General features: G+C 42.1%; 2 protein-coding genes across 2 annotated transcripts; one reads left to right on the top strand and one right to left on the bottom strand.

Annotated features, from left to right (window-relative positions):
• Positions 1–27,317: 27,317 nt before the first annotated feature.
• BMP6 (bone morphogenetic protein 6) lies at positions 27,318–114,440 on the top strand. Its single transcript, XM_066324987.1, has 7 exons — positions 27,318–27,759; positions 88,789–88,981; positions 101,218–101,366; positions 102,463–102,660; positions 110,549–110,625; positions 112,656–112,766; positions 112,861–114,440. The coding sequence occupies exons 1-7, from the start codon at positions 27,333–27,335 to the stop codon at positions 113,008–113,010; spliced, it is 1,305 nt and encodes a 434-aa protein (XP_066181084.1). The 5' UTR covers positions 27,318–27,332; the 3' UTR covers positions 113,011–114,440.
• Positions 114,441–115,671: 1,231 nt separating this feature from the next.
• On the bottom strand, positions 115,672–138,816 carry TXNDC5 (thioredoxin domain containing 5). Its single transcript, XM_066324975.1, has 10 exons — positions 138,596–138,816; positions 133,996–134,145; positions 131,210–131,315; positions 129,847–129,943; positions 127,430–127,545; positions 125,212–125,298; positions 122,197–122,337; positions 119,322–119,404; positions 116,377–116,506; positions 115,672–115,815 (listed from the first exon to the last, which is right to left on the bottom strand). The coding sequence occupies exons 1-10, from the start codon at positions 138,805–138,807 to the stop codon at positions 115,693–115,695; spliced, it is 1,245 nt and encodes a 414-aa protein (XP_066181072.1). The 5' UTR covers positions 138,808–138,816; the 3' UTR covers positions 115,672–115,692.
• Positions 138,817–144,179: the final 5,363 nt, after the last annotated feature.

The raw sequence follows: 144,179 nt of genomic DNA, 5'->3' as shown, positions 1-144,179 counted from the left end.
GTGTTAGCTGTCAAGGGGAGGCTTTAACACACAGTGAATGGTATTTCTCTAGGAAAAAAAAAAATCAATAAACACTGTGGGACTAATTTATTCTTCTTTACATCCTTTTTTCTTTTTCTTCTAGAGCAATTGAAACTTAGATTTTCCAGTATTAAAAAACCAAATCAACAAAACTACCCTCTTATCTCCCCATCACTGAAGATGCTAAAATGGTTGTGCACTAGGAAATAAAAATTCCTGGATGAGGGTTTTTTTACTTTTCTACCGTCTCTTTGTCCTTCCTAAAATGTGATTGCATAAATGAGTAAATAAATGTGATTTGCATATATTGAAGGCAAAAAGTTCTCAATTCTCTACATTTTTCAACAACTGGGTGAAAGCAGGCAGATGAAAATCTTAGGCTATAAAATATTCAACATTTTTATTAGAAATCTACTTACATTTGGGAAATTACATGTTAAATCTGAGGTTATGTGAAACATTTTTAAATGCTATATTTGCTTTCTTTGGTGTTTGCAGTAAAAGGCACCTTTTATTTCTTTTGAACTAGTAAGTCTTATTTTTATTCTCTTTAATCACATAGAGCAGCATGTTAAGCAAAAATTTCAGTATCTGAGCCTCATCCATTGTAGAGCAGTGTGGCTTCCTTCCTTCATTGTGTCACATGAAGAGTCTAATCTAGAAACTCTTTTATTTGTGTATGGAACTGTATGACTTCTGAGAGTGTTCTTTGCCTTTGCATGGAGGCATGCCTCATGTGACATGGCAGAAAACCCTGGTGACTTGTTCCTTTTCACACCTGTACATCTGTGAGTATGAAACATAGGTTGGGTCTCAAATAACAAATTACTTTTGAAGTGGGGGTGTGTTTCTGAAGCCCAGGTCCTGAATGTCCTCTCTCACTGTGTTCACTTCCATGTCTACAAGCTACAAGGTTGCTTCCACACCACAGGTAACTGGAAGGTGCTCTCTGGTGGCTGTGCTCCACCTGCAAACCAGTGTTCCATCTGATGCCTTGGAGTGGCTACCTAGAACAGAGGCTAGACAAGATTAAGAGAATAAAAGCAGGTATTTATTAAAGGCCTGCAATAGATACACCTTGGGCAGTCAGAAGTCTCCCAGAGACTACACCCAAGATGGACGATGGTCATGAGTTTTTCAGACAATTTTAAGCTTGGTCCATTTACATAATCAGGGGTTAATCCTCCAATTACAGCTTCAGGTAATGAAGTCATATATCCCCAGTTTGCTCCCCTTCCAACTCACTTTTTGTTTATACTTTTTGGGGTCTGAGGCAGTAGAATGTCCTTGAGCTTCAGGCCTAGAGGGATTGTTTTGTCTCACCAAAATGTGAAGGTAGGAACTAACACTCTATATGGAGTTTGGAGATGTACACTAAAGCAGTAGAGGATTTGAAAAATATAAAAGCTAAAATCCTAAGGCATCACATCCATGGGAGTGCATGAGAGCTAAAGGAAAGTAACCCCCCTTGAAATGTGTTTGCTGCAGATAGCACATGCTTAGCCCTAACTATTTTGGGCTGTTCAACTTGTAAGTGCAGCCGTAACCTGGAGTACATGAAATACAAAAGGGGCCAAAATAGAGGAAGAGCATGTGTGTTATTTAATGTGTACATCTTTTTCATACTATATTTATTATCTTGAAAATTCAGCAGAAGAATGGTGGTGGACAGGTGACACATAAACCCCAGGTCTGGAAACTACCACCTTCACCCCATTTCAAAGAATAAAACAACAAACATTTTTTGTGTTTTGTCAAGCAAAGGAAATCAGGGAGAGACACTGTTAATTGCTAATTAGGACTAAGTGCCCTGACATTGTTTAGGTAGGAGAGATTTGGGTTTATTGTTCTTCATTAAAGTATTAGAACGCTCACTAAAGTTCTGGCAATGTTAGTTCAAAGGTAGTTATTTACATTTGCAGGTTAAAATCTTAGTGATGACACCTCGCATGGACCAGTACTTACAACTAATTGCCCTTATTGTTACATTAGCTTCTTTTTTTGTTTGTTTGTTTTTGCCTGTATGTTCTTGTCCTCTGGTTTATCTTAGAAAGTAGCCTCAGAGCTGATTATAACACTGCTGTAAATGCACAGAGATTAAATTGAAGGCATACTGTGCCCTCAAATTAACTAAGTTAGTGTTTGAATTTCATTTTTGTGATTTAAAATACTATGAAAGATTTGCATAAGCACATATTCATAAGATCTGCACCTTAGAGTATCAAACAGTGATTATTAGCCTTTGAAATATCATGAATAAAAATGGAGGAATTCATTTTTGTGTGGTGAATTTTCAGCAGACTTTAAATATACAAATTAAATGAATGGAACTCAGTGTTTCTGAACAGTAAAAGTCTAAATCTAATCTTCATGTCAGTTTTGAGAGAAAACAGATCTGCTTCAGGAAAGTAGCAGATCAAACACCCAACCTAGCATTACACTTCTAAGTTTGGAGATGGCCAGGCTTCTGCAAATCAGTATTCTCCAGTGAAGTTCATATTCCTAAATTTAGTGAATCAAACAAAAAAGCAAATGAAATCTTGAAACTGTTTTTACTTTGGTTTATACTGAAAAATAATGTAGTCAACTCTGTAATAGCTTATTACCTGGTAACTGCAGATAGAAATACCATGCTGGTTGCAGCCTTCTGGGATCTTAGCTTTTCTAGAATTTTTATTTGAATTCAAGTCATGTATGTGGCGGAATAGCAACTGACAAGGGACACATTTGGGATGTAAGTCGTGGAATCATTGAACCATAGAATATATTGAGTGGGAAGGTACCCATCAGGATCATTGAGTCAAACACCTGGGCCTTGCACAGGATACCCCAAGAGTCACACCATGTGCCTGAGAGCATTGTCCAAATGCTTCTTGAACTCAGGCAGGCTTGGTGCTGTGACCCCTTCCCTGGGGAGCCTGTTCCTGTGCCCAACTACCCTCTGGTAGAAGAATCTTTCTCCTGATAACCAACCTAAACCTACCCTGACTCAGCTTCACGCTGTTTCCTTGAATCCTGTCACTAGCCATAAGAGTGAAGATCTTGGTAGCTGCCCCTCCTCTTCCCCTTGGGAAGAAGTTGTAGACTGCATCAAGGTCTCTCCTAAGTCTCCTCCAGGATGAACAAACCTCGTACATCTTCCCCTCAAGGTCCTCCCTATCCTCCTTTGGATGGTCTTTAATAGGTTAATTACTTTTTTATATTGTGGCATCCAAACCTGCCCCCAGCACTGGAGGTGAGGCTGCCCCAGTGCAGGGCAGAGCAGGACAATCCCGTCCCTTGCCCTCCTGGCCCCACTGGGCCTGATGTCCCCAGGACAGGGTTGGCCCTCCTGGTTGCCAGGGCACTGCTGGCTCTGTTCAACTTGCCAGGTACCAGCACCCCCAGATACCTTTCAACAGCACTTTTTCCAGCATCTCATTCCCCAATCTGTATATATAACCAAGGTTTTCCCATCCCAGGTTTGAAATCCAGCACTTGGCCTTGTAGAACTTTATGGTTGGTGATTGCCCATCTATCAAAATTTTTCTCTCTGCAGGGCCTCTCTGCCTTGGAGGGGGTCAACAGCTTCTCTCAGTTTGTCTCATCTGTGAACTTGCTCAGCATCCCAGTCCTGCATTCCAGGTGGGTGTCAGAGGAGACAGTGTGAAGCTTCAGGAAGAGCAGCTCCCCCTCACAGCCCTGGAATGGTCTTATTCCTTTACTTCAAGAAAAATATGATGGGCCAAATATCTGTAGACAGTATCTTCCTTTACCTCCATAGAGTAATAGACTCTCTGAATTTAGCTGTTCTCCTTTTCCCTCATGTCTCATGTACCTGTAGTGACATTCACAACATCTTTTTTTTTTGTTTCCTGAAAAAGGCTAGCTAACCCTAAAACCTTGAAAAGCACAGATATTCCTGTAATTCAGAATGACATCATATGAATAGCAAAAATATATGTATTTCTGATGTTGCCACCTTAAAAAGGTAAGTTACACGATTGTTTGTTTACATTTTGTTTTGTGTGGTTTTTTTCCCTAGGTTTTGGATGCTGATGGCACCCTAAAACAGTCTGATGTCAACAAATGCAAAATAGCTCTGCTTCTACTTTGAACTATTCTGTCATTGTGACCTTTTGGCTCAGGCAGAGCTTCTGTGTTTGTGCCTTTGGGACAGTTGCTGTCATCCTTGGAGTGAGGTAGAGAAAGTCTTTAACTCTGCATTGTCTGGTTGAGCATGGCCTGAGATACCTTGCAGATAATGCATGCAATACAAAGGAGTATTGACCACCTAACCAGAAAAAACCGAAAACCTTTCTAACATGCCTCAATCTGAGCATTCTGAAACAAAACCACTGGGAATGTCAAGTAGTTTTTTGAAAACTTTTTCCTGAGCTTAACTGTACTCTTTTTCCTCAATTTCCAGGGTTTTGGTTATTCTGTCTGGTAATACTTACGACATGATCACAGTAGTAATGTGTTAGTGCCTATTCAAAAACCATGCCACTTCTCATGCAGAAGGAAAAGAGAAAAAAGAAAGGAATTGGAAAGCACCGGTATGGCAACTCCTAAAAATTAACGTAATTTAGTGTAAGGAACTTAAAAAATTAAAAGTGGAAAAAAGAGGAATTTGTGTGTGATTTGCAGCTTTATTTTCTTGGGGCATGTGTATGAATTATATATAGTACAGAAATTATCTAATGATCTAAATGAGAGAATTGTAACATTGAATTTTAGAGCCATTTACAGTGATTCCATCTGTTAAACTGTGCAAATTCCTGCTTTCCTTGTATGTTTTGGAGAATTTGTGTTGTCATATAATCTGGTATATTGTGTGTTCTGATTTCCATCATTATGGTTTAATCAGTTGCTGAGTTTTCTTGCAGAACCTAAAAATAATGATCCTTAGTCACCCAAAAATGAATTTAGACTTCTATCTGGCCTCCTTGCATAGACAGAGGAAATATATTCCCAGTGATGAGAAAGTATGGCTGTGGGTTAGGAGGGGATAGAATTCTGGTTTACCCTGTCAAAAGTCTCTGGAAATGTATTCAGTTTTCTGCATCTCCATCCTTAAAATGCAGGGAACATGGCTCTTCCCTGCCTGCAGTCTGCCTTTATATTTTGTGGTATATGGACAGCCTTGAGAAGTGAATACCATCCTCCCTTGTGGTCCAGACCGTTCAGATTACACCATTTTCCTCACCTCCCTTTGGGTGCCCCCTCGTCTTGGCACGAGCCATTGCAAGGCTCGCTTTGGCTCCGTGCTTCCTCTCTTTTTCAACATCTTTGTGGAATGTAGTATCTCTTCGGGGCATAATCAGTCAGGGTGCAAGGAAAGAACATGGGACAGATTAACAGAAAAATCACTGCAATGCTGATAACTTGCTGATAGCAAAGAATCTCCACCATCAGCAGAGCAAGCAACTTGTTTCATTTAATTGCTGTATTTGCTTTTTGGGAAGCAATGTCTTAATCACAGTGAGTGCATGCTATACTTCTCTAGTCTTGTCTCAGCTCTGGTCATTGAAGGACTGAGATTTTTGGCAACTTCTGGACCTTTCTGGGAGCTGTGGTTTTTGTCTGGGTGCTCCACAGTGACAATCATGTCTTCCCACTGCTTCCTTAGAAGGAATTTCTGGCAGAGCAGACTGTAGTTCAGGTGTTCCATATGGTGGACACAGACCCTTTGGATCTCGGAGAGCCTGTCCTGTGGGTTTATTCAGGACACAAAGTGGGAGTTAAAAGTTTGGCCAGTACATCTCTGGTTACACAGACATCCTGGAAAGTTAGAGTTTCATAATTCTTCTAACCCTGTCACTGCTGTGGGTCTGAAGCAGAGAGAAAATGCCTTTTTCTCATGCCACTCTTGAATGGGAACTTGTTCTTTAAAATCTCTTTCTGGAGTCCTGAAAACATACAAACATCCATGAACAAAGAATGTGGGCCTGACTCTGTGTGCTTAGACATTACGCACGTTTTTTTGGATAGGTGTAAGAGAAACAGCCCTATAATATGGATAAACTAAACTATGAATTCTTTGGAGTTAATGTAGATCTCAAAACAAACTCTCAAAAAACAGAGGTAAGGAGTACACTACAGAGAACTGCTTTTGCCTTTCATTTACAAAATATGTTGTCTTGGATGACCTCTAAGTTTGTTGGCCAAAACACTTTAGACCTCCTTCAGTACATTATATTGTTCTTCCCAGTTCAGACAACTGGGTTTAATTTTCAACACATAATTATTCTACACTTCTTTGTGCATTCCCTCTTCATCTCCCCAAAGTAAATGCATTTTGACAGTTACCACCAAGAAATAAAAAATGTTATATTCCATGGTTCATTGGACTCAGTACTGGAAAGTGAATCATTCCCTTCCTGCATGTTACCATATACTGTATTTTGTTACATGGATAGAAAATAGATATATATTTTTGTGTGTGTATCTAAAACCTTGTGTTTGGCCTGATCCTGTATGTCCCTAGGAATCCTCTAAGTTTAAAGGCCCTGGCTAGGACATACATTTGAACATTACTAGACCTGGTCCACAGTGAGTGGTTTCATAGCCCAAGAGACTCTTCCCGACACAGCCATTTGAAAAACCTGCTTATCTAGGTTTTTATTTGAACACTATTGGGGTATTTTCACAGTAACAGATTTGATACTCTTGAACAGTAATTCTTGGAGACACAGTCAGAAATTTCCCCCCCATTTCCTTCATTTTTTTAGTTTTCTACACCCCTTGTATTCTTTACTTCATTCCTGCTGTAAATGTGAATAAAAACTTAATTTTATATCAGCGTGTCTTTGACATTCAGGGCTGAAAAAAAATCTTGGTTATCTTTTAATCTGTTTTCAGTTTGGAATGCAAGTAGATGTTTAGGTTTATACAGCTGTTGCTGACTCTCAGCATCATGTTAATGAAGTGCTCCTTTTTAATGTCTTCCAAAGTTCCATGAGAGATTTGCATATGCATTTATTAATCTGACACAGCACTGGAATGAACTCATATGCTGAGATATTTTTTCTCTTCTCTTGAGGATGTTTTTGAACTCTGTTCTGATCATATCAAGGATAAAGGATCAGTACAACTTGTGTATATGTGGTCTTCCACTTTCAATATGAGGGACTTTTCCTATGCTCAGGAGAATACATCCTCATCTTTCACAACGTGCCCAAGAAGAGTTCAGAAGAGAGCCCAAAGGTGTGACTTTATTCTTAACCTGTTGGCAGGAAAACCAGTTCACTTGCAGTGAACAGACTGTGTTTCCAGGAGAATTCCTGTTTTGGCGCACAACATCCTTCACTGTTCATTAAGGAGCAGCATGGCTTTGCATTGGTCACAGTGCAGGAAAGCAAAATCTTTATTCTTCTCAATGTTATACCTAGAATGACAATGCTTCAGCTCAATATACATTTAAAAATTATTTTAAAAGACTGAATCAGTTGTTTCTATGTTTGTAACCTGGTTTTAGATGGCCTGTAACACAGTAGGCCATGTGGGCTTCTCTCTTTCATCTTTCCTTTATGCATTCACATCTGGAAAGTGTTCTTTCTTCCCTGGGGGAAGATGAAATACTCACTCTCTTCTCTCACTGTTATCCCATACGAGCAGTAGCTGAGCAATAGGGATCTCGACAAAGAGGAAGAACACCATGTATCTGTGAATGAAGTTTGGGTGGTTTTACCATTCCCTGGAGAGATGTGTTTTTTTCCATCCATCACCCATCCTGTGTTGCTGAGATTATGGATTCTGACTTGTCTTCTTGCAAAGCAATGGGTCAGATTTTGTCTTGGCATGCCTTGTCCCATCCCTATGGAGGGGATATTCTGGCTGCTGCCAGGGTAGAGCCTCGTACAGGACTTTTGTTAGCTCCATGGACAGAGCTGTTAATTTAAAAGTTTAGGAGTGGTGATTCATGACTCCTGTAACAAATGCTGAGACATGTGCTTGTCCAACCAAAAGGCCCTCAGGTAGTGGAGAATATCTGGCAGATCCACATTAGGGAGGAGGCCTGTCCCCCTCATTGCTGCCTTGGGTTAGAGAGCACTGAAATGAAGACTGGAAAGAGGAGCTATTAGGCTATGAGAGTGAGGAATTAAGACTGACTGTGCAGCTTTCTCTTCTGCTGTTTTGGGTATCCATTAGTGCTTAGAGCTTCCTTCATTACCTCTCACTAGTTCCCCAATTAGCTACTTAATAGATGTAAAAAAAAAAAAACAAAACAAAAAACCCTAACACAAATATTTAATATATTACAGCCTTAGGAAAATTGATGCTATTGAGCATGTCATGCTGTTAGTGAGAAATGGAGTAACGTAGCAAGCTGCTCAAAATATTCTGTGATTTTTCCCCGCAATCTTGAGATATACCTTTATAAGGACATTTGTGTTCCCATGGTGATGTAAAAACTTCTTAGTGTAAGTAAGAATGGAGTACTTTTCCTTCTCCTGCTTGCACTTTATACAGCTGACAGAGTGAGCCATATTAAAAGTGTTACTTCCCATTTAATATATCTACCTTAGGAGTCAGATTTCCAGAGAGTTTGAATTAGTGTAATCTCAATGATACGTAAAAGAAACTACTCCAGTCTACTGGCCCTAGATCTCTAAATATGACTTATTTATACAGCCCAAAGCCCTGTGGAATTTTATCATTCAGATAATTTCTAAATTAAACTAAAACACTTGATTGCAAGATACATGATTAGGAGACACTTAAGAATGTGTTTCTAGCTGTTAACATTTCCTAACACTTTAACAGTTCTATCAAACATTATAATTCATAATGAAATCCTGTAGTCTGACCTAAAATCAGTTTCACAAGTGAGGAAGCTGCTTCTGCAGAGAAGCAAGCACTTGGAGACTTAACCCTGGAGCCTGAGCAGGGGTCAGTTGGAGAAGATGAGCAGTGACCGTGCTGAGGCTTTGCCATGGGTCTGAAACCATGGGAGTATCAACCTGGCATCGTCCAGAGCTAAGGCTGGTCCCATTAAAGCACAGCTACATCTCTGGGTAATGCATTTGCAGATGTTTAAGTTTGGGACAGTTTGACTTGCTATGAATTAAACTGTAGGCTTTATTATAGACAATAGACATCACTGCACTTTTTTATTAATTTGTTTTGAGAAGAATGCCTTCCTCGCTTTGTGCTGAAGACAGTGAATGGGTTGGAAAAAAGTGATGATTGTCTAAGATTTATATGCAGTGTTTTCTAATCCAAATCTGTTCCTTTAAATGTTCATACTTTTTTTTTTTTTTTCCCTCCCCCCCAAATACTGAATTAGGAAATCAGGGCACATAAATTTCCAAATGAAAGTGAACAGCGTCCTTTCAGCCTCCTCCAAAACAGTTCTTGGACAAACTCTGAGGGGAAAAAATGTTATCAATGCTTAAAGCTGCATTGACCCCAAAATGAAGTTTTTCCCAGATTTGCTGCTGCAGTCTCACTTTTCTGCAGCATTTTGTAGGAGGTAATTTCTGTGCTGGTTATGATTTGAAAGGCCTGGCCTGCAACCCAACCTCAATCAAATTGGAACAACATGTCACCAAAGGTCCTGGTCCCATGGTATGTGCTTGGAAATACAACTCCCCAGTGCGGAGAGGTTTCTGGCAAGTTAGTGAAACTAAACTCAATTTCCATGGCTAGAAATTGCTGCAGGAGCATTTCATTGTGCTGCAGTTGCTGTGCTCTGTATGCTTGTGGGGGGGTGTGGGGGAGGCTGCAGGCTTGCTTGTGGGTGTGTTTGTCACTGAGATAGGGCAACTCTGAAAGCTGGATTTGTGGACAGAAATGACAAATTTCTGTTAAATTATTGACACAGAAGGAAAATACTTTTGTCCTTTGAAGTTAACTAAAACCAAATGGGATTGTTTCCTCAAGGGAAAAGTAGGAGTTTAGTTATGATGCATCCCCTCCCAGAAATCTTTCAAATTATACATACTGTACCCTCTGTTTATATAAATATGAATTACATGATTGTGTGTACAGGGTCATTTGTAGTTCAAATGGAAATGCAATGCTGCTAGGCAGAGGCTATGGAGAGATCGAAGGGATTCTCAGATCTGCCACTTAACCCTTTTCAAATATTCGGTGGCTTTGAGTAGATCTGCAAGAAAGCTTTGGTCTGGCATAACAAGGAGACATCCTAGTTTCGCTGGTAAATCCAGATTTCTACGCAGCTTTAAATGGAGAGAGACTGATTGTCTCTCATTTGTGTGGGGTGCTCTGATTGTACATTGTTGTGGATGGTGACAACCAACAGTTCATGCTCTGCATTAAATTTGCTTATGTGTTCTCATCCAGCTGTGCAGTTCAAATTTTGTAAGGGATGTTTTCCCACATGCAGGATAACAAATTTGTCATATTGACCTAAGGGTCGTTCTTTTCCAATTTGCCAGTGATTTCTTTCTCATTTCAGCTAACTTAATAATAGTTGGTTTAATTGTCGTTAAGCCATAAAATAAATTGTCTTCTGAAACACTTGGGTTTTTTCTCTGTCATAAAATTGCGTTTCTGTATGTCAGCAGAAAGACATATTTCTGACTGGGTGTTCTTCTACGTTTTAAGCAGAGAGTTTATCAAAATTAATTTCACCATAGGGAATTCAGTTACGTTTTTACTCTTTTTGTTTACATCCTTGGACTTTACTTTCTACTGCCTTATGTCTTCTTGCAAATTCTCTGAGGAAACTCAGACAAAATTGATAATTCCCTAACTCAGTGGATCTGGGCAGTCCAAATATGATGCTTGTAAAGTAAGAATGTCATGGCTGTTGCCTTGTAGACAAAAAAGTTTTGTTTCTAATCTGTAGTTTTGTTCCCAATCTGTGTCGTGCCATCTGTGTCATGTTATGTGTCATGTTCTCTGTCTACCCACCCCTCCCCACACACCCCTTTCCCCAGTTTCATTAGTTTTTCCAAAAGCTTTACAAGGTTTGGGTAGTCTGTGGCTTATTCCAGTTCTAAGACTGCTTCCTCTGCACAAAACTTCCCACTTGGATTAACTTTTCCACTGCAGATGGAATTATCATTGTCTATGTGCAGTGTCACCTAAAGATTTGAAGGATGTATATGTCCTGTCTTCCTGAGACTGAGAGTTAGACTGAAGCCCAGAAAACTGTTTGACATTCATCTCAGCATGGGCAAGGAAAACAAAGCATACAGTAAAGCTGCTGAGCCAATTATTCAGATGACATTTTTGGAGTTTTTTGCAGTGTTGGTGGCAAGCAAGGGTGCAGAGTCTGTCTGGTGTGTGAAAAGACATAATTCATTCTTCTGCTCTTATTGGTGGAGTGCCTTCCATTGTGTCTCCTGCAAAGATGTCAGGAGAGCAATCCATACCTCCTCACAGTGAAATAAAGGCTGATTGAAGAGCCAAATGCTCCTAAAAACAGTGGCCTGTGCTTTCAGAGCTGGCACTGGAAAGACTCCTGTTTTACCAAAGAGGTTTAGGACAAACCAGCCTGTTACTGACAGGGAATGTTGGGCAAGTGACTTTTTACACTGCTTCTGACCTCTTCACTGGTGCATGTCCCATCATCTACTCTTTATAAATCATTTTAGACAGTATCAATGGACATACCTGCATTTCCATTAGCTGTGAATTTGCCAGAGGCACATTCATAATAGCCTGTTAATAAAAAGCAACGCAGATGGATACAGTTTCAGAAAGCAAACTCTTGAATTAGATACGCAGGTATCAGTATTGGATTCACAGGTATCAGTATCTATTGACCCAACACTGTATCTCTTCTGGTCTCACCTCAGGTAATGTTAGAGCCAGCCAGGTCAGTAGGCTTTTCCAGTTGAAATGGAAACAGGGCAGTTGTATCATCTGAAATTTGTAGCAGCTCCTCTCATTTGGAGATCACTCTTGGTTTTTGACAGACAAAGCTATGTAACTAATACAGAGGGTTTGCTTCCTCAAAGTTAGTTTTCCAGATGCTTTATTCATGTTATCCCAAGACTCCTAGCCTCAACATACTTGCACTGAGCAAAATAGCTGGGCTGTTTAAAGGTATGCATGGACCATTGCAAACAGTGTTACACTTCTTTTTCTTCCCTCTTAAAAAATATTATGATTCATTTCTCAAGTATTTAGCTATATTAATGCTAAATTAATATTTGAAATGTTTGAAATGAGGATGGCAGAAGTGTAAAACTTTGTAGGCTGGCCATGGGACATGATCATATGGGTTATTTCTCTCTTAAGTGATCAGTGATTCCTGGTGCTCTGTGTTCTCCATTTATGTCTAATTACTGCAGAGATATTGCAAGGTGAAGTTGGAGCACTACAGGAGAAATCAAGCCAAGCTGTTAAGAGAGATGTTTTTTATCAGTTATTTTTGTGTTTTGTTTTGGTAGCAACAGGGTTATAGGGCTGGGATATTTAGCCAAAACCATAATGCAGAGCAACACCTGATTATGTGAATACAGTCTGTACTACCCAGCAGTTTTATATTGTCACCCTATTCTAGCCTTCCTATTTTATATAACTGCATTGACCTCCTTCTGCAGCTCAATATCCAGCCCCCTCTAACCTTCCCATCTCAAGCCCATTGTCTCCACATATTCTTGCACTCTGAGCTCAGCTGGGCTAGCCATGGTGGTTCTCAGCTTAAGTTCTCTGAAATCCACTGCTCCCTCTCCCTTTACCATCTCCTTGCAACCCTTGTAGCCTACCTGATTACTTCCAGCTCCAGAGAGACAAAAATGGCAAGATTCATTTCATCAGTGAGGAGATATTAGGGAGAATTAAGGTGGGTTGGAAACAGGGAGAAAAATCCTGCCTTTTAAAAGTACAATCTGAGCATTTTACAAGCATTTTCACATTTGCGCAGTAGCTCCCTGAACCTTAACTCTCTCATCTCCTTCATTATTTAACTCTACTTTAATGGAACAGTTTCTTAATGAGCCACAGTAGAAGAAGTAATTACTTTTGGCTGGGCATTTATCAATGGTAATTTAAATGTTGTTTTGTCCTTTGTCAGATTTGTGCATTAATTCAAAGCTCGGTTTGGTTCTGAAGAGTGAATCAATAGAAAAGGCAGCAAGAAAATCTTCATGTTTGTGGACTTTCTTGCTCAGTCTACAAGCAGAAAAAAATGTTCTAACTGAAAATTTTTAACTGCTAGTTCATTATACCTTAAACTGGGCTGGGAACAGTCAAAGAGAGTTCTCTGTTATCTACATGACATCCAGTAACCTATCATCCCACTGAGTTACCTTTTCTCCCATACAGGTTTGATTAAATGGGAGTTGCTCTGACTGAGTTTTATTGCACTGGTAGATGTTTGGGATGTGTCACAGTGCAGCAGTCTCCAATAAGCTAAGCAAACTGTACTAATAAAAATAGAAACTGGTCAAACCAAACCCAGGATCAGCATGCATATTAGTTGCAAAGAGAATTACTGCGAATGTCAGATTTGCAAATACTCCTCCAAGTCAGGCACAGGTCTGAGGTTTTGGATTAAATCTTTGCATCCTCCATTCCATTCTTTTTATCCACTGAAGTGTGTTTCTGTAGGATTAGATTCTTCTTATGTACTATACCAAGATAGTATATAAATGTATATATTTGTATAGGTATATACCTGTATGGGGGTTTAGAACATTTCACTGGCATTCTTCCTCATGAAAAGTTTCCTTAGCATGGGGCTGTTGAAAGAGGCAAGTATGCAGTGCTGGTGGGCTGGAGGTATCTCTTTTTGCCAACTGGTAAGTCTTGGAGAAAAGAACCTTTTGGAGTTTTCTGCATCATCTCAGTGCATTTTGAAAAAGTTTCTACAGAAAAGGCACATGCTAAGCATCTGGAAATACTCTTAGGCTCAGTCACTTCTGTGTACAAATGCACATACACAGATTTTACATAGGCAAAACCTCTATCTTGGTGTAAACCCCATTTTTAAACTTCTGGCATCTAGGCTTGAAAACTTAAAGTTGCAAACCCTTTTGAGAATAAGACCTAAACACTCATAATTTGCCACTTTTTTTTTTTTTTTTTTTTTTTTTTTTTTTTTTTTTTTTTTTTCCTTTTCTTTTTCTGGTCAGCTCTTTATATTGTCATTTTCTTAAGGTAAGCTTGAAAATGAAGAAACCTTACAATGACTTCTGTTAGTACATTGAAAAGTGTAAAGAGGCTGAATTTGAGTGGACCTTGAACATGTGCTGGTGATGCTAGCAAGGGATTTTGTAAATATATAATTATCCAAAACAACTGTAAGTTCTAATCAGTCAGTCAACAATAGGGAAAGAAAGAAATAATTTTCAAAAGCTGCTGTGCTGAGTTTGGGCAGCGATGTGAGAAAGGTCTATCACTAGGTACACTCTTCACTAGCCAAAATGCAACAAATTAAAATTGGTTATGAAGTGAATTAAGTACTCTAACTACTCATTATTTTGAATATAATGCTGAAAGTATCTTCTAAGTTTGTAGTTTGAACATATCAATTTTGAGTCAAGAAGTGATTTCAGTAGCTTGCTTTGTTGGACTCGATTTTTTTTTTTTTTTAGCTCCAGTGCATCTCTGGTGATACCCACACTCAATTTTCCCTCCTGATCCAGTTTCCTCCAGCTCTTGCACTCCTTTTACCTCATTATTCTTCTGAAATTCTTCCCATTTTCTCCACTCTGGAAAAGATTCAAAAGTAAATAGTTTACTTACAGTGTTACTATGACTTGGGATGTTTCATTGATGTGGTTACTGTTGTTTTAAATTTATCAACTGTTAATTCAAATTCCTCTAAAAGCTTGCCTAGCAATTGTAGCCACAACTAACAAATGACCTGCAACTAAAATTCTGTCAGGTTTTTTTCAGTTGGGCACAGACAATGAAAATAGAAATAAAAATTGTTATATCTGTTTAATTAGAGGGAAGGCACAAAGGATTATGATAGCTTATTCACAACTGAAACTAAAGGTCATTTGCCATTTTAATAATCCAGCAAAGCAAACCCTTAGTTCCAGTGTTTTTCTTACCACATCCTTGAAGGACGGGTGGGAAATCCTGTGGAAGCAGAGTGCATGAAACCATATTATTTATGTGTTTTCTTTCATTGTCTTTGTGGGAAATTTGGTATGGAGGTGCTGGAGTTTCAAGATTATGGAGTCCTGGGTAGGAGTTATAGAACCAAAGGCAAGTTTGAGGAACAGGGTGCTGGGAAGAGGCAGGGCTCAGGGAGTGAGTAGAAAGTCTCAGTCTCACAGACTTGTGAAGCAACACTCAGTTCTGTTATTTTGAGCAGTAAAGCCCATGTCATTTGTGGACATGGGATGAGAAATAATTAGCTGTACAACAATTGCTGGAAATTATTTGGGATCTGGGAATTGATGGATCTCTGTCTCCTAATTTTCTGGCTCTCTTCTTTGGAGAGTGGCATTTTCACGGCTTGTTGGATATCCTTGCGATTCCCACTGGGTCACACATCCAAAGCTCACATTGTCTCCCACGGAACCGCGCTCACTAGCAAATGGACAGCACTACCTACTAATTGTCAGAGGAGTTCTGAGCTTCTTCCCAAACCTGTATTTATTTGTACCTCAATGATCGTTTACCAGGAAAATTCATAGGGTCTACACCATGCTGAGATGCCTTAAGAAAAGTAAAAAAAAATTGCTTGAGAGCAAGAAGGGGAGAACTGTAGTCTGTCTCCTATGGGAACAGACTCCCTTGACATCTGGGAAGTCCTTTGGTGGGTGTGGAAGTTTTCATTAGTTGTTACTATTATTTGCTTAGTGTATCTTAGTTAATTTTTCTTAAATTCACATATGATTTGAACAAAAAAAAAAAAATCCACATTTTCGGAAGGTGGCTCGCTCTATACCGTACTTCATAGCACAGAGGATTGTGTGCTCTGCCCTAAATAGCCAAAGATTTTAATGATGACAGTGTAATATAATAACCATACGGGCCTCTGTGTAAAGGAAGTAGTTGATCAAGGAGGTACTTAATTATTCAATTGTTGGCAGTCTAGTTTGTTCTAATACTTTCTTGGATCTGAGTTATGGTCAGATATTGAAGATGATGATGACTGTAGGGTGCCTGGGAATACAAAGCACTTTCACCACACTGGCTTCAATATGTTGTCATGTTATAATAATTACAGTTTATTCATTGTCACTAACCTGCTCAAATATTTGAGAACAAAGTGGTGTGGTTATATAAAACTTTGTGCAAGAAAACACAACTCTCAAGATCACTTTTAAGCACTGCTGTTGTCATCTGCAGTCCCCTTTGATCCCAACCACATATCCGCGTAGCAGCTCTGAGGATCTGTGAACCATTTCTCTTTCTCTCCATTTTGGGTTGCAGCTGCTCATTAGAACACTTCAGGACATCTCTTTGAAGAAACATGGTGGTGACAGTGGCTGATCAAACCCCAAATGCTCAAAACCCTTGGGCTGCAGGAGGAAATCCATATGTCAGAATCCTGTAACATCTTGAATCTGTTATTGGAGGAAAAGGAGGCTAATGTTTAGGGAACCGTTTGGAAACCAGAAAAACAGGATTCAGCTCTCAGTTTCCCATCTAACAATGGAATAGGTGTTCCATTCTCCTTGTTCCTTAGTTCTCTGGGTGAAAATAGATCTCTTTTTTTTCCTGCAGAGGCTTGTAAGAATGACTTAATTAAGTGCTGGGACATCTGAGCACTCTGACAATGGCAGGAGCTCAGATGGGTGCAGTTGAAGGTCTAAGGGTTTATCCTCTGCTGTGAGAGTTATTCCGCCCCAAATGATACTATGTGGGACAGAGGTGTAGCTGTGTAATTACTGTTTGCAGCTCCTGAGAACTTTGATGCCAGAGCAAAGAGCACAGTCATTTGGCAAATCACAGACCAGCTGCATGGAAGACTCTGTTGACCCTTTGGAGTAATTCCCAACAACATCATCTTGTCTCAGAATGTGATTCTAATACAGCTCCAATCTGGAGAGTTTTTATGGAAAGGCAAGACTTACTGCATAGATTACAGAGACTTACAGCAGATCTCTGTATTTTGCTTTTGATAGTTTCCCAGAGCCAACAAGTTGGAGAGGACATGAGATGGAAACTCCTAGTCTATAGCACTGATCCTGTATTTTACTAATTTACAGCTTCTGTAAAATTTTCTTGATGGCATCAAGTCTACAAAAACTATATTTCAGGGCATAATATGGACCAATGATAAATATATATGGAAGTCTGTGAAGGGCTTTGTCTGAGTCTAGAAATCCAGTCTTAGTTCATACGACAGATAAATTACATGGGGATGAGTATCAGATATCACTGGTGGGAGGAAAACACAGAGGTCAACACTCCTTTTCAGAGTTATTTCTATAACATGAACCTGCAATTGACATTATACATAACTTTTTGCCTCTTCAAATGTAAAGCTGAAAGGCAAATACCGAAAAAGCTTCCTCATGATAGTGTTCAATTGTGCAGACCACTCCTGACACTAATGTAATTCCAAGAAAATGTCTGTAGTATATGAATGCATTTGTTCCTGGAAAGGGTTCCTCCAGTTGCTGGTGGCACTGTCTGACTGCCCAAATGAAGTGATCCCTCAGGAGCTCTGGATCTCAGTCCAGGCAGCCAGCCTGGAGTCAGCACCTTCCCAAGCACTGCTCCACACAACCGGGCTCACTGTTGGATGACCTGCACAGGGAAATAAATGGGTTTCATGTGAAATTTTTGACAATGCCACCTTTAAGGATGCTCTAGGCTATGCAAAAATATTGATATACATGATAAAAATAACTTGTCATTTCTATTTTTAAGGAAGGTATGCTGGTTTTTTGTCCGATACCTTTTTTTCACAGTAATTAGCAGGTTTTGAGCATGCACAGGAAACAGTGTCAGTAATATAGAAATATTTTCATTATTGCTGAGCTGTGCTTGTACAGTGACAAGACTTTTTCTGCTTTCCAACCCCACCCTGTCAAGCAGTAGGCTGGGGGTGCACAAGGAGTTGTGGAGGGACACAGTTAGGACATCTGACCTCAAATGACTGAAGGGATGTCCTCGACCATATTGGCATTATGCTCAGATTATAAAAGCTCAGGGAAGGAGGAGGGAGGGGGAATATTTGGAGTTATGGAATTTGTCTTCCCTAGTAACTGTTACCCATGATGAAGCCCTGCTTTTCTGGAGATGGCCAAACACCTGCCTGAAAATAAGAAGTAGCTGATTAATTCCTTGTTTTCCTTTACTTGTTAAATAGTGTTCATCTCAACCCACAAGTTTTCTCGCTTTTATCCTCCTGATTCTCTTTCCCATCCTACCTGAGCAGAGCAAGTGAGTGGCTGTGTGGGGCTGGGTTGCTGGCTGGGGTTAAACCACGAGAAAAGGATTGCATTCTTGTCTGCAGAGCCCAGCCTCAGAGGGAGGGACATGGATCCAAAAGTGAGGCCTCTTGGCCCTTTTGTCATGCAAACAGTAATTTAAAATATACATCTGGCACACTGCAAAGAGAGAACATCCAACATCTGTCACATTCCATTATCTTGCTTTGAGGCTATCAGGCTATTATTAGTATCTAAACTAAATATATCTTCCCACAGGCTGCTGACCATAATACCTCATTTGAGTACCCATTCCTTTTATTGCCACAGACTGTTCTGAACAGCACATAAATGAAACTGGAACATCACTTGATGGACTGTTATCATATTTTACTGCTTTGTTTTATTTTAAATCGGAGGAAACAAAACTCACTAAGTGGTGTTGTATGGTTTGAAGAAGATTAAATGGATTTCTCTATCGTTTTGGGTGAGGGAAGTGAACAGAGGCTTCTCTAATGGAGATCAGATGCAGGCATTTGGTTCCACACTAACAAGGACCCATATGCTGTCACTGGTGTATCAGTTTTGTCTTGGGGCTGCAAGACTCTGGAATGACTGGTTATTTTTTTTTTAAACTGTCTTTTATAATTAATTATCTGACTCCTCTATCTCTTCAAAGCCGAGTGAAATAAAGACGTCGTAAGAGAATAGAATTACTCTAAGCCAGAAGTTAGCTTAGAAATGTTTCCTTCCCAAGCCAAATGCTGTATTTCTACTGGGAGCTCTGCTCAGCAGATTGCAAATAACTGCCCCAAACCTCAGGTAACATTTTGAAATGAATAGTGTTTTTAATTCACATCAGCACAAAACACAGCTGCTTGCCCAGGGCCAAGAGCATTGCGCTTCCCAGGGCTGCCATGAAGGATGCTCAGGAAGCATCCAGCCTACATCAGAGGCAACTCACACTACATCTGTTCCCATACATTAGGCAGTGACCACTTATGTTTCTGGGTCCTGGGACAGGATTGTCCTCGTGGTTGAACACAGTGGTCTCAGGCTTATTTCAGCCTGGGCCAGGCAGTGCCTTCTCAAATGGCTCCTGAGGTGGGTGGATGCTGGTACTGACCAGAGGCAGTCCTGGGGAGTAAGGGAGGAGTGCTGTGGTCGTGACTCTCCCCTGTCTGGTGGGAGGTCAGCCCCAGGGAGCAGTCCTAAACAACATTTAATTTCAAAACAGAAAGGGAGTCCTGCAGGCATTGGTGTGCCTTCAGAGGCTGTCTCACCACCCCTGCTCAGTGAGATAGAACGTGGTCCCAGTGCTCCATCCATCTAGAAAGTCTGAGCAGAGCATCACATCAACACAACTCTACAGCTTCTGATGTCTGACCTCTGGCATCCTTCACACTGGAGGTACTCAGTTTTAAGCTAATCCTATCTTCTCGCTGACATTATTTATTAATTGTTTTGCATTATTTATTATAGTACTGTACTTGTCAAATATGAAAACAGTAACAATACATTAGGGGCTACTCTTTCTACCCCGTGTGAATCATTATTTTACGTAGGAGCAAAGACCCATGTGGACCTGGAGCAGATCAGCTGCACAAGTCCCTTCTGAAAGGCTTGCAGGGGCTGGGTCTGGCAAGGGAAGGTTTTACCTGCTGTTCAGTGCTGTGACTGTGAGCCTGTGCCCACAGCCATGCTGTCCTATGTGTGTGTGCTGGCTCCAGCGAGCATCCATGCTGCCCAATGGCCCCTGGTGGCCATGTCCCAACTGGTTTTCCCACCCTGAGTTAAGCAGCCGTGGTTTCTCAGCCTGCATCCCCCGGGGACCCAGCAAGGTCTGGGCTGCTGGCACCCTGCAGGAGGGATAGAGGTTTCAGAGCTTGTGTGCAAGCTGGCTGAGACAGAAAATTTGAACTCTTCTTTGGGCCAACAGCGCAACAAAGACGAGCCCTGCGTTACAGGCGTGCTGTTGCTCTGGAAACTTGATGCCTCCTGTAAGCAATGCAATTACTAGCTGCTTATCGCTCTTGCTTCAATAAGGAGGAAATTTATTAATTCAGAGAACACTAAGGACACTGAAAAATTGTGTTTTTTTTTTTTTTTTTACAAAGCTTTCTTCTAATAGTCTCTAAAGAAACCACATTTCTTTCCCTGTTGTTTCTACCTACCTTCAGAGCGCATATGTATAAAATCTCTTTTATCAGACTCTAAACATTTCCTGTAGAAAGAAAAAAGATTACTCTTTTTTCTGAGCTACCTCATCTTGAGCTGGCATGGAAACTTGTTTAGTGCACAATAGCAGCTGCATCTTTTCAGCTAAAATTGATATACAGCTGCTGCTTACCTTAGCTCTTCTCCTGACTTGTTAACAAAATGATTATTGCCCTTAAATCCAAATTTTAAATGGTGTTTGGGAACAATTAATGTCTTCTTTCTTCTTAGCTGAATCAGTTCCCTTAAGGAATGAATCCATTAGGCTATTAGCTGTCACAGTAAGTACAGGTAATGAAAAATATTCTCTTTGGGGGATGAGGGAGTGTTTGAAAGGAAAGCGTATGAAAGAAAAGGCTCAGCTATAAGACAACAGGGGTTTAAAAGTTTTTTTAAGCTCCTATAGTTCTTGATGTCTAAAAATGCCTTTGTAGACTTGCTGCCCTGTGCAGCATCTTCTGGGCTTTTTCCTAAAATACCATGTTTGATTTGGCACTGTGTAAGGTACCTTTTACAGCAAAAGTGAATGAAAGCTAGTGGTGTTTATTGAATGTAAATGGCAAAGAACTGTAGGAAATATGTTTTATTCCCCAGAGCTGGAGGAGACCACAAGGAAGAAAACCCCTTGGTGGCAGCTCTGCTGCAAGAAGGGGTAATGGTGGCAGTGGGGAAGCCTTGGAAATGGCTGAGGATGGGAAAAGGCACCAAGCTGCCCATCAGGCTTCCTGCAGCTGCCCCACCCAGGATGGAGATGTCCACCAAGTTCAGGGTGGGTTGGGTGTGAGGCCACTTGGCTTTCTGGTACAAAACAGCAACTGAGCCTAAAGCTGCAGGGAACAGTCTCTGACATTTGTTTTTGGAGGGTTTTTAGGACCTTTTGTCTTTGAAAACTTGCCCCTGAGTGCAAATAGATAAGGGAAAGGCAGTCTGAGTAGAGTGGACTTTACAATAGGATACTGCTGGGAATGGCATTTGTATTTTCAAACTTTAATAATCTGGCAGTCCCCACTGTGACCCCATGCTATTTAGGTCTATCTCAATTTTATTGAAAAGTGTTGTTGAAAAGACATATTTCGCACACTGGTAAGAGCAGACCTAATCAGAGTTACTTTAAATAAGATTTCAGAATCTTTTTTTTTCCTCTCCAGGATATTTTCCAGCCCCATTCTGCAGTGTTTGTGAGCAATTTTAACAGCTGTTCTTTCTTTAACCATTGTCACTGGTCTTGTTTTTTGGTTGTAGGTGGTTATTCTTTTTTCTTTTTTTCTCTTTTTTTTTTTTTTTTTTCTTTTTTTTTTTTTCTTTTTTTGACCCAAAGCAGAAGGTGATGGCCAGGCCCTTACATCTCCAACACACACTTTTTCTGTTGTCTGTATAGAAACGTGCATCTCTGCAGGTGAGTATGCTCAGGTGTTCAGCCCTGGGAAGCAGTTGTAGGTGCCTCTCTGCAGCACACCAGCCACAGAGTGTGTGTGTGCTCACAGCCAGCAGCAGGATGAGGGAGAAGGGAGAGAGAACTGTTCCAGCAAAGAACACTGCCCAATCCTCCTCTTCTGTTGACAGGGAGCTGGATAGCCAGAGGGATAAGCAGTGAGTACCCAAGTGCTATGATGTGGGAAATACAGCTGGATCCTTTCCTTACCACCTGGAGGTAGAGATGATGCACTAATTCTAGTAACTGGCTAATGCAGAATGCTGCAAGGTGCCACTTGCTAAAACCAGTCTTACAGTCCATCTTCATGTATGGGCTACCACCATTGGTGTTCATTTTTTCTAGTCAGTATGCCAGGCAATGCTCATGGAGGGACACTGGCTGATGGCTCACCAGCAGACACCAGCAGAGGATGGAGTGAGGGCCTCTCCTCCTCTTGTCATCTCTTTTTGCAGCATTCATGTTCTTGCAGCCAGGTACCACTTTGGTTTTCATCATTCAGAAGAAATTCAGTTCTTTCTCTGAGATACCACTAATGAAAAATGAAATTAAAAGCAAATACCATGAAAACACACAGAAAAATTACATCAATGATGCAATATATTAATATTTACTTAATTGCTGCAATTTCAGGTCAGATTCCCTTGATACTGTTGGCTTCAAATAAAATTTAAGGTACAATTTTTCATACATAAGTACATCCTTGATAGGTGGTGGCCAGTATTAGAACAGAGTTGGAATTGTTTGTGAACCCCATACTAGGACTTATTTCACTTCTAACTGTTTGCTTTTGCAGGGATAGCAGTCCAGTTGTGTTATTGAATCGATATTTATAACCATTTTTTAAAGTATTCTGATCTGGGAAATTACCATTGCATATTTTTAGATCAGATTTCTGAGTAAAGAGAGTAGTGGTTTGCTATGTGCAAACAAGATGATGTTACTATTTTTCAACTGCCTCTACTTGCAGTGGAGAAAGTTAGTTCAGCAAGCAAAAAGAAAAAAATTGAGCCTTCATAGCAAATGCTGTTTTTAGCCTGTTTCAATCTTTGAACTAAGATTATACTCAACCACTCCTTCTCATTGCACAAGCAGACTTTGGAAACTGATACACTAAAATTAGGAGGCATGTTTGCATTTTCAACCTCTCCAAGTGCACTGCTGTAAATAGTTCATTCCAGCTATGTCATTATTGTACAACATAGGGTTTGGAGTTTTTTTTTAGAAAGCAAATGTCACTACTTACATCTCTTCCACATTGCTTTAAAAAAATACCCACTTTGTTTGGCAAAATGAGTGTGAGGACCAAAGCTGCCCTTGCTGGAGTGTCCTTGCTGACCCCATAAGCAGAGGAGCCTGGGTTTGTCACAGGCACTTTGGCAACCAGTGGTCCATCCAGAGGGAAGGTGTGAATGCAAAGTTTTATCTTTTCTGTGCTGAGGATATGGAGAATAGGTCACTAGAATAGTAAGTTCTCACCTCTATTCAACAGTACATTATTATTCATTAAAAGATATTAATTGAATGTGTATCATTCTGATAGGGTTGTGTAATCCCAGTATCTGGGACGATTGAAGAAGACTTTGCATATTCTCCTCATGAGATGAGGTCGTGTATTTTAAGGTATCGTGATGAAAAATCAATTGTTTTGTTTTGTTTGTTTTGTTGTTTGGTTCTTTTCATTCTGGAGGTTTCCAGCTAAAGTGAACTACGTCTTTACCCTTTCAGTTCTTCACATGCCTTAAACTGCTCCTCACAACTTTTGCATAAAACAACGAGGAAACTTAATTTGCTTAAATAAAAGCAAGGAATGATTTGATAAAAGTAGACAACTGAAAATCCAGTAAATCCTCTCTGACTATAAACAGCTATCCCAGCTTTTAATTGCATACAATCTCAACACTGGCATTACTAGAAGAAATTAACTGCTGTAGTTAATCCTTGCTGGCACCATGCCACACTTTGGAATGAGTATTCTGTAGGGTACAGGCTCTGTTCATGGTTATGTATAAAAGACTTTCTTCCTGAAGCACTGAGCAGGTGTGGGATTGAATATAGACTAAAGTTTGGCTTAAGGACAGAAAATTACATCAGGTTTGGTCTGGGGGAGGGAGGAGACCTCTTTGCTTTATATAGGGGGGGTTGCTTATTTTTGGTTTGGGGTTGTTGGTTTCTTTTGTTAATTTCTCTTTTTTTGGTTTGATTTTGGTGTTTGTTTATTTGAGAGACAAAGAAAAAAAATAAATCCTACCTTCCTAACGAGGGTAACTTCGAGGAACGGACCCGAGTTTTTCCACTTTGCCACCAGATGTCCGTCATGAGCAGGGAAAGCCGGTGACTTGCACATACCCAAAAATCTGGATTCGCAGCATTTTTGTAGATATGACAGCTAAAACTCTAGTGAAATTACGTGCTACCACAGAGTTTTGTACAGCGGGTATGCTGTGAAGGCTTTTTGGCAGCGAAAAATCAAAAATCCTGTCGGTAGCTCTAAAAAATATGTTTAACTCTTAAAACGTGTGTGTCTCAGCCTGCAGCAGTTGTAGAATACAAAGCCTTTGCACCCCTCCAGAGAATTAAGTACGCAGCTCTTATCCGAAGTCCCCAAATCCTTTTGGGAAACTTGCCCTTTCAGAGGGCAGGAATATCTGAAAGCAGTCACTGCATGTGACTTCTGGAAGGAGACCTCGTCCTTTTCAGCCTCATCTCATTGCTGGGGGATGCTGTAACTTTCACAGGTCTGATAGCATTAACTGAGCCCCACATTCACATCCATAAGTAAGAGGCATTTCCAGGCATAAGCAGCGTACAGCTCTGGAAAGCACTTCTGGAAAAAAAGTGGAACACCTAAAGTTAACAAGGTGCAATGACTTCTTAAGGAGGGCATTCCCACCTACACGAGGGAATTTACCACCAGATCAGGTAACTTAAGAGGGAAGTACTAGAAGGTTTGCTGTGTGTCCCTGTCCTCAGACTCCTTTAAACTCAGATGCTCCAATGCTTCCAGCTGTTATAACATTTGCTGTTTATTGCAGTGACTCCTATTTCAGATTAAAAACATAAAGGTGATACACGCTTGAGAATCAGAGGAGCAGAAACACCCAAGAGCTGCTCCACAGTTTGACACTGTCTGTTGCTAAACGTGCACCATCTCTTCCTGTCTTCGAGAGAAGCAGGGGACACTTCGGATGGAAGGGTTCATTCTTCAGCAATAACCGTGTAATGGGACATTTTCCTCTCTTATTATCAAAACAGGAAGCCGAGGCTACAAAGCTCTTCTGGACACATCCACAGGAGCTACACCCAAACGAGCTCATAGACCGGGAACTGAATGTCTGTGGGAAGTGGCTGCTCTCCTCCCCCACCACCTGCGGGGTAAGTACCCGCTTAGGAAACGTCCCTCCCTCACCTAAGGGCTCCTGCACTTCCTCCCAGCTTCCACACGCCCTTCCTAAAGGGCTACAAAATGTCCTGCATCCTTCTCAGCTCACCAAGGGGACAGTTTGTGCACCGGGCTCTGCTCCTGGGAACCTGGGTTTTCCCAGCAGGATCCCACACTGCCTTACAGAGGGAAAGGTGTTTTGCTCACCTACTCTCTGGGAGTGAGCCCTAGTCTCCTCATCTAATAAAAGCAGCCCCACTGCTCTAAGTTGAAAAAAGTGAATAAATGAACCAGCAGCACAGAAATTTCCAAGGACCTTCCCTTCTTGAATCCTTCCTGGGAAACACAGACCTCTTTCATGAAGGTAGTGGGATCCACTACTGCAAAAGGAGCATGTTGGGTCTGTGCTGTCACAGACACCCCCATTTTCAAATTTCGAATGTCTTCACAATCTAGGGAAAAAAAAAAAAAAAAAAAAAAAAAAAAAAAAAAAAAAAAAAAAAAGACAGTTGGAAAAGCAACTTGCATACTCTTGCCTCCCACCCCCATAGCAGTCATAGCATGCTCAAATCTAAGCATGATGCCCCTTTTACTATCAAAACAAGTTCTAAAATATTCAGCATTATAGTGTTCCTTGACTGGTACATTTCAAATACACATCTGTAACTTGCTTTCAGAGCCATGAGGGCTTAGTGTAACCTCCACTTCTGAAAATACCGTATTCTGTCCTGAATATTCTCAGCTGTGTCTCTGGGAAGCTGAATATGAGCTTATTGCCAGATTCTGATTCTAATAAAGTTAATGGAAATTTTGCCAGTGACTTCAAATGATCCAGATATCATTCTCGGGCCAACTCCGATGAAATTATCCCAGTTCAAACCTAGAGCAATTGCACTGATTTCAATGAGACTAGACTGCCTTTACTCATCCAGTCCAAGGAAGACCCATGAAGTCAGAGTTCAGGGTATGGGAGAGCTGCCTCTCACTCAACCAAACCGCTGTTATTGGAGTGTTGGATGTTGTCTGGATTCGGGTGTTTTTCACTCTTTGATGAAAGTGATGAAATCAGAGCTGCAGCGTTACTGCAGGAAGGGTTATGTTCTTTGCTGGCGCTGCAGCCTGCTCCACGGGATGCAGAGCGGCACTCCATCGCTCAGGGCTGGCGGGGGGTACCTGCCTACGCCCAGCCCTGTATCACAGTTCCCTGTTCTGTTCCGCGAGATGCTCCAGAAACAAGAGCTGTGCAGTATACAGTAACCCGCTAAAACGAACCGCAGCGCTTACTCAGACTTAAGAAAACTCCACCTATTTTCAGGACAAATAGCCAACACCCGCTGGGGGCAGGAGGGGTGGCCGAAACCCTTCCTTTAACAAGAAACAAGCCGGCAGAGTCCGGCGGCAGAGGCGGCCGGAGCGGCAGCTTGGCGGAGCGTCGTTTCAGCGCAGGGAGCCCGTGACACCCGACGGGGCCGCCGCTTCTCAACCTGCTCCGGCGCCGCCCGTCCGCCCCGCGGGGCCGCGCTACCTGCGCCCGCTCCCCGCCCCGGAGGAGCGGCCGCCCGCCCCGCCGAGAGGCGGGCGCGCTGCTGATTTGCCTTCGCTGTCGGCAGCCGCGCTCCGGCCAGCCCGCGGGGACCGGGGCTGCAGCCGCAGGAGCCGCTCGCTCGCTCTCTCGCTCGCTGGCGGCGAGAAAAGTTTGCTGCTCTTCACCCTGCTCCTTCTCCCCCCGTACGCAGCCCCCGCGGCCCGGCGCGGATCCCCCGGGCAGGGGCATGGCGAACTGAGCGGCCGCAGCGGGCCGGGGGCGGCCCCGCCGCACCTGAGCGGCGGCGGGCGCGGGGGGCTCCGGGGCGCGGTGCCCCGCGGGCGGCCATGCGCGGCGGCGGCGGGGCTCAGCGCTGAGCCCCCCCGGCCTGGCCGCCCCCCGCCGGCCCGGGCCGAACCCGCCGCCGGGGGGCAGGGCTGGAGGGCGGCGGGCAGCCCCCGGGGACAGCGGGGAGCGGGGACGTCGCCCGCCCGCGCCCGGCCGAGCGCCATGCCGCGCCGGCTGGCCTGGCTGTGCTGCTGCTGGGCGCTGCTGAGCGGCGCCTGCCGCCCCGCCGAGCCCGCGCTGCCCGCCGAGGGCGGGGAGCCGCCGCCGCCCGCCGCCGCCTCGGGCTTCCTCTACCGGCGGCTGAAGTCGCACGAGAAGCGGGAGATGCAGCGGGAGATCCTCTCGGTGCTGGGGCTGCCCCACCGCCCCCGGCCGCTGCCGCGGGAGCCGCCGGCCCCGCCGCCGGGACGGCTGACGGCGGCGCCGCGCTTCATGCTGGACCTCTACCACTCCCTGGCCGAGGGCGCGGAGGGCAGCGCGGGCGCGGAGCGCGGGGGCCGCCCGCCGACCCCTGCCCCGCCGCTGCCCAGCCCGCAGGACAGCGCCTTCCTCAACGACGCCGACATGGTCATGAGCTTCGTCAACCTGGGTGAGTGAGCGAAGGAGGGAGCGGGTCCTGGGCTGCGCGGGGTCCGCCCGTCCCGCGGGCGCCCCGGGCCCGGGCAGTTCGGACGGGCGGCCGCTCCGCCGTGGGTCGCGACGGGGTCGGGGCTTTGCCGGCTGGAACCCACCTTGGACTGCGCGGGTTTCGGCCAGGAGGGCAGCTCGCTTCGGGGAAGGGCAAAACCTCCCGCAACAAGTAAAAAAAGAATTTACCCCAGCATGTAAAACCTTGAGGGAGGGAGTGAGAGGAAGGAAGGAAAAAAAGGAATAGTTATTTTTTTTAGTAGTCCTTGTTATGGTGGTAGTGGTCAGAGCCTGTAGTTCGGAATTAAACACACCCTCCTCTGCTTCTTGGGCAGCAGAGCTGGGGTCATGCCGGGGTGCAGGTTGCATTCACTCTGTGCAAGGTCCAGCAGCGCAGAGATGCCTTTCTAGCTTGAACAAAGTACAGCCACGCTACTTCACGGCGTCCTCCTCTTCTCCTTTTAAATTTTTTTTTGTTTGTTTGTTTTTATTTTAAGGGATCAGAGCTAGTGTGGTGGTGAATATGTGACTCTGTGTAGGTTATTCTGGTGATTGAGCGCGGGAACATGATAAAAATCTGTATCATGTGGAAATCTTGAATTGAGTTCTGTTAGACGTCAACCTGCTCTTCAAACAAATCATCCTGTCAGTGATGTTGAAGGGCTCTGAGGCAGGCATTGCAGTGGGAAAGTCATTAAGCTTTTTTACCTCAAGGAGCTCTTAGTACTATGCAATTGTAAGGAAACAGTGTAATTAGATTCTGCCTAATGTGGATAATGAAAATATTTCAGTTGGCAAATTACAGTTCCTTTTTTTAGGGAATTCCTGTGAAGCTCAAGTGTCTTAGCTGGTCAGCTGAAAAGTTCGCCTTTTTACTTGTGCTGCCAGGGCTGTGTGCCAGAACAACAACAGCTTGTCTTGTTTAAAACAAAAAAACCCCAAAAACCAAACTAAATTTGTTGTGTGTTTACTCGTTTGGAGCAGGGATATGCCACTGCAGCAGGAAATTTCTCGGAGCTCCCAGTGCTGGTACAGGTGTTCAATAGCTTTGTACCACGCTGTGTGCATCTAGACCAAGAGCTGATTAGTTTTTGTACCTGATGGAAATCACGTAGTAGCTCAGAAGACTTGCAAATAATTGTTGAAGGATTTGTCTACGCTGAAACTGAGGCGACCACAGCTCGTAGGGGTACAGCTGAGCTGCCTTAAGTGCTTAGACCTTCCAGGAATGTGGAACTCTGTTGCCTCCTTTTTACTGCAGGTGTGTACCTGTCATGGTCTCGGTGCCTTGTTTAAAGTCAGCTCAGGGATGTTTATGTGGTGCTGCCATCTCAGAGCTTGGATCAATTCGATCGAGACATCCTGGAAGTGTCCATCAAGGAAACCAGCGTGGTCTCTGTTCTCAGCTCAGAAGCTGAGATCTGGGAAATACTGTACCAGTTTCTATTCCAAAAGGGCACCTGCCTCTGTTTTTCTCCCCCCCCCCAGCCTCCCCAAACCTCTCTGTCCTTTGAATACCCAGAGCTTCTGCTGCTGTCTCTGTTCTTTGCCTTGTGGACTTTGAGGACCTGTACCTAAATTTAAGAATTGTGGTGCTCGCTGTAGCTGTCTGTAAGAAACCTCCATGGCACATTTTACTTGAGGGATGTGAAACAAGGTGCCTACAAGAGGCTAGGCAGCTCCCAAAAGAGCCGATATCAGGGATAAGTGTGAGCATGTGGTGTTTATAAAGCACCAGGAGAGTATTATTAGATGGTAGACCTAAAAGTATGTGTTTCTTTTGAAAATAACACCTTCCACTCATATGATTCAAATCAGTTCTGATAATTTGAATTTAGACACTTGCGTAACAATGAGGAAAATTATTAATGTAATGTAGTAAAATAGTGCAATTGAAATGCTAGTTATGTGTCTCAGGAAGGATGAATCAGCTGTAGAAATTTCTCATCAACTTCCAAATCTCGAGTCCTAAGCCATAATGTCATTTAATGTGATTGTTTGTTACCAGAGTGCTGACAAATCGATGGGCTGGGACTGAACAGCTGTTTGTCTGTTTTCTGTGGCTTCTCTGACATACCAGGGATTTTTTTTTGTGTGTGTCTTTCACCTGTTTATTGACATTTACTTTTCCATTTAGTGGTAATTCAGGTCAGAAAATTAGAGGAAACTCAAGGTTATATTCCAGTATAGAAACCAAAGGTCTGTTGGGAGAAAGCCAACTTGTTATCTGTCAAAGTGGCTTATTAGATGAAGTCAGAAATGCAGCAAAAGATGGTGGGATCACAGCAGAAAGGGAAGAATTCTTGATTTCAAGCACAGAACTATTCCAATGAAGTACATGTCAAACAACCCCGAAAACTCACAGCTGGAGTCTGCTTATATGTGGATACTGCCAGAATTATTTTAGTTGGGGCTTTCTGCATGTCTCCATGCATACAGTTGCTTCTGTTTAGTTAAAACTGACTTCTGATAAACTTTGTACTCAAGGGACAGCTGCCAAAGAGATGTGAGGAGCCCTCGCTGTTCTCTCAGGGTTAGGAGTGTGCGGTATCACCTGGAGATGCAGGTGCACGTGGCTGCGTGCGTGCCAGGTCAGTGTGGGTGACCTGCCTTCAGGTGCTGATGCTGCTTCTGCTGCAGCTCAGAACTAGACAAAACTGTGATGCATCTCATTGTGCTGGAAAGCCATCACCTGGGTCAGCTGTGCAGAGGAGTCCGACTTTGTCAAGAAAGTTTGCAGGTATTGATGTTCTTATAAAAGCGCATTTAATTTTTCCAGCCCTGCAGCCCAAAAAGAGTCACTAGCTTGTAGTCACTGCTGGTTTTAAACATGCAGGGCTCCAGCCCTTCCTGACCAACCTACATTCTTCAGTCTGGGGACACAGCAGATGTGTTTTCTGTCTGGGGAAGGCTATGTTTCCATATGTGCTCAGGATATGAGTCCTCTTTGCAGAGGTCTTGCAAAGCTGAGGGAGTTTGGTGAGGTCTTGGATAATTCAAGGCAGTGCAGGCTTGTCCCAGTCTCAAAGGTGATGGTGTTCTTGGAGATGGTTTCTATTTTGTTTTGGAGGGTTTTTTTTAAGTGAAAAAGGAAGGTTGCAGAGGGTGTGGAGGTTCTTCAGACACAGGGAGTTGCTGTCTTATGGGGAGGACAAGAAATATTCGTCTTTGAAATGGGGAGTCTGGGATTTATCTTGCCTGGCTGGTGATGTCTGTATTGTAGTATGGGCTTACAAGGTGTGGGCAATGATTCCCAGAAGGGCTGATCATAGGGGAGCTTGGTGTGTTTGGGATTTCTGGGAAATGCTTACCAGTTAGTTTTATAAAGCACCTGGAGTGTAGTATCAGGGAGGAGAAATAATTTTTTGTTCCCATTACAAACAAAATGACAAGAGATATAAACCAGTTCAGATAATTTTGATAATAATTGGGTTAAATACCAAAGGATAATTTGACAGAAAGCAATCTGAACTTGGTAAATCTGGTCCCTTTTCTGGAAGATGATCCTAGAAGTGTCTATTTTGGGTGTTTTCATTAGGATGAGGCATCTGACAAGTGCCTGTTTCTTTTCATTTCCCACATAGGAAGTCTGGATAACTAGCACAGATGGAAACATCTGCATGGATTCACTGACGAAGCAGGGTACCCCACTTCTGTGCTGTGGAAATGGCTGTAGAGCAGGGTTGTGGGGTTGGGGCAGGGGAACGCATTGTGGAACAGCAGGCATCTTTGTGAAACTGTTCAGCTCTTCTTGTAGGAAGAACCTTGATATAAATATGTGGCGTGTCTTGACACAGTACTGTTAGGAGAATAACATCTATTAATGTTTCCTATCTGGAAAATGTACCTTCCTCATGGCATGAGATAAGGTTATCTCCTCTTGGCAGAACAACCCGGGGTTGGTATGGAGATCCCTGTTGAGGCAGTGATGCTGGATTGACAGCTTGACCCCACTGTTCTCAGGCACATCAGTGCTGATGTGAAGGGGATCTGCACTCCATCCTCTGTTTCACCAGCTGGTGTCTTCAAAGTAGTGCATGCTGTGTGAAGCAGCAGAAAACAAGACTCTCAAAGACTGCTACTTTGACTGCATCCAGAATTATTTGTCTGTCATGAAAGGTGCTGTGAAGCAATCCTGTGTCAGAACATTGTCTTCACCCATGTCTTGCTGTCCTGGCATCCACACTGAGAGGAAAAACAGCCATGCACTTCCTACAGTCAAACCCAAGGAATTCAGAAGCAGTCTGAGTTTCTGCTGTGACCCAAATCTGGGGCTGTTGATAGCTGCGCAGGAAAAGTCTGAACCCGTCTAACTTGCCAGCGATAAGGATCATAAAACGTGTACTTTGGGGTTTGGTACTCGGTTATTCAGCATTGTGGCTTTTTGTATCAATGAAAATATTCATTGATACAAATGTTAGTATCTAACAGCACTGATTCACTGTATCTCTACTTTCAGAGAGAGTGTCTTCTATCATAAGACCCACATTTCCCTTGGGAGGGCTTCATGGAAAAGGTTGAGGGGAAGCTCACCTTTTGCCAGGTAGTCGTGCAGTCAGCCCTGAAGCTTCAACACTACTTGAATTGAGGTTGTGGTGAAAACCCTCTTCTAATTTTGAATCCCCAAACTCCAGGCAATCCTCATCCTCCCTGCAAGACTTCAAGTGTCTGCTGGGGCAAGGATGGTCCCTTTCAGTGCAAGAAAGTTGCTTGGAGGTAAATATAAGATGACTTGTACAAATACTCTCTCTCTCTTTCTCTTTCTCTCCTTGCCTATAAAGCAGCACCTTATGGATGCGATGTCTAACAAACATCTTTTTCATATTTTTGGCAGTGGTCACCTACCAGATTTCCTTCTAGGAATGATCTTGCACAAATCCATAGCACCTTAGGTGCAAGCAATATGCCTTTGTTGTACACAGCTTTTCACAGGAGGGGAGCAGTGCTCCAACATCCTTACATGTGTTTCTAAAGCAGGTGATTTTTTTCATCTGAAGGATTTGACCAGCCCACCTGCCTTTTTGCCAGTACCGTGCCTGCTGTTGGGAGATACGGAATTAGGCAACCAAGATGTATCAGGGATGTTGCGTGATTGTATTGATGGGACCGTACCATTCATACTGTCATCCCATCTGTTTACACTCTTGGCCACGTGTTGTAAAGGTCAAGACATCTACTCAGAGAGAATATCTGGGGTGTGTGATGCTGCAGATCTGGCTGTGCTGCCAGCTGGCTGTGTACAGCCTCGCTCGCTCGGCGTGTGAGCAGTGTCCTCCACGTGTGTCCAGAGCAGGCCAATATTAGAAATCATGAAGCTGATGATGGGAATGAGTTTACTGACTTCTGCCAAGCCTTGTATAGTGGGCTTTGATGCCAAGACAGATTCCCAAGTGCTGAAGAGCAGCTTTATATTTGCTGTTCAACTGATGCAGCTCGAGATCCTCATTTATGTAATCTCCTTGAAATAGCTGCGTGCTAGTGTGAAGCTGCTTGACAACATGATTAAAGAAAGGGCAAATGGTCTTTTAGAAGTCCTCAGCTCCTCTGGGCTTGGAGTTTGAGGGGTGGTAGTCATCCTTTTGTCTTTGGCCAGAAGTCCTGGAAGATGTGTGGCTCCTGGAAATGCTGCTCTTCAAAATCTGTACTGTTGAAATGAGTGGATGGTCATGTTCATGTAAGCAATTTATCCAAGTCTGACTGTCATCTGGACTAAGCTACTGGAACCAGACAGTGTGACATCAGTAGGATTATTCTCTGTCTTGTTAAAGCTTTTCAGAGCTCGAAAATTTAGAGTCTAAGACTTCAACATTTCACACAATTTTTTCTTCCAGCAACAACAACAATAACAACAGCAATTTATTGTAATTTTAAAAGCTACTATTGCCAAACCAGTCTTGATTACTTTAAGCCAAATTTTTTATCTGTAAATAAATGAAAATTTGCATTTTGAATTAGAAACACAGGTGTGGAACTGGTTTTGGTTTTTTTTTTTTTACTTTTTTTTTTTTTTTTGTAAAAATAAAAGCTGAACTTCCTAATTCTTTCCTTCAGAAAAATATTGAAGCTAAACCACTTCTTATAAAAAGGTTTTCTTTTGGCAATTTTCTTCTAGCTCAACTTGGCTTTAGCAGAAAATCACTTGAGCAGCTGTCATGGATGTCTTGTGCTGAGCTCCTGTTGGGACTGCTTGCTGCAGGCTTGTACCTCTGCCAGGGAGCTGTGGGTCCTTGCTGGGTCTAGCCCAGTGCATTGCAGTGGTTACACTCTCTCTTGTAGTTTAAAATGTAAACTTCTAAAAGGTGTTTGTGATTTAGGAGGAAGGAAGGTGCTGTTTAGACTTTCCATGCCATGGAGTCATGATTCTTTTTAGGTCGTCTTGCCTCATTGCTGACTTGTAGGGGGTTAGAGGAAGGTATGATTTACTTAGGACGTAAACAGTCTCATTGTGTGTTTCTGCTGTATCCCAGCAGATGCACAGCTATGCTTAAAGTACAGCCCACCTACTGATCATTTAACATTGCCATTTGACCATTTATATAACAGTGGGAAGCAAAGAACAAGCGCTGTTGCCCAAATGGAAAAATGGCTCATGGGTGAGAGATTCCCGTTTGTTACAGCAGGTATCAGACCTCAGAGCCTGGGAGATGGAGGTTAAGGACTCGAAAGCTCTCTTCTGCCTGCCTGATGCTTGGAGCCTGGTGTTGAATCATACCTAGGTTCCCTGCTCAATGGGGCAACAGTTTTAAACTCAAAGAGGATAGGTTTAGATTAGATATACGGCAGAATTTTCTCAATCAGAAGTAGTGAGACACTGAAAGAGGTTCCCCAGAGGAGCTGTAGGTACCCCATCCTTGAAGCTGTTCAATGTCAGGTTGGATGGGGCTTTGAGCAATCTGTTTTGCTGAACAACGTTCCTGCCCATGGCAGGGGTTGATCTGGATGGCTCTTAAAGATCCATTCCAGCCCAAATTTCCTGGAATTCAAAGTGGGAATTGAGAGGGCATTCATCATGGGCATTCTGTAGCCATGATATGCTGAGGGTGAGGAGACATGCCTGCAAAACCTTCAGTGAGTCATTTCTTTCCATCTTTTTTTCAGTTGTGCCAGGCAGAGGATGAGGAGTGGTGCCTTCTGCAGAGCTGCAGCACTTGCAGCAGGGGTGGCTGGCAGCAGCACACCAAGTGGCCTGGTGCTTTGCACCCAGAGCAGGCTCCCACACAGGGGCTTTGGGAAGGGCATGGGGCTGCTGGGCTGTTGCAGGAGAAAAAAGCTTAATTAAAGAAGCTGAGTCCCTGTGGGATTGCAGGGGTGTTTAATACCTCATAATGCACTTTGGTTCCTAAAACCTGCTGTGGATTGGGGCTGGCATTTCCTGAATTTTCAGTTACTTAAGAAACAGTCTTGTAGTGTTGGGTAGAGTTTTGGAATGGATTTTTTTTGTTTGTTTGGGTTTTGGGTTGGTTGGGTTTTTTTGGTGATGTAATGAGATTTGTTTTGTTTTGTTTTGTTATTAAGGGCACAAAGATTTTGACAGCACTGCTTTCAGCTCTTTTTATTTTACGTAGCAGTGTTCATCATAGCACAATGACAGAATTGAATCAGTGGTAGCAACAGTGGGAGCGTTTGGCAAAAAAGGATAATGTAGACAGAGCCGAAGTGTTCTGCTAACTAAAACAGTAGCTGTATTTTTCAGAGAGCTAGACATGACTGTTTTGATCCAATGTGGTGTTAATCACAAGAATACATAACTGCTTTCCTGTGAACTTTCCCCTTAAAAATATCCAATGATATCACCTGATGTTTTGCACGAATGCTCAGTATAACCAGAATTTAGAACAGCTGGCTCCATATAAACTTGGAACATTCATAGGTCAAACATTAGTGTATAAATAAAAACATTTTGAAAATGAAAACAGAAGCACAGTATTGGAAATATACTGAATGTGCAGATGTACTTCATGGCCTGAATAGCTTTACAAATTAATCAAGACAGTGTTAACACTTCTTCTGAAGAGTCAAATTTCCTGATAGTAAATGAGAGAGTGTTTTCAAACAGTACTCCAAAGATGTGTTATTCCATGTATGTTAATGGTTGTTTGCAGTGTGAGAAATGTATGAATTAGCTATTTGAAGCACTCTTTTAATGAATATATATTTGTTCAACCCAAAATCTTGTCAAACTGAGATCTACAGCTTTTTTAATCAATTGCAGGCTGTAAAATGTGCCATGTTTAAAGCATGCACAGGGATGTTTATGTTGAAGTGTACTGCTGCAGCTTTCTTATCTTGTCGCTCATGGCATCACGTTCGTGTGGCGTGTATGGTCAAGGTATTAGACACTCTGTTTGTACAAGGACTAAAGGGTGACATAATGTCTATTGAAGCACAAGTGTTAAGCTCCACATCAGGCAACAAAGAGCACTTAAAAAATGAGAACCGATTAGAGCTCATGAGCAGGGTCTGATAGTCACACGTGTAAGCCAAGAGGTGTTGGAGGGAGGAAAGGGTCGGCAGCTACAGTGTGAAACAGATGTGCCTTCTTGCATCCTTGTCTCTCCTGGGCTTTCCATATTTGAGAGAGAAATATGGGAGAGTAAAGCTCTGAGCAGTCTATTCCAGTCTTTTTACAAGGAATAGAACGATACAAATAAGTTGGAAAATAAGATTTAACTGTAACTAATACATACAAGATGCAAAAGACTTGTCTGCCTCTGCCTTTGTAAATTCTGTAATAATACAAAGTTGTTTGAACATTAACACTTGCTGCAGCCTAACTTCCATATTTTTCAAACTGCTTTGAAATATCTGGATAAAGGTTCTGTATCAGGGATGAAAGAAGTGGTCACAACTTTAATTCCTCATTGCACAGAGGTGCAAGCTCCCTCTGCCCAAATTCAGATGAACAGAGGTGGAGGCAGCGGTCTTTAATCACCAGATTCTCTGCAGGAAAAAAAAGGAGGAGGCATTTCCTATGCCACTTACTGCAGGCTTCCCATTCACATTTCTCCACTGCTTTTGGCCACACTGGTGCTGTGGTGCAGGAAGAAGCCTTACACACTTTTAATGTACCTAAGTCTTCATAATGATGCCGAGCCTGGTTCTTCAAAGCATTTGTGTGCAAGCAGGGAGAGGCTTCTGTGCAAGCCTTGACACGTGTGCACTATTTTGATGCTAAATAGTAGGAGGATAGTTCTAAAATTTAAGCCTGGTTTGAAATTCATGTTTTAATATCTACACAAAGATTTGATCCCAAGTACAGAATCCAGGTGCTCAATTTAAATGATGAAGGTTGGCAAAGAAACCCTTCATTTTAGAAAAGCAGCGGCCTCTCTTGCCCACAAACCTTCATCCTGAGACAGCTTTTCAAGCATGCAGATCTTTTTGCTTAATTATTGTAACATCAAACATCTTTGACATGAAAGGGACCAAGCAGTGGCTATGCAAGATAATGACTTGTTTATAAAAATAATTTAAACAGCATATGAAAAGGATAAACATGCATGTCCTGCCAAAATTCACTGTATGTTCTGCAGGCTTTGGTGATTGTGAATCTCTTGGCTTGCTCTTTCAATTTTTTTAAAAATTTTTTTTTAAACCCACAAAGAAAAAAGGCAGAGGGGGGAGGGAGTGAAGAGAAATGAAGGGAGACTTTTTTTTTAAAAAACAGAGTTCTCATATTTAAGGAAGTTCCAACTTATTATGCTATAGAAGATAGCTGGAGAGAAAATACATTTGTTTAAAGTACTACAATAGATTTTCTCGTTGAGATGTCTGTGTCTTGTCTCTTGCATGTGATAGTTTTTACACTTTAATGATTGTAGCAGCTGTCCTGTCCAAAAGTGTTCCATTCTGCAGGATATGTAATGCTCATTACTTGCTAGACAATATCAAGATACTACTCTGTCTCTTATTCAGAACCTCAAAACACTTCATAAGCATTGAAGTATCACAGTGTGCTCTGACAAATGTAAATCACTCTTATACTGATTTTCCAAATAACTAAGCTGAGGCTCAGAGGTTATGACTGGACCAGGGCTGTGATGAGGTCCCTGAAATTCTTGCTTCTGATCCTGCGATCTCACTGTGAGCCTGTGTGCTGTTTTACTGACCTGGCCAGTCCTCCAGTGGCTCATGGAGCCAGTGGAACAAGAGGGTCTTATTTGGTGATCCCTGTCTTTTTTCAGGTGGCAGCATGAATCAGCTGGAGCCTACAGGTTCTCACTTGGCTTAGGCTTTATTTTTTCCTGCTTGTGAACCTCGCTCATCAGTGTTGCACAGTCTGTGCCTTCTGCAGCTGAGCTCCGTTAGGGACATGGCCCTTCAGACACGCTTGCCAACAGCTGAACATAGGAAAGGTGAAAGAGGTCACAGGCTAGCACAGGTTTCACTTGAAACTTTGGAGAGCCTAATAAAGGTTTGGTTGACTTTTGGTAATGCCTATGCTGCAGAGAAGCTAATAAGTAGATGTTCTTCCGAGTTAACTGACAGTTCTGTTGAGAAACTCCCCATAAAAATGCAGTGTAGCAGCTGAAGTTGGTATAATGACTCCTTTATGTTTCAGAAGCTATTGGGATTGGGTCTGCCTGATACTTTTGCTATCTCTAGTCTCTGTAAAAACAGTTTTATGGGGTCCCAAAACAGTCTGTTGCTTCTGGCAGCCAGAGAGCTGGCAGCTCCGATGCACTGAGGCTTGAAGAGATAGTTCATTAATGCATGGCACTTTCCAGAATAAACATGGCAAACCTCCTCTGAAATAACAGACGGTAAATCCTCCTTGTCACTCAAGACTGCACGTTTGTCTTCAGAAGGGGGCCGTGAAAGAAGCTGTCCATCTCCTAATGAATGAAAAAGTAGAAGAAGAATTGTGCATTGTGTCGAACTTGACACGGTGAAGCTTCGGGGTGGAATAACAACAAACCTTTCCTCCCGTCTTAGCCCGGTTAATTGTGGACCGATCAATACCCACTGGGCAGGCTATCAGATGGCATAAACTATCACAGCTCTTTGCCAGGGATCCCTGCTGGGAATGACAGTACTTTTTGCTCCTTCTTTGACTCTTTTTTTGGGAAGATAGGTGTCAGCATCTCTCAGCTTTTTTAGGGATAGGACCTCTGGTTTCTCTGTGCTGGGAGACTTGTGAAGGTCGCTGCAAGCCAGGGTTGCTCAGAGCGCACAGATGTTTTGTGCAGCTTGTTATTTTCTATGTTGGAGGTTATGAGTCAGATTACTGTTACCAAAATGTTTATGTGAAATCATTTCTGAGTCATATATTTGCATCATATACAACCTGTCTGACAATCAAAACATTCAGTGCTCTGCTAATGATTATACTAAGTTTTCCAACACTCTGCTCCAACATAACATAATTACATGGCAGAGTGCAATATATTATTTTGACAGGGTTCTTCATGCATCTTGTTATGTCAGAATATCATCATTGCTATTATTTTAAATTATCAGAGTTTGTTGTATGAAACAAAGCTAAAAATAGGGAGAGGCAGTTCCTCGGAAACAAAATGCCCTGCAAATATCCTTGGCCTTTTTCAGTCCCCCCAAAAAACATTTTTCAAGAAGTTGCATAGTACTTTTAAGTTTAGTCTCTCCAAAAAGGTGCTTGATCAGGGCTTATTGGTTTAATTGACAGATTAACTGTGGATATTTGCCTGAAGAAAGTGTTTGGTGCCTGTGGAACTGCTTGGTAGTTTCTCTAAAATACATTTTTTTTAGATAGAACCAGAGTATTTTTAGCAGGATGAAGTCTCTAAACTACAACTTAATGCATTTTATGTTTGTCTCTTGTGTGACTTCTAGCATAAATAGGAATTGCTTACAAACATATTCTGAAAATTAGGGTGGGCATTTAAAATTACACTTGCCTTCGGGTGTTTGAGAACTCGGCAGGAGTGTTTGCCACCATGTTCCAGTGAATTCAGTAACTCCTCTTTAACAGTTTATTCTAGAGCAAGATGGGGAAAACTGAAGCATCCCCTAGCTCTGTGCTAAGGTAATGGTCAAGGAGATGAAAAGTGCATAGGAGCAAAGGTCTGCTTTTTTGTTTGTTTTGAAATACATGTCCATGAAAAAGCACTTGAATGTTAAAATGGAAAATTATGTTAGGGCTGACTTTGGTTTACAGTCTTTTGGAATTGGCTTTGGGAGCTCAGTTGTAAGTGTGAAGGGCACAGGCAGAACCCTTTAAATATAAAATATCACTTCATTTAATTGCTCTTACTGAGAAGGCAGAGTGCAAAATGCAGGATGGATTATGATGACATTCTTTATATTCCTAGTGAAAAAAAAGTATGGACAATACAGTAGTGGACTTTCCTGGCTACAAGTGACTGAGCTGTGCTTAGTAATTAGGGAGCCCACCTTTGGAGCAGTATAAGCATCCCTGTGCTGTATTAGTGAGCACCGTCTTTGCTTATGCACTCTCCTTGGCCAGCATCAGTGGCAAATACATAATTGGTCTATGAGGACCAATATATTGTGAAGTGTAGTGGAAAATGCCAAAATAAAATTTCAGTTGGATGGAGTCCATTTGTCCTGTGCTAATTTCTAGCCCTGTAAACAAACACAGCTGCTGAACGTAGAATCAGTGCTCAAGAGTGGTTAAAAACAGTGATGCATTGCTGGTGAGATCACAGCAGAAAAAAATATGTAATACATGAAGCTGCAGTAAGGATCAAGACTATCCTCAGCTCTGGAAAATTGTTACTATTTATATATTTTAATCTATTTATGATGCTTAGGATGTAAAGATTACTGCTGATTGTCATACCGTTCAGCTGGGACAGTCAGTGTATTAAGTATTGATGAGCCAGTTTTCATGAACTTCTGCAAAAGAGTGAATTTGCAACCAAAGGCTTGATGAATGTATATGTAGCTATTTTATATTTCTCTCTTTTATACCAATATATCACCCATTTGGCCATCTGGGCTTTGTTGTTATTTGTTTATAAATGTGAAGGATCCATGCAGGTAGGTTTGCCTGTCACTTCATCTTAATTAAAATGTCTTTAGAAATACTGCGATACTGAATAAGGAATGTGAGACTTCAAACATTAGAAGTCTCAGGGCCAAGGCTGCTAGGTCATTGGCAAAGTAGCAGCACTTACACTGTAATTTGTCTCATGGCTCAGTTATATGTTTTGACATCCCTGAGCTGACTAATTGCTCTGGGGAAAAAAGAGCATCTTGGTTACTGTAGTAGAAAAGACTGTTTCCAGCCTCTTCTGTCCATCAAATGCTTTATCTAGGGACTGCTGCATGGTCATCCCCAGAGCTAGCAGAGTACAGCACTTTTGAACAGCATCAGCTTTAATGTTTTAGGCATTTAAAAGCCATCCTGGGGCTTTGACTTGTGGTAGGTTTTTCACTCCATGCTCTTGCGCAGGACAGGTTGGTGCCACCTTCTCCAGAAGCCTCCTGGGGCTGGAGGAATAATTGGGTGCTCGCCTTGGTGTGTACTGGACTCGTGCCATCATGGATTTTGTCATGTCTGCAGAACATGACTGGGGTCCATCAGTGGCTGGGTTCTGGAAACTCTCCTAGCCCTACCCCAGCTCAACTACAGGCTGGCATGGAGCATTTAAATCTCAAGCTGTCAGTCTGGCACGTTCCATAAACAGTAAATTGACTCAGAGTGGCTAGGTCTAGTGCTATAAAACATACCGTTCAGGTATTATTGCCAAGGAAAAAAATTACCTGTAAATAGCAGACTTACAGCATAGGGGCTTATTTCTGTGCTTATGCTTTTTACATTTCCATCTTTGCACCAGCTTGGCAAGAAGGTAAATTAAATGTCAAAACTATTTTTATGTAAATATATGCATTATTGAATCTCTTACTCATAAAGCAAATAGTACTTTAAACCCACACAAAACAGTTGAAGCTATATATATTTTCTCACTACTGAATTTGGCTTTTAATAACTTGGAGTGAACTGTCCAAAATAAAGTTAGGAATCAAGGGCACTTTATTTTCCAGCTAGCAACATATGTATTCTTGGCTTTGCACCGTACCAATCTGAGATGGAAGAAAATCATCCAGAGAAACTGGATTTGTACTACAGATCCTCTCAGCAATCAAGAAGAGAGAAATATCATAGTTAAATAAATTCATTATTTAAAATTCATGAAATTTTCTTAAACTGTATAAATCTACAAAAAATATGAAGGACTATTAGGAGACTGTGGAGGCTTTGATATCAAATAGTGGTTTTCTAATGTGTTTCTCCTGCTGGAAGTGCAGCCTTGTGCCAGAGTCAGAGGCAGCAGTAACCCAGAGAAAAGATTTCAGTGCTGCTACTTGAGGAGTAAGGACAGCAAAACTTGCCCTCAGCACATACAGACAGAACCTCAGCTGAGGTTAGGGATTGTGTACTAATCCCAGGTCACAGTGGCCTGGAAGGAGATGCTTTCTGTCCTTTGTGGGTTTCATGGTTTGTCTCCATGTCATGGATTTTCTTGTCCCGCTGCCCTCCTGTCTGTGGGAAATTACTCAAGGTTGGTTGTGGGTCCCAAAGATAAGGTGGGAAAAGTCAAATCAGGAAGTCATGCAGACAAGAGCTTTTTGCTGAAGAATGCCTGGCCCGTGCTCTGCCACTATCTCCTGTGGGATCCACCTTATTGCTGTGTTATTGCTCCCTGCCACATGCTCAGTGTCAGAGCCACTGTAGCAGAGGTCTCCACTGGCTTTGCCTTGCCTTCTGTGCAGAAGGAGTTCCTGAGCATGTGGGTATACTCAGGCTAACTGGGATGCAAAGAAGCAAGAGAGAATCCTCAGCAGAATTGTGTATGATCTGCCATCCCAGATTTAAAGTCAAGCTCTTAAGTCAATTATCCGCAATTCAGATAATTTCTGACTGTATTGCAGGGTATTTGCCTGCCACCATGTGTGGCATGAAGGGCACACATTACTACTTTTGCCCTTTCTTGTTGAATAAAACCAAGCTGTATTTGAGGACAAAAAAACCTGTTGGAGTGCTTTCTTGGGCAGCTGGGCTGTGAAAGCTGATTTGGTTATCTGAGGCTGAGGTACATGTGAAGCACAACTGGGGAAGACCCCTGAAAAAAGCCAGCCCTTGGAATGTTGGATACAATCACAAGCAAAATATGCAAGACTCCACCAGAGCTGTAGTAAATGCAGCAGCTGGTCATGGGTGGGTCATGTCCAGTAAGTCACTTGGGCTGGCCATGCATGCCTGATTTCATGGGCATGAAGGAGAGGAGAAACTCTGGAGAAGGAGGAATGAACTAGACCAGAGAGAGGGTCATGGCTCTTGCCTGTGCAGGCAAGTGAATTTGAAGGATGGTGACTAAGAGGTTCTGGTTTTCTAAAAATAATGCTTTCCACTGACTGAAACCACAGCTCTTGCTGATGCAGCTTTTGATTATTTTACCTCTTATTCCATCTTTCCTAGTTTGCATGATTCAGACTTATGTAAACACTAGTAATGGTGCCTCACTGCGGTGAAAGCCGCGCTGTGTGAAAGAGACAAGGCTCACGGGGCAGGAGATTTGTCCTGAAAGCCTTTTTGTCCATGAGATCCCCTGTGAATCCTCAAGCAGCTGCTGAAACGAGGGGTCAGATATCTCTGCTAGTTGAAATTTGGCTTTTTGTTCTGATTTGCGACATCTATATTGGTGTAACTCTGGTGGTGCCCAGAAGAGGTCTGAGGAAAATGATGCAGCTTTCGTTTCTGACAATGTCCTCTTTTACAAAACTTCCTCTTAATGACTTTTGTTCTTTCTCGTTAAATGCAGTGTATGAGCAAAGGCTGCTGAGAGTGGGGTGCTTCTGGTTGTCTTTACACACAAGCCCAAAGGAAAAACTGAAACAACAGATGAGTAAAGTGGTTGTGGTTTAACTTGAGCCATAAATACTATTTTCCTTTTTAAATGTGTTTTTGGAAGGTGAGGGGAAACCAATTATGATTGAGTTTAAAGCAAGCAGATTATTCCTGTATTTGACTGAGATGTGTGATTCATCTTGACTGGCTTTTTCTTAGTTTTTAAGTCATTCTGCTTGTGTTGCATTAATTCCCTGAGCTTTATTGTTAACCTTGCTACCTGAACAAATTAAGCACATGTCTTCTTGTGGTGTTCCCTTAATTATATACCTGCTGATCACAGTTGGGTTACCTATATTTGCATCTGCTTCTTTGTGTAGCTAGAGGACAATTAATGCTGCAGGTTTTTTTCCCCCAGCCTTTGAAAACTTTTGTTGTGTATTGTGCAGGTTATGTTAAATCACTTCAGTGTCCTGTTTTTCCATCACTTTGGCATTTCTCTGTGCGTGGAGTGCAGAGGTAATAAACTAGAGTACAACAGTTGCTACTTTCATAAGCAATGTTGGTGAACACAAAAAGCCCAAGTCACAACTAGAAAGGTAAATTCACATTAGGACTGGGAAGAGCCCTCAGAGCTATTGAAAACAAAGATTTTGTAGGCATTTTGTCCAGCAAGCTCCACAGAAATCTGTTCCAGTTTTTCTCCATGTTTCTCAGGTCACAGGACTCCAGCCAGCTGCCCTGGGGGGAAAGAAAAAAAAAAAAAAAAAAGTAGGAGCGAAGAAGTGAAAACCAGCACCTGCAGCTGTAAGCTGCTGGGGAAGATGTGCTGGGAGCAGGAGACATCAGCAGTGTCACTGGGTGTCCTGGGTCCTCACAGCAGGGAGCACCTGCTGTTCCCAGCTATACAGAGGGAAGATATACCAAACATGCAAACTCCTGCTGCTTTGATTTGAGGAAAATTTTGTCACTGGTCCTGGCCTTAGCATATGAGAGGTTGTAAGTAATTCAGCAATGGGGTCCGAGCAGGCTCTCACCCTGCGAGAGACACTGAGGCTCTCTAGCTTGGGTCAATACCTGATGCTGCTTCACAGGACCACAGGAAAAGGCTCAGATTGTTGATGTAAGTCATGAAATGTGGGACTGATACGGTGTAACTATGGGCCAAATGAGCAGGGGAAAAAGAATGATAAAAAGAATGATGGCCTCCCACTCGATTGTGCTCTAGCAGTACTGACAAATTTGACACCTCTGTCCTCACTTCCCAAGTTTCAAGTTCCCATTTCAGAAGCTGCAGGAGCAGTGGTTAAGTAGGACAAAGCACACCTCAGCTCTTCTCCCAGTTTTTCATGTGGATATGTGCATGCTGTGCTCATGTGCTCTTCCCCTCCTGCTCAACACCACCAGGTTTCTGTCAGGAATATCTAAAGTTTACAGTGTGAAGGTGTTGGAGGTGGCTTGTGAGAGATGTAAAACACAGGTACTGTGTATTGCCTCTGGGGGGAAGGATCTGCTAGTTGAAATTTGGGGTTTTGTGACATCTATGTTGGTGTAACAACACAGGCATTACTATTGGTAGGAGCAGTGACTGAACGCTGTAGAGTGAATGCCCCAGACATGAGCGTTGGTTTAGATAAAGCTTGACTTTATATCCTTCTTATGTATGTGGTGGAGAACAGACTCAAAGATCTTCAACTCCATGCAAAATTACTTTGAGTGGTACGTGCCCAGTAGGTACCCTGTGTGAGAGTAACTGATGTGTCAAGAAAATGAGACAGCTTCAGGATAGTGGGGGAGAAAAGCCCTAGAGTTTTACTGAAACAGCATTAACAGATTGTCTCTTGGAATGCAATCAGCAAGCAATAAGGGTTGTTAAATAGATACAAAATTCAAGTGACTTTACTCTTAATAAAGGAAAAGCTAAATAAATATTTCAAGAAAACAGTGAAGTCAAATTGCAATAAATTTTATTATTTAGTGCACTTTTAAGGCCCCAGGACAGGAATATATCTGCATTCAGGAAAGCACTTAAGCACATGCTTTCCTGAATAGGGACAGTCTAAGGCTTATACTTAAGTGCTTTCCTGAATGTGGGCCAAAGCCTCCTAAGAGTTTATTTTCAAGACACTCTGCTCTTAATTAAAACACTTGGTCAAATGTAACAATTAGGTGTCAGCTTGCTTACTGTCACACAGCAACCTTCTGTAACAGCAGGCGGTAGCACTCTACAATGACTGAGGTCAGGAAGCAAAGACTTCTTCATCAGTTGACACTGTGAGAGGAAATTCAATTTTTACAGACATCCCAATAGTTCCCTCTGGCAAGTGCTGGAAATCTAAAATAAATTGAAGAGCTCTGCCAAGAAGTGGCCCAAAACTGTTTGCAGGGTCTGCAGTGGAACCAGCCTGAGCTCAAGTCTTCTCCCCACTGCAGCAGGGCTGAGCAGCACTGGAGCTCTGGCTGGTGCCATCAGTTCATGTGGTTGGGCCTCAGTCATTCTGCCAGGTGTTCTGTTCCATTTATTCAGACGTTAAATTTTTATTTGATCATTCCTCACAAGCATCCATTTGTTCTTTTTCTCACTCTGGTGGCTGGGAGCCAGTTGTGCTAATGGCACTATCAGATGTGCTGGAGAAAGTGGAGTCACTGCAATGCTGCTTCTCCCCGATCCAGGGTCCTGGTTGGCACTGAAATGTAGATGAAGCAGTGGTGGCTCCTCCTGCCCTTCCCTGCATTGGTTGTTTCGTGCTTCCCATCTGGAGGAGAAAGAGCTGCTGAAGTAGTTTGGAAATTGCCTTGCTGGGAGGGACAGGCATGACCTGGTCACACAAGTAATTGTGAAAATGAAGTTGTTCTGGGACGTGTTGTCAAAGAGTCCTTGCTCCCCGAGAAGATGGCCTTCAAGCATCTCCTGCGTTGCCAGGAAACAGAAAAGTAAGGGTTTTATTTTGGCACCTTGAAGGCAGACAAGTGACTTTGATGAGAGGATTTCCACACAGGGCTCACCTCAAATCCTATACTTGGAGCATCCCTGTCCAGAAGCCATTATCATGAAGTGCTGGAAGTGGTGTTGGATTCCTGCCTTGTAGCAGTCTTAGCTGTCATATGAATGAGGACATTCACTCTGTTTTTCGTGAGGAGTTGGACTTTATATTTAAAGTGTGTATGGTTTGAAAGCCTATTGCATTTTCTTTCCCTCCTCTTAAGCTTAGTATGCCTGCCCTCTACCTCATATCTAAAGTGTCTTCCCCACTTCTGCTGTCCTTTTGAGTTGACTATTGTTACGATAGTTGCCCTGTCTCACTTACTTTTATGTACTTTGCTCCAAATTTGTGATCTCTAATTGTGGGATAGCTCACAGCAATCCAAGCTGTTGCCTTTTTGTGTGTGGTTCTTCTGAGTAACTCCTGCATAGGGTTTTCATCAGGTTGCAGTAACCTTGATTTTTACATCAGCACTTAATTTCTGATATCTAGGGATGTTAGATGGCCTTTAAAATCCTTTAAATTTAAGGATTTAAAAGGCGTGATGTTAGCAAGTCCATACCACGTTCAAAACTGATCCTGAAAGATTTTCCCACACTAAGACTCAGATGAAGTTGTCCCTTTCTTGTCCTTTTGAATGTGGTTTCAACTTGAACTTGGGAGGACCTAAAGCTCTTGGCTCTTGGCAAAGAGGCAAAGAACAAAGGAGAAAATAATTTTTTGTGGAAAAAGATGAAGAAGGATATAAGATTTGGTAAACAAAGACTGAAAATTGCATCCCTGATAGGTTGAATTTTCCACTTTACGGAGAATGTGCCAGAATACTACAATAAAATACATAATGTGTTTCCTCTGCCTTCCCATTGTAAAACTTGAGAGTCATGGCATATTAACCAAAACCAGATACATCCATTGAGTTTCCATACTCTGAAGCAGTATAGGGTGGGGTGAAGCTGGTATTAATAGGTCTATTCATCACAATAAATGTTCCTGGTAGATGTGGGTGGTTCGGACTCAGTGAAGAAATGGCTCAGAAGTGATCAGTCTCCACCCAGAGAAGCAGGAATTTTTAGCAGGGAGTGTCCCACATACCGGCAATAAAAAATGATGGCTAACCGAAGAGTCTTTTTTCGGAGGATTTTATTTTAAATTCAGGTGACCTGAGCTTTCATTACCACCAGGAGTCATTTTGGTTTCCCAGCTGTTTCCTAATGCAACTTGCTAATTATTGGTCCGTCTCCATAGGTAAATCTGCATTTGATTAAGAGCTGGCTTTAGGCTGTCGTCTTCTCACTTCTGTCCCAGCGTGCCATAAAAAGCCCTATAAAATATGGAGGTTCTTGAGGGAGTTGGCATCTGCAGTGCTGACTGACACTAAACCAGCATTTTTGTGAATTTGTGTCATTATGTAAGTTGTGCGTTCTCTTCAGAAATTTATCTGTTTGTTCACGGGTTTAATTGCTATTTCTTTTACAGCCGGGCTTGGAGTTCGTAATGAGAAGTCTGTGCTGGGCGTTGTACCAATACATAACAGAGAAGGCAGCTCTGCCCTTGACTGCTAAGAGGACATGACGAGATGACAGGAATAACAAAAGGGGTGGAGGACAGAGTAGCAAAATGAGCAGAGATTAACAGAAAAATATGTGTCTACCCACATTAAGTAAATTATTTGAAATACAATGTGTTATGTATCAATATGCAGGAATATGCATTTTACAGTATTTCATATCACATTTAGAGATTTATGTGGCTTTTTAATCTTTGAAGAAAAAGTAAAGACTGTACATAGTTTATTTCTGTGCGGGCAGAATAGTCTTCTGTATCCAATCTTGCTTCCATGTCCCTCGGAGGCATGTGTACATGGAAATCGGTTTTAGGCTAGTGCAGCTGAAACAGAAAATGAGACATCAATGATGTCTGGGTTTAAAACTTGGATATCTGCTCATAAATGGATGTTTTGAACTCTCTGCTTGCAAGAGAGATCTGCAAGAGGGATCATTTCTTGTGTAGAGTGATGGACCTCTATTGATGGCTGGTCTCAGCAGAATATACAGAATCACTTGGTATTTTGGAGAACAGCATGCAAGGGATTGAGTCAACTGAACAAGAGAAAAGCAAGCAAATTTCTATTGCAGGTCAAAGACCAAACATGGACAGAAAGAAATCTTTTCCCTTAAAATTATGTTTTGGGGAGGATGGCAAGAGTTCATATAGGGTTTGTGACAAAAAGCAGTCACTGAGGTAAAGGTAACCTGTCATTTGCGGTCCACATTGTTTGCTGTGGGCATTTTCAGAAGCTTGTAGGCACGGTTTTGCATTTCATGGTATATTCTACAGTGGTGCTTATGGACTCCCTGGAGGTGGGAGGAGCACATTCTTCCTGTGTCTGCTAAATAGATTTTCTGGCCATTTTGATGTCCATGCTGTGAAGTCACAGGGACCAAGTGGGTTGAACAATGGACAGAAGTTGCCTGAGAAGGCTGGAGATGCAAACGCATTCCCATTTCTTACTGTAAGGCGGATGTTGGTCTCAACTCTGAGTTTGTTTGCTGTGGGCTTTCTGCAGCGATCGAAGACAGCCCATTCCTCAGTGGAGAAACATTGTCTGTTCAGCTATGCAAGGGCTTGTAATTTGATCACATAATTCTGAAGCGTTGCATTTTTGTGGATGGATGTGGGAGGCTGTGTGCCACGTCGCACCCTTGCCGTCTTGGGTTTTACCATTTAAGCCTCCTGTTTGCTGATTACACACATGCTGAGGTTTCAGTCTTAAAGCTTCATTTCTGGGTCTTCCTGTTCTTAACTTTGAAGAAAGCAGCCATCTCCACCACAGTCCAGCCAGTGTTCACAATGTGACTTCTGGGTTGGCTTCGTACACACTGTGGTTTGCACTGATGAGCTGCTAGCCTTCATGGGTGAGAGGTGGCTAGTGCCAGGGTGAGTTTGGATGCTTGTGGACTCCTCTGCAATATGTGGCAGTGAAGAATTCAGATGGTAAATCACGTTCCTGGTTGTTGGTGGTGAGAACAGATGAGTAGTAAGTCAGGCTGAAGTGGAAAAAGTGGCCAGAGGCTGGGGCCGGGACTCTGCATTGGTCAGTGGTGGAGGAGAGAGAAATGTGGGACTGGCGAAAGAGATGAGTCAGGCAGGAACATTTCTGCGCATGGGTGGAAGAGTGAATGAGGTGGATGCACTGTGTGAGCAAGCTGGGGTGTAAGGCTGCTGCTGGGCTTCTGGTCATAACTGGCACAGCACTGCAGAAATGCAGTGCTTTTTGTGGAAACACTGGTAAATGGTGGCATTAAAGAAATTGAAAGTGTGTTCTTACGAGTTTGAGACGTTGAATTACACTACAAGTGATATTTTAAGAGAATGGACAAGTATGTGAAGAAATTTAGAGTAATTTTGCTGCTATTGACTTTCAGTGGTGCTCCAACCTAATCTCAACCATATCTGCAAGAAGGAGGAAAAGGCTCTTGAGCACTGGGTGCCAGAGTTCCTACTCCAAGTTGTCTTTTGTCCTGTCTGTGGCCAGTCCTCCTTGGATGATCCTCTCTGCTTCCTGGGACCAGCCTGAGCATCCGTGCCACAAATATAAAGCTATTCCAAACCTTGTTGAAGCATACCTGATTGAGGGGAAGGGCTTAGGCATGACCTTTGCTTGACTCTTCTTCTGGAAGTGCTGGGGGCAACCAGCTTGCAGTTGTTTTGGAGTCTGAGTTAGCTCAAAGGTACCAACAGTGTGTGACTTGTCATGAGCTGCACTGCTGGGTTTCAGCATTATTGTTGGTCAGTCTTTTTTTAAAAATTAATATTTTAGCTTTTTTAGCAAAAGAGCTAAAGTGTTATGGTTTGGATTTTTAAGGACATTATTCTTCTTTCTATTGAAATAGAAATGAGAAAGGGAAGAAAGAGAAAATCGTGTCTTTCCCATTAAGAAAGATTCTTTTTTCATCCTTTTAGTGGCATATGTGATGGTTATTTGCAAAAGTTTCTTTCATTTTTTAAGACCCCCCCCAGCCATTTTTTTTTTCTTAAAGGAAATGTTTTAAATATGGAAAGCATCATTTTTCATTAACTTTATTTTTCATTAACCTAATTTTGGAGGGTTTTTCGTGCTCTAAGCTCAGATGACCAACTGGACCTACCTAGTTGGTCTCTTGAATATAGTGTTTTTTTTTTCAGTGGATTACTGCATAAGAGTTTCCCTCTTCTTTTTTTTGCCAGAGTAGGATTAGAATGAAAGAATCAGCCAAAAGACAGTGCATATAGATTAAACTGTTAGTCCAGATGATTTATGCAGAAAACATGTATCTCATGCATTGTGAAAAACACAAGGGGTAAAAAGTATCATCGTTTGAAGGTTAGCTTGTATAGAGTGCAAAGAAAATAACCAGATTGCAGCACTTTGGAGCAAACTTTTTACTTCTCTTTTAAAATAATTGAAAAATCAGTTATTTTCATACAGTCATGCATAAGTATTTTAGTGTTGACCTTCCCTTTTCATAACTTTTTCTTACACAATTCTTCAAAAATTCCTTTACTGTTTTTCTCAGATTTTATCTCAGAACACGTGTTTTTGTCATTAATTTCATTCTTATACCTTCATTGTTTTACCAACTTTCTGATGGCCTAGTCTATCTGTGTGTGTCTTTCTATTAGTTCCAATTAAGTTTGTCCTATGAGTGTGATTTCTTCCCTTCTTTCCCCCACTTTCCCCTCCAACACTCCCTTTGTAGTCCTAAGCTTCTGTTGGCTGGAAGAATGTGACAGGGTGCTGATCCTCCTGTGTTGTCTTGCATTTGTTGCTGAAAATTTCTTACTGGCCACCTTTGGAAACAAAGCTCAGGGCTTCCTGAATTGTTGGTCTGGTCTATTAAAGCTGTTTCTGTGATCTCATCAATCTGACTCTGTCTGGTTAGGGCTGTAAATAAGTGTGACTTGCTAAGTGCCACATCACAGACAGAAGGATCAGCCTCAGCCCTCCATCAGCCTTTGTTGGCTGTTATTTTGGTTGAGCAAATGAAAAGGAGGCAAATCCTTCAGGTTTTGAGCTTGCTATTGAGCAATATCAAGAGACTTTACTGGAAATTGTCCCTTTGGTTGCATGTTGTTGGTTTTCTTTTCTAAAAAGCTTTGCTCAGGTATTGCCTTACAGCACCTGCCTCCAGGGTACGAGTTTGTGAGCAGACCTCTCTTGTGAGGGACCCACAGCCTCTTCTGTGAATTTTTCCCCCATCAGCCTTTTCCCACATGAAAACTGTAGAGAGTATGTTGCCAACATTTCTTTTTTGTGTATTTCTAGAGCAGAAATGAGCAACAAAGATCAAACTCTTCAGGTTGTTGGCTTGACTGAAAAGAACAAGTTAGTTAATATCTTTGTTCTTTTCTTTTCAGTCTTTAGTTCTGAATTCTCCTGTAGAGTGTAGGAAGATACCTTTATATGTATCATTTGATACCAGAAGGAGCTGTGTTTAATTTAGTGGCTGACTCAAGGATTTTGAATGTATGACAACAAATATTAGTGTTTAATATAAGATTCATGACAAAACTTTTTGATATGGGAATGGGATTAAGTGCAATATTGATGGTACAAGGGCATCAGCTGCCCTGTGGCTGCAGGAACCCCCTTCCCATTGGTCTGCTGGACAGATTGTGCACCAGGCAAGCTGTGTTACACTGATGAGAAAATGTAGGTACCAGTAACAGCTCTTTCAGTTCTAGACCTGTTCTTTAGAGGTCCTTGAGCAGATACCCAAGTGGTGAACTTCAGACCTAGGAAAAAAGTAAACCTGTTATCAATAACTCAGAGCTGGCTTTGAGTTATGAGAGCACAAACAGGGGGTAACCTTTTGGGGTAAGATTGTTTGGTTTGGACATACCTACAATTAGAAAAACAAAAATGTGCAAGCAGATGTTTCAAGGTTTTGTTTTATTTTGTTTTGTTTTGAATGAAAATATCCAGTCCTAGCTCAGGGGGTTTTTTTAGGCCAAGTTCTGGTTCAAGGCAGGTGGGAGATCTTACAACTGACTTAGAAAGCCCTGACATGACTCAAAAAGTGAGTATGAGCATAAATTGTAATGATACCTATGGACATCACTGACCTACAGATTCAGAGTGGACAGGGAAGCTGAGCCTCTGCCAAGTGGCACTCTTGCAGTGGGGCTGCTTTCACTGATCTCGTTCTATGCGCTGTGCATTATGTTTTAGGAGGTAATGCTGTGTTTCTGTGTGCTTTTTGGATCCTGCAAGAATTTTGTTGTTTTCGTTTGGGGCTTTTTTTGCAGTCAAGTGAATGGACAAATTAGAAATCTAATGCTGGCAAAAGATTTTAGGTAGGGCTTTATATGCAAATGAAAACGAGCTGCAGATTTAGTGTCCATTTAGCAAGTCAGTGGGATGGCAGTGAATGGCCTGCATGCAGCTGACAGGCCCTGGAAATCAGTTGTAAAAAGAGTGGAATGAGGTCTTTTGGCTGATTAAATCTTTGAAGATTAGTAACCTTGAGAAGAGTAGTGCTTGATGGGTGGGAGGACTGCTTAAAAAAAGTAGAAACTGGATCAAGAGTTTTTGTTGCTTTTTTCCTTTCCTAAGTTGAAATTTGGAAAGGCACCTTTCACAGGCAACTGTCAGGAAAAGTGAGTGTGATATGAGTTACCCTTACCCCCTTGAGAATCCTCAAAGAGCTGGCTGATGTCACTCTCAAAACCTTTCTTGATGATTTTGAGAGGCCGTGTCCTGATTTTAAGGGGCAAGAAAGAGGATGCTGGACATTACAGGCCCATCAGTCTCACTTCAGTGCCTGGTACGGTTATAGAGAAGATTATTCTTGGAGGTATGGAAAAACACCTGAAAGATAATGCAGCCATTGGTGACAGCCAGCATGGCTTCATGAGGGGAAACTCCTGCCTAACAAACTTGATTTCCTTATATGACAAGTTAACCCAAGCAGTTGACCAAGGGAAGCCAGCAGCTGTCTGGATTTCAGTAAACCTTTTGATACTCTCTCTCACAGGATCCTCCTGGACAAACAACACATCATGTGATGGGTGAACAAACGGCTCATGGGTCAGGCACAAAGGGTTACAGTGCAAAGGGTTACAGTACAATGGGTGACGTCAGACTGGGGATCTGTCACCGGGGAGTTCCACAGGGCCCCATCCTCAGCCCTGTGCTCTTCAACATCTTCTTAAATTACTGGGATGCAGGACTGGAAGCGACACTGGGCAAATGATACAGATGATACAAAACTGGGAGGAGTTGTTGACTCCCTCAAAAGCAGAGAGGCCCTGCAGAGTGACTTTGACAAATCAGAGGGCTGGGCAATAAGCAACAGGAAATGCCAACCAGGGAAAGGGCTGCATTCTGCATCTGGGATGGGACAGCCCTGGATGTAGAGACAGACTGGGGAATGAGAGGTTGGAAAGGAACCCCATGGAAAGGGACCTGGGGGTCCTTGTCTGTGCAAGTTGAACAGAGCCAGCAGTGCCCTGGCAGCCAGGAGGGCCAAGTGTGTCCTGGGGACATCAGGCCCAGCACGGCCAGGTGGGTGAGGGAAGGGATTGTCCTTCTCTGCCCTGCACTGGGGCAGCCTCACCTCCAGTGCTGGGGGCAGGTTTGGGAGGCACAATAAAAAAAATATGTTAAGCTGTTAGAAAGTGTCCAAAGGAAGGCTACAAAGATGGTGAAGAGCCTTGAGGGAAGCCTTATGAGGTGTGACTGAGGTCACTTGTGCTGTTTAGCCTGGAGAAGGAGAGACTGAGAGGAGACCTCATTGCAGTTACAGATTTCTTGTGAGGGGAAGAAGAGGGATAGACATTGATCTCTTTCCTGTGGTGACCACTGACAGGACCCAAGGGAATGGCCTGAAGTTGTGTCAGGGAGGTTTAAGTTGGATATTTTCACCCAGAAGGTGGCTGGGCACTGGAACAGGCTCCCCAGGAAAGTGGTCACAGCACCAAGCCTGACAGAGCTCAAGCAGCATTTGGACAGTTCTTTGGGCACCTGGTGTGGTTCTTGCCGATGGTGCTGTGCAGGGCCGGGTATTGGACTCAGTGATCCTGATAAGTACCATACAACTCAGCTTATTCTGTGGTTCTCTGGTTCACCTGTGTGCCATCTGAAATGTGTCATTCCTCTTTGCTTACTGAGCTGAGGGGTTTCCAACATGGAAGACTTACGTCTTCCATACTCACTTCTCTTAGATGTTTCTGACACTTTATCTCAGACCCTGAGTTTTGTTTTGACTGTCCATTACTTCTGTGAGTTCAGAGTTCAGAATACAGATGAAGTTTGGATTGCAGTTTGTGGGTTGTGAAAGGCACTTTGGTGAACTCAGCAGAGCCCTCTGGTCTACTCAGGACATCAGGGCTTTGCATAGGGATGACTTCTCATGGATCAGGTGTGTTACCTCGAGGAAATACTTGCAAGGATTAATGAGGACATGTCAGTAGCTGACCCTACATTGTTTCACTTGAAATATCTTGGGCTGCTGAGCAGCTGCTGAATCTATAGTCCAGGAGAAATGTGTTGCATGTGGCAGCCCTGCTCTGTGGCAGGAGGTGCTCTGAGTATTGGGGTCCCCAGTTCCAGCACAGGTATTACAGGAGGATCTCAACCATGGTCTCCAGCTGCAGGAAAAGTACATCCAATTTAGCCCAAAACCATACTCAAAAGAAATGAAAATTTCCTGACAACTGGAAATGCTATTTTTCTGCCAGCTCTGTACCTGGCTCCAATTTCATCTCCTAATGGAAACAACCTGCAAGATCCTAATTACTGGCTGACAGCTTGGGACAGAAGAGGTAATGGCACTGCTAAGTGCAGGAAAGAGATTTCATCAGGGCTTTGTCAACTGCCCTGCCTACTCATTGATGTGAAGCAATGACTCCACTGTGGATCTGTGGTCTGGCCCCAGGTCCCTGTCTCGGACCAGATCACTCTGCAGGATGGATGTGATCTGGATCAGCTGTGAACAGATGACATGGGATATAAGGCTACCTCGGTGCTTTTATGTTGGCCTTATGTTGCCTGTGGGAGGCACAGACTGACAGATGACTTGGCCAGGAGCCTGCCAATACAAAGTCAAATGGGTAGCAAGGAGTGGAGCAAGCTTCAACCACCAGAGGAAATTTTTCCTGTATCTTGGTTCTTTATAACATTTTTTTTTTTGATTTGGTAGTAGTAGTTTTAAAACTGGATTCACCATATCAGTATACTTCAGCATCAGCATAAATACTGATTTTCATCTCCTTTCCTTCTGCTTTTATTAGCAAGATTGTTTTGCAGATCTGACCTGGAGCTTGGCTTCACGCACATTTCAGTCAGCACAAGAAGGGGCCAACAAGAGCCATTGAGGATGTGATATCTAGAATGGCATCTTGGAAGTAGAAAGGCTGACAGCAACCTCTAAATGTCTCTGCCACCAAGGGATGTAGGTTGTGGGACTCCTCTCTCAGAGCTAGAATCTGCCATCCTAGCTTTTCAGATGGCTTCAGAGGTGCTTCTTCTGGTGCTGAATGTTGTTTCTTTCAAATAGCAATTTGTCTTTTCTCCTCTTCTGTTCTCTCTCTTTTTTTTTTTTTTTTTTTTCTTCTTTTATTTTTTCCTGGTGCTTCAAACCAGTTTTGCATGTTTTTTTTCTTTGCTGGAATTCTTGACAGTTTATCATTAGAATCACAAATTCTGTATTTGTTTAGAGACCCTTTTTTGTTCTAATGAACCTGAAGAAGTTAATGTAAGCAATTTTGTAGTACCGTGTAAGAACCGTAAAGTGTTTTTTGTAGGCTCTTAGATGTGTTCATAAACACATCTTACTCCAGTTAACACAGTTACCCCAAATGTTCTCTATTAAATCTGTGCCCCAGAAAATGGTAGAGTGGGTTGGCCTTGCTCTTTCCAGAATTCTTCATTCCTGCTTGTAGGCACACATGGTGGACAGATATACCGATGTGCCTAGTTTGTGTGGCAGCTAAATGTTTACATGATTTCATTGCAGGTCTTGTAAGGTGACTGTCTCTATTGCTTCTGCATTGCCAGAAAACTTTGATAATTTTGTAATTTTAAGGTTAAATATAGGTAGACCTAATATAGATATTGCACATACTAATCCATGTAAATGCATGTATATGTAGAAAAAGGAATGAACTACAGCTGTGCAGAAGGCAGAACCTTGTTTTTTCTGTGTCAGTATTGATACATTAAAAACAAATGGGGAAAAAGAAAAAAAAAAAAAGCCCAAACAAAAACCTGAAACCCCTCCCCAATCCCCTCAACATTCTGTGGTGTGAGGACCCTCTGGGCTTTGCTCAAATCTCTTCTCCAAGTCTGAGTGAGAACAGGCTCGGAGATTTGTTGTCTCTTAACTTCTTTTAAGAGGGTTTCCTTTAAAAATCTGTTTATGGTTGGGGAGGACATGCCTGAAAAAATATTTGCACATAAAACAGCTGTTAAGTGAATCTCCACACACTGAGATCAAGAGAACGTGAAGAAATATGTACTTCCAAAGACCTCTCTGCCAACTTGGAGCCTCCTTCAGAAAGTAAATACAATCTCCCTACAAGTCTCTGGTAACTTAGTTACTGAAAAATAAATTGAGCTACTTAGACCCTTGAACCGTCTTATTTTTTTTTCTCCCCCTCCTGCTAGGTCTGAAGCAAATGCATAAAATTGTGCTGGAATGATATGCACCGAAGCCAAATAGATTGATTTTAATGTTTCCTTGGTATGTTGTCAGCTAGTCAAGTGCAGGCAGTGATGGAGTTCATCTGTGTGTGAACTAATCACTTCCAGTGGTGCAGCCGCCAGCCTTCCAGCAATAAACTAAAACATCACAAAGCCCTTTTTAAATCTTCCCTTGTTGCCCTCATTTAATCTAAAAAGATCGTCACCTGTGAGGGGCTGTTGGAGGTGCAGTACAGTGTTATTAAGGACTTTTTCTTGTTTATAGTTTTAACTTGCCTTTCTTCCTTTTACCTGGCCTCAAAAGCAGAGGGTTCACTGTGGTGGTATGACTCAGTTTTGGTCTGTTTTTGTTTGTTTGGGGGTGTCATTTGGTCCTGGTGTTCCTCTAGTCAGGGTGCTTAGGTCCCAGTTTTCTGCTGGAACTTCATGGCCCTTTAAAACGCTCTGTGGCCACAGCCAGAAGCAGTTGGTGGTGCGCTACAGATGTTTTTACAGTTCGTTTCCGAACAGCTGCTTTTTCCTTCTTTCGTCTGTTTTTCCTTTATTTATCAAGTCCCTGAGGAAGGCTGACTGCTCACATCCCTGGCAGGGGTCCCCCTGTGAGAGCTGTAGCACGGAGCCTGGGGGCAGACCCCCGGCAGCACCTGCTACTGCTGGGAGGGCGTCACTTCAGCAGGTTGCAGCGAGCCTAGGCACGGGGCTCTGCAGGCTCAGCCAATGTACCTGCAGCTTCTCCTAAAATGCTCTGGGAAAAAGATGGAAAAGCACTTGGGACAAGGGTTGCTTGTGCCAGGGTCCCTCTACAGTGGCTGGAGCTGTCCTCTGCCTTGAGGGCGTGCCATCTGAATAGATTTTGTCCAACTACAGGTCGCTAAATGAGCTCCCTGGATTAAAACATCAAGGCACGTACCCTATCTGTCGTCCTGGAGAGGAGTGTGTGTTCGCTCACCTGCTGCTGCCGTCCACCCACAGTGTTCCCTCCTGCACCTTCAGAAGAGATTTGTCCTCTACTGACATAAAAAGTTTTGATCGCAGGTAGTGGGCAGGAGGAAGAATGAAAACAAGCCAGAGGGCTGTATTTGGCGAACTGACAAAAATTCCCAGGCATTCACAACCAGTCTTTGGCTCGTGAGATGGATTTTTCCCATTCATATTCCCTTTCAGCAGGCAGATTTGTGTGGATTGTTTCAGGGGAAGAAGTCCAAAAGATGAATCCTTTCTCCACTTGCACTCCAACAAAGTTGTTTGTTTCTTAACTTGTTTGCAAAATCACGAATATATTTCATCTGCTGCTTTTTCTTTTAATTTTTCTTTATGGCAGTTCCTTTCTTCGTTGGAGTGCGGGCCAAGCAAATGCTGTTGAGAGGCTCCAGGGTTGTTCCAGCCACGTTTGCTTCTGTAGTGTGGGACAATAAATCCAGGGCTGCTTTTTACCAGCAAAGTTTCAAGTTTTATAACAGCAAATTTCAGACATCTCCTGGACTGGAGGATGCTGATGGAATTAGTTGGTTGAGGGTCCAGTCTGGTTTTGTCAACTCGAAGGCCTGTCAGCTCTTTCGTCATTGTTTTGTCAAGTCTGGGCTGGACAGATAATTACTCATGACAACTCCAAAACTCTGAGAAATAAAGTTGATTTTTTTTTTCAGTTCAGACCTTCAGATCAGCAGCTGGAAGGTTGGATGCCAAACCAAAGGGTTTGCTGGATAAAGAGACAAGTGATTTTGCATTTTGTGATTCTTTTATAAAAGAGTTCAGCTGGCTGCCCCTATTCTTGAGTTAAATTAGCTGTGTGGTCTTGCAAAAGGAAGTGCAAGACACTGCCATTCTCTTTTAATAAATGGCTGTCCTGCTCTGGCTTCTTGCAGAGCATAGGGAATGGAGGCATATCTGGCATGGAAGAAAGAAGCTCTGAGAAATCAAATTTGAATAGAATAGATTTTATACAAGCTGTCAGGGACATTTGTGTCCTGGAGAGGAATGTCAGGGGGCATGAAGGATAGTCTTCTGCTTCAACTGATGTCTGGGGATCCTCAGCAGAGGGTGAGGTGGGAGGGTCGCAGGGGAGCAGCAGGGTCAGAGGACAGCACCACTGCTGGGGGTCCTGCCTGTTCAGAGGCAGGGGGGAAATGCCTGAGGTTGGGTGAGTTGGGTTGGGCTCCTATTCAATGTGTGCTTATGCAGCAGGCAAGCCAGAAGGTTGCAAGGATTCCTGAGAAGAAGGTCGAGGCAGGAATGTGGTGGCACTCACCCTCTGGACTGGGGTCAGAGTGCCCATGAAAGAATGATGTGTAAGTGGTCGTTGTGTAGACATCCCCATGTCTGTCCTTCATGCCTGTTGCCCAATTTCCTCACACAGCTGGATTAGGGATGGACCCTTCCCTCTCTTTCACTTGAGCAGACTACTGTTCTGCAAATGATTGGAGGTGATTTCTCATTTGAAATACCTTCCAGCTTAGCTTTTGAAAGAGAAAGTCGCTTTTTTGTTGGCATTTGGTTGTGTCACTCCTGTTGATACGGCCCTTTCTACATCACTGACACTGATCTCCGTCTCCCATGCCAGATTAAGCTGAACATGCCACACTTGTGTGGTGTCATGCAAAATTAAATGTCATTTCTTTGCCTGCTGAGTCAGGGGGGCCAAGAACAGGGATGGCATTTGCTAGTAAACTCATTTCTGTACTTTGGGTATTTGGCAGTAGCTTTGAGCTCTTTTCTCTTTCTGTTGTAGCAGTTGATTTGTTTCAGAGCTTATCTGCTGTTGAGGTAAACTCTTGAGAGTTAGTGTGGTGAGACACAGTTTGGTATCGGCAAAAAAGTTATGCAGCAAGTTTTTCCTATGATTTTATCATTATTACGGTATTTGCAGCATTAGGAAGTGCGCTATGAAAAATATTATAAGGCTAGAAAGGGGTATTTGGCTTTTACATTTTTGAAGATGTTCTTTAGGACAAAACCCCTTTTTAAGGTTAATGAACCTTAAAGTTCATTAAAATTAAGTAAGAGTCAGTTTTTTTTATATCCTGAAGTGAGGCACCTTTATTCCTAATAAATAAGCAGTCTGATTTCTTTTTTCAGTTTGTGTAGGTTTACCAGTCCTGCCCGGATGCTAGCTTAGCTAGACAACTCTCCTTTATCTTTGAAACTTACTTGCTTCTCATTTAGGTTTGAACACCACAAAAGCTTAAGCTGATACTTAAACCTGTGTACTTGGAAAAGACTCATTAAAATTTGAGTGAAATGTAGTCAACTTGAAAAGCTGTGCATGTGAATACCATTTTGGGGAACTGATGAAGCATTTGGGTTGAAGTGAATGAGGGCACTGCTGTGTTCTGTGTAGCTTGAGAAGCATAACCATGCATCTTCCTGGGAGCCTCTTTCTGCAACCCCCTCCTCTTACAGAGTTGCTACCAGCTGACTTCATGCTGAGAAAGATCCACGCTGAGAAACTTTGTCACCCATGATCGTTGCAATTCAATGACTATTTAAAACCACTGTGTAGAAGTTCACCCTTTAGAGAAGATTATGGGAAAGCGCTTTAATTTCACTTCTGTTTAGGATTATTTTTGGCCAAGTTTTTTTACCAAAAAGGGCTTAGTTTCAGAATACTAAATGTGAAAATCTGTACTGCATGACTTAATTTATTAACAACAGAAAAACTGTCCCATATGCTTTACTGGCAGGGAAAACATATTTTTACATAATAGAATTAGAGTAGAAAATATTGTTCCCTCTTGGAAACATTATAGCATATTAAATATGAACTTGGGAGCTACATTTCCAAACAGTTTGATTGTAAAAGCTTATTCCAGTTTGATGTATGCTCTAGTATCTTTCACTTATGTTGGTTTCAGGCATATTAATTAGCTAAGAAAATGTCAATTGATGGCTGTAAAATTACGAACGTTTATCTTGCCACTCCTGAGTCTTCAAGCAGTTTTCAGTGACTACCTTTACTTTTGTGGGGCTTAAAGCTGGTAAGGCAGTTTTCCTGGCTGAATAAGTGAAGGAAGTACATACACAATTGGCCTTTCATGCCTTAAGAGCTACCCCAAGCATTGACATTTACAAACATACTGTTTTGTTTGGTTTATGCTGACATCTGGAAGCCTCGATCTGAACTGGCGCTCTCCTGTTGTGCAAGGCACTCTACATAGGGATCAATCCTTGTCTAGGAGAGTTCACAGTCTAATTAAAACTAGATGCAATAAGTAGCTTTGCCAAAAATTCAAAAGGGAATGGGAAGAGGGAAATGGTAAAACACGGTGGTTTTTGTTGTCTCTGGATTCACATTTAAAAGCCCCCAAATTCGTATGAAATTGTGAAAGCAGTATTTTAAGTTAGGAAACTCATTGTTTTGCTGGTACATTTTGCATTTTTTTCACAGTTGGATTTCTACAGCTGTGTGCAGATGAAGGTCTGAAGGTTGCAATGGTAGAAAGATCTCCTGGTGGGAGCCTGGACAAGTGCAAAGCTCATGGAGACACATCTGCTGGAGTCTTGGACTTCAGTGCTGCAGCCTCAACTGTCAGCAGCACAGTCTGCAAAAAAACATAGGCAGAGAACTAATAAAAGTCTTTGCATTATTGCACTCCCACTGAGCATCCTTGACTAGACATTTAATCTATGCCTTGACTTGTTCATGATTCCAGGTTGCTTCTAGTCCTCTCTCTGCCTTTGATTATGAGTACATTGCAACCCGTGCTGCTGGTAGGTTGAGCCCTGGTGGAAAAATGTAGGCATTGGCTTGTAAAACAGGAGGGTTAAACCACTACCTGGTCCTCCTTAGGAGTCCTGCCTAGAGATTTGGAATGAGCAGCAGCAAGAAACACTCTGCAGTGCTGTTACAGTGCTGTCCTCTTTCTTCTAAGTGGGAACATGGTGGCTGCATCCCTCTTGTCTATTAAGGAGACTTTCCACAAGGACTGGCAAGGACTCCTTCTGAGATGGCTTCCAGTTGACATTTCTTCTAGAACCTGAACTGGGAAAAACCACTGCCCTTCCCGTCACTGTCCCCCGCTAGAAAAGTTACAAACATTTCATCAGGAGTTTATTTGTTCAGACACTCTTCAGCACAGCAGGGCCAGTAAGGAGAAATCTTTGTGGAAACACCTGCATCATTAACAAACTTACTGTCATTAAGAAAAGGAAGAAGTTTCTTGTAACTCTGGATGTATGAACTAAATCTTATATTCAGTTTTTATGTTTAAAGCCCCACTATTTTTAATATAGGCTATTACTGGAGATGGGGAGGAAAGAACTTTCTTTGGAGGGATGTCTTCAGGCAGTAAATGGAGATCAGAAAAAGCATTTGAAGACTGGCCTAAGCACATTTTAACAATACTAAAAGAAACCAAAGGCAAAATTCATGGTGTTTTTTGTTAGCATATTAAGTGAGCTTTTGTTATCATCCTGACTGTCTTGTCAGAGAATGTTTTGTTCATTAGGCAGAGTGAGCTGGAGTATAACTTTTTTTACTCTGTCTTTGTGTTGCATTTTGTGTTAAATGCTCACATGTGCTTTCATGAACAATGAGGACAGTATCTTGGGTCCCAAATAAGGTAGGATTTGAATTAAGATTTTTCATGTGGAACATGAACAGATGAGAACTAATGAATGCCTCTGTCAGCTGGGATTGTAGGGTACTCCTTGGAAAGGCTTCAGGTGGTCCTAAAATCGCACCCATGAATTATCCTCCTAAATACCTCTTCCCTCTGTCTGTCACAGAAATCTAGGAAGTGACGTGATTTGTCATGAAGTTGTTTCAGTCCCAGGCACTCTGTGAGGGCAGCAGCTTGCAGGCAGATGGGTGCTCCTCTTGCTTCACTTGCCCAGACTTCAAATGAGACTCTGTGTAGAGTGAGATTTTAGAGCGTCAGAAGCTGAGCCCACGTGGCTTCACTTAAGGAGGTACTGGGTTCCTGTGACCATCCTTGGTGGCAGTAGGGCTTGCAAGTGGCACTGCTGCCCCAGGTATGTGTAACTGAGCCTTTGCTAAGGCTGCCACTGGCATCTTTGTCCAGAAAAGCTCCCGTTCATTTTGTTGGCCTTTGGGACCCTGTGTTTGGCAGGCTGTACTTAGTCATGCTGTTACTGAAGGACAGCCTATTTGTTCTTCCCAGTCTTCCCATTACCCAGGTTTATGGACTGTCAGCAAGTGCCGTAGGCTGTTAGCTGCCTCTCCGTGCCCACGCTGTCTTCATAACCACATATTTCCACAGCAGAAAAGGGGATTAGTCACAGGAGGAAGCAGGTGTGTCATATATAGGAAAGAGCATGACTGAACAGTGGTATTTTCTGCTTAGGCTTCTCCAATGAACTGGAGGAGTCAGCATGACATTCCCTGCAGTTCAGCTGCGAGGCTCAGGGACAGGAATACCCTCAGGCTAACACCTGCATTTTGTACAGAAGCATGCTGCCTTTAACTAATCCATGAGAAGTTCTCTCCTTTCTGCTTGTGAGCCTTTGGAGGAGGAGGAAGAAAAAAAGAGTTCTTGAATTCACAGTAAATATAGTTATGTATCAAAATGGCCACATATTTCTGCTTTTCAAACCTAGGCTGCAGTTGCTGTGGAAGGCTTTGTTTTTGTTTTATGTAAAAGCTTCATTTTTGATTGCTATGTTGCTAGACTGAAGTTGAGCTCTTTGTCAGTGGTTTTTGAGATGCTGAGTGTTAGAGAGAAACCTATGAGAATTCTCACTGTGAAGCCTTTTTTTTGCCTGATTGGGTGTGAGTGCTTCTTAAAGAAAAGCAAATGCAGATGAAGGGAAAATTGTTTCCTCTTTATCAAGTTTTAGGAGTAAATTTCACCTTCAGCTGCACCTATGTTACAATTACTTCCATGGAAAAAGGGGACAGAATTTAGGCTTTGATGCTCTGATCTACCATGAGACAAGGTTCAAATGGATTTTTCCTAATCACATGTTGCTTGCGTATTTTTTTTCTCAAATATATTCATCAATAGCTTTAAGAAATTTAAACTTTAATAGCTTTAAGAAAAAGTCCAGAATATAGGTTTATTGTTATGCCACTGTTGTTCAGGCAATTCAGAGTAAAACACTACATGTATTTTGAAAGAGACAAAATAAATAGTAGAACTTTGTACCTCACTACCCTTCCACAGTTGCTCTGTGTATCAACTGCAGTAATGAAATAATAACACAAAGATGGTCACCTCTCTGGAGTGGTTTCTAATGTGCAAGCAGAATTTATGGGGGTGTGTTGTTCAGGAAACTTATTTTCTCTATGGCAGATACTGCAACCAAATTGATGAAATTATGTGCTGCTGAAAATAATCCCTTGTATTTTGACAGTGGCTTCTGAAACCCCCTACCTAGTTCCAGGATTATCTTAATCTGGATCAAGAGATACAGATGAGAGTTTGTAGGAGGCAAAAGTATTTAGGAGTGTTTTATGTACTTCAGGCAGCTAAAGAGAGATCATAGACAAATTTTGCTGATATCCTAATTACAGTGAATATCCAAAATAAGTAAGAGTAGATGCTGTGATTGGACTGTGCTTAATTATCTGATACTGGATATTGGAATAGATATTGCTAACAGGGTCTCCCTTCTGTCTGATGGTCATCCTGGGAGCTCTCTGCCATGCATGTGGGGAAAGAAAATGGTGATAGAACCAACAGGGAAGCAGCACCTGGGGATGCAGTTATGTTAGGAGGTGTTGTTCTTGTTCAGAGGAGGCATGGGAAGATAGTGGGATGTGCTCAGACACCTCTGTGTTGCTGCTTTTTCTAACCTCCACAGTTCAGAGATCCTATCATGAGGATGTGGCCAAAATATTAGGTGACTAGTAAAGGAAAGATGATTATGAGGAGCATGGCAAGACACAAATTATATGTCTTTGAATGAGAGCAGCCTTTAACATTAGCTAGTATGGACTAGGGGGTGTTTTGTTCATAAAGCATAGCCAGTCAGCAAGCGGGATGGATGGCAGTCAAAGATGGTCTCAAAGTAGTTTTGTACTCTTTCTGTCAGGGGCAGGAAGCAGACCTTCTCTGTCAGTAAAATTTTATTGAAGAAAGAGCCTTGTTCCAACCGGTGACAAGGCCAGCAGCATCATCCCTCAAGTAATTGTATCCACCACAAAAGGGATTTTGTGTCAAAGGAGCCTGATCCGATTCATCAGGTGGGTGAGGGGCTCCTTTAATTGGTCTGAAATTATGATTTTGATGATAGACATGGAGAGCAATGAAGTTAGGCTTGGCTAATTGTGGGCTTTCTGAGCAGCAATTAACATGTCAGAAATGTAGTTATGCTTGAGGGAAATGCTGATACTTTCCTTGCCTCCTATTTAAAAGGAAAAAAAAATAAACCAAAACAACAAAACCACAAATGTAAGTCTCCTGTAAACTAACGCAAACAATCTGGTAATGCTTGGGAACCTGTTTGTCAGTGATGTGACCCGACGGCTGTAAAGTGGGCTGCCAGCAGCCCTAGCTTTGCTCTTACTGAAGGCAGAGAGGATCACGCTGTGTGTATGAGCCTTGTTAATGCCCCTGACAACTGTAAGAATTGCCAAGTCTGTAAAAGCAGCTTATCTCCTGAGGAGGAGAACCCCCTCACCAGCCCCCTCCAAAATTAGACAGATTAACTTCCTAAGAAATGGAGAGTTATTCCGCCCCAAACCTATGCTGCTCATTCAAGCTAATCTCTGGAGGGCTGAAAGGCCTCTTGTCTGTGATTGGAATCATATGATAAAGCCTTGCTTGCTTTCTCTTTTATTGTGCCAAAAAGTTTTTCTTGCTTTTGATCTAGCTGAGAGCTGAAGTGGCTTTTAGTCTGTTTATGTGTCATGTGGAGCATTTTGAGACAAGAATTTTGGGTCTTTGGATTTCTGGCATGGTACGTCCTCATACCCCATGCGGTGCTCTCCTCAGGCATCAGCTGTACCTTCCCCTTCCTCGTGATGGTAAGGAGCACCTCCCAGGGAGCTTTTCCACTGACACAGTGAGGCAGAATGCCGATTGAACAGGGCTAAAGTTATCTCCATTTGCAGACTACATTCTGTAGGCTGAGAAGGAGAGAATGCTACAAGAAATTGTGATCACTCCTCCTCTACTGTGTCCTGGCCCCATGCTGGGGAATGGCACTTGTGTCTTCTGCTGTACTCAGGCATGACCTCTAAAAATACTGTTAGTAAACACTGAATTACACTAGCTGCATAGTAATCAAGAGATATAATGAATAATCTTTGCCCCACTCTTCTCTGTGATCTCCTAATCCTTGCCTGATGAACATGAAGTTTACTTGTGAAGGGGTCTAACTTTGGCATAGATGTGTGAAGGCTATAAATGTTGTGAGGCTTTTTTCCCCAAAAAAGACTAACTTTCCACTTTATTAAATGCTTGAGAGTCTTTTACATCAAAAATCTGTTACAGAGTTTTTCCTAAGAATGAGCACTCTTTCCTCCTCCCACACAAAAAAAAAGACCCAAGGAAAAAAGGAAATCTTTCCAATGTTCAATACATCAGGGTTGTGAAACGCCAACAAACCCTGAGTGCCTGGGTGACTTCTGTGCTCCCCAGGACTGGATCCTCATTGGTCTGTAGAGCTATGGCACATAGGCTTTGCTTGGGCATGCTACGATTTACGTTTCAGAAGGGCAGGAGGACTTTTTCCACACTGTGTTTTCAGATGATGATGCTGAGGTGTTCCCTGTGCTGCTGCAGCTATGGGTGTCTATTGCAACCTTCCCCTCTTGGCATGAAGAGCTGAGCTAGGAGGTTTATGGCAGAGCAATAGTGTGCTAATGCTTGGCTGGTGCTGGGGGAAGCTGAGGGACTGGTGATGGTGTGTGCTACAGACTCCCCCCACAGCTGGTTACTCTGTGCTTTCCCAGGGTGCAGTAGATTGGTACCACTTCTGCTTTGTTCATTGCCAGCTGGGATTGAGGGTCCTGGGAAACACTTGTCCCTGAAAACACTGAAGAGAGGAATAGCAGGACATGTCGTTAGTTGAGCACTTAATAATTTGGGAACATCAAGGCAGACTCCCAGGCTCTCTTCTGATAAGATGAAACACTCTAAACTGTGTCAAAAATGAAGCTTCCAAAAACATCTGAATCTGGATCATGACTCAGACTGTGGCTCCCTTCTGATCCTTTGCAAATCATATAATTTCCCCTAAGAAACATAAGGGACCGTGCCCTTTGAACGTGTAGTTCTTGGTTTGTCCCTCTTCTGGCTTTCCTGTTCAACTCCTGGAAGCCATTCCTGTTTGCTGTCAGGTTGGGGAACTGACTGCTCCCTCTTCTCTTTGCAGAACAATGGGAGAAGGGTAATTTATTCATCCGGAAGCTGATTTCTGTCACAACAAAGTTTTTGCCTTCCTCAATTTTCTTTGTCTGTTTTGCTGGTCTAAAGTCTGAATGACAATTAAAATCCTGCCTAGCTAATGTCATGTGAGGAATGGAACATTATGGAGTAGTGGAAGGAGTAATGATAATGTTTTCCTGAACCCTGGAGACATGTGATGTTTTGAGCAGGACAGCCTCTTATCACTGAGCATCCTGAAACTCCTCTCTATATCAGGAGAAGAGCAGAGCATCTGCCTTGCTCACTTCATTTGAAATAAACAAAAATACTTTTCTTGCACTGTCTGTGCTATGCTGCATTCACATATTTGTACCACTCAAAAGCATTGTGTTTTAAAAACGTTTGTTGTTTCTCATTAATTGATCAGAAGTACAGCAAGCAGCCTCGCTTGACTGCGCTTTGCTTTCTCCATCACTTCTGTGAAGGCCAGCATGGATGCTTCTGTGGTTGTGTTAGTGGAAGCTGTCACTGAGAGCTTACCTTTATTTTTTTCTTTCCATGATGATTTCAACGACTTGATGTTTCTTAAACCATGTGTGACAATTCGTGCCCTATTGTTTTCCTGCTTTGCAAGCAGGAAGGGAGAAATACATATTTTCCTGTACAACAAACTGGCCTTTGTCAGATGCTGACTCACTTAGACTTGGTGAGCTGGACTTCCACAAATGAGCTCATGGCAAGTGTCTAACCATGTGTACTTCATGCCTCATGTTTTTGGATTATGAAATCATACACTGGTATACAGGTATGAGAAGGGCTCTAGATCCATTCAGCACAGGTGACATTGTTTTCTAGGCAGTAATTAGCTTGAATAGGAGATTGGATTTAACTGTTTCCCCATGATAACTTTATGGAGTTCAGACATTGAGATGCTGATGTTGGGTTTGGTGGGGTTTTTTTGTTTTTTGTTTTTTTGCTATTACACAGGTTGGTTTTCTTCTCACAGCTTATCTCTGTTTTAAATGGCTCAGAATAGATGGCATTTTAACTGTAGAGATGGATCAGATACTCTGGAATGAAACCAGATCTTTCTCAGTGAGGGTCATGCTGAAGTTTTCATGTAACGAGAATGACTATGAATCAATTGCTTGGGACTTCATTATGACGAAAGAAAACAAACATGGCATCAACAGTGGGTTTAGCAGCCTTTGTTTCAAAAAGAAACTTGCAGAACCATTTAAGGCAAAATAGAATCCCAGAGAGAAGCATCAAAGGGTTCAAATGAGAGCATAAAATACTGTACAATGAAAAATGTCACAAGAGCTTCAATGCCTTAGATATGTATGTGAAAAATTTCAGGCTGAGCCTTCCCACACTATGGGAGGTCATCAAGTAAAGCAGAGCTAGCTCTGTTTATCTCCAGTTGAAGCGACACATGACTTCATTTGGGTTTTAGTCTCATTACTGCTGAAGTGTGAAGTGTCAGGTTAAAAAGACTACATGCTTTTCACCCCTAGGGATTGCTCTTTTTTAATGGGTCAGGTCAATGCTATGGCTCAAAACATTTCAAACGATTAATCTTTAATATATTTTAAACTGAAGTCCTTGAGAATGTAAAATTAACCCTGTGGATGTCTGTGATTGGGACTTCCTGATATTCAACTGTTTCAAGGAATACAGTGTGCTGTTATTGCTGGCAATGGAGGACTGAAACAAAACCAGCAGAAGATAGTTTTCTCAAACCCTATTGTTCTTCACAGAGTGGTCCTGGCAGTCTCTGTTCTCTTGCATCCTCAAAGGTTGCCAGGATGAATTACGTTACACAAACATGTCAGTCTTGGGCTATGAGAGGAAAGCAATTAAACAACTTAAGTCAAGTAAGAAAGTGCTGCTACTTTTCAACCAGGAGTTTCCCATTTCTGACTTTACCTTCTACATTCCTCCTGTCATATACTGAAAAAAAAAAAATCCAATCAAATAAAACCAAACCAGGCAAAATGGAAAAAACCCCAGGAAAAACCCAAGAAAAAGCCCCAAACCAAACAAAACCAAAGCCCTCGAAAGCCCTTACCCAGAAGGGTGAAGGTTGCAGTATCTATTGCCATTGTAGTGGCAAAAATATGAGACAGAGTGCCCTCCTAATGCCCACAGTTTAAAAACCTTCCATGACCTTTCCCAACATACCACACTGTACCTCTGGTGTCTTTTGGCATTGTAGCTGTAGTGGTAGTTGTCTAAAATGAGTAACTAAAAGAAATTGGTGTCTTCTTCTATCTTGTCAGGAATATCACATTTGTGGTGGTTTATCATTCCTTCTAAAGTCTAAATAATTCAGGAAAGACAGGCTAAGAAACTGCTTAATATACTGCCTTTTTTTGGAATGGCATGTGGACAATTTGCCTTAGTCATAATTTTAAAGGAATGCAATAGTCTCTACAGTATAAAATCTTTAGAGGAACACATTTCTGTGGTGGAAACATTCTTCATTCAGACCTTTTTTTTAACCTAGACTACTGGCACATTTATTTCAGAAAGGCATAGATTATGTCAGTGTTGAGTTTGTGGCTGTGTAAAAACAGTGGGAAGATGAGTTAAATTCGTGTATATTGCTTTGTGGCTTACTTTTTATAGGAGTTAGTAAAAGGAAGCACAATTAATTAAATGTTTCAAAATTTAGGATAAATGTTGTTCTTCTATGTGTATCACCTCTTAAGATCCTTTCACATCTTTTGTTGTTGAATGTCAGAAGAAATGGATGTTTTCTAAAACAGGATTATGAATCTTGTAAATCTTTCTTTAGGAGCCTTTTTCACTGTCTTGAACATTAAGCTGATGTGTCACAATCTGTTACTCTGGACTCAGTGGAACAAATAGCTCAGTTGAGATCCTGGTTTTGAATTTTATTTTTTTTTAATTGAACGTTTGTTCTTAGGAAACAGAAAGGCTTAGAAAGATGTTGATATTCCCCCATCACAGCCAACACTGGAGTTGTCTATTTTTATTTGCTTTGAGTGGCAGGGGAAATTGGAGAATTGGCTGAACCACAGTAACCAGTATCAACCACTTGTCATTATTTCTGATGCTTCCTTAAACTTCTAAAATCTTGAGACTGTAAGGAAAGCATAGAGTCTTCTTTTTTTAATTATTTTTTTTAATTTGAAAACCACATATAATTTGGCAAGAATTCCAGTGCTTTCAAGCAGTGACAGGATATACACCCTTGTCTTTGATCCATACATTGGGAAGGGCCTCACCCCCTACCCCATCCCTACCCTCCTCCTCTTTGCAGTTTAACTTGGACTGTCAGAAGTGTTTTCAGTGTAGAAATAGATCTACATCCCTACAAAAGCTAATTTGGCTGGTGATCCCACAAAAATAAAGCTTGTGGTCCTGGTGTTTGCATCCCAGCTTACCTTGCTGTGAGATGAAGCACTTTTTAGCAGATGAGCTGTCGCAAGGAAAAGTGGAAGAGCAGCTCTCAAGCTGGGAAAAGAATGCACAGTGTGGATGTTGCTTTTTTCTTTGTGGTTGGGTGCAGGCAGAAAAGGATGAAAATATGGTTCAGAAATCAAATGCAGACAATCTCTATTCTCCTTGGACAACTGCACAGAAATCGTGTGTGTGCAGGAGACATTGCTGACCACTGACCACATCCCACTCACCACCCATTATGGATTTTCAGAGTCCACAAGCAAGCCAATGGCAAGAGACGTGTATCTTTTTTCTTTTTATGAGGGGCAGTTTATTGTGAGTATCTCTTCTAAGCTTTTGCAGCTGGCGAGTTGGGTTTATATCTCAACTTGAGGCTTTATCTGGGCTGGGAGGGGGTGGGAAAGGTTCCAGAGACAAAGAATGGGGAGTTTATTCTGGGCATTTACAAGTTCTTCCTGGGGATTTAAACTATTTGTAGATCTAAACCTCAGATTCAGCTGCCCTATGGAAGGGGATTTGTCTTCTCTGTTTTCACTATATCCCCAGCATTTTGAGTACAGTAGCATAAAGCTTTGAAAATACTGCACTGAATAGTCTCGGTCTTAAAAGGCTTTATTTCGGAGGGTGGTTGGCTAAGTCTAGACAAGTGGCTTAACCTGTTAGACTCCAACAGGTCATATGTTTCTAACTCACTTAAAACTTGCATTTGGAAGTTAACCTCTACCCTCCTGGGATCTGGTGCTTCCAGTCCATGTCCTGGCACTCCAGCATGCCAGGGGCTTGCATTGAGTTGGCAGAGCACTGGCACCTCCCGTTTACCCTAGCTTGCATGAACACTGGTGTAGCCAGTCACACTTCTGTAAACAGACTGTAGCATCAGTCCTCTCATTAGCCTTGACCATGCATAAAAAAGGTTAACATTCACGTTTTTGCACTCAGAGGCTTTTGTCAGCTTTATCAATTCTATTTCATAAAAACCTTTTCCCCCCTTGTCTGATTAATCAGAGCTAAATGTAACATGCAGAAGTTCATATTTCCAAAATTCTTATTGCCTTGATGAATCTGTGTTTGGCAAGAAAAAACCAAGTCCTTGCCACTGCTCTCCTGGTGAATGTGTTGGAGGTGACCAGGGAACTTGTTTCCTTCTCTTGAGGGAGAAGCACACATCACCTCCTCCCGGTGCCTCACTAGTGGTCTCTGACAATGCAGTATGCAAACACCTGGACCATGTAGCCAGAAGGAAGGGAGGATTTCATCTGATGTAAATTTAGTTTTCAAGCAATTGTCTTAATTTCTTATTTGAGAGGTAAGAGAAATGGGGTGTATGTGCCACAGGGGTGTTTCTCCCTTCCTACCATCTGTCTCAGAGCTCTTTCCGAGACGTAAAACGCAGTTTCATCTACAGGAAAAATTAGGAAACAGCCTGAAAACACATTTTTTTACACGATAACATTTGTAACCTGGATAAAAGTTTAGCAAGTGTCTGCATGTATACTAAATGAGCAGCGGAGAGTAGATTTTTAGGAGTTAAAATAGCTATTGAGCAAAGTAGATTATGCAGTATTTGATCATGTATTTTCTAGTCTTTCTGAATGTCTGCTCCTGTACCTTGTGATGTGGATGCTATTTTCTGCAAATGCAAACTTTTGTTACAGTTCCCTGCTATCTATAGGAATGCAAAATGAACTCTAAATATATGGAAACTTTCTATTACCTACATAGGCCAAAAAGCAGATGTTAGTCTTGAGTTGGTGGAGGTGAACAGCCAAATAAAGTTCAGCCAATTTTATTGGGAAATGAGGAAAATCAAGTGGAATATTTTCCACCATTAAATTGCCTTGCTTCTCCATCATGCTACTGGTATTAAAAATATAGATTTGCTATGGGTGCCAGCAAAATATTTCATCTTGTAGAAAGAAGAACATTGTGAGGGAAGCTGCAAAATAATTTACGTTCTGGTTTTCCAAGGTCTTTCCAAGGTCTTTATTGGGGGGGAAAAAAAGTAAAAAAGCAAAGTACGCTTGGTAAAATAACTTGGAGAGAGTTGTTTTTTTTTGTGGGAAGGAGTTTTCACAAGACTCTTAACAACGGATTTAGAATGGAAAGGGTTTTTCATGAGAATCTTTACCTACCTATTGCAGTTTTGTGAAAGGTGTGGCCATTCCATCACTTTTACTTGTCCTAAAGAGCTTTTCATTGGGGCACCGTTTTGATTACAGTGCTTCAAATAACTCAGGAGTGTCAGGCACGATTTTGGTTGAGCCTTCTTGCTCAAACCAGAAGGCCCAAGACCTTCTGTGTTTCTGATAATTGTTTCAGTTCAGCTGAGTTCTTTGTGAATTACTAGGAACAGCTTAAGTCTACTTTTGGATTCTACCAGATAAAGCAGCAGCTTTTAATGAAACCAGGTCAGGTTTCCCTGACCTCTTTCTCTTAGCTTGCTCTGCCCTCTGTTGAGGTGAAATTAGGCCCTTTGTGTATTTTCATCTAGTGATTCCTGTTTTCTTACGAGATGACTTGTAAGTTTCTTACAAACTTACTTCTGTTTTCTTGCAAGCTGGAGTTTTTATGTACTGTTAGCATGAAACCTTTTGCTTCAACGCAATATGATTTCAGTGGTTTTGGTTCACTTTGGGTTCCAGTCTGACATTAAAGAGCATCCATTTGGAAATGTTGAGGTTTTGGAAATGGAAGCTCCACTTCTAGCCCTATCATAATTCCAGGATCCCAAGACTGTTGGGTGTGTTCCTGTGACATTCATCTCTTAATGCTTAATCTGTAAGGCATCTGAGCTGTGATGGTGTCCGTAAAATTTGTATATAATTTCAAGTTGCAATATAAATAAGAAATATTTGCTCTTCATTCAGTAACATTCCCTGTTGAAGCTCTGTTTTCCAGTTCTGTGGAATTCTAGTAAGACCATAGGTTTCCTGGCAAAAGTGGCTGCATTCAAAAGGGGTTCTGAGGGGCAGTTTCTTGCTGTTGCTTAATGCATGAACTTGTAATATTTGAACTCATAAGCTGTACCTCCTTGGACACAGAATGAAAGGTAGGGATAGAAGGAATATTTGTTGTATTCTAAATATGACATATCAGTCCAAAAGACTTTTGATTCAGCCCATGCTTATTTAAGAGTGTGCACCCTTTCAGAAACTTATAGTTTTAAGAAGAGAACTATTCCATGTTAAAAAAATAAAACATTGAAACTGCACATAGAAGAAATGCAAGTCTTTGAAGAAGAATATAGTGAAAATACATCCCACAGCTTTACCTGAGCCATACAGAAATACAGCTTTAGCCTCTACTGAAGTTCTGCATGCAGGACATCATGAATGTGGAGCCCAGAATGTTAACTTGAGCATTGGCTATTTGTATCTAACAGCAGCTTGTAAGGGTTAAGGCATTGAACTATTTCATTTGTATTTCTCTTTATTTAAAAACAGTAAAACTTTTTTTTTATTCAAAGTGAATTGGCATAAACTTGATTCCACACTAACACATGTACTAGTTGGGGAAGTTTATCAGTGTACATTTTGCTGTTAGCAACGAAACCAAAACTAAAAACCTTAGCAAATACAGTTGAACTTGCATTTATTTATGGATAGGCTAGGTTGTATTTCTCTCTTCCATCCATTCTGAAAGCAGAATTCACATTTGATTCTCTCTTCAAAGCCTTTGAATCTCACTTTCTTCTGTGTGCAGAGTACAGTTAACTCCTCTTTTAAAAACTAAATAGTCCTACTGCTTCAGATACCTGAGTGAAGACCTTGAGGCTTGTGCTTTGTAATGCCATGGTACCCAAACAGGACTGGTCTGTGATGCACTGAGCCAAATCAAACATTTGGGTGTAGCAAATCACAGGGGGTAATAACCTTATCTCAGGTCAGTCAAGCCGTCAGTTAGCAGACCAGTGCCCATGCCCAGAGCTATTTTGGGTGAGGTGCAGATTGGGTAGATCCTATGACAAGCAATGCATTGGATGCAGGGCAGACATCCCAGCTGCTGCTCTGCTGAAGAAACAGCAGAAAGGCGGTGGCAGAGGCAAGAAACTTTTCATAAAATTGAGCTAGATGTATGAGGCTGGTATATTAACTCAAAAAGGTTTGTATCATTTTTGCTGTTGTTGAGTATCAATTTCTTTCATATAGAATAAAATCTTGTCTTTGGAAAACATTTCTTCCCACAAAAAAAAAAAAAATTATTGCCCTTTTTTGTTTGTTTTCCCTAGTAGGAAAAAAAATATTTCAGATTCCAAAATATTAAGAGCATAATTATGAGAAAAGCATTTCTTATGGAAATACTTATTAGAAAATACTTTGTCTTTGCCAGGATTTTTTTTAGATCTCCAGTCTTATCTTAGTGCCTACAATAGAAACTGAGAGCTCTGTTTCATGCAGCCTCTTTCTGGCTCAGCCTAAAGCAGAGTTGTTCAAGCTATTGATATTTTCCACATGGTAAAGGCAGAAACTTTTCTCTTCATCCCATAGAAAAGGTTTTCTAATACTGGATGGAAAGACCTTCTAACACTTTGAATGTATGCTATCCCCAGTAAGATAAACCTTCTATCTGAAATATTTTCCATCTCAGCTTTTCCTCTGATGGAAAGATATGGAGTGATTCTTTCCATGCATTTGAGTACCAGGGTGAAAAATACACTACAAGCTACAAGCTCTTCAGGATCTTGAAATACAAAGGCGATATTATTCAGGTTAGGGTTGTTTTTTTTAAATAATGTCTTCAGATGAAAAGTGTGGGTCAGAAAGTATCTGGAAGGTTATATACATCAACACCTCACCAAGACATCAAGCATGTGGAATTCAATATTGCAGTGATTATGCTTGAAAGAATGCTTGAAAGAATTCTCCTTGGCTACCCAAACAAGTGCACATATATCAGGTAGTCACAGGTCTTTAGAAAACAAACCAAAAATTCACCAAATAATCCCTTCTTGAGTTGGCCTATTTCCTGTAATTTTCTAACTAGCATAAAGTAGCCAAATTCTGTGGTCTAGACTGATTTGTTCTGCAAATTTTTTTTTTCATAGGGATTTACAAACCACAGAGAGTTGGAATGGATCAGAATAAATATTTGCTCATGCACCTACTGATTAAACCTTTCAGAGTCCCCAGTCTTGTTACAACACACGTGAGCATTAGCATTCATAGACGTTAGGTAAATAATAAGGGATTTTCTCTCTCCTCACTTCTCCCCTCCTTTATTTTAGTTTCATGGAGACAACACTTCAAATGTGGTGCATTTTTCTTTTGGTATCCCTCAGTGTTTTCTGCCTGGCAATTATCTGAGACTGTTACTGTACCAGAGAGTACATTTTTTAGAATCCTTTTTATCCCCCTCCCTTAATATCAAGCATATCCTTACTCATCTTGGAGCACTTCATCACTGCTGCTTCTGAGTTGGAGATTTCTCCAAGTATGATAGCAGCTGCAGCTAATAACATCAATTATACAACACTGAGGTTCCTGTTCTCCCATTTTGACTGGAGGAAGTTCTTCAGTAGGACATGCCATATAATTAATTGCCTTTTTATCTGTATGCAAACATTATAAAAGCTTTAGTCTTGCTGTGTCTATGAAAGAACAGCCATAGAAAGATTCACTTGCTGAAGCCACAACCCCACTTGTTAGGGTGGCTTAGTGTGCAGGGGTGAAAAAGATTTAGTAAATTTGCATTAAAGAGGTCTGGTGCTTTTAAGCTCTCCTCACTGTCTATGCATTTGTAAAACGAGTGCTTTGATGTGCTAACCTGATCCAAACTTTCTTATAGATGGTTTTTTTTATTAAAACACAAATAAAAAACTGAGTAGGTATGGCAGCTGTCTCCATGTAGTCTTGTTAATACTGTCAGATATACAGCAATACCCTCCTGCTGTAACTTAAAAAATATATATTTTAAAGGACTTAAGGGAAAAAAAAGCAATTTTTTAGACCAATGTGCCTAAAGTCATAAACTAAAATAAATAGTCACAAACTAAGCCATAAACTGAGTCATAAACTAAAATCCGTGTATGGGTAATTTAGTTGTCGACAAAATTAAAAACACTTCAGGCACAACAAAAGATAAAAGATGTATTTTAAGAAAAAAAATTGTTGTAGGTATTTATTTAAATTGATTTCTCTCTTTATATTTATGTATTCTCAAATTTGAAAGAGTTTTGATGTTTTTCCCCAAGGATGGCATGTGACCAGTCAAGGCAAGAGAGGAGGGCATTACTAAGAGAAAAGAGCGGAAAAATAAAATCAGTGATGACAAGGCTGGATTGGGTGGGGCAGAGAAATGCTGGGATAGCCAAACAGCCAGGACATGATTGCAAGGAGTGAAGATATAGAAGCCAAATGTCTGAAAATTACTTTGTGGGCAAGTGGCTCTGCTGAAAATTTTAACACGTTCTCTTTTTCATAATTTTAAATTCTGTCTCCAGGAACCTTATAACTTAGAGGAAAAGGGCAAGATAAACTTGATAAAAGAAAGCCAGAAATGCCAACATACTTGGTTGTTTTTTAAACCAGTGAAGCTTATTAATTTCCTATTTGTTAACCTGAGACCTTTTGGAGTCAATTTATATGCTATTACTTTGAGAACATTTGTAGATAACTTTTGATTATTTTAACACCTAGAGCCCAAGGATTGCTTTGGGTATTCAGTGAAAGTGAAGGGGGTGGGGAGAAAGGGGAGAAAAAAAATAAAAGTAGTACTTGGCAGAGTCTGTCCCTTTTCCTGCTGGATGTTTTTCAGGTGAACTACCCAGTTATGCTACTGTATGTCAGTCAGGCCAACTATGTGGAACTAAGGATTATTCCACAAATCCTCTTTTAGTAGTCCTTTAATGGTGCTTTTCCTCAAGTCTTACTTTTTCCCTAGGATTTCCTACCCTGACTGGGAGTCTCCCATCATTCCCAAAGCATTGCATCTCCCTGGCTTTCACCCGGGCTGGGTGCTGTGCTCTGCAGCTGGGAATAGGAGCTGTGTCCCCCGCAGGCCCGGTGCAGGGCTGCTGCCACTGATGGCTTTATCAGATGGACAGAGACATTCCAAATTCCAAGTATGCTTCTGGTCACTGTGGGATATGGGAGTATAAAAAATAATGAAAAAGGAAGGCTTAGACCGAAGCTGTTAGTCAAACCGGGCGTTTTTGTCAAGGCTTTTTTTTTTTTTTTTCCTTAATTTTTTTCTTAACAAGTGAAATTCTTTACTCCTAAGCAGATTGTTAAAGCTGTGTGATACCGTTTTCTTTTTCTTTTTAAAGCTGTGTTTTGAGCAGCTGAAAGCTACAGGTTAGGTAAAACTATTAATGACCATTATTTGACCTCTGCTCCAACCGCCCACAGCGGCTGCAAATTTTTAAATGTCTGACGGCTGCTTGGCTCTCCACAGCATCGTTATGTTGGTTGACAGCAGATGAGGTTTCAGAGGTAAAAAAGTCACTTCCCAAATTGCACCCTGCTGGCATGGCCAGTAGGCAGATTAAAAAATGGGAATTCAGTGACATGGTAGGGCAGGAGAACTCGGGGGTTTTTTTATGAGCAAGGCATGCCAAGTTCCCTCTGATCCTCTCTGTCTGCGTCTGTGGTGGGGGAAAATCATGACACAGGGCTAGTGTGGGGGGAATGCTTTGCAAGACGTTATTGCCTCAGAAAAAGGAACACTTGCCTCACATTTTACTTGGCTGTAAGGTCTGTAAAATATTCTGGGATTTCTGTTGGTGTTTTTTTTTTTTTTCAGTTTTCATGGTTGCCGCTCTTGGACATTTCCCTGATGTGTTAGGGCTGCACAGTGAGAGGGTTCACAGCCCTTCTGACTTTCCTAGAGAAGGTTGTGTAAGTGGTGAGACTTTCCTTTGCCTTCTTCTGTCCCTCTTTGCCCATCCTTCTCTCTCTTTGCCAGCTTCCTGGGCCTGAGAGAGTCTTCCCTGAACCTTCAGGGAACCTGTCAGGATGACCAGGACAGAAGGATAGGGAGAAAGAAATGATAAATAAGAAGGGTGGCAAAAGAAATAGTGGGTTTAGCAAAGGTGCTCTGCTATTTCTGAGTAGATCCATGTCTTCCAAGGCACTGTTTTTTCCAGTTGGCACAGGGAGTTGTCCTAACCACCTGTTGTGGTGGTGTTCAACCCCAGCGGTGGTTGAGAATCTCCCATCCCAGTGACATGTTGGAACCCTTTCCTCTGGATCAGTGTGCCAAGCCAGCACATAGTGAATGGGTGCACTGAAGGGGGGATTCCCTTACAAACAGTGCTGTTCCTTGGACAAATGTACATAGCCAGGAGTAATAGCCTTTAAAACAATTAATTGTTTCTTCAGGCACTTCACGCCTTTGCTCTCTTCAGTCTTCAGAGCTGTAGCATCTTCTTGCCTTGACTCTCACAAAGAGTGTTTGCTTTGTAGGCATGTTAAAGGTTGGGAATTTGGGGTCTCCAGACCATGATTTTACTCTTTTTATCCCTGCAGCCACTTCCTGCCCTTCTTAGGGGTAGTGCTTCCTCCTTTCTTGTATCTTCTGTTCTCTGGCTCATGCCAAGTCTGGTGTCCTTTATGCTCTCTCACAGAGTGCCCTGCCCATTTCCCAAAGCCCATGCTCTTTGATGGTCTTTTGGCTGGATGATGCTTAATTCAGTCATTTGAAATTGGAGCCCAGTTGAAAACACTAAATACTGGACAATAAGTGAGGCAACAGCATTTCATGGTATCAGCTGGAGTCACAAGTCATGTCAGCAATGGCAATGCCCTCAGTGGTGGTGTAATCTCCAGGACAGCCTGACAACCTCTGGAACGGGGCTGAATTCTTCTGTGTATCTGAGTCTTGAGTGCTGGATTAAACTTTTCCAAAAATTTATAAAACCTTAAGCACTCTGGACAGTATTTTTATGGGGAATTGTGCTCAGGAGATATCTTTCTCAGCTGGGCCATTAAATGAAAAGCTGAAACCTGCCTGTGATGCCAAGAGATGAGTGCTCAACAAAATGAAAGCATGCAACTTAAATTGCAAACATTCATCTGTTGCCTGCTTTCCTACTTGCTGCTGGTTGATTCACAGTCATACCAATAAAAATAAAACCTCACCTGCAAGAAAAGCAGATAGGGTAATGCCCATAAATGAAAAAAAATTCCCCACTTTGCACAACCTGCATTTTGAAATTCAGCTTCAACTTGCAAGTGAATTGATTTGTCCTGCCTTAAATTCCTGCAGAAGGACAGATGATTTTGAGACATGGTGCGAGATGACTGTGCCATTTAAAAAATTCTGAAAATATTTCCAGACCAGTCGGTGCATGCAGGGCAGCTGCGCTTCCAGGGAGCTGCGTGCCAGTGGCCGTGCCAGCAGGAAATGCGGCGTGACCTGTGGCAAACCTGGAGGGTGGGAAACACTGAGAGAAGATTTCTACAGGCAGCTCTGAGTGTCCCAGGCAGTTACTGGGTGGGTATGGACACAGGAGCCAATGCTAAGCCAAGGAAGCAAGCAGGAGCAGTAGGAGAATTCTCTTCCCACCACGTGCATGGCTGCAAAGCACTTCCGATCGTGTCTCTGTGCCGATGGGCTGACAGCATCGCCTTCTCCCCTCCTACAAGCTGGCTCTGCACACATGAAGCCTGGCTGCGAAATAGAAATGCTCTTTGGAAAGCATAATATTATTTTAATCATAAATTATTTGGAAACGCAATAAATACAGAAATAGCTTCACATCACTTCTTCCAGAGGGGTGTTTTTGCAGTCAGGGTCTTTATCAGCTTCTCAGTGGGAACTGAATTAATATTGCCACAAAAATGCAAACAGTAGTGCCTTTGATAAAGCAATTTGGCATCTCTTAAGCAAAAAGATGTTTTGTTTTCCTAAGATACAACACTGTTTGCGGGGCAGGGACCTGCCGTATGTGCCAGCATATGGAAAGAAAGTACCAGTTTTGTTACCATTTATGTGGGGAAGGAACCAAGGAGGCGGCTGTGGAAGCAGTTGCAAAGCGATCTCTGTTATTGCAAGGGGGGCAGCCAGGAAGCCCAAAAGTGAGTGTTGGTGGCAGAGGTGCTGGTGGCCTGCAGTCAGCCTCCTGGCTTAGCTGCCCCCGAGCACTTTGTCAAGGGATCTCCTTCTCAGTTTTGCTTTAACTTTTCCCATCATGTGCTACATCAAGGCTGGTCCTCACTGCTGCTTCTTCCCATTGCAGAGGGGAAAAGCTTTACTGGCCATACATCTTTGTGAAAACGGGAAAATGCCTTTTTAGTACTTTCTGGTGTCCCATGGGTATTATGTATTTGATTAGGGCATTATTTTGATTTTTAGACTGCCTTTGGTTCAAGAATCCTGAAAGGAAGCTGTTGTTGCAACTATTTTAATCTGATTTTACAAGCCGATTCCAGCTTGATTCCCAGCACAAAGAAACAAAGAAGAGCTCAGTTGCATTTTTCATCCAAAAGTAAAAGCCCCTCCTCCTTTGAAGCTCTTCTGTAGAGTGTTATGTTTAGAGAGCAATTTGCTATTGTTTAAATTTAATCTCCATAATTACATTGGGATTGGATTAATGATGGGTTATTTTCTGAGCCATTATTTTCTGGCACACACAGCTATCGAGCATAAAGCCAGGTCCTCATTGGCTGTAAACTGGCATCGCTCCACCAAAGTCAGTGGAATAATTCCACTTCATATTGTGTCAGCCCAGATGTGATATTAGAGATGTTTTGAAGAAAGCATCCTTTTGGAGTTTTTTGCCTTGAATCTTTGTATTATTGTAAATATGTCTAAACATTAACTTAAAACTGCATTAAAACTGCATACAGCTGGTTGTTGTATCTCACCCACCTCAGCTGGACCCAGAGGGATCAGCAAATGGTGCAATGCCAGACTGAACCATAGGTACCTTGACTTTTTTTTTTTTTTTTATGTTTAAAAACTGCCTTTTATCCCAGTGGGTGGAGGACAAGTTCATCAGAGAGGTCTGGCAGACTTTTACATGCTCTTATCTTGGGAGATCAAACCTTGGTTGGTTTGTTTGGGATACTGTTCTGAAAATCCAGGGATGATGTCTGGGAAGTAGAGAGACTGCTTCTTTTTGCAATTAGTTATTTTTGCTCATTCTGCTTTTCAGAAATCAGTAAAGTTGCAGGGTGGGGGGGAATTTGGGAAGATCTGGCATGCAGAAGAGCAGGAGCAGTAGGCAGTGGACTTGATGTAGGTGATGAATGCCTCATCATGATTGGGGTGATAGAAAGAAACAGTCTTTTCTTGGGAGATTCTGGGAGTCTGTAGAATTGCTGTGATCACAGAAGGTAGTTGAAGTTGCTGACCTGAGACCAAGGTGGGAAGAAATTATCTCCCAACCTCTTGTGCATGCTGGGCAGGGAAGGATTTGCTTTCAGACCTTGTATTTTAATGTCTCATCTGAGTTTCTTCTCTTTTAAAGAATTGTCCTTCTCACCACCTGTGAAATGGCTTATTAATAAGTCATAGTTTCGAAAAGGGGAAGGTTTTGCTTTCTTTTAGGTCTTTACAGTAGGGAGAAAGTGGTCAGTCCTGTGTGTAAGCAGTAGTGGATTCAGGATGTTGCTGCAGTAGGACAGACCACTTATCTCTCTATCTTGGTGCCCAAGTGGCAGTGGCACACATTACATATATGTAAGTGTGAAAAACAGGCAGCAGTGATCTTTTTCTGATGCATCCTCACTACTTCCAGGAGCTATCTGTTTTTGCTGCTGGCCTGCTCTTGAAATCTGCAGGTCCACCTAGTGCAGTGTAACCTCTGTTTCCTTAAATGGCAGAAAGTACCTGTAAAGCCTTTTAGTCTTCTCTCCTTCCTATTTGAAGGTATTAAACTGGTACATTGTGCTCTTTGGGTTGTACTCTGCAGTTTTTAAAACAATGTTTAGGAAATGCTGTTTCTTTTAGGAAGAAATGTCAGCTTTAATCTTTAACAGTAACAGTGCTTCTGCAGTTGTGATCATCTGTCTGAGATGTGGGACTGTCTGGGACAGGTGCTATATTTTTTTAGACTGACCTGATGTCAATCTGAAAAAAAATGTGAAAATACAGACAAACCTTCAGGCACATTGTGGGCATCTCTTCAGAGTAAAAAGAAAGTGCTGCAGACCCCATCCGTATAGATCCACTGTGGAACAGAGAGCAAATTGTGAGACCCAAATGAAGACCCAAGTCTTGCTCTGAAGTTGGACATCCCTCAGACTGGGTGTGCAAACCCCCACATTCTCAATCTCTTTTGCTTCAAAAGAAGCAAGTAGCAACTGTGGACCAAGGTCAAGGAGGGGGGATTTAAGCTTACATAAATTTTGTTCTGTGCAAGTTATTGTCAGCCAGTGTTGAAGAAATTCTGGTGATGCCATTGTAAGTTCACAGCATAGATCAGTCACATACGTACTTGGTCCATTTATTAGAGTGGACTCTTGGAGCTTTAGTAATGCTTAAAGCATTTGAGGCCTAATACACTGCTTTGTTGCTCCAGATATGATAGATGCTGTTGACTTAGAGCAAAAATTGGTGATGTCATACGGAGGAATTGCATTTGTGCTGCTCATGTAGATGTGGTGGTGAATCTCCTGTCAGCAATTCCAGTTTTCAGAAGTTTTCTCATTTTATTTGGGAGCTGGTCACGTGTGAAGGCTGAGAAGAAATGAATGTTCTCACCTGAATTCAGGAACACTTATGCAAAACTCACTTTGCATAAGCAGGCTGTGAATCCTGACTGCTTTTCCTGGAGCATGGTAGCTGTGGCCCTGCGAAACCAAGTCACCGTTAAAGATCTTGATGTGCAAAGGATTTTTCGGTAGTTTCAGCTTTGCTGGGGTTAGGACAGATGCAGAATGGCTTGTCCTAAATAGTCCTATCTTATTAATTTGCAGCCCCACTCCTTCTATGCACCCTCCAAGGAACCACATTGTCATGGAAATCATAATTATTTATATAGGAAATTTATTTTTTTTAATTACTTCTGGAGCTCTAGGTTAGTATTTTTTTTACTTTATTACCTAGAGTTTGAACTAGACTACTTTCTTAAGCCAGTATTTTAATTCTCACCCGAGCAATTGGCCTAACACTTCTCTCAGCAGCTGAGAACCAGAGTAAATCTCCACGTATCATGATATGTGCTGCTGCTGTTCTAAGTGAAAATTGTGTTTCCTCAGGAAGAGCTCTTGACCTGTTATTTCTGCATACTGGTTTAATTTAGATCCAAAAAGAAATGCTTAAAATTCCAACGCAGAATGAGAGTTTATTTCCATGACTGTCATTAGACTTATGTATCCTTTGGTCCGAGGTGTGTGCTACACTGTCAAATGGAAGTAGGATGGTATAGTTACCAAAATAGATGTGTTAGTTTCTCAATTAATTTTTTTTTTCTATGCAGTGTTTTTAAAGTAACAAGTATTGTAAGCAGCACGCTATTTTTGTACCAGGGACATTTTGTGCTGAAATTGGCTATTGCAACACTGGGTTAGAATTAGAATACACAAAATTCAAAACCACAGTAACCCTAATTTTGCCATTCTTGCCTTTTTAGCTGCTCAACAATAGTGCTGTGTTTGTATAGTATTTAAAAATATTTGTTAAAGGGAATGTAAAGAGCTTCTGGCACACTTCTCTCTTAACTCTTTCTGCGTGCTCTGGCTATTGGCTCAGAACTGGGCTCTAGTGAAAACTCAGGGGTGAGTCCAGTGTCCAGAGCTCACACCTTCCTTTGCATTGCGAGCAAAGGAGCAGCCACCAGCCAGGATGGGGCAGACTTGCATGGGTGGGCAGTCCCTCTGGCTCATGATGGGCTACAATCTGTTTGACAGCTCCTTTCCCAACTCGCCCTGATATGTGCCGGCCTGGATCTGTAACCTCCAAGGACTTACTCCAGCAAAAGAACAGTAATGTGTGATAGATAATGCAGTCTGACCATGAAGATGAATTTTATAGGCTATAGCTCATGCCATGACCTTACAAACACTGGTTCTGCCTGGCTTGGTCCTCACATTCCAGCCAGTGCTCTGGGAAAAGGTTATGGGAGCCCAGCAACACTCAGGGCTTCTACCTTCCCACCTGCCCCAGCTGTGAGCTGCCTGATCTTCCCTGCAAGAGTGCACAGTGGGGACATCCTTATGTTCATCTTCAGACGGAAATTGGCTTTGGATTTCACATCACTGGTCAGACTGACCCAAATGTATCCATGTGGAAAAAATAATAATGGGAAAGCAGCTTGAGAAATTATTTCTGCTTTTTGCTGTTGCCTTGCATTTTGGTGTATGCTGTCTGTATTTTGAATACAAGCTCATATGAGGCATTGTAATTTGATAGCAATCCAGACTGGGTAATCCTGGGAACCAGCAGCTTGAATCTTGCCTTTCCAAATTTTAATGTTCTAAAACTTGACTTCTTTGTTAAAAATGAAGAGTTTCTAGGGGGTAAAAAGCCCCCAGAGAAGGACTGTTGGCATTTTATATTTTTAAGCTGTCTTGCTGGATGAAAACAGTTGATTATTAGCTTGATGGGGTGACAATGAGTATATAGAACTTAAATATCTCACCACTCCCACAAAGAAAAAAAAGTCCACCCTCCATTGTATCATGGGAAGATACATAGCCAGAAAAGCTTTCCAACTCGTTAAACTTTTATACTTGCTTCATACAAGCTTAATGTAGGCTTTTTTCCATCCTGTGATGTTGTTGGGCTGCTTCTGAACTGATCGCAGTGGAGGAGGATACCATCAGCTTAGCACTATTTCTTTCTTATAGCAGAAATATGCCTTTCTTGTAACAGAATAAGCTGAATTTCTTAATTTGAAGGAATAAAAAAAGATTTCCTTGTTTGTGTGTTTCAGATTGTTTATTCTGCCAAGCCTGATAATGAAATCAGCCTGAATGTTTCCCTTGTAATCAGTTTAGTCAGCTTCTATGATTGTGTGGCATATTGGGCAAGGACAGGGATAAAGGAAGAAAGTTTTTAAAAAACAGGAAAATACTATTGTGAATATATCAGGCAAGTTATAAACTGGGAAAGGGTAATTGGAGTCAAGCATCATACCTGCTGCTACTTGTCATGCCTTGTGGTAGATGTTTTGGTGGGCTTTTCTTCCTCCTGTGACTTGTGTTTGACTTTTTAGGAGAGGAATGTGGGAAAATACTTATTTAAAGGACTGGAGTTTGGTTATATCACTTTTAAACTGCACATTTAGTCGTGATGAGTGGAGATCAGGCCACTGTAGCTGACTTGAGGTCAGAAAAAAACAACAAAACATGATGTTTGGGCTCATTTTGAGCTCCGTGCTATGTGGGACAGCTCCAGGCTCTCTCTTGCACACTTGGAGAGACCATATAATGTCTTGATTATATGGCAAGAGCTGGCGGGAAGCATCAGTGACTCCTTTGCTGCCTCTGGTGTAATTTTAGCTTTCTGGCACCCTGATAGAGTTCTGTTGCTTATCCTGGTTGTGTCCTTCCCCTTGCTCTTCCTGCATCTTCTTTATCATCCTGAGCCACGAGCCTGGGGAAATGCCGCCTCGCTGCACCTCGCCTGTAGGTCAGCTCCTCCCTGTGACAGCATGGAAGGGGGGTGTGGGTTTCAGCTGGTCACTGCACCCATGAGCGAGGATGTAGTGAGTTCTAAATCGAGAACTGTTGCTTCATATGTGTGCCTCTCCAAACCTGTGGGTTTAGACATTCCCTCACCATTAATTACATCCTCTCGTCTTTTAGCAGTGAGTAAATGGGCCAAGCTGGGCACGTCCTGCTGCAAGCAGCCCAATGCAGTTTCTCATTGGTTGGCTGCTTACAAGTTTCTCAAAGTACATGGATTCTCTCTTTGGGGAAGTGCATCCTGTTGGACTCTCCTCAAGATGGGAAGTGATCGGGCAGCTCAGGTCCCGTCTCCAAGGGCGTACATGCAAGTGACACCAACCAGTCTGGTATTGCTGGAGTTGATCCCCATTAAACACAGGGGCAGGTGCTGCAAAGGGAAGCCCAGATCACCCATAACCAGTAACCAGAGAGGTTATTCCTGGTGGCACTGGAATTGAGTGTGTTACCATCATTTGCCTTGGTGCAATCTCTGATGGAAATGCTGGGCATCACAACCTCGTTTCTGGAAGCTACAGAGCCGACTCACCCTCATTTGCCTGTTGTTTGACATCTGAGCTGCTCAGACAGATGCAGTGCAAGACTAACAAAACTGGCAGCACTGTCTGACTCTGACAGCAGTTTGAGAATTTGCCTGTTTGCCTTGTGGCAGCCCTTAACACATTATCCCCCAGTGTGGTGTCCCACAGAATGCTCGGCAGCAGTCATGCAGAGGTGAAAAGATTTCCAGGTGGCTTCAAAGAGAAGGATGTGACTAACTGTCTCACAGGGAGCCAGGACATGGACCCAGCCAGATGAGGCAGCTCACATGGAAGGGCTGCCAAAAGAAAGGGAGAGGACGGATGAAACTGTGACTGGAGAATGAGTAGGAACTGGCATTTGGGCAAGGTGGAGGGAAAAGTCTCCATGGGCTGTTTGCAGCAGCTGGGAGATGTCTGTTCTTCAGGGAGGTAACCTGTGGGTAAAGTGCTGAACCTCAAGCACGCTGGCTGTCATTCCTGGCTCTGCCGCAAACCTCCGCCGCCTGTCCTTGGACAAGTCACTCTCCCAGTGACTCAGTATCCCAGCTGGAGAACAGGCATTGCTGCTTACCTCATGGGATGTTGTGAGAGTAGGCTCGTGGGCGCCTTTGCAGTCCGATGTATTGAATGGTGGGGGGAGAACAACAAAAAATGACCACAAAGACAAACATTGAAAGGGATCTGTTCTCCTCTTGCTGCCTCTGAACGTAATCATGTCCCTAATGATAATGTAATGGTGACTTATTCATCCCTGACATGTACTCCTTCAGTTCCACTGGTGGGAATGGCTTTTTGTTTTTGCTTTTTGTCCCCTCAGGCTTGTAAAGATGTGATTTTGTATGTTTATATAGTATGTTAATGTTTTAAGCAATTTCTGGTAGAAAATAAGAAAAAATAACAAACAATTAATTAAGACTCAGACTAAACTGAGATGTAATCAAGTAATACAAGAGTGGGTCTGGAAGCAGAGTTTGCAAAGGGAGCCTCAAACAGAGAAAATGCAAATCCTGAGACTTAAATAAGGAGAAATTCTGTGTTGTGTCTGTCTTAAACCCTATTCCTGTGAGTGTACCCTAGGAAGTCTAAGACCAGAAACAAAAAGTGGTCACTCTTCGGCTCTCTCATTCTAAAATAAGCTTCTGCAAAGGAGGGGGAGCTCTGGTTGACTTTAACCCTCAAAATAAATATCATGTTAACCATATTCACTCACAAGGTGGTCTAATGGCTAGTGTACAAACCTGTGAGCCAGAAAACAGGACGTTTTAGGGCACTTAGGGAATTGTTTGACCTGGTGCTATCACTTGGTTCTGCCTGTGCCTGTGTGTGCTAAAGCAGAATGGAACTATTTGTCTCCTCTCTTGGAAAAGGGCTGTGAGACTTAATGAAATGCTGTAAAGAACATGGAGAGTCACAGGTGGAAAATGCTGGGAGTGGTCACAATCTTCCGAGTTTTACACAGGAGCAAAAAGCCAGTCAAAGCTGGCTTTCCTTTAAAAATCAGGAAATCCCAAAGGAATTGGCTAAAGAAGAGGAACATTCATATTCACTTAGTACTGCATTAGAAAAGCTTTAATTGCATAAGTTTCCCTGGCACTTGCCAGGGCTATCTTTAGAGAAAAAACCCAAGATTCTTAGTTTTTTTGAAGGAACAGGTGGCAGCATGTAGAAACCTTTTGTTGTTAAATTTTAGTCACGGTTCCTTTTTTTCCCTTTCTTTCCTTTTCCCATCTGCAGTTGAGTATGACAAGGAGTTCACGCCTCACCAGCGGCACCACAAGGAATTCAAATTTAATTTGTCTCAGATTCCTGAGGGCGAGGCCGTCACAGCCGCTGAGTTTCGGATCTACAAGGACTGCGTTGTGGGAAGCTTTAAAAACCAAACCTTCCTCATCAGCATCTACCAGGTGCTGCAGGAACATCAGAACAGGTATGCAAGAGGGGGCTTGCTCTGTGCCACCAGCTGCTCTCCTGGAGAAGGCTGAGCTTATGCATTAATATTGATAGGACTGAAAATGATTATCAGGTTTGTTCACGTTAACAGGGTTATGTTATTGCGTGGTCCTTTCCTTATGGGAAATGGGCATGGTAGTGTGGGAATGAGGGTGTGACTTAGCTGCAAGCTTTGTCTTTGAATAGAGAAAGAATCTGCTGAGAAGTAATAGGTTTTTAAAGCACTGCTGGCGTTGCCGTTGTGTACTGAAATTCACGTATTCCCTTTTAACTTAATACTACTAGCCTGTTTGAAAAATACTGGTAATTAGTTCAGACTTGATCTGCTCTCAGCTGGACATATTAAAGTCAGTAAAGCAGAAGAAAATCCAGCATGCTGACCACAGGTACAAAATCATTTCTGGTCTTACAGTGGCAATGAGAGAGGAAAAGTGACAGAGGCAGGGTAGAGACTGTGACACAAAAATCCGAACAAGTGTAAATGGAGTGATTAATTTAAAAAGAGTAATGTTTCAGATGGAGGAATCATGTAAGGCTAAAAGATGGAAATACATGGTCAATTAAATGTCAGAGTAATGCTGTGGTACAAAAGTGTTTCATTACTTCTACCAAAACTTGTCAGGACTGTAACAGTTCCTCTGTTGCAGGCATTAAAAAAAAAAAAAAAAAAAAATCAAAACCAGCAGTGTTTGAAAAAAGCTCCATTTGTTTTCTCTGTGAAGGCTTCATGGGTGTTTTCCTTTCTGCTCCTTCTTTCTCCAGCCTTTCCACTGGTACCATTTGGAGGGATTGGCCTTTGATGATTGGCAGTTCTTAGGGCAACATCAAATAGCTCATAAGGTTATTCTGTGGAGAGTGTGGCCTCTCGAGGAAAGAGAGAAATGCTTGGGTAAATAGGTGATGGGGAAGAAGTGTGGGTTTTAGAAGATCAGTGTTCCTTTTGTGCTTCAACTTCCAGATTGCTGGAGTGCCTCCTGAGGCTGTGTACATGCTGGTTAGGATGTTACATCAATGCCCACTTGAAGAACTGATCAAAGGCCAGACAGTCATGCAGATTTTGTAGATGTTAGATATATTGTTCATTCAGAGCCATATTGCAGGAAAAATGGCGAGTGTTGGTCTGCTTCAGATTCCACAAGTAGAGATCCCACCTCTGGAGCAGGAGGAAAACCTCTGCCAAGTGTCTGTGGAAGAAATTGATACGCTGCTCTCTGACAGTCACCAAAGCAGGGCACAGCATAGGAGAACTGTCAGCTTTTATGTGGATATAACATGTTTTCAGAGTAAAGTGAGCAAGCAGGGCAATGTGGGAAAGAGAACAAAGGACTGGATAAAGTACAGGATGTAATCCCTAGTATACCCTGTTCCTAACACATTTGCAAACTCTCTGCCCTGAAAGTGGCTGTGTGCAACAATGATGCTGGGACCTTGTATCTCTGTTTCACGCACCATACCAGAAGCATGCCAAAATGGGATTGCACTGTGAAGCTGTGACATGTCCTTTGGCATCTGCATGTGCTGGGCTTTCCTGGGTGCTGGAGACCTCCCTACGGAGAGAGCAGAGACAGCAGCACCTGGGTGGGGATCACCAGGTGGTTTCTGTCCAAGAGCTGACGAGTATTTTAGGTCTTTCCATTCCCTTCTGCCACGTTCCTTCTGCCGTGTCTGGCGGCCATGCTGAGGGGATCCCGCCACTGGGACTAGGAATCGTAAGGCGGCTTCCTCCAGACTGCCAGCGATTCCCTGTCCCTCCTGACAGGGGCTAGGCGTGAACCGCTGACCCAGGGATGAGTGTCTGTAGTCCATTACTAACCTCTGACTCATCCGGTCCCTCAAGGCTCTCTTTTTGTTTCTTTTCCTGGTTTATTTATTTACTTTTACTGGTGGGAAGGAGGGAGACGTTTGGCTAAAGCATTTTGTGCTTCAGATGAGTCTGTGGGACTTGTCACATCATCCTCACAGAGGTGGGCAAGATGTGGCTCACAGATTATTGCAGATGTAGAAGGGACATGCCCTTTTCCATTCTTTTTTTGCTTTCAGCTTAAAGGACTCTTTCACGTATGTGTAAAATATAAAATCATACTTGAAAACGTGTGCTTCTCTGTGAGTACATGGATAGGCTTGTATTTTCTGTGCATATCTGTATACAAAAGTGCATATATGTTTATTAATTGTCCCCTTCATATTAAAAATATGCAGATGTTAAAAGAGTTAGGATAGTAGAAGTTGCATATTGCATATTCAGTGTCATATCCAGTTGAGGTCTGACTCCATTGGCTACAGCTGCCATCAGTTCAAACATTCACCTTCACTGATGACCTGAGTGGACTTTGGCCTGTAAACATTCTTGAAAACAAACACTGAAGAGTTGTATTTAGCTGTTTGCTAATATCTCTGCATGGAGGGGAAAAATGCCTCAGATTATTCTGGTAAGCCTGAAGAAACTATGTTATAAGAGAGGTTGTGGGTTTTGATCATCCATTCACTTATTTGCTTTTACTGGGGGAAACAAAGTCCAAAATACTTTTTTCTCCCCTCTTGTCTCAGCAGATTAATTTGGAATACAATGTTCTCTTTTCCAGTTCAGATCACTGGAAAGTTAAATTATAAGGAAAAGAAAGCCCTGGGTCTTGAAGGAACTTGCTAAATATTTGTAAGGCTTCTATTGAAATTTAGAAAACATATGATCCAGAAAATAACAGCTGCTTTTGACTTAAAAAACCAAAACCTACTAAAAAAAGTTGTGTCACACTTCCTTTAGATTAATGGTTTTGAATAACAGCCTGATATTTCCTGACATTTTATGGCATTTTATTACATGAGGAGGAATCTGTACAGATTTTGAAGTCTAGCTGGTGAACTAGCATGTGTGAGAGGAGTTGATGTCACACCTTTTTTCATCTTTTTGTGCTGACAACTATTCCTTCTGGTCAGGACAATTCATCTCTAAGGGCTGCACAAGGCGACTGTTCCGTTCACATTTGCAGTCTTCAGAGAAAGTTCAAAGACACCATGTTAATCTTGGCTTTTATGAAGTTAACAGTGGTTTGGGGCAATTATTGGTAGCTCCTAAAGTACTTTTGGGCACAAATGATTCTTAAAAGGGAAGCTGACATGTATAGATTTAAACCAGGAATTTACAAGGGAAAGGGAGCATGCACCACTGGGGGAAAAATATAAAGAGAAAGGATCCTGCCTGCTTCTGTCTAAGAAACAAGTTTGGCAGGGCAGGAGATAAGAGAAATCTTCAGTAAATACAAATCTTCACCAAAGCTCAGAGCCTAGAAGTATCCCTTGGCTCCAATTAAGTGTAATGAAGTGGCTTAATTCAATATTACTTGAGCAAAGGGAAAAAAACCCTCATCTGGACAGTAACAGCATGAGCTTGTGACTCCAGCCCAGATGTGCACTGCTGCACGGATTCACGAGGCATTGCTGGCTGCTCCCTGATGGCTAAAAATGGAACCAAGCCTGCGGCTAAAATTTCTGCTGGTTACTGAATTATCAAACTGACTTTTGCCACTGTAGGCAAAGCTAATATCAGCGACTGTATGTATAGAAAGAGAGCATGAATGATCAGAGATCAATGCTGATTGAAACACCATAAAACCTCTGTGCAGAAATGTGACCCTGTCTCATCAGAAATATGAAAAATATACTTGTGGGGGCTCCAGGCAGTGAAACTCACATTTGAGGACAGTGTGGTCTGTGTACATTCTCTCTCAAAAAAGAAAACATTTTTAATACTGACTCACTTGTGTCAGTAGTATTTTCATCTCTCCATTCCTTCCACCCTTTCATAAGGTAAGAAAAATAGTGCCTAGAAATGAAGCTTTTGTTTTGTAACCAAACCATCGTTAACAGCCATGTTTTGTCATAACACAAACTGCTGGAGCTGTCAGTGGGATGCTGTGAGGAGATTAATGAAATCTTCAGGATGGATGGGTCAAGCTTGTGGCCAGCCACCAGTGGTATGCATTTTGGATTGTGTGGAGAAGAGGCTTCACCAGGCAGGGCTGAGGTGACATCTGGTTTGCTTTGAGGAGGATGGCTGGGCTTTGAACCAGGCTGTGGGCTGTAGGGGCTGATGCTGGGAGAGGGAACGGGTGATACATCTGGCGGATGTTGCTGCCCTTCAGCTTCTCACCCCCCAGAGTTTTAAGAGGCTGGGCTGTTTGAACACTAGGGTGGGATCTTTTTCTTCTTTTTTTATTTTTTTCTTTCCCTCCTTTGGAATATGCAGAAAACAGGGGTGTTTGCCAAAGCACCAGTTTAGGAAGGCGAGTAGTCCTTGTCCCACCTTGGCTGTATCTAAGGGGCTGTTTAATTTCAGCAGGCAGGAGCTACACAGCCTCGACTCTCCTCCCTTGTGTGCTGCCAACACACAGCTAAACCCAGCACCTGGGTTTGAGTCTAAAGGGTAGGACTGATTTTGTGGAAGAATCAGCAAAGTCGTGTGTGATTTCTGGTGCCTCTTGGGAGTGGAGTGCCATGTAAACAAGACCTTTACAAGGGAAGGGAAGAAATGAGTTTGTCCCTGAAAACAGATCATTATTTAAACAGTTTCTTTCTCGAAACTTCCATGCCCTCACCCAGAGAGGTGTCGGGTCAGGACTAGGGAAGGCAGTTTATGGCTGATCAAAGATGTTAGTCCATGGTTTGGATCATCAGTATGTTTTCAAGTGTAAATATCCTGCTAATGCAGACCTCAAAACACTCCCACACTGTCCAAACAACTGGTCTAGGAAAAACACAGTGGCCTGTGTTAGTGATCAAAGGAAGATACGGTACGTTAATGGTCAGTTTATTAAACAGTTTCGTTTGCACCCAGAATGAAATATGGGAACATGATGGTCAGGAAGATTCCTCCTACATGAAAAGACATGTGTGGACATAAATGTGCCCTGCAGAGCAACTGCCTGGAGACCATGAACACAATTCCTTAAGGGTTAAGGCGCTTGTTGGTTTTAGCTGCCAGTTAGAGTGGTAATAAAGTCTTCCTCTTTGCAACAGGATATTTATACAAATGCGATCCGAGCTTCTAATCTAAAGGGCAAATTGATTCAACGGCAGTGTTTATAGCTTAGAAAATAAATAACCCTCCTCAACTGGGTTTTGGAATGGGTTGTGTAATACAAATGACAAAGCTAGCATCAATCTGTTTCAAGTTGGGGTCAGATTTGTGTATAGTGTATATATTTGTATATGATAGAGCTGTTTCCATGATGCTATAGAGAAGCGTCTGTTCGCATCTCAGTTCAGCTCCCACTGTGGGTATGTGTTTTGTTGTGGTTTAGGCTGGTTGGTTTAGAGTGGTTAGAAACTCAGAGTTATTCTGGGTGAAACATACTGGTTCCATAACCAGCTGGCATTTTCTATCTAAACTATAGAATGCCATACCAGTGCCTTTTTTCTTTACTTAATGGACAAAGAAAAATACTTCCCCTTTGTCCTCTCCCCCATCTTTGTGCCTCAAACTGCATTAAGACTCTGAAGTGTAGTACTATAGCCATCACTACAGCTGGAATACCCCTTTATCTTATATATTTGTAATAAAAAGAAAACAAGAAGGTAAATACATTTCTTACTCCTATGACTTGGGATGATTTTTTCTTTTCTGTAACTGTTCCAGTTGGTAACATAGTCATTCCTCTGATCTGTAAAGCTCAAGACCTTAAGCTGAATGGGTTGGCACACTTTTGCACCCAGATATCTATGTTGACTTTACTGGGGATTATCATGGACCTCTAGGTTGAGCTTCCCATAGTCTTGGTGTCTTCTAGCTTTAGGCTCTGATTTCTACCCTTTGCCAGAGGCAGGTCTGAAACCTGGGTTTCGCCTGCTGCTCTCTAGTGAACGTGGAAGACTTCACCCTCTGCCCCCAGAGACTTTAGTGCCAGGGGCAATAGACACAGTGTTACAGAACATCCTTTTCAGCTCATTACAGGGAGCAATGGAGGTGTGAGGCTGAGCTTATTCATTCCTTCTTGTGCTTTTCCATGTCTGGATATATCCAAGATTGCTTTCCTCTCCCTACGCTGAATTGCATACCTCCTCCAGAATGTCCCAATGGAACACCTCCATTCTGTGCTTTTTTTCTCCCCTGCTGGCTCTCAGTCCTTGCAAATCAGTGCCCAGCTGCTGGTCTTCTCTTCCACCTTGGAAGCAACTTTGCTTGTAGGTTGACATTTCCTCATGTCTCCTTCCTTGTTTGTAAGAAACTCTTACAGGCTGTGCACATCTCTCCTGGCCGCAGGTGGCATTGCTTCTTCAGGACAGTTAAACTGAACCTCACTTCTCATGAAACAATAGAGACTGTCTTTCATGAAACAATAGAGACTACCTTTGCCTTCCATGGCAGCTCACTCCAGGTGCCAGCATTCTCCTGCCTGACACTCTCTGTACAGGGTAGCACCGATAGATTAAATTTTCTATGCTGCTGTTAAATCTTTGGACTGCTGGTCATTTAGATACACTAAGATGTTAAGGTTTGTATTGCATCTCTTGGCAGTACCTTGTGCTGTGGGAGCTCCACGTGAGGTCCATTCTCTAAGTAATAACCACTTTTAAATTTGAAGTAGTGCCTACATCTCCTGCAAGATGGGGGATCTAAGGTCTGAAAAGGCTGCAGTTTCAAAGTTTTATCTCTGTGGAGCTCCATTCAGCTCTGTAAGACTGAGTCAATTGTGGTTAAGAGTTATTTGCCCATTGAAAGTAGATAAGAGCAAATAATCTTGCTAGTTTGCTATATGCAGGATAATTTTTACAGAAAGCTGATGTCACCGCAAACTAAAGATGCTGATCCTGAGGTATGGAGAAGAGTATTTACAAAGTGTATTAATTAAAATGTAGATTCCACACACTTCTGTGCAAAATTCCCTTTTGAGAAACTGCTGCTAGGCAGTCTAGACTATTATGTCAACTCGTCTTTGAAGAAAAGTAAACAAAAAGGTTGAGCCGAGGAAAGTTTTAGAGACTTATGGTAATTAATGCTTTGGTAAATGGCTGTTGATGCGTAACAATCCTTTAAACACCTGGGTAATTGCAAGCTTTGAAGTTGGGCCAAAAATGTTGTTCCAAGACATGTAATTAAAATACGAGACCTTTAACTTGGTCATTTTGAAGGTGAGATTTCTGTTTGTTCTCTCTGTCTCCCTGGTAAAACTTCGTTCTGCTCAGGGAAAGAAGGCCAGGGAGGGTGGGAAAGTAAAAAAAAAAAAACTAGTTCAACAGATGCTTCTTTAAATTTAGCTTTTTATAGCTTTGGTGTTTTTCCTGTAGCAAAGTTCCATGTTGTAATGTGTATCCAGAACAGAAAAATTATTTTAATGTGAACATTTCACTAAGTATAGTAACGAAGAGAAACCACTTGACCTGGTTACTAATTTGACTGAATTCTAATTTAATTAATGTTCAATTAAAGAGAATTAACACCTAGAGATGTTCTGTTGAAAGGTTTACACAGAGGTTTCAGTTAACAAAATATTTACCTTAGAGGGGGAAAAGCACTGAAGTTAAATGCAAGCTGTTTCTCCTATAAATGCCCTGAACACATGGTTGGGATGCCGGCATTAAGAATAGTAGCTATATTTGATATTTATATCTGACAAATCTGCTCTCTGAGAACACTGGAGCTAAATCCTGCCTTCTGAATTACACAGGCCATATTTCCTCCAGTAAACTGTGTACTCCATTCTGCTTATTGTAGCCACTTGTGATTTCTCTGTTGACCTTTGCTTCTCTGTCCTTCTCCTTCTTCAGAAAGTCTTCTGAAGGCCATGGAAACACTCCCATTTATTTCTTGAGACTTGAGTCATACTTCAAGGCTTTGATGCAGAGCAAAGACCTCTTGTTTGGACTTGGGAGTCTAATTTGCATCTTCCTATTTAATATCTTCTCTTTTATCAGGAAAGTTGTTTCAGCTCACCACCTCAGTTTTCTCCCATTCACTTACTTCCCTATAATAATAATGATAATGATAATAATAATAAAAATAAAAGGTTAATACAAATTATGTCCGCTGCAGTCTTCTTATGGGAATCAGTAACTTGACTAATCCAGATGGTCAAGCACACTGAAAATAAAGATGAGACTGTTGGGCACATTAGTGACAATGAGGTGGCAGTAGCTGTGTAAAAACCCAGAGGCAGGTTTAGACAGAGAGTATGGTAAGAAGCTGCCTGTTTTTGATGATGAAATTTATCTTCTGTACACTGAATTTTAAACTCCTGTGGAGATGCCAGAGGTCCTGTGATGTCCTAGATGTCTGGATTGCTTGGGCTTGAAACCTTTGGACTGACTCTGCTTTCTTCAGCCCATGTTGAGAGCAGATACTTCTTCCTCTCTCTTCAGTGATGCTGGCTCAAAAATTTCTTCCAGCCTTTATTTTTCTTGTTTTTTCTTGTTCCTCACACTCCCTTCCTGCTTCCCTCAGGTTCCATCTTGCCTCTGTTCTCGAAAGTTGAAGCTTTCAGACACCCTTTCCATGACTGTGACCACATACACAGTTGCTGCTTCTTCTTAGAAGTCCACTGCCTGCTTCACTGCACAGGATCAATGCTGTCACTTAGTGACTAGAAATTTAATACTTTGTTTTGTGCGACTTGCTCAGTATATGATCCATTTCTTGCTTTCTTGTCCACCCTTAAATTTTGCTTCAACTGTGTGCTTGCATCTACTTATGTGTAGTGCTCTTCAGCATGGTGTTTGACTGCTTCCTAAACTATTTCTCTTTTGGACATGGCTATAAGGCCTCATTCTTGTTGTTGTACAGATGAAAATCTTTGTAATCTCTTTTTCTCTGCAGACTTTTTATCCAAGGTCTCTCCATTTAGTCCTTGCATGTTTCTGCTTCTCCCACAACTGCAAAAAGCCCTCCACCTTTCCCTGTCTAATGAGATATTCTTTCCCTTTGACCAGGGGCTGAGATGAAATATTCTTTCCCTTTGATCTTCCTTCCTGTTTCCCTTTAACCAGAAGCTAGTCTGGGAGATTTCCCAGTTTCCATTTCAAGATCAGACTTCATATGGGGTTTTTTTGTTGTTATTGTTGGTTTTGTTTTTTTTTTTTTTTTTTTTTTTTCAGGAGTAGCAGGAGTATCTCTTAGCCATGTGGCTGTAGCAGAGAGCAGATTCCCCTCAGGTGATTCATGGTATTTGGTTTACCAAGGGGGAAAGGAGGGGAAACTATGTTCCCTGCTTACAAAAAGTCCAGAGGATTTTGTTGCTGAGAGCTGAATCTCTGTTCAGCCTTTGTGGGCAGCAATTTTCAAGTACTTCCTACTTGGACAAATTTGAGGTGACTTTCTTAAGGGGGGAGAGATATACAAGGTTTCTGTTCTGAAAAATATACAGGATATGTATGAAAATGTGTGGTTAAAGACACACAGTTAAATTGTTGGGAGGCTTTTTTATGTGAATAATTTCTTTTCCCCTCTTACTCCCTAATTTTGTCTTTCGAAATAGGTGACTGAATATTTTTTAAAAACCTTCATGCCAAAAGGGAAACTAGTAATGATATACAGTTCTTTGCAGCCTGCTGAGGCCTCGGTGACAAATGTTGATTGAAAAGAGGCTTGAAGAAAAGGTATTCAGATGTGTTGCCTACACATCCACTATGCCCTAATATATTTGTGGGGTGAACCTTCAGCATTGGCTTCATCCAGTTGAACAATGCAAAACTCATCTGAACAGCAGAGCTAATTGAAAAGCGTGAGACTTTTTGCAGAGACTTAACCAGACTGGAAAGCCTGATGATCCATTTTTCTCCATTTTACAAAAGAATCAAAATCTTTCCAGAGAGGGGGAGTGACAAACTGGGATAAAGTGGCTCATTCTTGTTTGGTAGAATTGTTCTTTGGTCAGGCAGTTTTCTTATTGTATTTGTGGAGGACACTAAAATGGAGGACACCCATTGGAAGGCAAGTCTGTGTTTTAAGTAATCTAATAATTGTGGAGGTTCAGTCTGAGGTGGGGTGGGGGGAAATTTGATTTGGTGGTAAGGACAGTTGCATTTGGACATGGAAAATCATTGATGTAGATACACCCTAGGGAATGACTGTGTCCTTTGCGGTTCAGCAGCATGGATCTAAGGATTATAGTAGATCACAAGGTGAACATGAGTTAACAGTGTGAGTTTTGTGAAGAAGCCAAAATCATATTCTGAGGTGTATGAGTAGAGGCACAGCCTGTGAGATGTATCAAGATTATCCTTCCACTGTAGTCAGCATCAGTGAGGTCTTGATCTGAGCTGGGTCAATAAAAAGCAATGAGAGAAGTCAAAGTCTATAAAACAGGGCTTGTTGTGGAGTGGCTGAAGATACTGTTGTAATAAGAAGGGGATATTGTTGTGACATTTAAGTTAGATAATAGAGAGGGGAAAAATGTCACATGATGCCCATTCAATTTCCTGGAAAGATAATATAGTTCCTGAGGCTGGAGATATACGAGATCAGGTCAAGCAGGCATCTCTCAGGAGCAACATGGATGTAGGTGATCCTGCCTGGAGTTCAGGAGAATGGGCTACATGATGCCATGTGGTCCGTTTTGGCTTTACAGCTCTCTGATGTCCAAGTGCATTCCCAAAGGTCAGTCAGTGAGAATGTAAACTTTCAACCTCCTCTTCATGTTTTTTTTAGACCTGACTACTCTTACGTGTGTGTTTCAATGTTTGGGAGGGTTTGCTCTGACAGAGTTCCTTGTGTAGAGGAGTTACAAAATACAGAGATCAGGAAGCAACTGGTGTGAGGGGGAAGGTCGGAACAGGTGCTAGGAAAACCCCTTTTCAGATTCAGTTGGCTTCAGGCATTGGAGAGGCCTAGTGTTTAAGTCATATTCAGAGGTGGGAATGATCTAGAAGTTTATTCCTCTCTTAAAACTGGAGAGGGAAAGAGTGGGAAGAGAGAGGGAAATAGCTGCAGCTGCTATTTGCAGTTGCCTTTAAGCAACATTTCGGTTTATATACCCTGCCTGGGAAAGCCCAAATCTCTCAACCTTAAGGTTTCCAAAACACGTAGCAGCTGACCAGCCCTAGCTGCTTGCTGCTGTTGGAGGTGAAGGTCAGAGTTGATCCTGAGCCCTCTTCCCGCTGGAGGAACGGTGGCAAAGACTCCTGTGGGAAAGGCTGCTGAGTCAACCACAGTATGCAGCTACCAGTGAGGTGGAGGAAAGCCTCCATGCTGTAAAAATAGCTGCACTAGGAGCTCTAGTACACTTCACTGCTTATTTTTCCATGTGTGATCTCATGCAAACCAAGCTGCTGGGCAATATGACATAGCAGTTGGCCAAAAATAAAACGTAACTCAATCAATTTTTTTTTTTTTCTGAACTTAACCTTTGGTGGGTAGGAGAGACAGGTACCTTGTTTCCTCATTTACATTGTTAGGAAAAAAAATCCAGAAAAAGAGATGAACATGGGATTGACGCCTGGTATCCATTTCGTGGTGATGGCCACAGGTAAAGGGTAGGAACTGTAGCTTTCTTGCACAGGAAACTTACATCTCTAATACAGTAAGAAAATGTACCTGGGATTTCTCTGGGCGCTTCTGCTGCTATTTCATTGGATAGAGTTTGGGTGAGTCCTTGGCGCCGCAAAAAAGTTATTGACTTCAAAGCATTTGAAGCTGAAGCCCAAGAAGGTGGTGCGAGACCAGCAGCGTTTAAACAAGGTGTCCAATCCTTGTTGATAAGCCTCAGAAAAATGTCTTTAGAGGCCATTTTCCTTCAACGTTAGATGCTTGGCCAGTTGTTTATTTGGTTCTTTATTTTGGTCAGTTGAGGTAAGCCTGTGTTTGTGTATGGTGAGCTTAAACCATGACACCCCTGTGCCAAAAGCCATTGAATTCCTGGTCGTGCTGGTGGTTCCACCGGCTGTGAATGTAATAAATGTATGAATGAAGTAATGTCAGGACTAGCAGTATACTTCTTAGCAAAAAGAGTGCCTTACTAATCCCTTGCTGATAGAGAAATGGACAGCCTTGAGGAGTAGGATTGCTTTCCTCCGTCTTAGAAAATGGTGAAAACCTTTCTAATTGTGAATTTCATGTATGGAAGTATATGTGTCCCATGGCAAAACTCTGTATACAAACAAGCAGATCTGAGACATTGTTTTGTTTAAGCATTAACATAGAGCTATTTCAGATTTTGTTTCTGTAACAGGAAAAGCCTGGAGAGAGGATCCCCAACCTCACAATTATGTCATTACCCTTCTCTGCAGGGCCTCTGACCTGTTTCTGCTGGACACGCGGGCAGTGTGGGCGTCGGAGGAGGGCTGGCTGGAGTTTGATGTCACTGCAACCAGCAACATGTGGGTGATGAACCCCCAGCACAACATGGGACTGCAGCTGAGCGTGGTGACCCGGGATGGTAGGTTACGGGCCAGGTAACACGAGTCACCCCCCAGTCTCTTGGGTGCTGTCTAGAAGTGATGCTAACAGAACTCAGCTGGGGTGGGGCAGGGTGAGCACCTGTGGCCAGCACCACAAGCAAGATGTCTGAGGGCTGTCCTGGCTGTGTTCCTGTGATGGACATGTCTTTCCCCCTAAGTGAGGTCGAGTGTCTGAACAGTACCAGGACCAGCTGGTGGAGGTGGATTTATGTAGGGCCCCAGTTTCTGGGTAGGAGGTGCAAAGGGGCATGAAGCTGGGGTGCCATGTGGGGTGAGATTTAGGGATGAGAGGAAGAGAAAAGGCATATATATGAGCATGTACCTCCCCATGTGGGTTTATGTCAGCCCTGCTGGCTGCTGTGGCTGCTGTTGATCTCATCAAAGCTGACGTGGGAGCACTGCTGGAGAAACTATGTGGTTGCTGCGTGGAGCAGCTGTAATGGCAGCATTTCACAGCCTACAGAAACTTTGAAAGGTGGAAAAGAAATTGAAATGAAATTGAGTGTTGGAAGACAGGCAATGGAGAGGATCTTGATAAGCAGAAGGTGACAGTGACATGTGTCTTCTATAATGCTGGAGTTTGGTACACCTGTGATGTCAAGTAAGACTAGAGGGGCTGTCAACTTCTCCCTGACTTAATGTTAATGCCAGCCTCTACCTCCCCAGCTGGGCTGAGAGCCCATCACTGTGTTCCTGGCAAAAGCACACCATCTCTTTGCTCTCTGCTGTCCTTAGATATCTCCTAATCTCATGTCTGCCTCTTGTGCTTCACAGGCAGCAGGACTAATTTCATGACACGTCTGAGTTTAGTGTTTTACATATCTATCTATATAACTTTACTGCCAAAATGGGACTAGGGATGCCAAAGGGGAGCCAAGGAACCAGATGCTGCAGTGAAGTCTTGTCCAGCATGGGTGGAGTGCTGTCATAAAAATGTCCATAGGTCGTGGTGGCAAGAAAGGAATGTTTGGTGTTTACAGAAGAGTATGAGCAAGAGGAGAAGACAAGTTGCCTATGGGGATACCAGGCTGCTGCACCATTTCTCTAACACTCCCTTTTCTGTTTTTCATGAAGGTTTCAGTGTAAACCCTAGAGAAGCAGGGCTGGTGGGGCGAGATGGCCCTTACGACAAGCAGCCTTTCATGGTGGCCTTCTTCAAGGTGAGTGAGGTTCACCTGCGCACCACGAGGTCAGCGACCAGCAGGCGCCGGCAGCAGAGCCGAAACCGCTCCACGCAGACTCAGGACGTCTCCAGGGTGTCCAGTGTCACAGGTAATCATGGAACACGGGTAACCCTGTAGCACAAGCTGGGATAACTTCTTGTAATGCCTCTGATTGCTTTGGAGGGCAGAAGCAAGATGTGGGTCTTGAGGTGGGATGCTCTTCCTCGGGAGAATAGGTTACATCTGCAAGGCTGTGGAAGAGGGGGTCTCACATACTGAAACTTACAGGATTCCTCTTGGATCTAGTGTGGAGTCCAGACCCCCATGTGAAGTTGTATTCATTGAATTCAAGGTGGTGAGGTATTTTAATCACAACTCTTGTGCTTGTAGGTTGCTTGCTATGCAGTATTTGTCTAGAATTCCCTGCCCTGTGAAATGCAGTATTTAAAATACTGTCTCTGTAATACACTAAGATTTATGGTGTTGCATGTATGCATTCCCAGCAGAGTTCTCTTTCAGTTGTCTTTGGAAAAAACATGGAAGAACAAGCACAAGATGCTTTATTTTTTTTTAATCTTGTGAGAACATAAGTGTACACACAGTGATTTACTTTTCCACGCAGGCAAAGAAGTCTGCCTTTTTGCTGTGGAGGGGCTGCATGTTGCAGGTGTTGTACAGAAGCCTTGTGAGTCCTGTTGAGGGGGCTGGTGGGACAACAGAGTAACAATGACATTTTGGCAAAAAAATGAGCCTTCTAAGTCTTGTCTGTTTTCTATCACCACAGTGCTACAAGCCCTTCATTCATTGGGTACCTTCTTTTCTCTCAAACATGTCAGCCTATTCCAAATTGCTTGATTAATTTGCTTATGCTGCCCCCTTCATTTCCAATAGGATACCTGCTTTTCCTGTGTCTAGAAATGTCTATGCCCCAGGGAAGAGAGACAGCTGTACTTTTTGAGTCTATGTCCAAAGAGGGAGAAGAGCCAGCATTGCTGATGCATAGCTGTTGGGAATCTGTAGGCTGTTCCCTGCTCTTGCGTGCTTGGGTTGTGAGTGAGCCATGCTTGCACCCAAGGTGGCTCCATGCTGCAGGGACCAGAGCCAGGTTGGGAGCCCTTCCAGTGCTGGCAGCTAGGGTTTGTGCACGGCTGTGTGTTGACTCAGCTCAATTGCTCCACCCTACTGTGGTGATGGACTTGCCCTCTGGGCTAGTGTATGCCAGCAGCAGTTGGCCCCTAGTGGCCTTTGCCTGTCCTTGTGGTGCACACTGCAGCACGGCTGAGGGTACCTATGCCATGCCATGTAAGTGCCAGACTTGGTATGGTGTGAGATGTCCCTTCATGGATTTTAAGGGCAGGAGGAACAGCTCAGTTCTGCAGCCCAATCTCTCCAGCAGAGGCTGGCCAGTGCTGGTGTGGCATTTCTGGAGGAGTTATCATCTCATCTGCCGTGGGAACAGCTTCTGTGGATCTAAGTTGACAGAATGAGAGGACACAGTCTCAGGCTGTGTCAAGGGAAATATAGGTTGGATATTTGGAAGAAATCTTTCACTGAAAGAATGATTAAACACTGGAATAGTCTGCCCGGGGAGGTGGTGGAGTCACCGTACAATGGATGTGTTTAAAAAGAGACCTAGATGTGGCATTCGGTTCCACGATCTAGTTGAGGTGTTAGGGCTGGGTTGGACTCGATGATCTTGAAGGTCTCTTCCAACCCACACTTTCTGTGTGATTCTGTGTGAAGTTGCCGAGACCTGCTTTGGCCCTGGTCTCCTTCAGGTTTCCACACTGCAGTTTTAAGGCTGGGCATCGAGGCTGCTTGCTGAGTTATTTTCCCATATGATGAGCTTGCCAAGGGCACAGGTAGTTTATTCAGCTGGGTGTTGTAAGCCCAGCTGTTACATAGGCAGTTCTCCCACTTAGGTAGGCTCAGCTCCCTTCACAAGAGCCAATTTTTTAATGCATTCACGGTGCTTTGGAAAAGTTACTTGCTGCATTGCTGTTTTGTGGTGCTAGTGGCACTTGGAATCAGGATAAGCTCCAGCTTTTTCTCCTTGGCTCTGCAAACTTCACGGTGCTGAAACAAAATTTTCACACTATTAAATCAGGTGATGTGACTCAAAGCCCTAGAGGGAGCAGATATGTTAGGCAAAAAGGGCCATTTGTACTTTGCTGCTTTCTTGACTACACCACACATCAGGTCATAAAATTCTAAAATGACAAAAAGGGGAAAAAATAGCTGGCAGTCTGTGGTCTCAAGGGCTTTTTTTGGGCCAGCTTTAATTTAAAACCTGGAATTTGGCAATGCAGTAGTCAACAAGGTATGGTTGAGACTGGTGGATTTAAGGCAGGGGAAAGGAGAGAATTTAAACTTAAGATGTATGTTTGGTTGGTTTCTGTGTTTAGAAAGGAGGGACTACATCATCTTGTTTTCCTTTCTAAGTGTGACACTCTCAGACTGTTCTCTTTAAGAAGTGGTTGATTTTACAGCCCAAGAGGCACCAATGACAGAAAAGTGTTTTTAGCGCTACAGATCACAGGGCTTTTTTTCTTCTTTTTTTTAACCTGTGAGGATAAAAAACCCATGATGCATGGTGGGGCTGAGGAAGCATTTGCTCCAGGATGAAGCAGAAGGCAAGCCCAGGGATTGTCCTAAAGGCTGCCTAGCCCTTCTGAGGGTGCCCTGATGCATTTGCATGGGTGCAGAACTGGGATGCTGCAGTTCGCTTCAGTGCCTCTGCTCGCCTGTTATTCTCTTGTATCTCACATCTTGTCAAATTTTTGGTCTGTACTCTTCCCCAAGCAAGGATTGCTGCTGCCTACTAGGGCTTGAGAGCAGTTTTTGTCCTGCAGAGCAAGGCAGTTTTTGGTGTTGATTTTTTATTTTTTTTTTTGGTGGTAGACTGCAACTTCCTTCTTCTGTGTTAATCAATACACAGGGTTTTCTTTTTTCAGTCCAAGAAGGAACTCCTTTCCCAAAAGATGCTGCGAGGTTTTTTTGGGCAGTATGTTTAAAAAAAAAACAAAACATTTACTGTCTAGATATGGCAAGTATTTCAATCAGTTTGGAGTGCCTGAAGTGTGCTGCTGGGCCAGTACTGGATCTGGGGAGGCAGGCGGCTAGGCGAGAGCATGCTGCTGTGTGGGAAAGGGACCCAAAAGGAACCCCACTATGCTCCCTTTGACGTGCAGTTGTTGTCCTGCAGTCAGTACCAAGAGCCAGATGCTAAGGCTGTGTCTGTGGCACAAGGTTCTCAATGGGCTGTATTTTTTTTTTCCCAAGGATGCTTATTTCTATGTATTATAAACATGTAATTATCACTGGCTTATATAAGGCAGAACTGAGCAACCCCCATGGTTATAAACTGCTTTTGACATAGAGTCCTGCGTCAATGCATTCCTGGAGCTTCAATTCTTCTGCAGAGGGAGCATGAGCAGGAAGAAAAAAGAATATTTTCATCTGCTGAGGCAGAAAGTCATATGCCAGGTCTGGCCCTGGACAGGGAGGAACACAGTGGGTGAGAGGAGCACACAGGTGTTTCTCTGCTGTTGTCTGCAGGCCCTTGCTCACCTGACTCTTGCAGTGGGTTGAACTCGTGCTCCCAGACTCGTGCTGACCCTCCAGCTGACCAAAGGGATGGGACTGCCCAGTGTAGCAGGCGGTGAACCTCTGCCCTTCAGCCAAGTCCATGATTTATGGGTTTTGCATGGGGCTGTCTCCTTGTCCAGTGGGGATAATCCTTCTCTTCTGCAAGTCAACCCCCAGGCACATCCCTTCCTGTCAGCCCCTCCTCATGGAGAGGATTTAAATGCCTGACTTTGGGCTGAACTTGCTGCTCTGAATGAAACTCAAGCCAAGTCCCTTTTCAGGTCCTTCTCTTTAATGCTCCCTGGACTGATGTGAGATGCTCCATGAAAAATGGAGAGGCCCTTCAAGTGGCCTTTCCCTCCAGCAGATGTGCACGGCACCAGACAGATTTCCCCGTGTGTACGGGAACCAGATATTGCAAAGGGCAGTATGCACAAACACTGAAGGCAAATAAGGCCAAATGCTTTTATGATGGCAAGGGCCTTGTTAATAAACTTTGTTATCTGGCAGCCAATCTTCCCTTCAGTCTAGTTTTCCCTGTGGTGCAGTTTTTGGATGCAGACTGGAGCAGTGTGGCCAGCATTTCTGTATGTGCCTTCACATGCGGGTTCACGTCAGCCCGACATCTCCCCTTCTTCCCACCCAGGCAGATCACTTTCATGTGAAGTGGGCTGTTATTAACTATGTGATCAGTTTACACCAGCTTTATCCGGACAAATCACCAAAGTCAAACACCAAGAAGAAGGGGCTGGCCTTGGAGACCTCTGTCAAAGCTATTTTGAATCACAGAAGCAATTAATTACTGTGTGGAATTTGGTAAAATGGCACCTTGGGAGCAGTGAGGGTGTTCTCAGATGGGTCGACCTCAGTAAATATTTATATGTTCTTTGCCAGCACTTAGCGTGGGAGAGGTTATAGGAAATCTAAGGTGGGTGCATAAGTATCTGTAGGAGGAAGACCATTAGGGTCAGGTTGTTCTCTCACCCTTTTCAGCAACACACATGCCAGTGTCCAGCTTTAAAAGAAACATCTGTGCTTGCAAAAAGTCAGACTTGGGCCCTGGTGAAGGCAGACAAGATTCAGTGCAAACACACCAGAGACAAGCCATCTTAGCAGTGCTGTTTTAACTGTGCTGCTCCGGGAGTTATTTTTAAGTGCAGAACGAGGGGATTGAGCTTTTTTTGAATCTCTGTTTTAGACAAAATTGTTTGCAGTATGATTAAATGCAGCGCCTTGTAAGTGCCAAGTTAGCGTTTCTGAATTGGTATGTTCAGGGGAAAAAATAGAGACAATTTTGCTAAACCCACAGTGAGCCTAGAGGAGCTCCCAAAGCAGCTCCCTAAACTCTCAGAGATGTTGAAGGCCTCTGGCAAACAATCCCTGCCAACTGTGCTGTGGCAATGTGGGCCAGCCCTGTGGCAGTTGTTTGCAGCACTTCCCCTCTGCAGGCTGCCTGCTCTTGGCCCTCCTGGCTCCCTGCTGCAAGGCTGGCAGGAAAGGACACAAACCCTGTCACCTCTTGGCAGTTGGATCTTGCTCTGCCAACCACCTTGAGTGGCAATTTGGGTTGAAACAGCTGAGCATGCTGGCCTGGGGTGGCTGATGCTGCTTTCCAGGCTTTGCAGAAAATGTGTTGTGGAAGCCAACTTCAGTAGCTCAGTGAGCTTTAGCTCACTGCCAAAATCCTGTGACTCTGTGTATTCCTCTTCTTTTCAGGCACATAACCGGATGTATGTCCAATGTAGGGCATATGCTGAGCCCCTAACTGTAGGGAATAGGGCATGATTATGTGCATCTATATTGCTCCATCTTTTTCCCCAATTCAGAAAGTCATTGATAAGGGTTGCTTAAAGGTTTGTGACTTCCCTAAAGTTGAGCTAAAATAGCTTCCATAAAGCAAACACAGCAGGCAAACATATAACAAGAAAAAAGGGCAGGGGATCTTGGGGTAAGGGTTAAACAGGGAGGAGTGTAAAGCCGGGGAGAGGGATGTTTAGTTGTGTAGACATTTAGGAAAGCAAAGGCCGAGGCTGGGCAAGTGAGGAGGTAGAGCTGTCTGCATCTGCCCTGGATGGAGAGCAGCCAGGGCTCCATGCAGAGTATGAATCAGGTGACTCTGACCAGTGAGCTGAGGCGAGTTTTTGGGGGTAGTGTGAGAGAGGACACGTTCATAACGTGTTCTGCTTGGTGTAGCTTGTTAAGCAGCTCTTTTTTTCCACCCCTGTGTTTTCTTAAACTTGTGATTGCTTGCAGCCTTCCTTCCCACTCCTGTTTTCTCTGCCTCCCTTGCCTTCTCCCCTTTCCTGTTGCAGATTTTGGTAAATTGTAGCTGGATTTGGAACGTAGCACCATTTTACCCACTCAGTTGTGAACAGATCAACTCCACTGTCAAATACAGGTGGTTTTCCTCTAAAAAACTATATATTTCCCATTGAAGAACAATGGAGTTGTGTTTTCAGGTGCTTTAATGAAAGCCATTGATCACTCAAAGTATCTTCTCATTTTTTTCCCTCATTATGACCAAATCTTTTCAAAACATCTCATGCTAGAAATTTGCTCCTGGGCTGAGCCAGAGACTGGAAAGCTTCATCTGAAATAAACCACCACACCCTGGTTTCTACTGGGTATGTCTGGTTTGAAAATGGAAAGCTTGAATAGAGAGACTCGCCTCCGTTCTTGCTACCGCGTGCTCCTGGAAGGGTGAATGTTTATGCTGTAGCAGGCTGTTAACCAGCTCTGCTCACCTGATTAAATCCATGATTGAAGCAAAGCTATTCAAAGTCTGAAATGCAATCCTTAGAGTTTAAAACCCAACTGCTTCTAAAAACAACTCTCTAATCTTTGGTGGTTGGGAAGCTGGGTTTGAGGTGTAGGGGTTTTTTCAGCCCTCAGTGTTAACTGTACCCAGCTGTACTGCTGCGCTGCCCTTAATGTCAGTTGGATGTACTTTTAGTATTATAGTTTTTCTTTTGAATAAATATTTGCGTTTGTAGTTCCCAAACTTCGGGGGGGTGGGTGGGCAGGGGGAGTGCTGAAAGGGAGAAAAAGAAAGGCTTATTCAGAGCCAAGGAAAAAATCACTAAAAATATTTTTCTATCCCAGCTGCTGCATCTGAGGAAAGCTGCACTGGGAGGGTGCCCTTTCAAGCCATGTTAGGGGCACCAGGGGGCTGGTAAGCTGAAAGGTCCAGGGCAGCAGGAGGCAGGGACATCAGCCTGTGGCATCTGCCTGCTGACAGGGGCGCCTTTACTTGCAAATGAGGGCTGTGAGGGAGGAGAAGGCCCCTGTGGAAAGGCATGGGAGGAAAACATGGACAGTGACCTGGACTTCAAGCTGCTTGGCTGAATTTGTTGCCATTTCTTTCTTTCATGCCTACCATTGGGTGCAGAGCACAGGACCAGCAGCGGTAGCTGGTGGCCAAGTCACCCTGCTGCAAGGATGGTTTCTGTGGCTGCTCTGCTGAGGTCCAGCAGCCACCTGAGGTGTGACAAAATCAGCAATCACCCATCAGGGTGGATCTGTGCAGCCACCTGGAGGTGAAAGGCCCTTCTGTCACAGTTCAGCTCCTCTGCTCACTGTGGTTTCAGACGTTCATACACCAAGCTGCCTCTCTTTCCAAATATAAATGGGAAATTCCACTTGCTGTCAAAAGCTGTACTTTATTGGATCATCAGGAGCAGCTTCTGCGTGGTCAAAACATCCCCCATACACTGTGCCATGGCAAAGGAGAAGGTCTTGCTCAGGGCTTTGTATACTGTGTCCCCACTTTTATTGACAGTAGGGAGGAAGTGAATGGTGAGAGCATGGCAAGTGCTGTGTCACCTGCCATGGGCCACGTGAGATGTGTGGGGTAAGCTGGGGTGAAGCACAGAGAGGAAAAAATACATGGCTTCCCTGCCTGTGGGATACCTTAGCTGTTCGAGGACTTCTGCAGATTGGTGCAGGGGCACAAGGTGATATTTAACCTTCCTGGGGGCGTAATTCTCTCTCTCAGTGAGTGTGTGCAGCTTGAGCTCCCCACCTGGGGCAGCACACATCAGAAAAGGGAGCTGAGGAAGTGGGGTGAGTGTGAGCAGCCAGTGGGGATGCAGCCTATACTGGCCTGAAGGAGCAAATTTATTTTTAAGAAGTAGTTTTACTGGAGGTGTTTTCCAAGCACTTTAAAGACAGCTGAAGTAACTATAACTGAGTCACTTTTACTTGGGTTCCTCCATTCCCACAGGCGTCTTAAAAACTTCAGCCCTGCTTTGGATGTCCCTCAACACCCTTATCCTTTTGGCTGCTGAGGGAGCTCGTCACTTCTCGCTGCTAAGCCCTCAGCATGCACACATCTGGCCAGATGTGCCCTCCAGCAATGCTCTGCCTGTTTTACTTTCTAAATTCTTGTTTTGCTCTTTTTCTTTTAACAGATTACAACAGCAGTGACTTAAAAACAGCGTGCAGAAAGCATGAGCTTTACGTTAGCTTCCAAGACTTGGGATGGCAGGTGTGTGATGTTTCTCTCTGGGTAAACCAGACATTTTGTTATGAAATGTTATCTAAACAGTGTCACAGTAATTCCACTCGAGTCTGCCATTATGCTTTAAAATGTCCCCTGTGCCTCCTCACTAAAACCAGTCACAGAGAAGGGCAAATAAATATTGATAGTTGTGACATTTGATAAGACCCAGAGAAAGCTTGATACCTTATGGGATTCAAGTATACAGTCATTCTCTGTCACTCATGGGAGTCACAGTACGGGCAAGGGCTTATATCTGTGTACCTCTAATGATAAGGAAAACAATCTGATGTTAAGCAGTGATTTTTAACTAAATTTTTTTCCTAGTGATCACCCTGATTTTAACCTTGGCCATTGTTTGAAACCCTCCAGAATCCCTGCCCCACAATTAGCACTGCCTGCGGTAGGTAGACTGAAGGCTGAGTTTAGTTGAAACACCATGAGGCCAGAAAGTTGTTTGGAGTAAGTTATTTAGGACCAGGCTATAGGGCAATCAAACATCACTTTTTCAAAGAATGCCCTCACCTTCTTTTTTTTTTTTTTTTTTTTTTTTTTTTTTTTCTCCATTCTTTCATTCAGCACTTGTGAGGAAGGTCCCGTTTCTATCATATGTTTTTCCTAGGTTATAATTCAGAATGCCAGGGCTGTCCCTGCTGCTTCTTTAATACCCAACACATGAAAGTCCTCTCTCAGCTAATGAGACAGCAGCATTTCTTGTAGCTTATGTGCCAAGTCCACCCCACTAGCTGCAACTGTGGTTGCGTGCTGACTCTATTCCCCGTAACTTTATGGGTGGCTTTTCACTTGAGCAGACTCTTTCCACCTCTTCCTTATCTTACTTGCCCTGCTTTTGGGCAGGAAGTGGATTCTAGTTGGGAATTTCATGATATTGAAGGCACTACCTCCACATTTTTAGTTGCAGAAAGATGCCGCCAAAGAAAAGCCACAGACCAGCAGGGCTCATTTAAAGAGTTGGAATCCAGATCCTACTTCTTGTAAGGAAAGTGATAAAGGCAAGATAGAGCCCCCTGCAGTTGTTAGATCCTGCTATTTCCTTCAGAACAAACTTGATTAGCAAAGCAGCAGCAACAGTCGGTGGCTGCTCAGGCCTGCTGTAGCAAAATTCAGGCAAACTCAGGTAATTATTAGGCAGAGTGGAAATTGCCTAAGAAATGCATGCACCTGAAACACCCTGGCACATCCTTCTGCAGGGTGACCTGCAGAGCCCAACACCAAGAGAGGCCAAGTGCCTCCTGTTAAGTGGTGCTGCTTTTAATTTTCCTTTGGCTCTTTCGTGTCAGCAGCAGGCAAGCTGTAATTTTTTTATCAGCTCTTCAGTGAAGAGTCTCCTTTTTGCCTAGTGTGGCATTCAGATTGCCACAGGGCCACCTGCTTGCTCATGCAGCTCAGGCTGACTGTCCTGCCCCTCCTTTAGGAGTCTGGCAGGTGTGGAGAAGCTGTTATGCAGCTATGATTTCCCACAGTGTCTTTAGCAGAGTAGTGTTCCTGTGTAGGAGTGTATAAGCTAGGCTGTATCTGAGGCAGGGTTTGATATTCCTGTTGCAGAGCTCCCTGGTGGAATTGTGCCTGTGTGCCTGCTTATATGTGATTTTTTCTCCATGAGGGGACACCAGCTGTGACTCAAACTAGGAAAGGTATTTCAGTCAGAGGGCTTGCAGGAAATGAAGGAACATAAAGACTGAATCACATTCCCCATAATGCAACCCAGTGAGAGTTTTAGGGGAAAAGCCCTCTTAGTTAATGGTAGTTGAGTTGTACATAGATGTGCACATTCTTTGAACATTAAAATCAGTGTGCCCATGAAAAAGCGATGGCACACAAAAAAAAAAAAAAAACACCCAAAAAAACCACCAAAAAAACAAAACTCAACTAAAACCGAGCAGTTTCAGTGAAAACACATTTTCACCCTCAAGGAAGAAGTTAGTGGAAAATTTTCAGCTGCTCTTAATTGCATGCAGTTGTCTGTTGAACCACGTTCTGTTTGTTTCCCTAAAAAGGACTGGATAATCGCTCCAAAGGGCTACGCAGCCAACTACTGTGATGGGGAGTGCTCGTTCCCACTCAACGCCCATATGAACGCAACCAATCACGCCATTGTACAAACTCTGGTAAGTCTCCAGGCAGCTCAGTGCCAAAGCACCAGGTGAATTTGTAAACAATATACCAGTGTCTCAGTTGTGGTTTTTTTTTTCTTGGCAACAGGTTCATCTTATGAATCCTGATTATGTTCCTAAACCATGCTGTGCACCTACCAAACTAAATGCCATATCTGTACTTTACTTCGATGACAATTCTAATGTAATCTTGAAGAAATACAGAAATATGGTAGTAAGAGCTTGTGGATGTCACTGACAAAGTCTTCACATGGACTCTGTGATGCTGCCATGAACTTGGATACAACCCTCCCTGTTTTCACGACCTTGGGGAAAAAAACCCATGCTGAACCACCCTTCAGAACACCATGTATGTGCCTTGTGGGAGGAAGGGGTGTGGGGACCACCCCCCAGGGTGGGAGCAAACTGCTGGACTTCTTACAGACTGACCCTACACCACAGTGGCTGCTCACCTCCGCAGCAGCAAAATGCCCACACACTTTATTTGGCTGGGACGGTCTTAATTTCACAGAGAAGCTTGGCCTTGAGCAGGTGCTTGGATGTGTGCTGCAGTTTTACCAGATGAGTACTCAACATCCAAAACAAGTGAGGTCTCTTTTTGGAGGTGGGGAGGGAAGATGGGAAGATGAGGGGGAGAGGCAGAGAAGCTGAAGAAAGTGGTGTTAGCACTTCAGATGTAGAGTGTACATCTTGTGCAAGATCCTTTTGGCCAGAAGGGACAGTTACTGCACCTAGACTGTTAGTCTTCTCCTGACATCTGTCATGACAGTAAGCATCTAAAATTGTGCCAAGCAGATGTTTCAGTTCTCTTATGCTCCCAGCACCGTTTAACTCTGCTCTTGCAAGTGTAAGATGGCTTGGCTGCGCCCTGTGTTAGAAACACTACCATGAACTCAGACCCTGGCTGGTCTTCCCAGCTCAACATCTGACTGAGCAATACAAATTCATACACTTGTTCTTATGTAACTTCCTTCCACTCCCCTCGTGGAGCTGCCTCATCTACTACCACTTGCCCTGGGAGGAAGTCAGGACACTTCTTCAGCTGTAATTAAGACATAAAAGCTTTGGGGCCATTCATTCTCTAGCTGGACAGTTTGTTTACAGGAAGACAGAATGTCAACATTTGCAATCTTTCCCTTCAACTCATGCAACTAACAAACTGGTATAAAGGATATGCAGGGTAGAGCCATGGTTTGTCTAGCAGAAGCTAATAGCAAATTGTTTTGATCAATATTAAACTTGTATTAAATGCACTTACCTCTACTTGCATTTAAAAGGCCTCTTGTAAATACAAGCTATAATTTATTGCACTTGTCACTGTATATTCATTGTGCTGTATCATTTATAGAAAGACTGCTTTTTAAAAAAGTTTTTATTTAGAAAAAATCTCAGTGTAAACAATTGTACCACTTTGATTTTATACAAGAAACTCATGAGATTGTGCTTCACTAGAAAGTTGTTAAAAACATAATAAAGGCTTCCTGAAAGGCAGAAGTACACATGTTGATCCAATACATCTGCCAGTACAACACTTAGCTTTCGCTGTGGCTTTTTCACCTTCACACATTCTCAGACTGAACTGAATCAAAAGTTCTTGACAGACAGTGAAGTGAAGAACAAGGAATAATTCACTGGTTTAAAAGTTCATTGATGTTTTGCCTTTTTTTTCTTTTCAATAAAAAAGAAAAGCAACCCAACTTACTCCATATGATGGACAGAACCCAGCATCTTGACAGATTATTCAAATTAGCCTGTAGCAATCCTCATTCCATGAGTTTCTGTGCACATGAGACAGCAGAATTCAGTCCTTGGTTTGCCTTTGTATTGTGACAGTCTCTGCAATGTAAATTCTTTGGCTTTCAGTTAAGTCTAACAGGGAACATCTTATGCACCAAAGAATAGCTTCATATTATAATCCAAGACACCACAAAGTGTGTGGTCCTAGCATTCAAACTTAGCAATGCTTACAGGTTGGAAAAACGTTAAGGCTCAAGAAGAGGGGGGAACTATTTTACACTACTGCAGAAGAGCTGAATGGAAAAAAAATTATACATTGTACTACTTGTTCTCTAGGTACTCTGACTAAGGAGCAGGTCAGCACAATGGCTGGATTCAGGTGGGGGTAGGAAACAGGTTGTCAGCTCTGGAGTCTAACTGATCATTTACCATTAAGGGAGTAGTTAAAACAGCACCTATTTTTTCACTCTGGCTCTAGAGAAGTAGAGCATAGTTGTGCCTCTGGAGCTGGATGGCAGAAGCCTATGGAAATCCACCTGACACATGTACACTATGGCATCAGTAACTTTCAGGCACATGTTACAGTACCATCACTTTCATTATGGCTAGACCTCCCATGCTGAGAGGATTAACAGGAAACAACCAGCTCATGGTGGCCTGGTATCTTCCAAAGGTGTGTGTGTTTTCAACCTTGCAGCAGCTATATTAAGACAAATAGGGATTAAGTACAATTCTAGAGGCAAAAGTGACTCAACACTGCTGTAGCTTTCGCCTTTCTAGTAATGGTAAGCAGTTTGTAAGGATTACTTTTTAACCAGATCTAACCTGAAGACAAAAATATTCTACTGCTGCCTTTCAGTTGGTTTTCTTAACATATTTTGGTCTCAAAGGAAACCATTTACACTTCATTGCGGGAATGCAGAAATGCAGTGCAACTACCAATGCTGAAAATACTCTGGATTTGCACAGTAACTACTTGTTAGCTTTCCTTCACACACACAGAGGCATGTCTCTAACACACACACAAGGGGAAGATACCGAAGTTTAGTACATTCAATTTCCTAGAAATGAAGAAACAAAAAAAGCCCCACCCCCCCCAAATACACTATTTGAAAATGAGCAAAGATAGAAATCCCTCAGCTACTGTACAGAGACAGCCAGGGACTGAGCATCCAGACTTTTATTACAATTCATCCCTTGCCTGACGCAAGACAAAACTATGAAGCGATTCAAGGTCTCTCGTTCCGTTGTGTTCACTGACTTTCTTTCCACCTCGGAAAAGCAGAAGTGTAGGATAGCCACGTACCTTCAAAAGACACACAAGAAAAGAAACTTGCTCTTAATGTTCAAATTTGCATCCCTCACTCATATTTACCTGATTCTGAAAAGCCATCAAACCCCTCTAAAACAGTAAGGCATTTTAATTTAAAGAAACCAAACCTACAGCAGAACTTTCAATGCCAACCTGCAATTTTTGAACACTAAGAGAATGGGATAATACACGTTCCTCTAGGCTCTTGGAAAGGCAGCTCCAGCTCTGTCTTCAATTGTCTGCCTAGCAGCTCTGAAAGACATTCTTTGTCTAGGAACAGAATTTGGCACCACAAGTCTGCCCTGGTGCTTTCAGAGAGGGAGGTTTCCTAAAGTCGGGACTTCTTCAGCTTTATCCAATAATGAGAATGACCAAGGCTGGCCAAACAGTTCAGGAAAGAAGTGGTATCACCAGGTGCTTCTCTTTGGCTAACAGAGACCACAGCTGTAGTGTCAGCAGGCACCTGGAGTGCAGCAGCCAGTTGGGCTGCACGCTGGAGCCGCCTACATCTGGTACACAGTACTGTCCCCTTCATTTGAGAACTTGCACACTTACAGAAAATCTGTTGCAGACGTTACGTTCCACAGTGCAATCCACTTCCGCTATTTTGACATCAGTCAAACCTGGAAATTGCTCTTTGGCAAGGTTCTCCCAGGTTGGAGCCAAGTTCTTACAGTGACCACACCTAGAAACAAAGGAGGGAGATGTGTTTAGCAGATACACTTTTCCACTTTATCTCTACTGTCTTGCTGCAATTGCTGTAAGTTTAACAAGCAGCCTTTCCTATCCCCTAATGATTTGGCCCACCAACTCCCTTACACTACTATGTCAGTAAATGAGCTAAGAAAACAAGTGATTTTATTTAAGTTAAGCACTGAAGTACTGGCCTTTGTTAGTCTTGCCTAGAATGGTATTCTAGATGTCGGTACATTAACATTGTGCCCCACAGAGGAATATGAAGCCAAATAAAGACAAGCACAGAGAATATTTAACTGGAAAAAAAATCTCTTGGAAACAAAAGTGCTTTTAGGAAGACACAGAATGTCTGTAGTATGAATTAAATTTTCAGGTAGCATATGCCAATTATGCTAAAACTACACAGCCCAAGATTAATTAGTTAAATGAGATTTTAATTTCCCTATTAAATTTCTTCCAGTTCCTAATGGCCTCCTTGACCAATGCATAGTGTTCATTTTGTTTATATTTTGAACTTGGCTTAGCCAAGTTCCTAATGTGAACTTCTTACTGCCTTCAACAAGAATTCCCAAAGCACTTTAGACTTTAAGGCTGCATTGCTCATTCTGTTCTAACTCAGCTGCACCTTAATTGGGTTATTAAAACAGACCCATAGCTGCCTTGAGGCTGGATCAGGGCATTTACAAAAATAATGAAAGATGTCTCAGCAGAAGTTTTCTTAATGCAAGCCAGTGTATATTTAAACCACCTTGTTAATACAAAGTGACAGTATAAAAGCATTTCTGACCATGCACAAAAACTACTAGAACAGGATGATCTTGTGCTTATGATGCAAATTGACATTATTATTTATCCAAAACTAACTGAAGGGCAGAACTAGAAAGCAACATAATTGTGTTTGCTGAGCCCTACATAAGTTAATCCACTTGGAAGAGAATATGGTCATTTACATGCAGAGCACTACAGGGAGTCACAAGCCTGACTTTCAGAGCCAAAACTAGGATACGAGCTACATAAATATAGGAAGCATTTTCCTAAATGGTGGCTTTCTGAGCATTGCAGCCAGGTAGCACACATTGGTGACACTACATCCTGAAACTGCTATTTCTCAGCCTGCCATCCAACACTGATCCTATCTGTGAGATCCTGCAGCATCCCATGGGAATTGCATGAGATGCAGACATAGTATTGTTAATAAAAGATAATAAAAAAGGGAGCATTTCTTCATCTCAGACTCTCCCAGAAAAAGTTGCTCCAGGTGAAGAACTAGTAAATATGCCAACGAGTCCTGGGTTCAGAAATCGACTGGAAGCTGCTCTTGAGCACAGGTGTGAACTGAATTTCTCAGCCAGTTCTGCAGGTGGGGCAGACGCAGCACAGGCACAGACTCAGTGTAAGTCCCTCCCAGAGTAGAGGGGATAAAGGGATGAGCAGTAAACGATGAGGGGGGTGTGTGCTATGGGCACGGTATTCCTTAAGCCAGTGGTGGCAGACACTTGCTCACATCCAAAAGCAGATCCTACAGATGGAAGACAGCATAGAAGTGGTCCTAAAGCAGCAAAGGGTGACAACACTGGAAAAGCCTGCAGCATTGAGCTGAAGTGAAATGAAATGTTCCCAGGTAATTCTTGCCTACGTTAAGAAACACATTCATGCCTACTGTCAAAGTTAAACTGCAATATTTTGAGATGCCTGAGCACATCTAAATATGGGTTGCATTTGCTTGTGTTGCTTTGTAATGGGGCCTTTTGTAACCCAAATGAAAGATCTTTTTATATTTTATACACAGTGTTAATGGAATGCTAGTGATTGAATCAGAGATGTGTTATCTTTCACACAGTGAAATACAGCTTAATTTTAATCTCTCCTCCTATACTAGGCTTCCTGCTGTTGGCTAAAAGAACAGCAATGGATGAGAAAGATGGCATACAAATTTCATTCAGAAGAGGCACAAATAAGATGAATTCTATAAACTAGAGAGAGAACCATGAAACTTTCTTTTTCTCTCAGAAAGAGAATAGTAAAATAAGAGGGTAAAAAAAGAGGGTAAAAAAAAGAGAGTAAAAAAATACCTGTTCTACAAGTTTGTAATACTGAGGTCTTAACCCAGCTGGGGTCCCAGGCTCTGCTGGATATAGCAGGAATGGCAGATGCCAGACATTACATTCATTTCCCCCTCCAGTGCCTTCCATTGGGTAGCTACACCTACACCATCTGCACTGGGCACTTCTACTTTGGGTCCCTCTAAGAACATACTACATGAACACACACTCTTAAGAATATCTTAAAATTGTCACTTGTGCAAATTAGTTTTCTGACAGTTATTTGAAGAATAACAGACAATTAATTATCTATAGCTCAACAGTCTGTATCGAAACTCAGGTGCTCGAATGAGGCTTCCAAGTGAGGCTGGAGAGTGCCCTAAAGGCCAAAAATCCTCTCCTTTCTCAGCACTGAGATATGGTGATGTACTCCCCTCATCTTACCCTAATCCAGGGATAGGAGCATGCTGCACCTGCAAAGAAAGCTTCTCTCTCCCTGTTACTCCAGCAGTACCTGGAGGCTGACAGGGTAAGTTTCTGTGTCAGCCTTTCCACAGAGAGGCAGCTTAAGGGAGCTAAACAACACTGAGCTTTTTTTTTTTTTTTTGCTGCAACTCTTGCCAACACACACATTCTTCAGCTAATTCACAGTTTAGATGGAGACAACAAATACAGTACTACAGCTCAAAGGCCTACAGCAACTAATGCACTCACAGCTTAGACCAGCAATAATCCTGAACAGCAGCAGCTGAAACTTCTTACCATGGAGCGTAGAATTTAATAAATGTGATCCCCCTAGCAATGGTTGCATCAAAGTCTTTTTCAGAGAGAGAGAGCACTGCAGCCTGTCCCCAGAAAAAAAGAAAAAAAAAACAGAGAAAAAAAAGTCAAAACTTTTTGTATATAAAAAAAGAGAAAAAAAGTCAAAACTTTTTGTATATACAGCATCAGCCTATTGAGCTTTTATCTTCCTAAAAGGGAAACTGAAATTGGAAAAGATAATATTGTTAGTTAATATAAACACGAGTAGGAGCAGCAGACCTGCCTTTTACTTCTCAGCTACCTTCCTTCCTTAGAGAGATGCAAAGAAAAGCATATTTTACAGTGAATTTCATCCATAACTGGAGAAACAAAGCTTTCCTATTTTCAAAGGATTTGCCTGTATCCAAATTTGCAGTAATTGTAAAAAACCACCTTAATTTTAATACACTATGTTTCAAGGAACAGCCCTTAGAGGAGCTGGCTTCAAGCAGGTAATGACCATCTGAGATTTTAATGAGGTATTCAAGGCACTCAAGAGCTGTTCTCTCTGTTTTTTCTTCCCCTGCATTGCATGCACAGAAAAAACTTACCAGAAACACAGATTTGCCTGTCAAGAGGACATCACAACACCACACTTGCATGGGTGCCAGGAAAAGTTTCTACTCCTGATAATATCAGGACCAAGGGAATGATGGGAGGAAAGCACATTGCTTACAGTCTCATATGAGAACATGGAGCTGAAACTTCATTTTTTGCATGAGACCTTTAAGGGTGGGAGGGATTATAAACAAATAAATGTACCTCATGCCTATAAAAGCTCAAAAATCAAATGAAAGCAAAAGAAAAACAAAATCACAGCTGACAGTATTATAAATTCTATTTTAACTCCAGTAAGTTTTGTGAAGCTAAAAATCTGAAAATCCAGATTATCCAGTACCTTTACATATTTCTGTAAGTAACTGTTAGTTCATGGAACTATTTCACTGTTAGTTCATGGAACTATTTCATTAAGATGAAGTGTTATTACCTCTAAATAATTATTTAGAAATTAAAAATTATTCTTTTATATCTTCTAATTATTAAATAATCAGAAATAACTGAATTAAGGAAAAAGTAAGCACTGTGCTGCTACTCTGATTTTCCTAAATGGATATCTGAAACTGATGTTCCAAACATAATATACATTTTAAGATACAAAATTTGAAAACCTGATTAGTAACAACTTCCCCATGATTTGCACAGTAAAATGAATTTTAAAGATCTGTAGATTACAATCAGAATAGCAATGTGAACTATATAACTACAAAAATAAATATCAGATATCTCTATTTTAGCTTTGTGTCTCAAAAAAAAGACATCTAATGCAATCACATAATCTGAGCATCAGCTGGTCACACTGCCTTAATCCACCTGGATCATTTTTTGAATTTTAGCCGTGTCTGGCAGTGGAGAGGTCTCATGGATGTAAAAGTACAGCTTCTGTAAAAGGGCTGGCAAGTACTTGTGATATATAAGACATGGGGAAATCCACATAGGGGCTTGACATTGGGACACAAATTTGGAGTAGGAACTCATTGCTTTTGCTGCCTGTGGTACCAAATGTGGTCAAATGATGGCAAATGTAGTCAGTGTTTGCTGGCCACAGGGGCTGGCCCCTTGTTTCAAAATTCATGAAAACAAAGAGTCAAGGGGTCTGAAGATAAAAATTGTAAGGACAAATTGAGTCCTACACTATATCTGCTATTATGTGGCAAAAAAAAATCCCCCAACAATCCTTTCCTCCTTGTGTGTCCCACAGAAGTGGGAATTTGTGTCACATGTGGTTTGTGTTATTTCTATAAAAATAGAAAGACAACTAATTAATTTTGGCATTGTACTAACACCAGCTCATTGGGATCTTCCAAATATGAGGTCAATTAAAAAAATAAAAAATTGAAGAGTATGAGAATTTTAAATGTATGTAGTCTGTAATGTTTGGCAAGCCACTTTATGCAATGCTGCTGGAAAAATCAGCTGGGAAAGGTAATACTCTCCTTTACGAAGCTGCATAGAAACTGTATTTATATTAATAATATTGTTGCCTAATTGCTTAAGTTCATTCTATATCACAAGGGAGTGTAAATCCCTGTCCCTTATTTTACAGGCAGAAAATATGTTCTGCACATTTTATGAAAAATTATGTTTGAAATCTCTCCCTGATTTTTCAGCCTCACCAGTTTTTCATTCATCTCCAAGAAAAATGCCAGATGAAATGCCAAAGGGATTAGAAAAGACAGAAAACTATATGACATGAACTACAACTCTGCAAAGGTTATTTCTGCCAACTTCTTCACAACATAAGCCTGTAGCTTCTACAACCAAGATTAAAATAAGTCTCCAAACCCCAAGGAATTTTCTTGTTACAGGGCACGTTACCTGGTACTGATCTTCATAATCTTTGTTCATCATTGTTTCTGCAGATAGATTTCTAGGTATAGAACCCTGGCTTTTTTTTAGGGGCTTAGCAGTGTGCACCAACCTGCCGGGTTCAAGTGATAATCTTGCAAGAAATGTTTGTCTCTACAGTGGTGAAATACGGTGTCATACAGACCCAGGTGCCAGCAGTTCCAAAAAGACCACATTTATGCCTGCATCTAAATAACTTACTGCAACCATAAAATAGGAATCAGATTTGTTTTCCTTCTCTAATTCATCAGGGTTTATGGTCTGATTTCACTTATTAATTACTCAAAAAATAACCAAGGAAGTGTTTGGTACAGTTTACATCCAGAAATTGTCAAGCTATCAAAGAGAGAGAGAAACACATGGAAGACTCAGACAGGCTGCTAAAACAGTCTGAACACCTTACATTGCTGCAGAGTGCAAGAGCACTTACCTCAGCATGGGTGGGCTCTGCAGGTGGCTGTAGGGCTTCAACAGGTTTATCTGCTGGTGGCTCTTTCCCAGAGCTCTGTAGTTGGGAATCCACGTATTCTTTTAAGGAATCAAAATCCCTCTTCCCTTTGTACTGGTCACCCTACAATTAGCAAATAGTTTGTGCGACATTCTATATGTAGTTAATATAGCAAAGAAATAATTACTAGCAAAACATAGGATTGCCAAGTGTAAGCATATAAATAAATATGATTATCTAGTTCTTAAACTTCTCTATGACATTCCATTCACTCCATGTCTTCAGCTTTTGCCACAGATTCTTCAGTACCCAAAGGGAACAATCTAAAATTTCCTTGAAATGAAAGGTATTTTAGAAATGTAGAAGCAAATTTTTGAAATTTTGCCACTGTGACCTCCTGGTCTCACCCTAGTCAGCTTCTTCAAAGTTTTATTTTTTTGAATCTAACTCTACTACAAGGAACAATAAAATACCCACTGTGGTTTGGGTGTGGTCTCTGTTACCCCGTGAGCTGTACACAGTGCTTTGACAGGGCTGAAAACCTTAACTTGCACGTCTCTGGACTACACAGTCATTCCTCTGGCCTACACGCTTGCCAAAAATCCTTGGAAAACCCAAACAGTAAGGCAATGCACTCTGGGCACCTAAGTTCACCTGGGAGTAAGAGACAACAGCAGCCTGCTGCACAGCAGACATTTCCAATAGCACCACTCTCACAAAAGTCTAATCCTATTGTTTAACCTGCACATAAGGCAGTCAGCCAGCCAGATCTCTGAGAGGCCACAGTTTACCTTGGATGCTTCCCCATATTTCATGTACTTCCCAAACCTAGAGAACAAGACAATCAAGAGATTGTCAGAACAAGAAATCAGAGCACTTGTGGGCAGCTTCTTTCTTTCTTCTCTCAAATCCACTGTCGGCCCTCTCCAATCTGGCTCTTCCACAATTGCCCTCAGTCTGTGAAAATTAGTAGTAATTTTTCTGTTCAGAAGAGAGATCGTATCTTTGAGGCATTACATATCCATTTTGGATAGAATTCTTAAGACGTGATCCCACGTGGTGTGGGCTGCAAGATTAATCTCCTCTCGCAGACAAGAAACACTCTTAAAGAAACAACACAGACTCTTCCATACATGAGAAGGAAGAACAGACATCTCTTCAACTTTCCTTTATCACTGGAACTCTTTCTACACATTTTCCTTCTTTTGTAATTGATAATGTTTCCTGTAACTACTGCCCCTTTCCTGGCACTGAGTGTTAATCCCTAAGGAGCAACAAGCCTGTACCTGTTTGTTTGTACCCATGTCAGCAGGGTAGGGTCAGGGCTCCTCCCAGGGTATCTGCTGCACCTCACCAACAGCAGTGGTGTGATGCCAGACTTATGCCATGGCAAAGGGGATGAAGGGATTACAGACAAGGCTGGATGACTGAATCAGTTCTCCTTACTGATCAGTATCATAGCTGCCAGAGAGAGTTTCAGGTATTCCTGGGACTGATTATTGGAAAATTGCTGAGGTTGTTCTGTGCTTTTTCAAATATGTTCTATCAGCCCATGGAGGAACATGTGATTTGGTGACAGTATTTCACCAGGGAATGTCACACTGCCAGTGGGGAAAGACAGTTTGATGTCAACTGAAATACATTGCTCAGATTAATGGCTGAGGATCACCTTTACCAAATACAACAGCGGTGATTTTTTTTTTCTTTCACTGTACTCTTGATTCAAATAACTCCAAGGAACTCAAACTTCAATTACTACATTTAAACTAAAGATTAATTAGCTGAAAACCTCTAGCCTTGGACATGCCACCAAGCTTGATTTGAGCACTCCCTCAGCTTCCAGTTGTGCTGCTGTCATGTGCCTTGAGAGGTCACACAACAGCTGCACACTAATGTGAATCTGGCTGGGATTCAAAAACGCAGGGGTCTGCTTCATTTAAATTCCCTAGTGTCTGATCTTATAGGGATGCTAATACCAAACCTCATATATGCACTGGTATTTGCTTTTGGCCAGTTTCTCTTTAGAGTGGCAGAAAATGGGCACTAAACTGTTTCAAGCAGCAAAACTTAAAGTTGTTGATACTGTAAATGTTCGGAAAGGAAAGCAAGATGAATGGGAGAAAATCCCCTCCTCCTTCCCCCCTGCCCAGAACTTAGCAGGCAACAGCTAGAAGTGTAGGCCTGGGTTCTCTTGCAGGCCTGTCTTTAATATCCATTGAATATATTTAACTAATCTTGAAACTGTGAAATATATTATAAATAACACTACAATTTATAATATGTTTATTTACTGCTGTTCATGCATGTGGTATTTATAAATATTTTATCTCCCTGTAATTTCAGAATATTTTTTCTCTGAATTGCTGTAGGGAAAAATGCCAATTGGGCCCACAAGATTCTCACTCGCAGTGTCATGTGAAATGTTCAGGTTTACATAAGAAGGAAAATTTCCATCTCTAGACATCACTCAGTAGATAGGCATCACTTAGAGGTAAGAATCTTCTGATACACACTGTGAAAATTACATACTTCATTATTATTTCTATTTCAGTTGTGCTTTTGTGTTCCATATGAAGTAAAATACTAATACATAGTATTAGGATACTAATACTATATATACTAATATATATTTATTAGTATACTAAATTATATTAGTACTATACTAACACTAATATATAATATTAGTACAGTACTAATAATTTACTAATATAAAGTAAACCCAGAATTCTATCACACAGCACCATAACTGGATATATTGCTTACAGTTTTATGAACATTACATCAGTTGTTTGCAAAACACAGAGAACAAAAGCCTTTAAATTTTATCTGTGGACAAAGTCTACCTCTTCTAGTACCCAAATGAACCTCGGACACCTTTTCCTCTCACAAGCGGACTTTTGTATATGTCCACTTGATTTGTTTTTCCAGAATGTAAGCATAGTCCAAATATTATTCAGAGAAAAATAGTGTGATCATTTGCTGAACTTGCAGACTCACCTTTTCACCATTCCTAAACCAGAGGAGTGTGGGATAACCACGAACTTGGGTTTCAGAGCAGACTTCATAATGCTGGGTACAGTCGACCTACATTTTGGGAATAAAACCCAAAACTATTCAGTGCCTAAAATAAACATACAACAAGCATCACAGCCTCCCTTGTTTGAAAGCTCAGAAAAATACAGAACAAGCATCACAAGGCTTGGCAAAACTCAGTACAAAGTACCGTCTTGAGAATGATTATGTCTGCCTTCTAACAAGTGTTTTGGTTGTATAATTGGGAGGCTTTGTGTGTATTTGTTGTTGATTTATTTTGTTTGTTTGTTTGTTTTTAAGGAGGAACTGGGGAGGGAGGTATGGCTAGAAGGAAGTAGTAGCAGTTACAAAGAACAATGAAGACATAATTAAATATTTCAATTAAAAAGTACTTGATATTCTCAGCTAATAAAAATCAGTGCATGGACAATGAGACACAAAATGCTAATGTGAGAGAGCTTTATAGTGAAGACATACTGGCTCACCCATTTTTAGAAGACTACTCTTTAAAGACTTCAGAAGGCATGTCAACAGCTAGCAAGTGATCTGTATTCCAAGGGAAGCTCCAAGTACATAGCAACATTCAATTTTAATACGTCACAAACCAGTCTGTAAAGTTACTAGTTTATAAGGTTTTCACTGAAGATAAATTCTAAAAATTAAACAGTGTTAAGACACTATTCCCCCAGATTAGATAAAGGTCATGGTTCAACCTTCTTAGAAACAGTTGTGTTTCCTGTTTACTTACAGGCTTAAAATCTTAGCCAAGACATGCTTCAAGAGATATTTCACAAGCCATACAGTTATATAAAATTGTCTAGGCATCAGGACAAATCTTAGTGGAGGCATTAAATAACAATTCTCAGTAATATGAACTGCAAACACCACAGACAACTGATTAGAACAGAAATTTTGGAAATTGATTGCTTATTTTTCTCTAGGTACCAGAGAATGGTAACTTCATCAAGATACTTAAGCAATGATTTCATAAGACAGCAAACAAGGATATCAAAAAGTACAGAATAATTGAAAGGATTATGATTCAAAGGAGAAAAAGCTTCTGACATTTCATTCTCAGAGGGAATCTAACTTTATATCCACCAGGTCTGAAAAATACATATACATTTGTGTGTCTTCTCTGAAGTTAAACTGTGCTTATACATAAATATATATATATGTATGTCTCCTCTAAAGTTCAACTCTGCTGGCCTGTGCTGTACACCTACCACATACCTGAATTAACAGATTTTCAAAAGCATCAAAAAAAAAAAGTCAAGCTCATCCGTCCTGCTACTGCTGAAGGTGCTGTGAGGGCAGAGGCAGGGCAGACAGCAGAGGGAGAGTCCTTCTGCAGGACTGATAACACTGCTGCCATGCAGTATTTCACATCAGTGGAATCACTGTAAAAGTTTAGGGACATGGAAGTCCAGCCCTGTCTGATTTCCACTGTTGGCAGACACAGTGGGATTCCCATCATGAGCCACCTGGACTTAGGTATGGGTCAGCAAATAAAGCCAGGAACTGCAATTGCCAGACCACCTCCATACCTCTGCACAGAAGTCACTCCACGTACAAGTAACAAGCTCCCATGGTAAATACACCACAGAACCTGGTTATCAACCCTAAGGGAAATAGTAAAGCAGGACAAGATATCAATTTTAAAGGTGTAAGACCCCCTGAAACCTTTTAAAAGTTTTATGGGGAAAAAGAGGAAAAAACCAAAACCAACAAAAGCTTGCTTAGGAATCCAATGCCGCAAAGAACAAATTAGAAGTCACTTTCCCACTCAAAGTAAATATTGAAGTCTATCAAATTCTGACAAAACAAATGAATAATGCAAAAATAACTCTCAAAATATTACTCCCTGCATCTTAATTATCAGACTTAAGATGCAGGGAGTAATATTTTCTCTGCATTTCAGACCAGCTCTCTGAAATGCAGAGAGGGAGCTTTGTGTGCAACAAGGCTTTGCTTCAAATGGGGGAGGTCCTGTTAACGGTGGATGTGTGAGGAAAAAAACTGACCATCTCAAAATCAAAATATAAACTATGACAATAAAAGGATTTAAGAGGTGACAAGCAAAACAATTGTTATTTGCAAATCACAGCACAAAAGGCACGATTCTTGGCTAAAACATACATTGAAACAAACCATATTTTCAGACTAAGAGTGGTTCACCTACCTTACCAATCTTGACAGTTTCCGAATGCTCAAAGGCTTGAGCCAGCTGTTCCCAGGTTGGGGCCAAAGCCTTGCAGTGACCACACCAAGGGGCAAAGAACTTGATGAAGTGATTACCTTTTAAGTAAAAAAAATAAAAAAATAAAATATTTAGCTCGTTTGTAATGAACTTGGCTGAAATCAAAGCCTAGGAACTAATCTCAAGCTGCAAATTTATCATGGTATTTCCTGAGTTAAAGATAGGAAACACTGTGAATCAAAGGCCAGGACAAAATACTTCAGCAATTAGGTTTTCAATACTGTATGCAGTCCCACAGTGTTGCCAAATTTCCTGAAAATCCAAACAGCTTCACAATCTCAAGCCAACAAATGAGGCATTAAAACTGATATTTTTAACCTAAGTGTTTAATTTACCTTAGTGTTTAATTCTACCCTGTCAATCAGTTGCCCTGTTACAGAGTAGAAAGAACTACCAAGGAATATATGTTGATAACAGCATAAATTGAAATATTAAACTTCAGCTTCATGCAACACTGTTTCCTAAGAAATGCTTAAGCCCATAGATTACTGAAAAATGTTGTTCTGTTTTCCAGTCTTCTTTTTCTGCCCTGCTCTTTGCATTTTCATGTCAGCTACTCAGAAATTTCTACCTTTAGTAGATGTTTGTGGCATTTTATGCAGTGGAGAGCTTCTGTGCTATTTCCTACTAACGTTTAGTTTAAAAGTGTGTATTATTGATTGCAAAGTACAAGAATATGCAATTTCTTTCAATTAAGATTAATTAACTCAAATTGCTGCACACATCAAGGCAAGGCTCTGTTAAATGAAATAAAAATGAACTTAATTAAAATAAGGGAAAAAATTAACTTGTAGGAAACACCAGCAACTGGAGGAAAGCTCTTTTTAGCAGAATTATTCATAATCCTTTGAAGACTGCTTTGGGGCTGGTATTACTTGAATTCTTTTCTAATTTGAAGGCTTGTCCACAAATGAAGGTCAGAGGAAAGGCAATATAACCAGGAAACAAACTGCAGTAATAGTGCTCTCTAACTTGACTGATCTGCATGTGGAAGACTTTCAAACTGATTGACATGCTCTATGTTGGTCAAGTAAACCACAAAATTTTATCTCCCATGAATTAATAAGAACACTAGTGAAAATCAGATATTCTTTACCATGGACTCTGATATACTCTCCTCAGTAGAAAACAATATAATTTATTTTTGTCCCAGAGCAGCAAAAAGGTAACAGAAGGCTATTTAAGAACAGAAGTCAACCTTGGTGCTGTAACTGCTAAGCCTCATGTTAAATTTAAGCACTGAACTTCTCATAACTGAAGTCAAGAGAGGGTAATAGATTTACATATGATCATAAACCTGTTCAACCATGAGATTTGACCATGAGAACGTCTCCTCTATGAAGGCAAATGGATTCATAATAAAACCACTAAAACATTTACAATGCACTGAATTTTACAGTCTGAAAAGGTAGTTAAGTTGACAAATGCTTAGCATATCACTGATGGCTTAGAGGAAAATTAATTGAGAATTCTGACTGAATTCCACATTAAGCCAGACATGCTGGGAAAATTTAAGTTAGCGACACAAAATGCTGTTTTACACACGAAAATATTTCTAATCAGCTAATGGTGACTTTCAGAAGTTCTGGTTTGACCTCCCTGGTGATATCACATGGGCAAACATATAATTTAATCCAGCCTTTCTTTTTCAGATAACAGATGGAGAAAGTAGGATCCTCTGTTGTCATGCCAGCCCAAAGTCTGTATTCTAAGATTTTGCTCATTGTCTAAAAAAAAACATCATGTGAGGGGTGAAATTTCCCATATTAGGTATCTCCCCTGGCATTAATTTTAAAGCTTCCAGACAAAATATTTTTTAAAGTAGCCAAACAGACAAAGTGTTTTGCCCACAATAAATTCTGGAGGAAGGAAGCTAAACAATGTCAAATAAAGGGCCAACCTGGAGTGCAATGGGGGCTGGAAGGAGGAAGCGGGTGGATTATACTTATCCAGAATAACAGCCTGGGAGGAAGAACAAGCCAGCACCTAGGGAAGGAGGAAATGGGACTTGCAAAAACACAAAGTGGCAAGGCTGTGATTGAGCAAGCAACTCAGGAAAAGAGACAGTTTAGTTGAGCAAGCCAACCCAACTAGCTTTTCCCTGGGGTTAGGAGCCATAATTTTACTTCTGAGTGCTGTCCTTCAACTTTCTCATAGTCTACAGCATGTAATATAACCAGTGCATTTTTACATGGTTTGCAGTTTCACCCTCTTTCACTAGGTATTACCAGAAAATAAAAGTGGGAAGGAGGCGCCCTGAAAACTAACATTTCTGGTGCAGACTTTCCAGTAGTCATGTCTCTGTAACCTAGTTTCTCTTCTTTGGAAAAAACAGTTACCTTCTGCTATGTGCATCTTGAAATTGTCTGCTGAGAGTTCATACATTCCCTGCTTAGGTTCAGGGGCTTTTGGTGGTTCCACATCAGATTCTGGGCCCTATTCATGAGAAAAAAAAAACCACTTTTATTTCTCTTCTACAGCAAATACATAGCATTTGTTTCCTGTATCACACCATTCTGTGATAGTGCCATAGATTCTGAAATTTAAAATTCCTAAAGCAATGTCCCTATTTAGCTTGACTTAGATACCTAAAGTTTCCTAAAAATCAACTGCTTAAAAGCAAAAGGTGAAAAGGACTGACACATAAAAGAGAGTTACCAGAGTCTGTGGAATACCAGTCTTTCACTGTGCTGTAGTACACAGGGCACAGTAACTGCTGTAGCATTCACTGGATCACCATATATTAACACACTTAAATTATATAACAGAGCATCACACATCAGCCACAACTGCCATCACACCCATTTCAGTGGCCTCTGGGCTACTTAAAAATAGAGCAAAAGCTATTTTCTGCTCCCCTAGTATCAGAGGGAATGCTATCTACCTAATGGCTCCATGAAGACAGCAACAACGGAAATAGAGCAAACACTCAATATATATAACTTGTAAGAAATTAATGAGCATTTCAGCAAAAGCAAGTGAATGCTTTCTACACTCTAACCCTAGAGCTGAAGAGAATTTTTAAGGAACCTCAAAATGTATTTCTTAAAATAATTTAGCATTTAATGTTCCATTATTAAAAAATGCCATGTTTGTTAAAATGTAATCACATTCTAACTGTAGTTTAGCAATCACTAAAGCTTTCTCTTTACTAGAAACAGCAATCAGAAATTAAATTTTAGGTAAGGCTTGGCTCCTGTATGTGAATGATACCCCTAAACTTAAGGATTTTCCTAGTGATGGTATTAGCTTATCTGACTTAACTGATCATTTTAAACCTTTTCTTTAGGCCAAAATATTATCAGAAAGTAACTCAGCTAAAGATGGCATCCATGTTTTAAGAGGTAATTAAGCCCAATACAAATGCCATTTATAATGTATTAGAGCTAAATTGCTTTTCTTACTCTAGAAACATTATGGCCTACAGGTGTCAAATGAATTGACAGCAAGGACTGTACCTTAAAATGTCAAATGTATAAGCATTAAAACTGCACTGTGTACTGTAATTTTAAAAGCAGGAAACAGAGAGCAGGTCACAGGATGACACTTTTAATTACTACTCTGACTTACATGTAAGCTGTTTCAGATTGATACTGCAACCTTTTATTCTCAGGAGCAGATTTCCTCCTGAAAACTGAAATCTATCTTAAAGAAATGATAGATAAGTAGGCCTGCAGAAAAGAATATTTCCCTTTCACTTACAGATGGTTCCTCATTTAATTTCTCCAACATCCAGTTTTCCAGTGCCTGGAAGTCCCTAGGGCCTTGGTATTTCAGAGGTTCTTGTCCTGGTTTAAAAAACTTTAGCCTAAAGGGTCAAAATGTAGAGAAGAGTGAGGCAAAAATTTTCACACAGGAAACATTCTCAGAAAGATAATGTGCTTTGCTAATCCATGGCAACACAGCTCAGGCTGCAGTAACAGATCTCTTGACTATTAACATCAGCATCAGGCACCCCTTTCAGAGTGAACTGTCATGGCTAGAACTTAAGACCCTTCTTCATTCCCATGTAAGCTTTAAGGAGATTTTAAAAAGAAAAAAAAAATATGCCAAGTTAAAAATCAGCATAGAGTAATATTACTGGGATCAGTAAGAAGTAGAAATTTAAAAGTTGCAGCATTCAGCTCTACGAGTCCTATTTCAGTTTGTCAAAGAGCATCAATTTTGTTTCGTCCACCTCTCTCCATCACCAAAGGAAAAATATCTAGTGCTTATTTTCCCAGGAATTTCTTTCTCACCTTTTGTTCCCTGACTGCTGTTGTAATTTAAGGCATTTCATGTGGTATTAAACTGATTAAAAACACACTGAGACAACAAGACATGGAGATAACTGACTGCTTGTAGGCATCCAGACTTCACAGTTGTAAAGTTCAATAATCACTATCAAAACATTTCCATAGATAGTGTAAAGCTTCTACTACTAAATCTTAAGTTAAAACTGGAAGTGTGTTTAACAAAGGTGTGATACTGAATTCTGACCTAGTCTTATTTTTTAAAGTAAATTAGAGACTCAATTACTAATGTCACCTAGCCCTCAGCCTTGCCAAGCTGTCATTTCGCACCGCTTCTTTAGTTTCTTGAAATGTTTTTCTCTCTCTTCTTGCTCCACAGTTGGAAGAAATGAACATATGAAAGTGTTGAGAAACCACATAATGCAAATACATTCAAAAGAGATAGGAGCTCCCACAGTCGTTTCTGTTCAAGGTATTCTTGAACGTTCCTTGTGATGATAGAAAGTCAGAATAATAAGGAAGCAACAGAAATGAAAAAGAAGAACATCTAAAACACACCTCCTGGCAATACTTTTGAAAAGTAACAGAACAAATTCAGGTAACATCATAAAAAAAGCTGGCTGCATCTTTATTTTCTGCAAAGAAGGGTAAGCTTTCTCTAGTTCAGTTGAGAGAGTATTTATTTTGCAGCACCAAATAATCCTGAGACAATTGTGATATGAAGCACAGAGACCTGCTCAGCGACTTTTTCTCTGAGGGGATGCAGCCTTTCCTTTAACAGGTGTTTGGAAAAGCAGTGTAGGGATCAGCACATCCTGGACTTGTGACAATACCTCTGCCTGAGGAAGCTGTGAAATTTCCCTTGCTGGAGGTTTTTAGAGACAAGCTAGCTCAAAACTGACTCAGATGGGAAGAGCGCTGATACCATGAATTCCCCTTCATCACTACATTTCTATACCTAGCAAATGGCTGTCTTATTATTTCTAACTCTTCAAACAGATAAAAGCAAGCACTAACTATTCCTACATATTCAATGACCCTAAAGAGGAATGAGGGGAAAAAACCCTCCAGCAATTACACATCCATTGATTTTTTCTTTCCTGTTCAAAATCTCTGCCACTATTTTTAAGAGGAACAGCACAACAATATCATCTATGCAAATATGCAACGACAACCAATGCTCACTTCTGGAGATATGAAAGCAGAACTGTAAGATTCATCCTTTCTTGGCATTTGTAGTGGAAGCAAGACACACAGTGCCCTTAAGGACAACTCCTATCTCAACAAGGACTGTGCTATTTATAACTCTCAACTTCTACTCAGTCGCACTCATCCGCGTCCAAGTGGGTGCAGCCAGGAGCAAATGAAAAGTTCAGGGCTTGGCAAAAACAGCAGACAAAGTGAGCAAAGGGAAGGAAACTGAAAAGTACAGGCTGTGGAAGTGCTACAGATGATTACAATCTTCACTTATCCCCACTAAGATGAGTAATTAATAAAGCAGTTTAAAGGATCCTATCCATATTTGCAAGAAGCTTCAAAGAAGACATGAATGAAAAACAAATCCTTTTGCTCCTTTTCTGACAGTTTAAAAGGAAACACGTATCTAACCCAAAAGCACTGACCTCTCATAGATACTCCAGACCATGTTCTGCCTACCAAAGCTGAGGTAGTAAGACATACATCCTTGATAACAGCATAAACACAGCAACCTTAAAATGCTCATATAATAGATCAATACAAGCAAATTTAGCTAGAAAAACGCCCACATAATATCACCACCGCTGTGCTAAGTGATACTATTAATTTATTGCTTTATGAGCACTAAGTTCACTAAAAACCTAAGAGATGAATGCAATTAAGAAACCTGCAAGTCAAACTTGTGGCAAGTTAAACTTAAAAGTACTGTTAGTAGAAACCAGCTCTGTCATGCATAGCACAGCTGCACAATGTACTGCTGCTTCAGAAAGAGGTATTCCCAGACAAAAGAACAGGAAGATTCTGGACTTCAGTTAAACACAGCCACTTCCAAGACATAAAACAGCTTCTTGAAACAAAAAAAAAAAAAATTCATAAGAGTACTATGTATCACATGATACTTGGCAATGTGGTGAAAAGGCTTAAAATGAATATAGCAGGTCCAAAGGGCTGCAAAGAAACCCAGCAAAAATACAGCTTAGAAATTAGCTTCAAGAAATTGGCAGAGGATCATGGAAAACTAAAGCAGAAAAATAGGAGCAGACTTCTTTCTATACTTACGTAGGATATCCTCGCACGCCAAATTCAGAGCACAGTGGAATATCTACAGTGCAATCCACTTTAACAACGTAGACCTGTGGGTTTTCCATGTTGTTGTATTTATCTCCCAACTCATTCCAAGTTGGCTGGAGGCGCTGACAGTGTCCACACCTGTGACAGAAGGAACAACATACTGTTTAATAGCTGCTCACACTTAGAGAGGAACGAGCCCATGGAAAAGTCATATGCAGAATGGTGATTTTCATAAATTTAAACAAATTTTTAAATCAAAAGTTAAATCAGTTACATCATAGATCTTCCATACTCAAGCACTATTATACCAAGCAAAAGCAAATGTTATTAAGAAGTGCAGCATGCTGCAAACACATCTCATGTAAAAATCAAGATTTGAGAACCTCTTGCTTCTCTCCTTTTACAGTACAAACCCTATGAATACCCCCTGAACTTAGTAAGGCTATTAATCAAGGCACTGTCAGTCTTCCAGCTTTCTAGAAAAATCCTGCAAGATTGCCCAGCCTCTTTACATTCTAATATTTCAAAATTCCCTATTTTAAACAGTAGATAAGAAGATAATCGTTTCTAGCCTCTTTGTAATGCCACTTGCACTTCTATGCTCCAGATGAAACGTAATACACAAGTCAAGAAACATCACAAGTGATTTCACAATACGGTTTCCCAAAATTTTGATGACCCTTGTGGGTCCCTTACAACTCAACATATTCTGTGAAAATCCTCCCATCCCTATGCTCTGTCCCAGCAGGACACATCAAATTTTTAAATCTGCATACACACAGAAAACTGGCCTCATAGAGTTCCCACAACAGCACCTCCCTAGAAGCAAAAAATAGCTTTTATTCTTCTCACTGCTTTTCTAGTCTTTCAAGTCATTATAGCAATACTCTATTCCTCAAAGCATGATAGGAAGTTTTAAGGAATGGATTTTCATTTGTTTTTAATGGCTGCTTTTGCCAACCCTCCAAGACATCTAAAAAATATGAAGTTGGAATAACAGAAAACATTCTCAGACTGACAGTATGAAAGCAGTTATTGCTTTACCATCGCCTACAGCATCTACTTAGTAAGTAACAATTACACCACCATTAGGATGTTGGAGAACTTTGCTCTGACTTAAAATAGTTTCACTCACACAAATGATTTTGAGTACACTTCTAGAAAAAGTTGCACAGATCCACACCTTTCTAGGGATCCTGAGATCATTAAGAGGAAAAAAAAAATCAAAAAACCTTGAGATTTAAGGTTTAAAAGATAAAGAATTATCTTTAAGATAAAGAATCTTTAAGATAAAGAATTTTTTCTGATTTTAATAAGGTCCTGTAACAGTTAGGCACAGAGGATCACACACACTCCCATGACGTGGCTGAATGCAACCTCATGTATGATCTTATTCTGAATTGTCCTGGTGAAGGGATACAATGTGTTATTATATTCCTTAAATATTTAACTTCTGACTGAAGTCCCTCCATAGTCAACTCCTTCACAAAGCTTGAATTAAGAGAAGTATTTTAGATACCCTGCTCCCTGCCCCTAGCTGATGCAGTGATTCAAAACACCAAATGAATACTGGCTGGTGTTAAGAGAACAGAGCATGGAAAACTAGGTAAGAGAATCCCAATTAATTAACTTCTGTTTTTAAAGCACAACAGAGCTGCCTTGTCCCTATTTAACACTGTGATGTCTGCTATACACACACCCATTCCCTTCCTTCTTTAGATTTTAGAGGCTGAAACAGAATAAAACAGGAAACGTATTCCTATCTGAATCAGTAATTGACTAGTTAGTCATTCCTGGTTTGGAAAGAGAAGCAACAATATTATATAGAAGGAAATACATGGCAAACGCTTTTTCTGACGTTTCCAAAGAAATATATATGAAACCAAGGAAGGCAAAATCAAAGAGCAAGAACGTGCAATATCACACGCCTCCCTCAGCCCCATGCACCAACACAGTCCTTCACTGGTGCAACTTTACAACACATTAGTGGAGCTGGAGGAGCTGCTGGGGACAGTGGAGACCTGGGTGCCAATGATGAGTTCTGCTCCTATATCCCTACATGGGCTAGAAAGTTTTAAGAATCTACAACCTCCGTCAACAAGCACAAATGAAGATCCAAAAGAGACTAACACAGACATTTCTGGGGGCCACTACTAGAGCTTGAGCTCTGCAGCCAGCAAGGGCAGCTCCACAGCAAGATAGAGCTCAAATCCTTATCCAGTTAAAAACACAGACATGGCCAAGGGTATAAGCAGCCCAGGACCAGTCTTGCTCTGCACAGAAGAACTCAACTGAAGGAAAATCCAGTCAACAGAGTTTGATTCAACAACAACAAACTGGTGATCAATTCTGCCGCAGCTCAGTGGACTTGTCAGGTTTACCAATAAACATATGCTGAAAAGATCCATAAGAGTCAAAATAATGGAGGGAAACTACTCAGTTGAGATTCCTTCCTGCTAAGGAGCCAAGGGAATCTCACTCCTCTGTAGAAATGCAGCTGGCATGGCAAATAACTTAAGAATACTTTGTGCCACCAAGATAGTAACCTGTTCTGTCCCCAAGTGGGACAGCCTTCTGAACAAAAACCTTAGGATATCTGATGGCAAATTACTCGGAATGCTCTCTTCTTGGAGCATCCTGCCATCTTTGAAACAAATGTAGGACCTCCTGTGCATCACCACTGTTTCTGAGTGAGGCCCTCAGCAACATTTGTTTCAAGAATCTGGGAGAGAAGGGTGGTGTTGGCTCTAATCCAGCTCTTACTGGTAGCATTGATGATGCAACATTAGCAGCACCCACATAAATCTGAAAGACAATCCCAGCTGAACCTTGGGCTGCTTGCTCTTTGCCTTGGAACTACAGACAACAGCCTGTGGGGGAAGTGTTAGAAGATTAGCACATCACCTTGGAACAGGGCAAGAGGCTCTGATACAGATTCCAGGACTATCAGGCTGCCCCCCCAACAATAAAACTACTGGTGTGTATAAGCACCTCTCTCGGGCACTTGGATGTTCCCTTTGTGCTGCTCTTCCCTTGGACCTGAAACCTGGCCCTGTTGCTGCCTGTCAGGAGCCAGACATCCAGACTCAGTAAGGGCCCTGAAGCCAAGAACCAGAGATCTGGAGGAGATTTGCTAAGGATGAGGAGAACATCCAGAGAAGCTGCGACAAGTCTGGTAAAAAACAGCTCCCTCACACTTAAGTTGGGCAGAAATCCTCAGCCCTCCCAAGGGCACAGTGTGATCCAAGTCTTCATGGCCGGTGCTCTCTTTTTGATCTGTACTGAGGATGTGCAGCATATACTGGATCCTGCAACAGCCCTTTTGGCAGAGGGTCTCCTACAACCAGTGTCTTGGGATAAGAGAAAGCTCATCTGGTTTTAGGGATGGGTGTGAACCAATCAAAGTGTGGACAGACACAGATATCATCACCTGAGTACAGAAGAGAACACAAGCACTCCTGCTCTGCACAGGCATTTCGTAGGCCCAACTGCACTCTCAGGCAAAAGTCCTTCACCAGCAAGTCAGGCGTTCTCCACTTTTGTGATCTTCAGAGAACAAAGGCATCTGCTCTTTCAAGCTTTCACTTAACATTTTCACATGGCATAAATAAGTCAATGTTAATAACCAAAAAAAAGTTTTCAAAGGAAACGCTTTCCTGCTATGGACTTCAAAGTCTCTCATATGCCTAAATGGCACCAAGTAGCAATGGATAACTTTGGATCAAAACATAACTTTTCCACATTGTTCCCTTAACTTTATTTTATTTAAAGAAAACTTGAGAGGAAATCAAAAAGGAAAAAAGAAACCTAACAATCCTAACAATTGAACTCCCAATAATATCTACTGGATATCAGTACAATAAAAAAGGGCAGGGGAAGAGGTAAAGAGAAGAATGTGAACAACCACGAGAAAGACCCAGAGATGAGAAGTACTGTCCTCTTGACTAGGAATATCCAGTAAAGCACTCATTCGTCTTAACCACTCTTATGCCAAAAGTACCAGTCCAGGATGAAAGCCCGGTGGGTCACTTGTAAACATAAGAACTCTCCAGCTCTCCTACGGATACCCGTGTCCTCAGGGACACGGCAAGGTAGTTAACACAGCAAATTCACCCTTAGATTTCGTGATTGCAAAGAAAACACAGATTCTGCAATGAAGGCATCTGCGATCTTGGGCTGGGGAGGAGGCACAGGGTAAGTAAGTGACGGCGGCCAGCCGCAGCCGCTCTGGGTCTCTTCGAGGAGCGACTCGCCCCGCAGCCCCAGCCCGGAGCGGCTGCGGGCGCCGATAGGTCGGACCTGATGATCTCAGAGGTCTTTTCCAACCCAACCGAGCCCGCGGCTCCGCGGCGGGGGCGGCCGCCGAGGCCCGGCCCGGGCACACGCGGGGCTCCCGCTGCCCGTCCCGGCCCACCCCGGCTCCCGGGCTGCCCTTCCCCGCCAGTCCCCCCGCTCCGGCCCCGCCGCGGGGCTCGGGGCAGCGCGACCCCGCGGCCTCCCCGCGGCCCGGCCCCGCCGCCTCCCGCCGCCACGTCAGCGGGGAAGAGGCGGGCGGAGGGCGCGGGCCGCGCCGCGCTCGGGTACCCACCACGGGGCGAAGAACATGACGAAGTGGGGGGCGGCGGCGGCGCCGTGCCGCAGCATCTCGGCGCTGTAGAGGTGCCGCCCGTGCGGGTCCTCCGCCGCCGGGCCCGGCCCCGGCTCCGGCTCAGCCCGCGCCGGGCGGCCGCAGAGCACGGGGCCGAGCACGGCCAGGGACAGGACGCGCCACCACGCCGGGCCGGAGCGGAGCGGAGCCATGGCAGCGCCGGAGAGAAGCGGGCACAGCCCCGGGCGGCCGCTGCCGCCTCCGCCCCGCCCCGCCCGCGGCCCCCGCCCCGCCTGCCGCCCGCCCCGGTCACCCCCGCGCCGACACTCCTCCCTGACACAGCGCACCGCCCGGCCAGCGGGCTGTGGGTGCCGCACGCCACATCTGGGTTTTATGGTGCATGTGAATTAAACTGCCCTATACGTCCATGTTAAAACTTAAAATAATTCTGGATATTGTATTTATATTTTTATTTGTATCTGTATTTATATTTGTACTATATTTTTATATTTATTTTTTATTTTATTTTTTTATTTTATATTTTTATTTTTATTTTTTATTTTTTATTTTATTTTTTTTATTTTATTTTTTTATTTTTTATTTTAATTTTTATTTTATATTTTTATTTTTTTTTATTTTTTTTATTTTTATTTTTATTTTATTTTTTATTTTTATTTTATTTTTATTTATTATTTTATTTATTATTTTATTTAATTTTTATTTTATTTTTTATTTTTATTTTATTTTATATTTTTTATTTTATTTTTTATTTTATATTTTTATATTTTTATTTTATATTTATATATTTTTGTACAAACATGCTTATTTCTAGAAAGCCTTAATTTTATAAAAGCGTGAAGGTATTATTTAAATACTAGATAATATCCATTTTTATATTATATTTTCATTGTATTGATCCATAAATCTGTGTTAGAATTTAAAACAATAGCAATTTTTACATCTTTTTATACACGCTTTTTATTTCTAATTAATAGAAATAAAGAATAATAGATAAAGAAATAATGTTATAAAGGCCTTAAAACGTTATTTCTGTAACACATCGTATTTGTTTTATACCATATATACAAATTTACTGATCCATGGATTCGTATTAAAATTTCAAACAATATTGTTTTGATCTATATTTACGCATGCACAGATACTGCAATGAAGCTTTTTGTACAATAAATGAGTGATGAGAAGGGAGGTGTGGTGGTCCCAGCCAGGTCAGTAATGGTGCTGTGCCGCTGGGAAAAAGCCTGGCCCGTGAGGTCCTCAAGCCCAGCTCCATGCCCAGCTGGAAAGAGGTCTCTGTTCCCTTGGCTTGGTTCCCTTACCTCTGAGGGAAGGGAACAAATGGGTGCTCACAACTGCTTGAGGGTTTTTGAGCTGCAACAGAGTAATGATAATCAGTAAGTCATAATAATAGTAGTAACAAATAATATGTCAATGAGATCAGTATGAGATAGCTGCAAGCTGACGTAACACGGGAGAAGGGGGTTGTGTTTCATGGAATCACAGAATGGTTTAGAGTTGAAGGAATCTTAAAGATCATCTGGTTACAACCCCCCTGCCACAGGCAGGGACACTTCCCACTAGAAAAGCCCCATCCGACCTGGCCTTGAGCACTTCCAGGGATGAAGCATCCACAGTTTCTCTGAGCAACTCTCTCCAGGGCCTCTCTGCTCTCACAGTTAAGAATCTCTTCCCAGTATCTAATCTAAACCTGCTCTCCTTCACCTTAAAGCCATTACCCTTGTAATGGCATTCCGTGCCCCTGTAAAAAGCCCCTCTCCAGTTCTCTTGCAGACACCTTTAGGTACTGGAATGCAGTTCCAAGGTGCCACCAGAACCTTCTCTTCTCCAGGCTCAACAATTCCAACTCTCTCAGCCTGCCTTTATGGGAGAGGTGCTCCAGCCCTCTGAGTATGTTTGTGGCCTTGCTGTGGGCTCTTTCCAACAGGTCCATAGCTCTCTTATGATGGAGGTCCCAGAGCATTTCTGTAATTGCTTCAATTTTAATTATTTTCAGTTTATATTTGAACTCTAAGTCCTTGAGCTTGGGACAGCAAGGTGGGTAATAATCAGGGACGCACCTTGTTTAACAGCAAAGTACATTTCTATGAAAAAGTCAGGAAACTGAATAATTCATCGTGCACATGTGCACGCAGACAAATATCTGACCGTTGTACCTCAGTGGTCTGTGCTGGTGCAATATCAGGACTCAAAACCAGCAAGACAGGCTCATCCTGGCACTGCTCTGCTGGCTGACAAGATGCTGCTTGCAGTCAAGTGCCCGGACAGGTAGAGTTCACCTCGAATTTTGTCCTCCAGACTCCTCCTTCCCCACATCACCTCCTCACTGAATGCTTCACTCTACCACCACCTCTTCCACAGGACTAACACAAGGAAGGACCTGGCTGCACTGCCCATGTGCATGTGTAACATCCACCTCATTTCCTGGCCTGTTTTTGCTTACAGCCTGTGCTGCCTCTGGTTGTTCAGATCACTTTCATGCTACAAGGACCATCCTTAGAGCCAACAAAAATAATTTCTTAACCCCTTCCCCCACAAAAAATAGAAATTAAAATTAGAGGTGTCTTTTATTTGAAAAATTTTAATTGCTTTCTAAAGTTATTATCTGCCTCAAAATTAGTCTTCTAAAATTCCTTCTTATGTATATGGGAAACAACTACAAAAGATTCAAACTACACTTATTGCCAAGCTAGAAGAAAGGACAAACCTAGAGTGTTCAGAAAAGTAGCTAATCACCTGAATCAAATTTTAGATTCGAATTACTAAGCTTAAATACAAAGCAGTAGCCTTTTCTTTAAATGAGATTTCTTTCTGTGGTGTTCACATTAAGTGATTGACTAATTATGCATAAAAAAAAAAAAGGACAAATGCAGATTATTTCCCTCTTCAGCATGTGAACAAACCCCCTAAATGAAAAGGCAGTATCAGAGTGAGAATGACTAATCTCAGACCTTGAGGAATAGTGTCGATACAACCAGGTGAGTTATTTAACCACAGAAAGTACCTCCTGTTGTTAAGGGAGCTGTTTCTTTTCCCCATGAGTGTATTTTTTGATCTGCTTTTTCTCTGTACATTTACTATACTTAAAAATAGACGTTTAAATTACAGATCCTCTCACCTTAATTAAAAATGGACTAATTAAAAGCTATTTTAAAATATTTTTTTAATAAACGTGTGGAATTAAGGCTTCCATCTAAGGTACATACCACGGAGAAGGGGACAGGAATACAACATCCCTTTCAGTAGAAATGTGAATATAATATATAATAACATTCCCTAGAGGAACGGGTAGAGATTATAGTTAAGCTCTTGTGAATTAGCCAGAGCTACTACTAGGTCAGAACTGCCAATAAGAATAATTCTTTCTCTGAGAATACCTCTTTCCTCTCCATAAAATGCTACTAAGTTTAATATCGTTTATATGAGTTAGTGTTTCCTGCTTGCTGATTTGCATTTTGATTAAAACTCAATTACTTTGTCCACCACCTCACTCCAGCTCCCTGCTCCCTCTGCCTGTCCCAGAATAAATATTACAGAACAGCGGAGAAGGCAGAACCTAGAGCAAATTGTCCCAAGGATAAAGAGCCATCAACATCAACCACTTACACTTGCTGCAATTGCTTCTCACAGCAACCTATTCTGGCTGAGAACATGCATCTGGAGGTAAACATTAGGAAAAACAAAGCTACTGATGGTAGCTGATGGTTGCAAAGACTGGTCTAAACTAACCTCCTAATGGAGAAGAAATTCCCAATACACAGCAATTAGCTCACCATGTTTATAATAAATATGAGGGCTCATCCTTGGATGTCAAGAGTTACTGCTGATTATGACTCCCAGTGAATCCTACAGCCCTGTGCACATATGCCATCTCCCAGTGTCTCCATTCTCTAAATCTCAGTTCTAGAAGCCCAAATAATCTCAAAATCTTCGCAGAGAAATAACCCTGATACCTCAAACCTAGCCTCTTAACTCCTCATGCAGCCAGCTCCCTCTGGCTAAGAGGCACCAGCTTATTCCTAGTGGAAGCTTTGACCTGCAGAGGTCAAACAGGACAAACAAATTATTTATCCACATGTGCTTGGCCAAAGAAAGTCCTCAGTGGGTAGAATGTGCTCAGGGAGGCTGTGCAATGCATAGGTCTGATGTAAATGTTTTGCAGGACCAAGGAGCCTAGGACTGGAAAAGAATTCAGAGTGGATGAGTTTGAGTCCTCATTCTGCCAGATAATAGCAGGATCATACAATAGATAATAATGGGATCATACAATCCTATTTGTAAACTGTCTCAGCTCTACTTTAAAACAAGCAAAATGTCAGAGGCTTTTTTGCCTACCCCTCTCTGAAAGTTAGTTTCTTGCCTAGGATTATGAACTTTTTTCATAATCAGCCTATATTTATTTTTAGCTCATTTGTACCAGGGCATTCCTCTGCCAGCATTCCTTTCAATGAAATACTTTCCCCCTCTGACAGTATTTAGAGGTTGCAGTGACATCCTTTCTCTCTTTTGTTCTGCTAGACTAAACAAGCCAACAGCTCCCATTCATGCCTGAGCACCATCCCACAAATCTCCTGCACAAATCAGACTGGCAAATAAAAACAATCATTCATCTTCTCATTCATTCCCACACAGCTGAGCAGCAAATGTGTGTTCTAACACTTGCATATCTCAGTCGTCTCATCCCCAGCGTTAAATGCACTGCAGAAATAGGACTAACATCTAATCTAGGAGTTTGACTATTTTGCAGATGTTTCCCTTTCCATTCATGTCACAGACAACTACTTCCTCTCCGTGACTCAGACCCGAAAAGGGGATATTATGTATGCGTTCAGTTTGTTTGGGGGTTTTTAAAATGTGATTTTCTTGCTGTCAAATAAAGCAATATACAGCAAAAGACTGCCCTGCTTGAGAGAATCCAGAAATAGGTGCTCTGACACACACACCCCTCTGCCTGGGCTGCAATGACCATGAAATGGTGGAGTTCCTTAGAGCACCAAGGAGGACACACAGCAGGCTCACTACTCTGGACTTCAGGAGAGCAGACTTTGGCCTCTTCAGGGATCTCTTTGGTAGCATATCATGAGATAAAACCCTGCGAAGGGGCCAAGAAAGCTGGTTAACATTCAAGGATCCCCTCCTCCAAGTTCAGGGATGATGCATCACAGCAAAGAGGAAATTGGACAAAAACTCCAGGAGGCCTGCATGTTGAACAAGGAGCCCCTGGACAAACTAAAACACAAAAACAAAGTCTACAAAGGGTGGAAACAGGGACAGGTAGCCTGGGAGAAGTACAGAGAAGTTCTCCAAGCAAGCAGGGATCAGGTTAGGAAAAGTACAGTCCTGAGAGAATTAAATCTATCCAGGGACATCAAGGGCAACAAAAAGAAAAAAGCTTCAATAGGTATGTTGGTGATAAAAGGAAGACTAGGGAAAATGTGAGATTTCTTCAGAAAGAAACAAGACACCTGATTACCAGAAAGATGGAGAAGACTGAGGTAGTAGATGACATTTTTGCCTGAGCTTTTTGCCTCAGCTGTAAGTGGTTGGA

Source organism: Sylvia atricapilla, chromosome 1, assembly GCF_009819655.1.
Source record: "Sylvia atricapilla isolate bSylAtr1 chromosome 1, bSylAtr1.pri, whole genome shotgun sequence".
In the NCBI taxonomy this organism is placed as follows: Eukaryota; Metazoa; Chordata; class Aves; order Passeriformes; family Sylviidae; genus Sylvia; species Sylvia atricapilla.
The sequence above is the reverse complement of the archived record's forward strand: the minus strand, read 5'-3'. Positions and strand labels throughout refer to the sequence as shown.

What these genes read in the sequence shown, in the direction of transcription:
- BMP6 (XM_066324987.1), top strand. Translation starts at nt 27,333, where the DNA reads ATGCCGCGCCGGCTGGCCTGGCTGTGCTGCTGCTGGGCGCTGCTGAGC. An exon ending in CAGGGTGTCCAGTGTCACAG is followed by an intron (nt 102,661 to 110,548) that starts GTAATCATGGAA and finishes TTCTTTTAACAG; the next exon opens with ATTACAACAGCAGTGACTTA. An exon ending in ACGCCATTGTACAAACTCTG is followed by an intron (nt 112,767 to 112,860) that starts GTAAGTCTCCAG and finishes TCTTGGCAACAG; the next exon opens with GTTCATCTTATGAATCCTGA.
- TXNDC5 (XM_066324975.1), bottom strand. Translation starts at nt 138,807, where the DNA reads ATGGCTCCGCTCCGCTCCGGCCCGGCGTGGTGGCGCGTCCTGTCCCTG. An exon ending in GTCATGTTCTTCGCCCCGTG is followed by an intron (nt 134,146 to 138,595) that starts GTGGGTACCCGA and finishes CTTCTGTCACAG; the next exon opens with GTGTGGACACTGTCAGCGCC. An exon ending in GGTTTAGGAATGGTGAAAAG is followed by an intron (nt 122,338 to 125,211) that starts GTGAGTCTGCAA and finishes TGCTAATTGTAG; the next exon opens with GGTGACCAGTACAAAGGGAA.